Source organism: Pangasianodon hypophthalmus, chromosome 6 (assembly GCF_027358585.1).
Source record: "Pangasianodon hypophthalmus isolate fPanHyp1 chromosome 6, fPanHyp1.pri, whole genome shotgun sequence".
Lineage (NCBI taxonomy): Eukaryota > Metazoa > Chordata > Actinopteri > Siluriformes > Pangasiidae > Pangasianodon > Pangasianodon hypophthalmus.
Genome location: NC_069715.1, coordinates 7,203,166 through 7,318,302, shown reverse-complemented (window position 1 = coordinate 7,318,302; position 115,137 = coordinate 7,203,166). Strand labels below are relative to the sequence as shown.

General features: G+C 37.9%; 8 protein-coding genes and 1 long non-coding RNA gene across 21 annotated transcripts in view; 5 read left to right on the top strand and 4 right to left on the bottom strand.

Moving 5' to 3' along the window:
• Positions 1-15,877, bottom strand: part of LOC113534778 (protein jagged-1b) — a 51,382-nt gene extending 35,505 nt beyond the window's left edge. The window contains exons 1-2 of one of the 2 annotated variants that reach the window (XM_026927727.3): positions 15,221-15,877; positions 5,317-5,619 (exon numbers count right to left, since the gene is read on the bottom strand). In XM_026927727.3, coding sequence (XP_026783528.3) covers positions 5,317-5,619; positions 15,221-15,304 — 387 coding nt within the window. In that variant the 5' untranslated portion in view covers positions 15,305-15,877. The remainder of the gene's footprint in view (positions 1-5,316; positions 5,620-15,220) is intronic. The other variant, XM_026927726.3, reaches the window with a different exon arrangement.
• Positions 15,878-23,925: 8,048 nt separating this feature from the next.
• On the bottom strand, positions 23,926-28,334 carry snrpa (small nuclear ribonucleoprotein polypeptide A). Its single transcript, XM_034304974.2, has 7 exons — positions 28,207-28,334; positions 27,634-27,710; positions 27,155-27,327; positions 25,840-26,010; positions 25,428-25,604; positions 25,254-25,342; positions 23,926-24,599 (listed from the first exon to the last, which is right to left on the bottom strand). Exons 2-7 carry the CDS (start codon positions 27,704-27,706, stop codon positions 24,440-24,442), a joined length of 843 nt encoding a protein of 280 aa, XP_034160865.1. The 5' UTR covers positions 27,707-27,710; positions 28,207-28,334; the 3' UTR covers positions 23,926-24,439.
• Positions 28,335-28,488: 154 nt separating this feature from the next.
• On the top strand, positions 28,489-37,336 carry actmap (actin maturation protease). 7 transcript variants are annotated; one of them, XM_026927594.3, is made up of 7 exons: positions 28,489-28,870; positions 29,105-29,345; positions 29,459-29,494; positions 31,440-31,564; positions 33,130-33,259; positions 33,420-33,490; positions 34,740-37,336. In XM_026927594.3, exons 2-7 carry the CDS (start codon positions 29,176-29,178, stop codon positions 35,063-35,065), a joined length of 858 nt encoding a protein of 285 aa, XP_026783395.1. In that variant the 5' UTR covers positions 28,489-28,870; positions 29,105-29,175; the 3' UTR covers positions 35,066-37,336. The 7 variants fall into 7 exon arrangements, with proteins under 7 accessions (XP_026783395.1, XP_026783392.1, XP_026783388.1 ...); XM_026927591.3 differs by having other exon boundaries at positions 29,152-29,345; positions 29,459-29,527; positions 34,740-37,335; XM_026927587.3 differs by having other exon boundaries at positions 29,459-29,527; positions 34,740-37,335.
• A 274-nt stretch (positions 37,337-37,610) lies between these two features.
• On the bottom strand, positions 37,611-59,769 carry itpkcb (inositol-trisphosphate 3-kinase Cb). The gene is made up of 7 exons (XM_026927476.3): positions 58,492-59,769; positions 47,404-47,503; positions 45,335-45,548; positions 44,523-44,727; positions 43,287-43,388; positions 43,010-43,081; positions 37,611-40,812 (listed from the first exon to the last, which is right to left on the bottom strand). Exons 1-7 carry the CDS (start codon positions 59,689-59,691, stop codon positions 40,591-40,593), a joined length of 2,115 nt encoding a protein of 704 aa, XP_026783277.3. The 5' UTR covers positions 59,692-59,769; the 3' UTR covers positions 37,611-40,590.
• A 3,568-nt stretch (positions 59,770-63,337) lies between these two features.
• vwa7 (von Willebrand factor A domain containing 7) lies at positions 63,338-77,374 on the top strand. 5 transcript variants are annotated; one of them, XM_026927271.3, is made up of 19 exons: positions 63,338-63,458; positions 63,586-63,673; positions 64,860-64,907; positions 65,782-66,024; positions 66,832-67,065; positions 67,371-67,467; positions 67,625-67,756; positions 68,733-68,928; positions 69,315-69,490; positions 69,668-69,780; positions 71,014-71,130; positions 71,215-71,415; positions 71,601-71,727; positions 72,786-72,938; positions 73,494-73,586; positions 73,862-74,139; positions 75,020-75,156; positions 75,724-75,883; positions 76,343-77,374. In XM_026927271.3, exons 4-19 carry the CDS (start codon positions 65,824-65,826, stop codon positions 76,934-76,936), a joined length of 3,009 nt encoding a protein of 1,002 aa, XP_026783072.3. In that variant the 5' UTR covers positions 63,338-63,458; positions 63,586-63,673; positions 64,860-64,907; positions 65,782-65,823; the 3' UTR covers positions 76,937-77,374. The 5 variants fall into 5 exon arrangements, with proteins under 5 accessions (XP_026783072.3, XP_053091067.1, XP_026783073.3 ...); XM_053235092.1 differs by lacking the exon at positions 64,860-64,907; XM_026927272.3 differs by having other exon boundaries at positions 63,365-63,673; positions 76,392-76,642.
• Positions 69,484-74,568, bottom strand: LOC117597551 (uncharacterized). The gene is made up of 4 exons (XR_004578332.2): positions 74,357-74,568; positions 73,815-74,060; positions 71,572-71,721; positions 69,484-69,786 (listed from the first exon to the last, which is right to left on the bottom strand). It is a non-coding gene; the product is annotated as an uncharacterized LOC117597551 (long non-coding RNA).
• A 1,348-nt stretch (positions 77,375-78,722) lies between the features above and the next one.
• On the top strand, positions 78,723-89,930 carry LOC113534453 (sodium- and chloride-dependent GABA transporter 3). Of its 2 annotated transcripts, none has more exons than XR_003403498.3 (14): positions 78,723-79,146; positions 79,410-79,544; positions 81,814-81,954; positions 82,551-82,629; positions 82,807-82,939; positions 83,151-83,285; positions 83,615-83,718; positions 85,721-85,845; positions 86,145-86,257; positions 86,704-86,841; positions 87,409-87,511; positions 87,674-87,764; positions 88,130-88,230; positions 88,504-88,557. XR_003403498.3 is itself a non-coding variant. In XM_026927273.3 (14 exons), the coding sequence occupies exons 1-14, from the start codon at positions 79,011-79,013 to the stop codon at positions 89,681-89,683; spliced, it is 1,704 nt and encodes a 567-aa protein (XP_026783074.1). In that variant the 5' UTR covers positions 78,732-79,010; the 3' UTR covers positions 89,684-89,930. The 2 variants fall into 2 exon arrangements, 1 of the variants encoding a protein (XP_026783074.1); XM_026927273.3 differs by lacking the exon at positions 87,674-87,764 and adding an exon at positions 89,594-89,930 and having other exon boundaries at positions 78,732-79,146; positions 88,504-88,674.
• Positions 89,931-95,599: 5,669 nt separating this feature from the next.
• LOC113534467 (sodium- and chloride-dependent GABA transporter 2-like) lies at positions 95,600-105,154 on the top strand. Its single transcript, XM_026927302.3, has 14 exons — positions 95,600-95,779; positions 96,110-96,244; positions 96,820-96,960; positions 97,585-97,663; positions 98,222-98,354; positions 98,525-98,659; positions 99,729-99,832; positions 100,096-100,220; positions 100,335-100,447; positions 100,543-100,680; positions 100,792-100,894; positions 101,816-101,916; positions 102,502-102,672; positions 104,573-105,154. The coding sequence occupies exons 1-14, from the start codon at positions 95,632-95,634 to the stop codon at positions 104,660-104,662; spliced, it is 1,716 nt and encodes a 571-aa protein (XP_026783103.3). The 5' UTR covers positions 95,600-95,631; the 3' UTR covers positions 104,663-105,154.
• A 4,989-nt stretch (positions 105,155-110,143) lies between these two features.
• Positions 110,144-113,966, top strand: LOC113534612 (ATP-sensitive inward rectifier potassium channel 1-like). Its single transcript, XM_026927532.3, has 2 exons — positions 110,144-110,345; positions 112,580-113,966. The coding sequence occupies exon 2, from the start codon at positions 112,601-112,603 to the stop codon at positions 113,729-113,731; it is 1,131 nt and encodes a 376-aa protein (XP_026783333.2). The 5' UTR covers positions 110,144-110,345; positions 112,580-112,600; the 3' UTR covers positions 113,732-113,966.
• Positions 113,967-115,137: the final 1,171 nt, after the last annotated feature.

Below are 115,137 nucleotides of genomic sequence, written 5' to 3'. Positions count from 1 at the left end.
CACACACACACATGTATATACCTTTAATCTTTTTTTCTTTGTTGAAAACAGTAGATCAGTGTGCGTGTGAAAGATAAAACACACAGAACGAGAGAGAAAGAAAGAAAGAAAGAGAGAGAAAGTGGGCTCAGCTTTCCTCCTAATAACTGTGTTCACCTGTTCGTCCCCTCACCTGGGACAGTAGGAGACCCCCTTCCCCTCCTCTTTCCTCCCCCCAAACCACCACTCAGTGATGGGCTGATAATGAAGCTCTTTCATTCCACTGGCTACTCATAGAAATCTCTCTCTCCCTCTCTCTCCTTCTCTCTCTTCCACCCCCCTCCTTCTCTCCAGCTCTAGTCCTTTGCTCAGCCCTGCCCTGAAACTGAACCAGATTGGTTTTCTCTGGTTGATTTTTCTCACACTCACACTTGCCACCACCACCCTTTAAACACAACGATACTATCCAGAATAAAAGAAATGGTGTGTCAGAGTGTTACAGTGTGACTTTTGTATGAGGATTTTTTTTTTGTTGTTTAAGAGTGTGTCAGTTATAAAAGTGACTGTATTTATCTTTTCCTGGGAACAGCATCCTGTTCACACACTGCCTCATGGGGATGAAAGACATTATGTTGACAAAAACTCTGGGAAGTTAATTGAAACATGTAGCAGAGACTGTAATTACAGCCACGCATTAATTTGGGGTTTATCCCATGAGGAACAATTTGGTATGTAAGAGGGGTTAACAATATATCGTTTGTTACTTGTTATTGCAATATTGGCCTTTGCGATCCTGATATCTTAGAAGAATGTAGTATTAAAAAAAGCAACAAATCACAATTAGTTATTGGTTTCTGTGAGCATTCTCATAATAGTAATAATAATAATAATCCTGAGTTCAGGTTACTGTCTATGGCTACAATGAAGGGTCATTGAATGTACAATTTTCTACCTTAATATGGCACAGATCTGATTTTTTCCAGGCTATGTGACCACAAAATTCTGATCTCTTCAAATCAGACCTGAGTCACTTTTGCATGTGGTTCTAAATCAGAGGCATATCTGATATGTGGCCATGTGGCATGAATGAGAACGGTCAGATTGCAATCTCACCACACCCCCGTCCCACCAATGCTAGCCATCTGGGGTTTTTTCACCTTTTAGACCTGATCATATGCAGCTGACAACCTAGAGAGCAAATTTGACACAGGCTTTGGCTACTAGTGCATTCATTTATTGCTTCTACTATAAAGGATTGTCTCACGAAGAAGACGTATTTTTTATTGTCTGTGACAAAGGAGTCATTTCGTAGGACAGGTGCGCTGGGTGACAGATGGGTCATTATAGTTATGAATGTGAACTGTCAAGACATAGACACATCCAATCTGAGCAAAAAATTAGAACTGTGGCTACCGAGTGGCTCCAAGTCCGAATCTCATAGCCGGGAGTCAGGGTACTATCTGGGTTGGAGGAATGGCATACTCTCTCTCCCCCCTCCCTCACAGTGACCCTAGCCAATAATGGACATCTGTGAGTTCATGTATGTGGAAGAGGGCAGACAGCTCATTCCTCTGAGTGTGTTATGCTGCCCTGTAACGCAGCATGAGCAGAAGTTTGAAAAAGATGAGGAAGCACATGTTAGCCTTCATCTTCCTTGGTTGAAAGTTAGCTGGTTGGTGCAAATCAGAAGATGATTAAATGGGAGAGAAAAATAGGGAATAAATCAGAAATGTGCAGTGCAGCGTATATTGCGAATGCTGCCTATATAGATTTTCTCATGTTTTTCCCAAGTCCCCACGTGGGTTTCCTCTGGGTTCTCCGGTTTCCTCCCACCTCCCAAAAACATACTTGTAGGTAAACTGGCTACGCTAAATTTTCACCCCTAGGATTGAATGAGTGTGTTCATAGCATAGGCTCCACCATAACCCTCACCAGAATGAAGTGTATGAATGAATGAATAAATGAATATACGTTTGATCAAACGAATGCAGGCCAGTATTTAAACATGACACAACATAGCTGTGGTCACATTTTTTCTAGTCTCCTCATCTCAGAATTTTTTCCATCAATGTCAATCATGCTCAAAAAATGTCAACATTCTTCCTTCGCAAACATTCCTTAAACAAGAAACAGAAACAGTTTAAACATGTTTTGTTTTAGATACATTTCAAATGTAAGGATGTACAAAAAGACTTTCTGTTGTAGAATTTTGCACTTTAAGACCACCACAAAAATATCCCTAATACGAAATAATAAAAATGTATTTAAAACTCTTATTGAAGGATGAAGCTGGTGTAATGTGTTGAATTAAATACATGTAGGTGTGCTGATGTTTCTATTTTGTAATACCTTTAATTTTTTTTTAGATTTTGTGCCAAATGTTTTGCAGAAAAACTGTGAAAATGACAGGCCATAAAACCATGTATACTGACAAATTTAAAGTTTTCTCTTAAATACTGGGAAAAAAATAAACGTGAACTTAAGGACCAATAAAATGGCAGCATAAGGTATTTCTTTTGGCCACATTAACGCCCTTAAGTGCACATTTGTTCCCACTGATGCAGTAACACAAGTGTGTGCATGTCTGTGTGTGTCTGTGCTTAAACCATGTCCTTTTGAATGATGCGAGGCAAAGAACATTTGCGTGTGTGCACACAATACAAGCAACAACCGAGTAGTAGAGGTGGGAGTTTGTATGAGCGTCTCCGTGTGTGTGTGTGTGTGTGTGTGTGTGTGTGTAAACACGAATGGCTCCATTTTTTTTTTTTACAAAGACACATAACCCTGTTCAGACAGCTGGCCCGCATCAGATCACTTCCTTTTCCTTCACCGAAGCTCTAGTCAGCTTTGGACTTTATTAAAAACATTATCATGACTCAATATATCCTCAATTATAAGCATAATATGGGCTTTCTTGCTATTATTTGATTCTGTCTTTACAAACAGACATGCAACCTCGCTTGCAAAGGTCATAAAACTCCCGCAGACAACAATAATAAAACAATGCAGATGGAAATATAGACATGTTTAGAGTGCTAACACAGAAACAAACAGGACTGGGAAGAGCAGATCACAACGAGCCATTAGTCTCCCACAGGACGACGAGTCATTTTAAAGGATTCCACAGCCTGAGGCGGCCTGATCGTACACAGACGCAGACAGACAGACAGTGGGAACAGAGAGAGCGCAGACTCGGGAGAGGCAAAGGGTGCTGTGATTAGCCTAGAGTGTTTAGGAAGTCTCTGGGAAACTACAGAGAACTACGCTTTGTGGTTGTGCGTGTGTGTGTGTAGTTGGCATTGCACCCAGCCTGAAATAAAGCCCCATAAAGTCTTGACCACACCACTGAGGAAACTTCACATGAATAATTTAAAGCAAACACAAATAGGCCGACCCTCAATCCAACTTTGTTATTCTGTTTTATACATTATATAAGTTTTATGGATTGAGCTTGTGGCTTCCTATTCTCTCTCTTTTGGGTCTGTGTCTCTGTGTATTTAAATCTCTCTCTTTCTTTCTTCCTTTCCTATTCCTTTCGCTATTGTGCTACATAAAGGAAGAGATAAAGGGCAGATGGAAACCCACAGCACAGAAGTGGAGAAACAGTCAGCCACGCTGTAATTGAGCAGTAATAGCCCGTGAGAGTAATGTTAGAAGGGAATTAGTCTGATCCATTATGGGTGATAAGACAGAAAAAGGTCGATCTGTCTGGGAGAAGAGAGTGGGGGAAAGAAGGAACCAAAGAGGCCAGGTTTACAGGTTCAAGAAAAAAAGAAGACGAGAAAAAGGACCGGTATTAGACGGTTAGATGAGGCGAGGAGAGTTCTGAAGAAAAGAAGATATGAGATATGATTGTTCTTATTGTGAAGAAAGCCATTTAAGTTAATATGACCAAAAGTTGACCGTTTAAGAAACTAAATAAAAAGAATGAGTAGCAGGTAAAGCTGAGGCAGGGAGAACATAAATCATTGAGTATTAATCAGTGTTAACTGCTTAGGCTTCAGTTTCAAACCATGAGTTTTATTATCCAGTAAATACTTAAAAAAAAGTAAAATTGTTGGTTTTAGTCAACAGAACCCAAGTACAGTCTTATTTTAATTTTAATCTTGGTTTAGTCAAATATAGTTTTGACTAATAACTTTACAGTATCATTAGAATACTGTTTACTGTGTTATAAATATCATTCTTTATGTTATTCGAGAAATTTCTTAATGAATTAGTACCATTAGCTATGGATTGATTTTTCAACATAACATTTCGCAATCATTTCACTCAACAAATGCGTCAAGACTGTGTAGATTTCTACATTTCATTTCTACTTCAATGATAAGCATGTAATTACAGAGATTTTTGCCAAGCAGATGTCAGTATTTGATTGGACAAAGGCAGTTTTATGCCAATGCCTGCACCTAAGGGTTCATGTCATCTTTGTTATTTAGACTGTTGTCATTTTTCATCAAAGGAAAAACTATGGTGCTACTTGTCTTAGAAAAGAGCCAATTCATGTCAGTTCAGGACAATACGGGATTTTACTTCAATGAAAATAAAAACATACTTTAATTACCGCTGTATAGATGCGCTTTTCTGAAGTGAAACAAAATCCGCTCTTCTCCGCCAAACTTAACGCAAGGTAACTAACGTAGCTAGCTAATGCATTTCATTTATAATTAACTAATATAATATAAACTAATATAATTAACAAATATAATGAACCTAATACCCTAAGTGCATGAACACTAAATTGGGAAAATAAAATGTTCCTTTATGTACCGGATTGATTAATACTAAGCACGTATACAATATTAATTTCTGTATCAGTATCGTATCGGCATTCCTAAACACAGGTAATAATGGTGCACAGTCTGGACACTTCTTTGGTGAGTCTCTCTCTCTCTTATATAATTCCCTACCTCCGTCTAGACTAATCAATGAACGTGAGGTGAAAGAATGTAATAAGATTAAAAGACTTGCAATGAGCAAGGAGCCAAGCGCTGACCACGCCACTCATTCTGCCACAGCAGAGCAGCACATAATCAACACAGTGTTATCAGAGCCATCCTAATTTCACACCAACTGAAAACTGGGTCAGGTGAAAAGAAGACATATTAGCAACTACACAGTCGACCATAATGGTGACTTTAATACTTTAATAATTGAAGCCACTGACTTTGAGACAGTCCACCATTGACACAATGACAGAAATGTACAAAAGATGCAGCCTCAAGTCTCTAAGATAGTTTTCAGCCATTAAATAATCACTCAACCCCCCTCAAGTTATGTGACATGCATTGGCACTGTATAATTCATAACATGATTAAATAATAAAGTTGGACTGACCGGCCAGGCGTATTTGAATGGGATGACGACCCGACCTGCTTCGGACCCTTGATGCCGCATGCCGTGGGAGTTCCCGCCCAGGACCGGCGTGCTGCCCGTACCGAACGTACATGTGCCCGTGGGTGCCACGCGAGCCTGGTACTCCTTCAGACAGACCCTGAAGAAGGTGTCACACTGGTCATTTTGAGAACATCGCTGTGCCCCGCTGGGCTGGAGGTCACAGCACTGACTACTCTGTAGAACGCCAAGAGAGTTTTGCCACTGGCGGATCTGCAGCTCAAACATACCCACTGCATCGACAGCCTGGATGAGAGAGAAAAGAGAAAAGAAAGAGTGATAAAAGAGAGGAACTTAACAAGACAAAGACATACTTGCTGTCTGAACAGGAGAGGAAATCATTTTAGTTCAGAGGAAATCATTTTAGTTCAGATTTGCTGTCTGAACTGGAGAGGAAATCACTTCTAATATCACAAGACTGATAGGAGCCAAGCCCTCTAAACATGGCCCAGTTATGATCATTCACTTGTAAAAAGTCATTGTTATGTATAAAAAATAATAATATAAAAAATCCTACCCTAATACTAGAGGACATTTTCATGATACGTGATATATATTACACTACTGTAAGGAACCATGCTATAGTAGGCTATCCACTCAGCAATTACCACCGATTGGTAATTATGAACACCTGTACACCGACCCATTCATGCAATTATCCAACCAGTCATTCACGTGGCAGCAGTGCAGTGCATTAAATCTTGCATATACAGATCAAGAGCTTGAGTTAACATTCATGTCAAATATCAGAGTGGGAGAAAAAAATGTGATCTTGGAGATGTTGACTGCGGCATTATTGTTGGAGCCAGATGGGCTGGTTTAAGTATTTTAGAAACTGCTGATCTCCTGGGATTTTCATTCTCAACAGACTCTAGAGTTTACACAGAATGGTGCAAAAAACAAAAAACATCTAATGAGCAGCGGTCCTGTTGGTGGAAACGCCTTGTTGAAGAGAGAGGTCAGAGGAGAAATGTCTTCTGTGAGGTGACAGGAAGGCTATGCTAACTCAAATAACTACTCTTTACAACTGCGCTGAGCAGAAAAGCATCTCAGAATGCACAACACCCTGAACCTTGAGGTGGATGGGCTACAACAGCAGAAGACCACATCGGGTTCTACTCCTGTCAGCCAAGAGCAAGAATCTGATGCTACAGTAGGCACAGGATCACCAAAACTCGATAGTTAAACTTATACTGTTTTTGGTTAGATTTTTGACATTTTTACTCTTTGATTCATATGTACAGTGGTTTTAAATTTATTTACGGTGGCCAAAATTTCAAGGCATTGGTACATCCGTATTATAAAAGTAGTCTTACACCAGAACTTAAATAGACATCTTGGCTCTCTTTTTTCCCACAGGTGAATAAATGTATGGTCAACAATAGATAAGAAGACTTGATTTTAACCGTAACATATTGCCATAAATGTGCACTTATTTATATATTAGATTTATATTTTAGATGTTTTGTACAATATATGACCTCACACACTTACAGAAAATTACTGGAATGGATCACTTCACCAATCAAAATTAAACAGTTCAAATGTCCTTGTCGAATTAACCTATACTCTATCAAGACTGCTCAAGGTCCCTAACACACTTCCTTTGTTTTAAAGGCGATAAGGAGGTGGATTGAGACTCAGAGCAGATGAAAAAGAGAGTCCTCTTTCGCTGCAGAGTGCCAGAAAAATCGAATCGCTCTGTCCAAATGGACAGGCTCAATCCTCCTCCCATCTGTAAGCCCTGTCTCTATCTGTACAATCATCTTACCTTATCCATCTCAATCTTTTTCCCCCTCTGGTTATTCTACCCCCTCACACAACCGGTCTCTTTTGCCTCTCTTCTTTCTCCGTATCCTCCCTTGTGGCAGCTATTTCCTACCCTTCTATGCTGTGCTCTTTTTCTTTTATTCTTTCTTGGTATCAATACCACTCCTTTCTTTTCTTTCCACTCCTCCCCAGGGATCACAGACATTGGGAACATGGCTCCTGTCTTTCTTTCACTCTTGTTTTCTTTGCTCACCCTCTCTCCATCGCTCCTTTCTTCTCTTTCTCGCTCGAGCTGGGAACTAGCTGCTGCTCTATTCTTTGTGCAATAAGTTCTTTTTTCCTTTTCATCTCTCATTTTCCGAGATGGGGAGGTGAAGACACACACGCACACGCACACACACACACACACACACACGCACACACACACACACACACACACACACACTTTCAACTAATAAGCTCCACAGAGAGGCAGAGGGTCAGATCAGGTGCCACTTAGATGAGAGCGCCCTTAAGTCTCTCAATAGTAGAAAAACTGGCATGCACACAGTCCACGAAAACAGTACGATAATGATACACACAATATACAATTACAGTGAAATGCATAGTCTCCTATTAAGGCAGAAGACAGTAAGCTCTCATAGAGAGAAAGTAGACTTTAATGATAATACAGCTAAATAAAACAATTATCGACTGTGAAATTATTATGATTAATGTTAATTGCGTTATGGAAAATAAATTACAATGTCTCGTGTCTGAATGTTCTGGATGCTCACACTACAGCCTGTATTTTACCTAATGGTGATGGAGTACCAGTCTAATCAAGCTTCTAATGTTAGTTAATCATTCATAAGTATACCTTTTTCAATTCACCTGTTCATGACACCCTGTATTATGAAAAGATGTCTGGAACATTTTGACTGGCTTTTTGTGCAGTAATGGCAGACCTGGTGAGTTTAGAAATACCCACACATATTAAATAAAATTCATTAAAGCCTTGAAACATTTTACATTTCCACAATAATTTGCAAGGAAGATGAGCGTGTTTTTTCTGGCTTGAGCTAATCATGTGGTGGTTTAATAACTTGGCTAGCTAAAAACATGCTTGAAATGTGCACACATACATAGAAGTATTTACTTTCAATATTTAGGGTTTTTCCATTTGTAAGTGGGTTAAACACAACAGAAGCAACACTTTTAGGTAGGTGTGAATTGATCTGATGATTTGGACAAAAGGCAACGATTGAAATGAATCTATGCAACAAAACATAAACTGATTATTACCAAAAAAAGGGCAAACAAGTGGTGTTTAAAAATATAATTCATGTTTTTATACTGATATTTTTATACTTTACACTTACCCCAGATCCTGAACAAAGTCAGTCACATAATGATCAGAGGTTACTAAATCGAATCCTATCAAATTGTAACATATTCAATGGTATTGTCAAATATCAAATTGTTTCTTTATGAATCGAAATAGTAACATATAATAAGCCTGAGGATTACACCCTTACTTGTAGGCTGATTTCACACTCTTTTTTTTTTTAGAAATATGAGTGACGTCAAATGCCTTTTTTCCTCTCGACCAATCAGACTGCAAGTTAGGGGGCAAGCGAGAAAAAATAACATAGAGGACAAAGCACTGGTAAAAATATTATGTTTGTTACTCAGTAAATATACAGATTTTTATGGAAAAAAAAATAATTGCCAAATCTCTAATATTACAATGTAACTAAAATGTAAACAGCTTGGTTATTTTGGGACTTTCACTGGTACACAATGTCATTTCCCAATGTGACGTCCCACAAACGGCCACACAAGCAGCTCCTCTTCTCTTGATTTTCTGCCTCCAAAGCTAAGACAAACAACTCCTCATCAGCAGAGTTAAAAAAATCTTTATGTAATAGCTAAGACTGATAAAAGCATTGTTAAGGTTACAATATGCACATCACATGAGCACTAAAATCACTCCAGCTAGTGTAAAGTGTGACAAAATATAGGCGTGGAAAAAAGATGCTGTGGCTTTACATGAAAGAAAAAAAAAACAGCTGCTAATTTCATATCAACCCAGATTTAAATGAGTGCATTATTAAAATTTATCATAATAATCTTAATAAGTAAACACTAAGTAAAACATAGGACAATGACTGCAAGGTTTACTTGAAGCCTAGACAAGTAGTACCTATTTATTTGGACAGAGGATAATAGCTAATAGAAAATTACCTTAAATCCAGTACGGACGTTAGTTTAAAAATAAACACACAGGAGTCTAAAATGAATCACAATGAAGGAAATGCATGAAGGAGTATTCATATGTACTCCTATGCTCTTAAAAAAGAGCTTCTTTGGATAATTAACAAGCTTCCAACTACTAGGAAACCGTTGTGTTGCTTGGTTCTACACAGAATCTTTAAGGGCTCCCCCAGAGAGACGAAATTAAGAATGCTTTAGTGTATTATATATACACTTTTTTACTAAAAATACACTGTATGGCCAAAGGTTTGTGGACACCTGACCATCACACTGATATTATGGCCTTCTCCAAACTGTTGCTACAAAGTTGTAAGCACACAATTGTATAGAATGTCATTGTATGCTGCAGCATTACAATTTCCCTTCACTGGAACTAAGAGGCCCAAACCTGTTCCAGCATGACATTGCCCCTGTGCACAAAGCGAGCTCCATGAAGACATGGTTTGCCAAGGTTGGTGTTGAAGAAATCAAGTGGCTCGAGCCCTAACCTCAACTCCACTGAACACCTTTGGGATGAACTGGAACACAAACTGTGCGCCAGGCCTTCTTATTTGACATCACTTCCTGACTTCACTAATGCTCTTGTGGCTGAATAAGCACAAAACCCCACAACTAAAAAACATCTAGTTGAAAGCCTTCCTAGGGTTAGTCCAAATAATTCTGGCCAAACAGTGTATCAAACATCTGAGCAATGCCCAACTAAAGGAACGTGTGGTGTCCTTAGCAGTAACTGAGACACACAAGAACGGGTCCATAAGTGAAACTGTAGACGCGCGCACACAGACACACACACACACAGACACACACACACACTCTTAAGGAATTTGGGGTATTGTGGGACAGTAAGACTTGGTGGTGCCTCGTCTCTCTTTGTGACTCCCGTCCCAGTGGAGCTGCTGAATGCCTGCACTGTCTTCCCATTGTTCCAGTGTGGCATATTGTCCCATTCCTACTCCTAAAACCTGAACACATCAAACGCTGGGCAGAGATAGACCACTGGCCATCACTCTACATCCTCTTTCTTCCTTTCCTGCCATCCTCCGCCAGGGTCATTCCCTACATACCTGTGTTTCAGCACTTTCACTCCCTCTCTGTCTCATGGAACTGCATCACAGGGAACATTGCAGAAGGAACACTACTGTCCAGTCTGAGATAGTGGACAAAATGACCAATTGCTATGTACCTTATAACATTTTACATCAATTTCTAAATCCTGTCCTAAATGAATTAACTTTGTTTCACAGTTCACTGTTCAATAATAGTATTAGGCCAATTGCCCAGCTTTGAATAGAGAACGTTCCAGAAATACTCTGTACCTCTATTCAATGTGTTTAATTTGTCTAAAAGTTAAAAACGTATCTAAATGTACAGAACATTTACATTTATATTTGACAAGCTATCATCCAATTCTTAATGGAGTACTGATTTCCAAAGCTCAACAGAAGAGAAGTGCTGCTCTACAATCCGTTAAAACTAGCCTATTATACACAAAACAAGAGCCACTGAAACTCTAACGTCTGGCATCCATACCCTCAAAGAGAGAGTATAAATGCTCAAAGGTATGTTTTGCACCATTATTTACCTGGAAAATGGTGTGTAGCTTTCCTTTAAACGTAATTTTATATAATTAGACCTTAAGGCATGACACTACAGATGAGTAAGATAATTTAAAAAAAAAAAAAAAAACTCACTAGATATTAAAATCATTACTGTCAACTGATATGCTGATATCCTTAGAGGTAATTTTTTTATTGGAACTTTTCCAGAAAATTTTTATTGGAACATTTTTTAAGCCTCAAAAAGACTTTGAGGGAAAAGTTTGGGGAAAGTTTGTTGGAAATTGTTTTTTATTGTTTAATCAGGAAAATACCACATACTGTTATGTAATTACATATTTTATGCAATTTTCCAGTTAAAATCTAATGTTAATCAAACAATGATTACCTTCTACTCACAGACAGGCATGAACATGTAAGATGTCATGAGTGCAGGTCACTGTGAAACTGAGATTTTGGTTCTGAATATAGAAAAAAAATTATTTTGAGGAAACAAAAAATATAGTTTGTCTTAATGCGTTTCCACTCTAGTTAGTATGGATTATAAGGATCGTATAGGAAATATATATAAGGCATTGTGCTCCACAAGACCTCTAAAATGTTGTGGTATCTGGCACCAAGATCTTAGCAGCAGATCCTTTAAGTCCTGTAAGTTGCAAGGTGGGGCCTCCAGGGATCGGACTTGATTGTCCAGCACATCCCCCCAGATGCTCGATTGGATTGAGATCTGGGGAATTTGGAGGCCAAATCAACACCTTGAACTCTTTGTCATGTTCCTCAAACCATTCCCGAACAATTTTTGCAGTGTGGCAGGGCGCATTATCCTGCTGAAAGAGGCCACTGCCATTAGGGAATACCGTTGCCATGAAGGGGTGTACTTGGTCTGCTACAACGTTTAGGTAGGTGGTACGTGTTAAAATAACATACGAATGCCAGGACCCAAAGTTTCCCAGCAAAACATTGCACAGAATCATCACACTACCTCCGCCAACTTGCCTTCTTCCCATAGTGCATCCTGGTGCCATCTCTTCCCCAGGAAAATGACACACACACACACCTGGTCATCTACATGATGTAAAAGAAAACATGATTCATCAGACCAGACCATCTTCTTCTATTGCTCCATGGTTGAGTGCTGATGCTTATGTGCCCATCATAGGTGCTGTCAGCATTGGACAGAGGTCAGCATGGGCACTCTGACTGGTCTGAGGCTACGCAGCCCCATACACATCAAGCTGAGTTGCACTGAGTGTAATGCCACCTTTCTGTCATAGCCAGCATTAACTTTTTCAGCTCTTCTGTGGGATCAGAGCAGATGGGCTAGCCTTCACTCCTCATGCACATCAACAAGCCTTGGGCATCCATGTTCCTGTCGCCAGTTCACCAGTTGTCATTCCTTGGACCACTTTTATTGGGCCCCCCAACACTCCAAAAGACCTGTTGTTTTGGAGATGCTCTGACCCAACTGTCTAGCCATCACAATTTGGCCCTTGTCAAAGTCGCTCAGATCCTTACACTTGCCCATTTTTCCTGCTTCCAACACATCAACTTCGAGAACTGACTGTTCAGTTGCTGCCTAGTATATCCCACCCCATGACAGGTGCGATTATAACGAGATATATGTTATTCACTTCACCTGTCAGTGATTTTAATGTTATGGCTGATACAGTATACATCAGTAAAAAAAAAACAAAAACATGGATATATTGTGATGACTGGGAATAGCTTAAAGACTTTTTTCAGATAATGCAATTACTGCAGGTGGACAAAAACAGTTAAATAAACATTTTTCTGTTGTGTTTTGGTGTTCTTTACTGCTACAGTTTAAGAGAAGACATATTATAAGTGCAAGTTATCCAAAACCTGAAAAATGTTTGACATCACCAAAGTTCCTTTCAACTTGTAGTGTCTTGCCTTAAAGGAATATGACAGCACTTTCTTTAAGGTCCAATTATAGTCCAAAATAATCTTTATCAGCATATGGGCAAACAAATTTTTTTTACATCTTTCCCTGAACTGAGAACATAGCAGAAAACTTATTCAATCAAAACTCACAACAGAAGAGCAGTTGTTGGAGCAGTCAGTAGACATATATTCAAAATAGATATTTATGTAGAATGCATTTATAGAATCTCCTGTCAAAAGTCTGGATAATTCGTCATTTCAGAGATCGTACTACTTTGTAAGATGGACGAATTTGTAGTAATGCTTTACGAAAACTGCCATCATTTCAGCCTGATTGTGCTTGAATACCACAACACCGACTGAATCACGGTCTCACAGTTTGCAAATTCGTAACAATTAGTGCAACGCATTTTGTATGAAAAGTTACAAAGTTCTATTGTCTATTGCACAAGTAAAACAGAATTAAATTACGGTTAGAGCTGAGGAAGGGTTAGCATTCCTACCTTATCTAATTACTAAATTTGTGTGAAATCAACCAAAATCCATCCACATCTCCCTCACCTGTTTGTATTTGTACGCATTCTTCATGAAATCAAGTTTTTACTGTATTTCTCCAGTGTTGGAATTATAGAGTAAAGTTAGTTTCAAATGTTTATAGACAGAATTCAGCAACTGACTTATATTATGCATGAGTAAACAGGTTTTCTGTTCTTTTCTCAATTCAGAGAAATGTTAAAGATCTTTCTGTGGTTATCGTCTTTACGCTACAAATGCAGTGGATAAAGATTAGGCTGAAAAAGTGTTGGAGTATTTCTTTAAAGACGGCTGCACCTTTATCTGAACAAAAATGTATGTGGACTGTAAGGGTATTTTTTTGTCTGAACCAATGAGCAATTGTAGTAACTGGTCACTTCTTTCATCTATTTTATGGCTCTCTCAAATTACATAGCAGAGCCTGAGAGAGAACATGGCAGCATATTTTTAACATGAACCTTACATCATACATCCCTGCAGCTATCATAAATACTACAAAGATGCATCAGCAGTCATATTTCTCCTCCTCTTTCAGATAAAAATACTGACCAAAGATTACTATTTGTCTTTCACACCTTGATAAATTGCATTACACAGGTATTATCGACTCAGAGGCTTGTTCTTTGCAAACTGATACAGCAGCTCCATGCTCTTTACAGAGCCCCACAGAGCAACAAACTGCACAACAGTACAAGGGAAGACTGCAGTGTTCTCACGCCCTCAGGACCAGGCCAGGCATGAGCACACACAGCAGTAAGCTCCACAACATACACACATCCTCTCAGCTCAAAGGTTTGTCCCAGTCAGGATCTGACCTCCTCACTGGAGAACACAGGCTCAAACCTGAAGACCCGAACCCGGGCTGGAGGGCCTGCCGGCAACAACAAAGCCAGGTTTCTCAGAAAGTACATGCTCTTTGGGGGAGCGTGTACGGTCAGGTCATTCTCACAACACAGCAGATCCCTATGGAGACTCATGACAACATTTACTTCAGTCACCCAGACAATGCAGCAAGACTGCACATGATGTATTCCTCATATTTCCATTAATGCTTTAAATTGTGTATGCTGGGTATGGCACACTGGACAAGATGTCTGGGTGGAATAGGCAACGGATTCAGTGGAGGTCCCTACATTTTTACAGCCGAGTCTTGTATATCTGATGGAACAAAATTACATGGAGAGGATCTGTATAAATGGAAAGTCACTGCAATGCTTCCACTAATTCCACACCCACTGACAGAAGGCTGATAGAGTATTCTCTATTCAGCATTTCTTTTCCATAGCAAGTTATCTGTCAGGATTTTGGCTCACCAATTTTGTATTATTTTTAGGTGCTATAAATGGTGACACATGGTCAGGATCCCAATCTGAAGTCGGGCAACGGCAATGGAGTCACTGGAGGTCATCGAAACACCCTAGGTCACCCTGTATTTTACACTGAACCCTTATATCTGTCTGTCTTATATCTGCCATTGTTAGGTAGCTGACAGAAAATTCTCTTTTCACTGTCTCTAATTAAATCCCTTGCACAGGAACTGTTTATGGGTCACTGTCCTTATTTAGAGCAGAATAAAATCACAGCACAGAGCAGGCAACACCGCCCATACGAGCAACAAGTGCAACAAAGAACCCAGTGAACAACAGGTGGCTCTGAAAACAGCTCTCATGCACAATGTTTCCATGCACACTGAAAGAAAACGGTGGAAAATATGATACGGAAAGGTTGCACCGTCAGCACTCTATCCAGAGAGCAGCCCGAGTAGATAAAGTCCAGCCTGGGTTAAGAAGCAGCCGAAAATAGCGCGTAAAGCGGCTAGTGCTTACCAGAGCCTGGAAAGCGAGCGCGAGAAGGAAAAACGCGGTCCTCCGGTGTCCCCGGTCCATCAAACCGGCTCTGTCTCTGCTCATCTTCAGTCCTAGCGACCCAGTTACGCCGTGTCGACTCTAAAAGACGGGGCCATGACGCTGAACTTGGTTTAACATTAATAATAACAATAAAAAATAACAGAGCAGCAGCTGTGCGCACTGCAGGTAAGTGAGTGGTCCACCTGGATGCGTCTCGGTCCCCGGTTTCTACACACACGCACACACACACACACGCTCAGTCACTCACACTCCCACACACTCCCACACGTTCCCCCCCTCCTCTTCGACCTCCTCCCTCCTTCCCTCCTTCCACCTGCTGCCGTTAAGAAGCTTTGGATGCCGGCTGACTGACTTCAGCTCTCATCCTCTTTAGTCTCCCGCGGAATTGTTCAGTTCAGCGCCGAAGCGCAGCGGAGCGCGTTATGAAGGGCGGGAGCGCATGTGACAGAAAGAGAGAGTGCTGGGGAAACTGGCAAGGAGGAAGCCTGTGAGTCCCAAGGTTGCCAGATTTGGTTCGAGTTTCCAACTCAACAGTTCAGGAAAAACATAAATTAATAGGTGAAATGATTGTAAATGCTGTCCACGCGCTGTCGGGAAGTGGGAATGGAGATGTGCGCACTGCGCAGTGTCTCTGCACTGAAATTCATTATTCCACATTTGGGTGGGGTGGAGAGAAATGTTGGGACAAATGATGAACATGGAAAAGTACTTAACCTCGCCTCAGTGCTGCTGAATTCTCAAAGCGAATTGGTTAGAAAGCGTTGATTAATTTTGCATAATAGTAGCTCTGACAATACATTAACGCGCTCTTCTAATACATAAGCGTTTCTATGGTAACAGCTCAGTCACAGGGATCTAATCTAAGCCTAATAATAAAAACGTGTTATCATTTAACAAAGAAAAACATACCTTCACTGACATGGTGGAGTTTTCTATAAGGAAATGTTGATTTAACATTGTATGGAAGGAGTCTCCAGTGTCAGCGCTTTGTAACAGTTAGTTTTCCACCATGGGAAAGTTTTCAGGACAGAGGTTTGTGCTTTGCAATTTAAGGTTTCTCACTAACATGACAAGCTGTGTTTTCATGTCTTGTTAATTTTAAGAGAGAGAGAGAGAGAGAGAGAGAGAGAGAGAGAGAGAGAAAAGCGAGGATGGTGAGGGAACAGCTGTTTATAGCTGCTATAATGTAAGTGATAACAGGACCTAATTTGTTACCATAGCCCTAAAGGTAACTATAAACAGTTAAAAACTATGAAGTGTCATTCATTAATAATTAGAAAATTGTAATGGCATATCACACTGTTATAAGAGCAATACCACATTTCAGGACCTGCTGTAATAGGAAAATAATCCACTTCAGTGCAGTAATGGCATCACACCACCTACACAGCCTAGATCATTTTTCTATAAGAGCACGTATTCCTTACACAACAGCAGCTCTAACAGTAGTGCTGGCTGTAAGTGAAATCATATATTTATATTAATGCTTTCGTTCGGATGTGATATCATTTCTATAGTAAAAACCCATTACCAGGGACTTGTATGGCATCACTGTTTCATAAATGCTCCACAACATTAAATAATCAGCTTCTTTTGATAATGAACAGTGGTTATGATCAATAAAGTGTGGGAGAAATCTTGTCTTTGTAGGTTGTTGTTTTAACACAGAAAGCCACATTAAGCAGTTTCCTTATGAGTTTATGTAGAAAAAAGTTTTTTGATTACTGTTTTGTCCTGTTTTGGGCAGTGAATAGTGTTTATGACAAGGTAAGTGTGACAGATTTGGTGTCATATAGTTGTTATTTTGGTATATTAAAATGCACTTTTTTAATGTTAGAATGTCCTGAGGGTTTATTATTATTATTATTATTATTATTATTATTATTATTATTATTATTATTACATGTAAATTATATTTTAAACCTGTCCTAATAAATGAAAACTACCCAATCTGGCAACACTATTTGTCCCCAGTTTATTTCACATTTCTCTTGGTTACTTACAGGAATGGCTGTGCAATGTGTTTTTTTTTTTTTTTTTCCAGACCACTTTCCTTTCAACAATTACAGAGAAGAAATTCAACATATTCTGATAAATGAGGTGGTTTTCCCCCATTTAGTCACAGGATTAACAAACGTACCAACGTGACATAGGCTATATTAAAACCAGCCCCAATCAGAGCAAATTTGTTCACATTTTTTGTTCAAGTACATTTTATACTAAACCACACAATTTATCAATACCTTAGTCTCCAGTTTATTTTCAGTATGTACATGAATTACAATATCAAGGTTTGCTGACAAAGTATCAGGAACATAGTACTGCCATATGGTAAAGTGAACGGAGCTTTATTTGATGCTTACAAAAATAACTTCTTTAACACAGAATAAAGAGGGGAAATGAAACAGCTACTTGTTACTCAGATTAGCAGTGGAGTTGGTCAGTACTATAAAAGCATTAACACAGAATATCTCCAAAAAGTAGAGACAATTCATCATAACAGCAGCCTATTGCTCATCTCTAATAACTAATGTAACCCATGCTTAACACACCCAAGCACACACACACACACACTGACTTCAAGGACACTGATTTTTGTTTTACCTGTGATGTTGACTATACACCAGATTGTCCTTTCATCTACTAAATTAGCAGTCCAGTTCTCAATAGGATTCTTCCCAGATCTGTAATAATCTCCCTTTTAAACTTGCTTTAATCATACATGCAGCTATATTGATTAAATTCCCCAGATGAAGACCATAAAGACACACATGTACATTTAAGGAAGAAGCTGGTTGCTGCATCATGAGACACACGAGATCCCCAGCACGACCAGCAGATAGCAAGTTCATTCATGTATACACACAAGGTTTGGTTAGTCAATAAGCGTGACTACACTTACTCACTTACTCAGCACCAGACAAGCACTAACCAGCATACATCAGCTTGAAGCATCATGGACCTCATGCTGGTTTGAGCAGTGTTTTTTTTTTTTTTTTTTTTTTTCAGCAGGGTCACAAGACAAAGAAATAAACCGAAAGCTTGGCTCTTCAGGCTGTAATTGTGGGGAAGCCCGTCTAAAAGAGGATACGGATGGTTACGCATGCATTCTGCTAATGGATGGCTGAGTAATTCTGGAGAAGTGCACAATTTGTTGAGAAACAGCAGTCTTTTGCCAGCTGAAATGCTTCTGAAACTCATTCATGTACACAGTTATTTACACCAAGGGCCAATATACCTACTGGCTTGTTTTTGGGAGGTAGGAGGAAACTGGACAACTGGTAGGAAACTCTCAGGGAGAACATAAACATACAGTAACCCAAGCTCAGGTTTGTACTAGGGACCCTGGAGTTGTGAGGCGGCAAGTCTACCCGCATTACCACCTGCTTCTGAAAGTGTATTATGTCAAATGAATTGATATTTATACTAATAGTTTAATGTAAAACTCATGTAGGGGCTCCAACCTTTCTTCTTCCTTGAGGTTTTTAACCTCATATTCGTCACAGCAGCAACTGACAGGTTTAACACTGATGTTATTAATGCAAAGTGTATTGCTGTAATGTGAATATAGCCACTGGGATTTAATTCAGATGCTTCCATCAGACTTATTCTTTGAAGAAGGTCTCAATATTGTAACTGAACTGGAAAGATCTCCATCTAAAACATCCCCTTTCTCAAGATATTTTCTTGCATTTATTAACTTACTGAAATAGACCACACATCATATGTACTGTTTGAATGAAATTTCATGAAGTTGGAATATAATAATTGACACAATTCTGATTGATCAGAAGGTGTGGATTAATTTTCTATAAAAGCAGCTCTGACAGTAGTGCCAGCCGCAAGGCAAATCACAGGTTTATATTAATGCGCTATAGTAACAGCTTGTTCACAGTGACTTGGTGCCAGACGATCTACCTAATCTGGGGCTAACAATAAACGGATTAAAAAACGTGTTGCTATTTAACAAAGAAAAACATATAATCTTTGATATGGTGAAGTATTTCTCTATGGAGATGTTTAGTTAACATTTACTGAAGGACTCTCAGGTGTCAGTGCTTTGTAATCCCCATAGGAAAGCCAGAGGACTTTGTGATTTCGAGTTTCTCAGTAACATTACAAGCTGTGTTTTTTTTTCTTTTTTTGGTCATATTTAAGTCGAGAGAGAGAGAAAAAAAGGGGCTGGTGAGGGAAAAACTGTTTTTTAGTGTTATAATGTAGGGCAATAACCTGTTTTGTGAATGTTCCACAACATTAAATGCAACAATAAAAGGATAAACATTATGACATGCCTTATACTCATAAATTAAACATTGTAATCATTGGCAAATTGCTGTAGTATAGGAGGAATAAAACACTTTGGGACGTGCTGTTATTGAAAATAATCACCTTTGATGTGGTAACAGTAGTTCTGCTTCACGCTGGGCTTTTTTCCACACCAGACTGTTGATAATTTTCCTATAACAGAACATCCTGTCATGTTTTATTCCTTACCTCAAGCACTGCTACAATAAAATACAATAAAATAAACACGGACACGCAAAATACACACCCACGTTTTAATTCATTGTGGTCAATCAATGCAAAAACATTTCTCTACTAAGCACATCCTGTCTGTGGTTAATAACAGTCAGACACATAATGCCCACTGAACAATGCCACTACTTTCTGCTGTAAATAAAACAATCTTACTGAGATCAAATTGCCTCTCATCCTCCTCCCCTTCTTCCTCTCATTGGGATGAACTCGTAGCTGGTGTTTTCAGCCCTGGCAACCAGGCCATTTCCCAAAGCAGAAACAGAGGACTCTTCAGCACTTTGGCCCTCATTAGCATCTAGTGACCCTGACCTCGGGGCCATGGACTGAATATCAATCACTCCTTCTTCCCACTTACTGCACTGAGGAGGCGGCTCTCTGATTTAATAGCTGAGCCACCATCACTAGAAAAAGACAGAGATTTCATTTTCAGGCATCTAGGATACTACGAGGCCATTATTTGATATCTTATATAGTGCACTTTTATACAGAGAATAGCAGAACATTTGGGATTTGGCCATTTGTAGTTGTGCTTTATGACTGGCTCCATCTGCTGGGGATAGAAATATATAGCAGTATATAAAGCAATACAAACTACTATACAGTAGTGTATATTCATTACTGTATGTATTTTCTTGTTGCTAATTTTAACACAGTGTTCCTTAACACAGGTAAAGTTAAAGGCTTTGATGCAAGAAAAGAAACTTTTCTTATAAACACAAAAATGTGAGTCTGTATGTTTTTCTGATAAAAACTGACTTAGGATTAGACTGGAGTCATATTATCTTGACCAGGGTACCTTTTGCAAAGAAAAAAAAAATGTCTAAGGGTCTAAGGGTGATCAGTTCTTCAGGGCTTGTTGGCCCTGCCATGCAACCACTGCTCTTTGCTGTATGGAGCTTTTGAGAAATGAGCCAGACTGATTCCATGTATGAAAGGGCACAAAATGAGTTGTGAGCCAGCGAATCAAAGAGGGCAGTGTTGGTGGAGAAGGGTCACCAGGCTCACTGCCAACATCATGGAACAGACGTGTACGTATTGCGTGGTGGGCCAGACGTTAAGGTCGGCATTTTCTCAAGGCAAAACAGAGGAGTGTTCGGAGGCCGCAGAAGAAAGCTTGTTATGTGCATGCATTTAGGTTGACTGGGTCTACAATAATTATATAACTTAATGTAGGATAATTTTTTTTTGCCATCGCAGGCTCATTTAAAACCTTTTGAGACTTAAATGAACCCTAAACTCTAAATTACCTCTCATACATAGCTGCCTGAGGACATACTTAAGCCTTTTTTTAATTAGACCAAGGCCAGAGGAGTTCCTGCTGTGGGGAGGTTCGGCTTCAAGGCTGGCAGCATAAGAGTAGTTAGCACACGACCCTGCTCTGCTGCAGACGGTCTGGGACACCCTTTTTGCTGGCCAGCACTTCAAAAAATCAGACAAGGACACAAACAAGCAACAAGGACTGGCACTCGCTGTTATAACCTCAAAGACGTGGACAGGGCTGAGTTCTCTGTGAAGTGGCCATGTTGGAGTTTTCAGCACAGACTAATGCAATAAGCTGTGTCAATACTAAACAAATTTTAAAAATATGCTATACAAATTGCCCTGAAAATCCAGTAAGCGAAAAGGTTAGGGAGAGAATGATGTGGTTAGTCTAGACAGTGTATGGGTGGTGGGATATTGATCTTATCCTCATGTGGCCTTTTTGACAACACTGATCAACCCCAATCTGATCTGTTTCAAACCAATCTGTCAAAGCTCTAGCAACAAACAGGAAGATGCAGTACGTTTAAACATGGTGGGGGATTCAAACCAAAAGGATCTTATTTAAAAACAAAAAACATATGCTTTAAATCACTACGTAAAATCTGTTTTCATGTTAGGTTCGTACGTATGTTCTAAAAATGGCAACAAATAAAAGCCAGTAAAACAGAACATGCATTATAAATGCCATGTGTTCAGATGTTTTCATTTTGCATCAAACTTTTTCCTCTGTGACATTCTGAAGATTTATAGGAAACTGAGATGCTGTAGGAAGGATGGTGAGAGATAACTACATATGTCTCAACATTGAACCACCAAACTGACAGAGCAAAGGCTACACATATGCAGAAATACGTACACATCCTACCACTGTCTGCTTTTACATTACCCACCCAAACATGCCTGGAAGACAATATCAGCTCTGTGTTGAGGGTTCCCATTGTTTTTCAGAAATTATTTTCCCTGAATAGATCTATGAATTAATTATTTACAGTCAGATCCATAACTATAAGCATCCTGGGTAAAGCTGGGTATTTATCAAAACTGTACTTGTGATTAATTTCATTCATCTCACACTAAAGATATGAGAGAACTCTAACCTTTAATCAGAGTACATTTATTCTAAGGAAATTAAGCTCCCCTATTATAGGACAGATACCAATCAACTAACGTACATCTTCTAGAATTGCTGCTCATTTTGTGTCACAGATCTAAAGGGCAGCGTAACACAGAGGAAAGCGCTATCTGCCCTCTTCTGCATACATGAGCTGACAGATGCCCACAATTAGCTAGTGTTGCTGTGCTAATTTGCTCTCCTGGCTCCCGGCCATGGATGGCTGTGACATTGTTGAGATTCGAACCTCCCAACAACAGGGTTAACGCTCTTCTCTCTTTTAAAAAATATTTTTAACATAACCAATGCTGATTATTGCCATAATCTTGATGAGATTAAAGAACCTCAGACCGCTCCTCAATACAGAATCCTCAGTCCTCTCTTTTGGACTCTCCGCTTCGGCTCATCCCAGAGGTTCTCAATAGGGTTCAGGAAGGATAGGCAGGTCAAAAACTTGACTCATTGCATGATTTTTGTGTGGTTTTGGATGATTTTCCAGCTCGAAGATCCAATTGTAAGATCCAATTCAATTATCATTTAAATCTCCTGCTACTTCTTGGAGTCGATAATGCATTATATCCTAAAAAAGTTCTCAGGGCTTCTGGAGGTAAAACAGCCCCACATCACACAACTGTCACTAGACTTACCACTTGGGATTAGATTCTTTTCTGAATAGCCATCTTTTTTTTATTGCCAAACCCACCTTGGATGTTTGTAGCTAAAAAGCTCTTTTTTTTTTAATGACAATAGAACCTGGTTCCAGCCAGTGTTCCAGTACTATCTTGTGAACTCCAGGTACTTACCAATATACCATCTGGCATGCCTTCAAAATAGTTTGTTGACATGTAGGTGGTGTCTGATTGTAGATTTGGAGACTTGGTAACCCCAAAATGGTACAAATTTCCATTTCTTTAGAGTTTACAGTAACCTCCTTACTGTGCATGGAGGCAAAATACACTTGTGCACCCCCTCCAGGCAGGTTCATTACATCTCCGGATGTTTTAAACATCCTAATTATTGCTCTAATAATGGATATAGGCATTTTCAGGCATGTAGCAATTTTATAGCCACTGCCTGAGTTCTGAAGGTCAGCACTTGTTTCATTTCATTTGGGGATTCTGTAATCTTCACTACGTTGTTAAAGCAATGTGGAAATTTAGATCTGTGTTTACCTTGGATTTATACCCCAGTGAAACAGGAAGTCATGGATGGTCACAGATGACTACTTTCAGAGTTCATAAACACTTAAAAATGAACTTATAAGGTGAACTTCAAAGTAAAATATAAACAGGAACATGCTTCAGTTACCTTTTGTTCAAATATACAAATACAAATACTAAAGTAACTTCAATTAAAGGTTAGATTTTCAGTGTGGCTTTTTCATAACCTTTTACCCATCTGTACCAAGTGTGTTCTGATGCAAGACTGACTGTACATGACAGCTTTTTCCCCCACTGAATATTATGTGAGGATGACTCACATCTGCCAAATCCTCAACACTAAAGTCAACAATAAAGCCCCAAAAAATACAGCCCTTTGTTGAGGAGCTCAGTGTTTCCAGAAAATTTTTTTTTTTTAAATTTTCCAGAGAATGTGTTTTCCCCCCATGACTGATTAGTCCACATATTTCCACACTGGAAGCCATGTCTTTTGCAAAAACAAACATTAAGGGCCAAAAAGTTAGAGGGCACAGGGTCATCTCTGTAAGTTCTACACCCATGGTTAAAAAAAAAAAAAAACAGTTCAGTCCTTTCATTTTCACCATTTCATGTTTTATTTGGAATGCAAATTAAAAATCAGCATGTTTTAAGCATTTGTTTAAAAATATTATGATGATTTTTATTTAAACAGGAAAGCTCCAGGTACAATGTCTGGGTGACCAGACCCTGGGTGCAATGCTTTTCAACACTAAAGTCAAGGATTTAAAGAAAAAAGAAAAAAGAAAAAAAAAAAAAAAAAAAACCAACTACTTACAATCTCCAGGTTCATCCTCTTCAGGAGGGATTAAAAACAAAACAAAAAACACCTTACCATGTCATTGATATGAAAGCATGTTCAACTTTTATCAGGATATACACTCACAGGTAACTAACATAGGTCCATCATACATTACCAGATTTACCTCCTGACCACAGATCCAGGTACACAGTAGATGGTGTCTGGCCTTCCCCTCACAGATAGCTGTTTGAAGGGATGTACAGGGCAGAACACTCCTGTGTACATTTTCCTGTGGAATTGGACGCATCATGTAGGAGGTTGGTTGGTTATTTCTTGGCAAACGAGATCTTCATTGCGTTAGTCTGCGTGATCTTGAAGCCCTGTAACGCTTCCCTGGCTGCACCGGCCTGCACTTCATTGTCAAACTCCACAAAGGCGATGTCGTGTCGACCCGGAACAAGACGCACCTCTTTGAACCCCGGGAACCTGAGGACGAGAGACAGGAGGTGTGTAGGTAAACTGACCGAGATGCCTTACCTTATTCATAAGAACATGGTTTCTCCAGGATCATGTTTAGACGTGCCATATGAAGGGCAGAAAGAATCATCACAAAGCTTGAGTACCAACAAACTTGCCGAGAATAAACAGCTATAACACGATCGTTCCCAAACCAGTTTCTTTCCCCAACCTCTTCAAGCGAATTTAAAAAAACACCCGTGTCATGTTACCAAGAAACTGGAAAGCACAAAATTCTCTGTCCTGAAGACTTGCCCCTGGTGGAAAAACTTACTGGAAAAAAAAAAAAGCGCTGACACTGGAGACTCCTTCCATAAATGTTAAATAAATGTCACCTCACAGAAAACATCACCACATCAATTACATGCTTTTCTTTGTTAAGTAAAACATTTGTGCACGAGTTGTTAGTTTAGAAACAGTTACATTAGAAAGAGTGCATTAATGTAAACCTATGATCTGAATTACAGCAGACACTATTATCAGAGCTGCTGTTATAGAAAATTCATCAACACCTTCTGACTGAACAGATTTGAGAATAGCGCTGTGGTATAACCATCACTAATATCTATGAAGCCTCATAGCAACAATGAGGTGACAATACATCATGCAGAGGAAATGACTTACTGATTAAACAGCATGGAGAGCATGAGCTCGTTGGTCTCCTCTGGCAGGTTGGTGAGGAACAGGATGTGATTAGGCGGGTTCTCCGAGACCTATGCAATTAAAACAAACCTTAAATATAGTTCAAGTGTGACAAGTTGGCATTACAAAAAGTCCTAATTCATTAATAATTCATACCTGCTGAGGCATCTGTCCTGGCATTTGCCCAGGCATCATCTGACCTGGAGGCATGGCACCTGGTGGCATCTGTCCAGGGCCCATACCTGGGGGTGGCATCATACCAGGAGGCGGCATGTAAGGAGGCTGACCTGGCATTGGCATCATACGAGGAGCCTGACTCATAGGAGGCATTCCCTAAAAAAAAAAAAAGTATTAATTACGATTAATCAGATTGGAAAGAGAAATATGACTACTACTAGTTGAACCTAAAGTAAATACAATTTGTAATTTAGATTTGTTTACAGATTACAAACCCTGCACCAAGGCACTTTTCAGAATAGCAAACTTAAGAACAATCTATTGCAAGAAACCCAAGTGTCCATTGGATTATATGGATAAAACCAAAAGACTCAGTCGCTGTTAAACTCACAGGCATAGCAGCAGGAACTCCAGCCATGCCAGGAGCAGCAGCAGCACCCTTCTTCGATCCTCCCGAATCAGTAGTTTTAGGCTTCTTTTTCTCCTTCTTGCGATCCCGCTCCACATACGTGCCCTTCATCTTGGCGATGATGTCCGAGTCTTGCTTGGCATACTGAATGCGCTGTGTGGAGAAAACAACCGGTTACACAGCAGAGCCTGGAAATCTAATGCCACACCAAAGCTACTTGTGGCAAACTGTTTGCATACAGGAGGTTATGAGATACCAATGCTCGCTGGATAATGCTATCTAGCTAGGTACTTGCTAGTATAATTTATTTTAAAATTCAGGGTAAACGAGGGAGCTTGTGAAGTGCCACAGAACACTGTAAATGACTTGGGTTCCAGCATTAGATTGGGGGGGAAGAAGGGAGGAAAAAAAGAAGGGAAAAAAAAAACAACTTCTGCCAGGATCTCAAAATGTATGCAAGTGCACGTAACTTTCAGTCTGTTGAAAGTTGACTTAGCTACTCTGAAGAAATGGTTCTTTCTCCCCACTGATATAACTGAACAGACAACAATATTTACACTGCCTAATTACTTGTTGAAAGTTAAATCAGACAAGTGTTCAGAGCTAGGATTGAGTGTGACACTGATAAATAACAGAGCTTCCACTCTGAGGCTTTGTTGCTTCTTATAAACTTTCAAAGTTTCCTAGCTTCTGACTATATCCGACTATGATTAATGCAGGTAAACATACACAGCTAACAAATTTCCACTGATTGTTCCACAAAAATCCCTAGCGCATGTTGGTGTATGAGTCAGCCAATTTTTTTTTCCCCCCCAGATGTGTGCCAGGCAACAGTAAGTAAAACACAGGACACAAAAGTCTCCTGTGTCTGATTCTTAATAATAAGCAGCACCTCCATTATTATTATTTTTTTACAGTCCAAAGAGACCACAGTCTCACCTCCTTGTTTCTATTGGCTTACAAGACCAAGCCTCAGGAACTCAAAGGTCACACAGATAAAGTTTGTGTGAAGTGAATGTAACGGTTACAAGAATACAAATGTGTCTGAAGTCTTGTGTCCTTTTCCCTTCACCGAACAGACTTTTCCATCAGGCACATTGTACACGTAGGCACTTCTGTGGATTATTATGTATTGTGTGGGAGCTCTGCATTCTTAATTAGACCCATTATCAGTATATCAAAATAAAACACAGAGGACCGGTCTCACAATGCAGTGACACGAGATAACAATTCCCAAAAAGGTAGACCGTCATGACTACACATATAAAGAAAGAACATATTAAGAACAGGGGCATACCATGGGTTTATCATAAAAAGGAAAGCCCTGCATGGATCTCAGAGCGTTGGAGGCGCTGTTGACCTCTTTGAAGATTACAAAGGCTTGACCCCTCATTTTGAGCGTCCGGGAAACGAGGATATCCAGGATCTGGCCAAACTGTGAGAAAATAGCGTAAAGCGACTTCTTCAGTTCTGAGAAGAGGTGACAAAATAGACATAGATTAGTACAGGAACAACTTACGGTGATTTTACAGAGTGTGATTTCAGCAGTCTATTTTAATAAGATTAATAAAATTAATAAGATTAATAGTGGTCACACTGTACAAGATGATCCTGATAAAATATTGACCACATTCTATAATAAACTGTGCTAGAAGATCCCTTCTCTTAATGTCAGAAGATCCTCTAACGATAGACCTGTGATTAAAGAAAAACACTAAGTTCTGCTTACACCAAGAGTTTGAGCAAAAAGCAGTGAAGTGTATATATTAATCATACCATCTTTTTTGATTTTCTCATTCAGGTTGTTGATGTAGATGGTGTGGTTTAGGCGCAGCTCCTGGCCAGACATGGCTCTGGGAAAAGGAACAATAGATTACAGTTCTGCTGTAATTGATAATCTACATTACTAACCATATAGTGCTAACTAGCTTGCTAGCATGCTAAAGCCAGCTATACAGTCACAGTCACATAATATTAAACATTTAAAGTGATTGAAATTCCGGACAAAGGAAATGTCCATGCCAATGGCCAAATGTTCGATGGCTAGCTAGCTAGCTAAACAACCATGCATAACGCCATTATCTAAGGCTGAGTCCCAAATGGTTCTTTTTGAAACACCTAGTGCACTATGTAGGGTATAAAAGACAACATGTTACACACTATGTAGTGCAATTTTATAGCGACAAGGAAGCCATTTCGGATTCAGCCTTATGCTAGATAGCTAAGTAGGTAGCCCTAGCATGGCAAAGAAATTTAATTAAATCAGATTTATAAATACATAACTTTAATAAACATGTATGACGTAATATATACGCAAGTAGAATAAAATAAATAAATGGCAACACTTACAGCAGTTAGAAAATCAGCAGCAACGCTTGAAAACCGGGTTTCACCGCAAGCTAAAACAGGAACACGCTCCTACCGTTACCGGAAGTTCCGCCTTTTTCTCAGACTAGCCGTGCGATTGGACCTTTATCGCTACACGACTCGCCGATTGGTGGATTCTATCGCGTGCCCGGGTTCACTCGGTTATTTTCATTGGACACACCGCAGCACGCGATCGATTCCTTCTTTGATCTGATTGGCCACCATGTAGCTACATTGTACCATTTTATTATGCCCGGGTAGTACATTGTTTAGTTATCATTATTGTGAAGGGAAATATATAAATGTTCCATAACTTTATCATTCTTTAAAAATAAAATGTGGTTCTACAGAAAAAAAGACAACATTTTGCGAGTTATATGAACTCATGTGGTGCAATAACAATTTATTTCCTTATTAGGAATTCGTGTCTATGTTTTGCATGGTTCGTGTTCACGCTCGGGCTGAATCCTAAATAGTTTTCTTTTGGCTGTGAAGTGCACTATATAGGGTGTTGACGCCATTCTTTTATATTCTATGTAGTGCGTTTAAAGAGGATGTAGGGATTGAATTAAGATTCCGCCTCAGACCCGGTCATCACAGGGATCATTGCAGCTGTTTGGCATGGAATTGAACTGTACTAATGAGGGTTAGTACAGATTTTACTGTTAATGTGAGTGAGTGCTATAATTAATTGCCATAATTGGTGTTTATAATATCAGAAAAATGTTATTCCACAGTAATTTCTCTGTAATAGTTGAAGTGAAAATTGTATAAAGGGGTTCCATTGTAGTTTCTTGACAGTGTGTGGTCAAAACAATTGAAATAAGTTCTTAATGGTTGTGTCAGATGTACTATTTCATCTCCAGATATCTTCTAATAGGTACCTATGGATGCATAAGTTTCACCTACTTACTTCCCTGCATTCAGCCCTAGTGTGATAAGTAGGAGATCATGTCTGTAGCACCTTCTCCACCTCCACTACCTCCACCTCCTCCTGCCCCGGCTTGGGCTCCTTCACTGCCTAGCAAGAAGAAGCTGTATCAGGCCATAGCAGAGGGAAGGACTGCTGTCGAAGGAGACTTTCAGGAAGCCTGTTTGCTCCTCACACAAAGAGAGAGCAGGTAAATGACTGATCAGTTAAGGGGTAATCAAGAATGTATGGTTTCACTGTACACACACAGTGCTTTAATGTTCTGTTTTTGCACCTTCTTTATGATCAGTGTGCTTTATCCAGTTTCAGGAAGGACCTGCAGTGGGTGCTGTTTAACAAGTATGTGCCTTCATTGATTCAAGATGGCCCCAAGTGAGTCTTTCTATTCTCTTATGTCTCAAACCACACATGATGCACTATAGGCTGTACACTTATGCACTTAACTTATCTAGTAGGAACATCTAGGGAGTAACTACAGTGGTCTTCAGTTTAATGTAATGTGATGTAGAAGTATAAATAAACGTAGCGGTAATAGAAAGTACACAAAGTTGCACAGTACACAGATTTGCCACACAGGATGTCCTGTTTCTCTGGAAACGTTGTATAATATACTAACTACTTATCACCTGGGTTTTTGTAGGGCAATGATGTTTCAAATCGAGCTCTATTGTTTGAACTAAACATAAATTACAGTGCTGTACCTCATGGCACTGAATTGAAGTGTGTCAGAAAAGTGTTTCTCTCTCTCTCTCTCTCTCTCTCTCTCTCTCTGTCTCTGCTTCAGCCATTTGTTAATTTTCAAATCACAGCACTGTTTTTGCATATTCACCTTTGGCTAAATAGATCATAGACACTTAGTGCAAAAGAGTTTGATGTTCTATACGTCATTTTCCAGTGGTTGTAATACATCCTCTGGGTGTTAATAGTACTGTTTCTCAGAATAAACACACTACATGCACTAAAAGTGACTAGTGCACTCCAGACTTGGTTTTGATCACAGTTCAGTCAGACTGCAGTAGACATAACTAATCAGTTAATAATCTAGTTGAATTAGGTTTGTTGTTATTTCAGTGACAGAAAGCAGTCTTTAGGTTCTGTTTTAAGAACTTGGTGTAACCCTGGGGGGCATGGTGGCTTAGTGCTTAGCACTGTTGCCTTGGATCTCCAGGGTTGGGGGTTCGAATCCTGTCTCGCCCTGTGTGTGCGGAGCTTGCATGTTCTCCCTGTGCTTCGGGGGTTTCTCCGGGTACTCTGGTTACCTTCCTCAGTTCAAAGATGTGCATTGTAGGCTGATTGGCATTTCCAAATTGTCCGTGGTGTGTGAATGATCTCCTGAATGTGTGGGTGTGTTGGCACCCTGTCCGGGGTCCGGCCCTGAGTTCCCTGGGATAGGCTCCAGGGGATAAGGATAAGTGGTACGGAGAATAGATGGATGGTGTAACCTAGATTATTTGGCATCATTTGATTCCCATGTAATTAACAACTCAAAAACTGCTTATTGCCATCTGAGAAGCATAGCTAAAACAAGAAATGTGCTAACTCTACACAATGCTGAGAAAGTAGTGCATGATACCAGAATGTCTAACTTGGACTGTTGTACCTTCTTGCTCCTCAGCTGCCCTGTTGCATCTTTAAGCAAGTTTTTAAGTTTTAGCTTGTTCAGAATGCAGCATCCCTACATATCTCCTTATAAAGAAAAAAAGTGCATGAACCGAGTCTTCTACTATCTCCACTGGCAGCTTAGTATGTTTAATGTTCTGAATGGTTTAGCTGGAGAATATCTTGCTGATCTCCTGATGCAGTAAAGCATTTATTATTATTCACTCATCTGAAAAGTGCATGGGGTGCATGAAGGTAAAATTCAATTCTATATCATTGCAAAAATGTCACTGCGCTGATTTTAGAGGTGATGACAGGAGTTATCAACTAACCACACCCATTGCTAATGTATTCATTCTAACTTATTCACTTTTCACAATGACACACATTTGAAAATAAATAAAAATAAATAACAATAATTATATACATTTAAAATTTATATCCAGAATTTATATTTTTCTGTAAAGCTGCATTGTGCCAATGTCCATTGTTAAAAGCGCTATACAAATAGAACTGAATTGAATTAAATTGAATTCACACATGGCAGCACCACAGTCTTGTGGCTTATTTATGCACTTGGATTACAATCACAAAAAATAGGTTCCCCTGTATGTCTGTATGATCGAACCACAATTGTTTAACAAATTTTTTAAAACTATGTTCCTTTTTACTGGTTTGGTTTTAGATGTGGATTAGTGGCGTTATGGATGGCAGCCCATCTGGTGAAGCCTGCCATGACCATATCCATGGAAAACATCATGCAAATGGCAGTGAACAAAGGCTACACTGCTCAGGGAGAGATGTTTTCAGGTATGCACTTGGTTACATTACAGTGAAAAGGAACCACTCTGTCTGCACAGAACCCAACACAAAAGTGTTTTTCTGCGCTTGAATGCAAATGCTTGAATTGCATTCCCATGTTGCTTACGAGGTTTGTGCCAGGGGCACAAACGTTGTTCTCACTGCCGTCGGTTTATTCTCACGGGAGTAACTTTGTTGTCTGATGTGCTGCAGAAAAACATAACAGTCCAAAAAGAAAGGAATGGAAATGAAGTAATCATGCTTGAAGCACAAGCTCTGTACAAGTATTCACTTGCATGATCAATGGTCAAACATGTGAAAGCATTTCTGAAGTGTTTGTTTGTAAGATATGCATCTCCTGGAAAAGACACACTTCCATTTTAACCTTTAAACCCACACCAGCTTTTTAAACACTTTGTATAATCATGGAATGATAGATTCTTTTAGGAAGTCTTTTTAATTAGGGGTGCATCCCCTGAAGGTTGTTAGGATATTTCTTCTTTTCCTTCTTCTTCTTTTTCTTCTTCTTCTTGGAACGAATCATGCGGACCAAACACGAAGAGACATGAAACTTGGTCTGTAGGTAGTAGCCACTACTCAGGCAAGCAGGATTGGACTGATCGGCTTCATGGTGGCGCTATAGCGCAGGGTTTTATGTTTTGGTCCATATCTCATGAACTATGAGTCCTACAAACAACCTTTCACTGATTCCTTGAGTTCTCTCAAACAAAAAAAGCCTCCAGAACCATTTAGCTCCACCTGCTTAGATTTTTTTTTAAAATTTGCATAATATTGCATACCCTACTTTTGTGAACTAGTCCTAGAATTTCACAGTTGTGGTGTCAAACTGTTCAGCAGAGTGTGAAACACAAAAACACAATAATCACCAAGAACATTGACGTTGTTAACAGTTGTAAACGGGTGGCATGGTGGCTCAGTGGTTAACACTGTTAACACCACAATCAAACTTACACATACACACATACTCAGCAGAGTGTGAATTTCAATAATGATCAAAAACATGACATTTGTAAATGATATATTTGCGAGGAGTGCTTGGACCCTGCAGATTGCCGCTCGCAAGCTATATTTATTAATTGCTATGGTTTAGGTTTATATCGCCTATTGTACATGCTGTTTGAATTTGAGTCTGTTAGAAGAAACAGTAAAACCAAAAAGGTGTTATCCCACAGGCTGATCAAATTGGCTTTTATAATGACCGATATAAACCCTCACTTTATCTTCACATATGTTGTAATATCACAATTGCATTTTATTTAAATAAATTCAAGGTAGTGCGGCTTAAGTGTTTTTATTTAAAAAAACGTTTTGGATCTGCGTCTGCCACAAACTGCAATATGAAAGATTTTTAAACGCACTACACTTTTAAAAGCATCCACAGCATCCCTAGCATAATTTGTGTCCATGTTGTGTAGACAAAGGCGTGCACTTGAAGCTGTCATGTCAGTAATGATGTTAGAAACACAAAAACCCCTGAAAGGACAATATTCTAATAGGTTTTTTAAATAAACCTTAATTTTTTTCTTATGTGTAATTGATGTTTTGTCTTGCAGCTAGCGATATGGCCCTGCTTGCAGAGGAGGTGTGTGGCTTCAGAGTTCAGAGGCTATCTGGAGGCATGATTGGAGACAATGCTGCACTAATCCTGAAACATCTCACTGATGGACAGCCGGTCTTAATACCGTATCCTAACCTACATATGCCTTCAATAAGATAAATTAAATAAATTTTTCCCCACTTACCTGATCAGCTAAGACATGTTTAGTGACTGATGTTTCCTAGAACTGATGTTCTTTAGTTTTGTGTGTTGCTACATGAGTTTAGCTTAACTACTTTGCCACAGATATGATGAGGACTTTAACCATGAGCCGTGTCTACGCAGTGGCCACAAAGCTCACTGGGCAGTGGCTTCAGGTGAGAGACTGACTCACATTCAATATAAAATATAACAGAAAAAATCTAAATCTAAAATATATAATACAGAAACACCGTCTGTTCTGAGAAGGAAGTTTCTTTTCTGCAGTAACACATTCACAAATGTTCATCTAGAGATGGTCAAGAATGTGAGTGTATGACAAGATGTATATCTATCACCTTCTTTCCAGTCAAATGGTGATAGATTAATAGATAACTCACTTGGTTTGCGTGTGTAAATACGCCTACAAAAATATGCAAGCTGAATTATTAAAAGACTCTTCGCAATATTGTCCTTTTTGCGTGTTTGTTTGAACTGAATATGCAGTTTGGGGTGTTAGAGATGCAAAAGACAAGACAGTGTCAATGGAAATTGATTCATTTTTGCTCCCGGTTTGACCAGTTTCTGTTGCTTGAAGACAAAATTACATCATTTGAATAATGAGTAAGTCTGTCTAAATTATAACTTAGTGTCTCAGAACAATCAGAAACCTTCTCAGAATGATGACATGCTGTTCTCATGAGCCAACAGCATTTAAACAAAAACGTTTTTACTCACATTTACCTCATGCAGCTCATGAAGGTCTCATTGCCTATAATCACCATTATGCTTGAGTTTCAGTTTCAGTAAAGGTCTCTTTGATATGCAAACTTGCAGCAGCAGTTGAGAGCAAATAGCCCTCAGTTATTCACACAAACTAGTTCTCGTTATTTGAAATGTTAATAAGTCAGAGCCTTAGTCATTTCGTGTATTGTGACTATCAGGATTATATCTAGATAGTAAGAAGCCTGACACATATGATGCTGACTTAAATCTGATGGTTCAAATTATTAATATTTTCCCATGGTAATGTTTCTACATATATGGCTTTTTGTGTTATTTTTCACATTTGCTCATATTGTTCATAAAATTGTTCAAATATAGTGCATGTGATTTAATTTTACATTTTTACAGTTTTTAGATTTGCATGAGATATATCAGAGTAGAATGACCAGACTGATTTAAGCTGACAATAAAGCTACGGTAACTCAAATAACCACTCTTTACAACCGCGGTGAGCAGAAACGCATTTCAGAATGCAAAACATGTTGAACTTTGAGGCAGTGATGTTTTTTGTATGTGAGTTTTAATGTGGCAATCGTCGTTTGCATAGAACAACTGAAAAGGAAGAACAACGCTGATGTGTTTTGCAAACTTATCAGTGCACAAATGCATGAAATAACTAGGTGTAAAATGTCGCATTTTCAGGTGTGTTGCTTGGCCTGGCACACGGGAGTGTAACCAGCGAACAGCTCCCCACTGACGCCACTCTGCCCTGGCTGCATCTTTCCCGAGTTAGCGCGCCAGCAACCTGGCTCATGAATCCAGCTGAGGCCTACATCTTAGCCAAACAGGGCAAGAGTCTGCGTTACCAGCTATGGAAGCTTGAAACGGTGGCACAGAGTAATGCCCAGCTTAGAGAAATGGATCCGCAGAGGGCCGGTGATGGATCTTACTACGCGCTGCCCCCTGGTGGGGTGGAAGAGGGACTCGCTGGCCAGGTGGTGCTACTATACACCTCAAAGACAAACTGATATCAAGAAGAACACATGCGATGGGAGTGCAGCATGTGTGTGTTTAGTGTGCAGTCAGGATGTATACCTTGAATGGGTGATTTTTAAACCAGCCTGTATTTGGCCTTTCATCCACTAGGTGGCCTTATTTCTTTGACATTTCTTGTTATGTTGCTGCTTTCAGCACCCTCAGGAGTCCTCTGGGAAATTCATGAGGAAGTTCCATTTTTTTTTTGTAACTACAGATTCCTGTTACAAAAAATGTTATGGTGCTAAATGAAGCAGGGCTGTGTTATTTTGCTGCTCTGACTGAAATAGGATGGGTCTTCTGGCTAATTTTAAGATTTGAAAATTGGTGAGAGTTCACCGGATATTTGGCTGGTAGGAAAGAGGAAAGTGTCTGTAATGCATCATATCGAGTATCATTTTCCCATAGAGAAATAAGGAACGTAAATATTAAAAGCATAGAAAAAACGTTACTGAATGTTAGACCAATATTTCAGCCTGTAGCTCTACTGTAAAAATAAAAAAAAATCAAAAATTGTGAACATTCTAACTGCCACTAAGTTTAGGAGTGAAAATCTAATTGGATATTACTGTATGTGGCAATGCATGCTTATATTCATCTTTCAGAGCAGATATTTGCACGTTATACAGTGGCTTGCATAAGTATTCACCCCTCTCAAACGTTTCCACAGTTTGTAGTGTTAAAACCTGGAAGTGAAATGAACTTTATTAGGATTATATATCATGAGTCAACACAAAATAGCCCATAATACTGAAGTGGGTGGAAAAACGAATACATTTTGCAAAACTACTTACAAATGAAAATCGCAAAAGTTGTTTTTGCGTAAGTATTCACCCCCCATTGGTGTTAAACTACTGAATTAGTTCTAATTTCCATCAAAAGTCACATCATTAATTGAATGGAAAGTGTCACATGATCTCAATATAAATACACCTGTTCCTAGAAGGCCCCAGAATTTTTTTTTAGAGAACAAACCTACACAAACATCATGCAGACCAAGGAGTTATCAAAACATGCCCAGGTCAAAGTTCTGGAAAAGTATGAATGAATCTGGGTTTGGTTATTTAAAAATCCTTTTTCTGGACATCCCGTGGAGCAACATTAAATCCATTATTAATAAAAGTTAAGAATATAGCACAGCCCCGACTCGACCCGAGGCCGTCCACCAGAAGTAAATGACGAGGTAAAGAACGATTAGTCCTAGAAGTAATCAACCAGTATTCAAAAACCCATGCACTAAAAAAACAACCCAATTTTCATTGCGTTGAACTTTCTTGGTTTGATCTCACAAGAGAGTATTGGATCCTATAAATTATCAAACACCATGGCCTTAAATATCTATTTTCTGATAATCGAAAGATTTTAATGATCTCTACTAATGTTATAGAACAACTGTTAATTGATACAGGAAGTTGATAATGTATGTTACAGATGTTACAATATGTGTACGCCGGATACTTCCCATAACTGTGCGCAAGGGAAAACACTACATGATTCAGCTTCAACTCTTAAGTTTATTACTATTTCTGAGTGTATATGATTGCAGCTCCTGAGAAACAGTAGGTGGAGCACAGCGTGTCCTGGAAAGACTTACTTATGCCTCTGATTCATTGCTCAGGATGCAGAACCAAACCTGAGATCACTAATACAGAAACACCTGTAAGAAATTCTGTACTTGTGGAACCTAATTTATATCACCATAGGTTCATCTTTCTAATGCCTTGGTACATCTTTTTTTATTTTTTGTAACTTTGCCAGCTATAAAGGATCTTATAAAATGATATTCAAGACTCAGTTGTCACTATATAATGATAAACCTGGACTGTAAAATAATTTCCAAATAATTTGTATATCTGTAGTTTTATACAAAACACTCAGTCTACACAAAAATTGCAATTTATATTTATATTTATATCAAGAACAAATTATGAATAAGAAAAGGACAATGTTACTGTGGATATATACATTTTAAAGGCAGTTCTGTGCATGTCAATAACAGAGTGGTCATAAATGTCTAGCCAATTAATAATAAAATCTCTGACTTTGACAGCGAAGGTTTTCTTCGTGTCTAATATCTTGTGCTTACAGTAAAATTTTAAAGCAATTTCATTTGTAAACTGTTTCCTGGATGTTGTGGGGGTATGACTTCACATCCTTCTAAATTAATTTCACACACTGCTTTGGTTGAATTTTGAGTCAAATGAAATGACCGTCTTCCTGTGGTCACTGTTGATTAAGCAAGTGTTATTTCTATTCAAGGAAATGATGAATGCAGGAACATTGCCTTGCTTGCAATGGAACAGATGTTATCATTGTTAGTAATTTTTAGTGAACTGTGTGCTGCATTATCTATATTTTAAAAGAAATAGATGTTAGTTATTTAAAATCATGTGGCCTTTAATGAAAAATCTACTTTAATGGTAGGTTAAAAAAAAAAAAAAAAAAACGGCTCTTAGAACTGCTTACACAACTAACCCTATAACTGAATGATAAGAAGAATGCTCAGTGAACTAATATTCTAATGCAATGATGAGTAAGTTCTTGTAACAGTCATAATTCCAGTTTATTGTATTGGTATTAAAGGTAAAGGAAATGCAGACGCAAACATTTGAAAAAAGACTGGAGTCTATTAACATTTCATCATTTCTACGGGAAAGTGATGGTTTGCACTTGCACTGAATTTCAAGGAATGTATGAATGATTGCACTTGAATGTGTAACACTATCATGGAATGCTGAGTGACAAACATAGGCAAATCATACAGAACACTTCTGGAGTAACTGTGGCTTTTCGTTTGTACACGATCGTACATTCAGATAAAGCAGCACCTATACCATTTTGCTGCTTACCCAAAGTCAGGTCAATCGATCAACAAAGTTGGTCTGGCCATTTTTTCCTTCTTGTATGTAGTTTGCAGATGCTAAGCCTGTTTACAAAGTAGTTTTTAGTAACAACTGTGAAAAGTCATAAAAGGTTTGTGCGAACTGCTGTCTTCTTGCCCTCAAAACAGCAAACCAGACCCATTAACTCACTCGATAGTGTGATCAACCTGCAGTGCTGCTGATCTTTAGAAAGAAAAAAAAAAGATCTGAAACTCTTAAAAATATCCCAACATACGTGAATTTTCAAACACTTACAATCTACTTCCTAATTAAATCTCTGATGTAACCCCAAAGACCAGAGATGTGAAATTCTTCGAGCCACAAGGTGAATAAAATGCCTTGGAGTAAAATTTAAGAGGAGAATCAATTCTGAAACAACAACAAAAACAACAAGGAACTATTTTAGCCAAAAGAGTGCAAACGTACTCAGTTTGTGTTATTGTCATTTCTACTGCTTTATGAAAGATACTTAACATAATTTATGACAAGAGCTATACTAAGCTTCAAAGTACATTAAGAGAGGAAAACACTGACAAATACAGCCGACTGAATAATTGTTAATAAACTGCAAAATCCCTTAAGCAATTTAACAACGAAAGCACCATATTCTGAGTGAGTGCCTGCTAGAGTATCTCAGATAAGCTGTCGATCTGAGTCTTTCAGTGTAAGACCTTTAAAACATGCCTTAAAGGTGCAGTTTGTTAATTATAAAGCGTGTCTAGACATGTACCAAATCCTGTAATTACAGGAAAAATAGAGACAAATTCTGTGATAAATATTGTTATGCAATAAATCTCGCTAGTTTTTGCATTTTAGTTATCTGATTACAGTTTTCTGGCCCAGAAATAGGCCTAACCCCAACTGAAAAGGAGCTGCTCAGCTCTGATGGTTTTTTTCCCTTAAAAGGCAATTCAACAAAGAGGGTGTGATTGTTTACAGAAAGGAGGATTTATCAGTGTTTCACTGTTATTTCAATTTGCATCATACGTAGTAAACAGCTTTAAAAATTACAAACCGCTCCCTTAAAGTGAACTTTATCAAAATATCCCAAACGACCATGTACTGATCTGGCAGAAAATCATGCCCAGAAATCAACATGTTCCAGCTTCAAAGAAAATCAAGTTTTCTTTCCACGGAAAGAAACATTTCCAGTTGACACGTTTAAACACAACACTGAGATGAGTTGAAATTTGGCACGATACAGTATGAGCACAGGTGTTTATGTAAAAGCACACAGGTTGAGCAACATGCTCTTTCTCAATATTATTCTTGGATCGTAATGTGTAGACCCTTGTAACACAATGTGCTTGACACAATGCATTTCACCGATTTGAGAGGTTTGGAATATTCTCCCAAAAATTATTTGCTGGCTCACATTTGATTTCAGAATGTACCTTTTAGTTGGGGACAAAAAAAAAAAAAAAAAAAAAATAAGGTCAAAATATTCAACCAAACATTCCAGTTAACATCATATGATGGTTTAAAAAAAAAAAAAAAAGACAAAGGCTAAACTACTGGACAGTGGGAGAACTACAGCAGATACAGAAAACATACAATACTACAATCAGTGTTTACATAGAATATAGCATGCAGTGCCTCAGGAAGTGACTAATCTGTGTTCTTGGCTCCACTTATTTAATGTGTGTTCTGATATTGTTTAACAGGACACACAAGACCTTGTTCTCTGGCTCCAAAATTATTTATTTGGTATAGATCCAGTTTTTGGAATACTTTACGGGGGGGAAAATATCTATCAAAATGCACCAGCAGCTTTCCAAACTTTCTTCCGTTTCAGTCCCATGAGATTTGAGCCCAGAAAACCAGCTGCCTGACTGAATTCTACGGCTTTCAGAGCACCGCTGTAATACAAAACTCAGAAGTACTTCGAACCCATGATTTACACGTGCACTTAAGGGAAAATTTCATGGGAATGTTTTATGGAATGCCTAATATGGTTTTCAGTAATCACACCTGAAATACACTCATTAAAACCTTCAAACCAAAAGCATCCTGCAGGACATGTCACGTTAGAGAGTTAAATCTTTCCAACAATGCTGTATGTCATTAGCTCCTGTGTTAAAAAACATTAAGGATTCAGTATTTAGCAACTTTTAAAATTTAAACCTGATTAAAGGGTGAATACAAAAGGTGCCATCAATTAAATCACGGCTGAAGAGGCAGTAAAAACATGAAGCACAGGGAAAAAAAAGGTGCTTTTAAGAATAAAATTAAATTAGTCTATTTACACTACTATAAAAATATTAATAGAGGATGCACAGATGGATATGTTTCCAGTGTTCTAGTGTTATCTGTATTTTCAGTACGTTAAAAAAAAGTCTCAAAATCTCAAGTTCTTTGTCCCATAAATGTACAAACCCGCTTAAAAAAAAAAAAAAAAAAAAAAGACAAGTCTGTTCTTTTGGTCCAAGAGTGTATGGACTTTGCATACATGGTGTCTGCATCCTGCTGCGTGACTGCTCATCAGTCTGCTAAGGCACTCCGACATTTCTTCTCCTTCTTTTCATGTGCTTTCTGTTCGTTTCTTCTTTCTTTCTCTAAGCACGAAGCCATTAGCAACAGCTATCTGGTCCTAATGTGTCCTCTGTCCCTGCTCCACTGTGCAGCGAGCACTTCCGTCACGGCTCGGGATACGATTTGTCCTGAATCATGGAGCTCAGGATCTCGATTAGGTTGTCCAGGCCCCACAGGTATCCGTCCTCGCGGTTGCCCTCATTCCATGGAGTGCGATGGTCCAGGCTCTGGTGTGGAGGAAGAGGCACCGTCTTTCCGAAGTCGATCATCCACACTCGCGCCAGGCCGGAAGTGTCGTGGACAAAGAGCAAAGAACTGCCTACCACCTGCAGAAATAAACAACCATCTCTGATTAGCTGACAATATCAGCCATTTACAGTCAATACATTGTTTTGTTCACTATTAATATCCTAACATACCCTTTGTTACCTCTGAAATCGAATAAGATCTGTCATTGGTATACATTTGTCCTAAGTTAAGGCAAACTTTTCAGGTGTATATAAAATGTGTAGTGGTATAGGGATATACATCAGGAAAAAAAAAAAGAAAACAAATGATTGCCAAAATCGGATTTTCCTGCCTAACATACTCTGACACCTCAACTTTAAGAAAATAAATAAATTTCACCAAAATGATGTGAAAATGTTTTTATTTACTCCTTAATCTTGTCTATGCTATCTTCCTCACATCACTTTTTTTTTTTTTTTTTTTTTTTTTTTTTAAGTTGTTGGATAGATACATGCCTTGTCGAAACAGACATAAGCCTAATCAATTCAGTTTCTAATCAGATACCGGCTGTGAAAATATCAGTAATGCGATGGCAAAATGCAATCTTTAATCATGCTTTTCTCCCTTTTTACTTTTATGGGAAACCAGATTTTAAAATGCTATAACTTTACCTCTGATTGATGCACATGCATCAAACATTTTAGTTCAGGGAAGTGGTTTTCAGAGCTATATACAGTCTAAAAATGAGGACAATGACTGACTGGAACCTACGCTCACTACCAAACTGTTTATTCTATATTATAATATTATTATTATATTATTTCCATTATCCGCTATCACATCAACTTTTTAACTTTTCCACTTTCGAGGAGCATACAAACCTTTTTGCGATATTTAGATCATTCTTTATCTTTATTTTTATTTTAATTTCCATTCAGGTTTTATGTAAAAATTGTAAATTTGCATAAGAAACAGGTGGATGGAAAAATTACCAATGATAAAAGTAAAAGAGAAGTTATTTGATATATAAATTGTGTGTTTAGGTGTGTAGGTGTGTGTGAGTGGGCATGTTTTTATACCTTGGGGGACCAAATGTCCCAACAAGGATAAGTATATCTGACATTTTACACATTTGGCTGGTCCTCATGAGGAAAACTGCTTATGCTATTACAAAAACTGCAAACTACAAAACAGCAAACAACAACAACAACAACAACAACAACAAACCCACTAAAAGAGCCAAAAGGTTTCCATTTGGTTACTGAGGTTAAGGTTTGGGTTAGACGTAGATGTAGCATCACATTAATTAGCTACATTTGTATATGTATTTGAGTTCTGGTGTTCTAGCCACACACACTGCTAACAGGTAACAGGTGCATAAGATCAAAACACACAGCCAGGTAATCTCCATAGACAAACAACAACGGCTCCTAGATACAGATCCTCTATGGACCAGCAACAACAGCTCCTAGATGCTTCCAATAAGCAGTAGACCATGCAAACTTACAGAAGAGGGCCGCCGAGTGCTGCACTATGTGGTGTGTAAAAATGGCCTATCCTGTGTTGCATCACTCACTACAGCGTTCTAACATGCCTCTGGAAGCAACATCAGCACAAGAACTGTGTGCCAGGAGCTTCATGAAATGGGTTATAATGGCTGAGCAGCTGCATATGAGCCTAAGATCACTATACATAATGACAAGCGTGGGCTGGAGTGGTGTAAACCACGCCATTACTGGACTCTGGCGCAGGGGAAACATGTTCTCTGGAGTGATGAATCACTCTCCACTATCTGGCAGTCTGATGGATGAATCTGGGTTTGGTGGATGCCGGGAGAACACCACCTACCGCAATGCCAACAGTAAAGTTTGGTAGAGGAGGAATAATGGTCTGGGGCTGTTTTTCAGGGCTTGAGCTAGGACCCTTAGTTCCAGTAAAGGGTAATGTTAATGCTACAGCATACAAAGACATTTTCGACAATTGTATTCGACAGTTTGGGGAAGACCCTTTCCTGTTTCCCTGTGAAAAAAGTGAGGTCCATGAAGATATGGCTTGATAAGTCTGGTGTGGAGGAACTCCAATGGCCTGTGCAGAACCCTATAATAATAATAATAATTAATGCCCATGGTTTTGGAATGGGATGTCCAACAAGCTTGTGTAGGTGTGACGGTCAGGTGTCCAAATACTTTTGGCCATATAGTGTATGTCAAAGGAAGCTCCTTATCAGTATAGTAAGACCAGTGTGTGTGTGTGTGTGTGTGTGTGTGTGTGTGTGTGTGTGTGACTACAACTCACCTCGTGTGTTCGGAAGAACTCAGATGTCTCCAGCGCCCCTCGCAGTTCCTCTAGCCTCAGGAAATAACTCCTCTGCCATTGCAGAACAGAAAACATCAGATAAATAAAACTTCGAACTTCTCAGATTTAAACTCAGAGCTTTGGTATGGACATTCGACTTAATACATTTGACAAAATCATCAACTTGCATGGGGTTAATCTCATAGATTGTAAGCTCAACTATCCGAGGGGATATGATATTCAGCCTTTTTCTACCATCTGACTGAAGCAGACATACCAGGATCTGTGTGTTTCCATCCACAAAGTCCTCCAAGGCTTTCATAACCTGCTCTCTGTGCTTAGTCCTTTTAAAGTTGGTATTGCATGTGCCATCTGCTTTCTGCACAAAAGAGAGAGAGCGAGAGAGATTGAAACTAGGTTAGACAGTTTTACATGCATTGTTGTCTGTGCTGGAAAATGAGATCATTAGATCACACTGACCACAAACGCAGAGCGACAGCCAACAGCACATAATGGTCATTTGCAAATGTACCATCAGCTACTTTCCCTTTAGAGACTACTGCACAGATGCATTCATAAGTATCTAGAGCAAGGGAATAATTTGCCTACTACACTTGCACTATTTATGTCACATTTCTAGTTCCTTCTTTGACTCCAAAAAGAGATCTTAAACAAATCAACAAGATATTTTTAGTTTAATAGTTTACAGTAGTGAATTCAGTAATTAAGTGTCAAATTTTCAATACTGATTGGTCAGAAGGTGTGGATTAATTTTCTGCAAAAGCACTTCTGACAGTAGCTCTGACTGCAAGACAAATCACAGGTTTATATTAATGCACTACTTTTAATACATGATTATTTCTATAGTAACGGCTCATTCACATGTGCTTGTAAGGTGGATTCTCAACATGAACACATTAAAAATGTGTCATATGCTGATATGGTGAAGTTTTCTGTTAAGAGGTGTTTATTTAGGACTTTGGAAGTAGTCTCCAGTGTCAGCGCTTTGTAACAGTCAGAGGTAAAGTTGCAACTTCCACCAAGACAGAGGGCTTTTATGTTTTCTCACTAAAATCACAAGATGCATTTTTTGTCTTATTAAATTCAAGAGAAAAAAAAAAAAGAGGCTTGTGATGGAAAGACTGTTAACAGCTGATGTCATTAAGTGAGAAAAGGAACTAACTTTTGTGAATGTTCCACAACATGAAACATGTCTGTACATGGAAAAAAACAGATCCCAAACAAATGAAGTTAAATTTTAAAGCAATTAAAGCCTCAGTCACCACTGCCAAAGCCATAAAAATGTTTCTCAAGGTATGATATAATGAAAGACTTTCACTTCTACTTAATAGACATGGCAGCTGAAAATGGTCCAGTGAAAACAGTGAAAAACTGATCAACACTTTCCCAACACATACACAAACAAAAGCACCTGAACAGACATGCATAGCCTAAACTCTAGCCGTGAAAGGTGAAAGGTCAACTCAAACTGTGTGTGTGTGTTAAAACCCACCTTGATGCCCTCGATACGGAAGCCGAGTGTAGCTGTGGAGCTGAGAGTTTCTCTCCACTGCATGTAGCGCGGTTTCAGAACAGCTTGCTGAGCCTTTTCTTCTGCGCTCGGGGCGTCCGGGTCCACCGCCACCATCTTCTCATACATGTCCTTCCTTAACTTGGGCCTCTCACGAGCTTTCACCAGTTCCTCTTCCAAATACGTTCTAGGTATGAGACAGAGAGAGGAAAATAACACATTACGTATTGATGACACTGACGTATTAGAAGGCTTTTTGACTGAATAATAATAGTTGATGTGGTGAAGTTTTCTGTGAGATGTTTATTTAGTATTTTGGAAGGAGTCTCAAGAGTCAGTGCTTTGTAAGAATCAGAGGTAATGCTGTAAAACTAAGCCTTCTGGCATGAGAACGTGTTCAGGACAGAAGTCCTTACCACTTTTTGGTAGTTGCATTTTTTTTCTTTTATGAACTTAAAGAGAGAGGGAAAAAAAAAGAAGGCTGGTGAACGAAAGACTATTTATATCTGCTTTAATGTAAGTGATAACAGGAACTAACTTGTCTCACAGACGTTCCACGACATTAAATGTAATGCTGGAAAACAGTCAACTTCAGAGTGGTAGCAGTAACTTCATTGTATGTTAATGCTGCATCACACCATCCCAGTCATTGATTATTTTTCTATAACAGCAGCCCTTCGTGTTTTATTCCTCACTTAATGAATTCTCTTATTGCGCTTTTTATGTGGTTCTGTAATAAAATAAAAGAAATTCCAAATGGACTGGCAGCGTACTTTGATTGTCTTTCTTCTCACCTGCTGCCCATCTTGCAGTCCATGATGGATGGAGAGTTGAAGTCAGCCAGCAGGTCGTCCATCAGGTTGTAGTCCTGATTGTCTTGCCGCACGATGCCGTAGTAGCCTGGCACGTACGGCCTGAGTGAGTCAGACATCAGCTTCTGCAGGCACTGCTGCTCACATGCACAGTACTTCTTCAACAGCCTACCATATTCCCCTGCCTGAAAATTACCTACACAACACACACACACACACACACAAACACACAATAATGACACTGAGGGAGACGTAGACTGTACTGCAGCAAGCATCTAACACAGTGGAGTTTCCCTGGATAAGACATGTGCATGGGGTCGATTTTTTAAATCCCACATCCGCTTGCACCTTCGCAAAGAGTGTAGCAAAAACCACATCCCATACTTTTACCAATGTCACATCTGAAGATAGTTACGTATAAGGTTTTCGGCAGTTTATTTTCCACAGATGTAGCTGTCTTGCCTAATGCATCTGAGGAAGTTCATCCTCTTGCGCACACACTAATCATCAACGCAATCATATTAGTTAAAAAAGACACATTACACAATCGCAGAGATGGGCAGTCAGTGTACTAAAGCTCGTAGGAGGTGTATTTTTTTTTTTTTATAAATAAAAACCAAATTTAAGAAGTGACAGAATGATAAGAATGTGGTAAGTAACTGGTATATAATAGGCAAGTGTGGTAATTACACGTATTTTCCTGTACATACCAAACTATTACCAGTAGTTCTTTCTATAGTAGTAACTAAGTTACAAGTACACAAAGAAACCCTTTTGAAATATAACAAAATAGGAAAACGTATTTTGTAAAAGAAAACATATTTTGTGCACAGTAATTAAACATTGACTATTCAAACCTAACCAGACAATAACTACAGGTACATTTCCTCCTAACTCCTTTGCAACACAGTGGAAATGGGATTGTAAAATAAAACACATTTTGTACATGGTAAGTAAACAGTAACTATTTTCTTGAAATTTCTCATAATAATATCACCAAGTTCTATGTACCAGTTACTATGCACTTGAATAGCCAATAAAGTGCTATTTGGTATGTGCCGGAAAATACTTGTAATTACCACATTCTTACCTATTACATACTAGTTACTTCCCACAAATTTCATTATTAAGTACTAAGTACTCATCACATTCTTACTCATTACATACTAGTTACTTCCTGCACCGTAATATTTTTCTCTCTTATTCTCAAACTGTTTCAACTACAGAACCCCCTGTTCAATGATCTAAATTACTAGATGATATCTGGTTTGATTTAAATTACATTTCCTACATATTTGTCTTGAAATAGCAGTGTTTTTTTTTGAGTTTCAGCTTTTCAGCTGAGTTTCATTTTTCTTTTTAGCAGGACTGAACATATTACAACACTGGCAGCACTAATTATAATATAGAACACAATTTAAAGTCAATTAACTTTTTTATTTTATAAATGGACTAGCATCTATCTATCTATCTATCTATCTATCTATCTATCTATCTATCTATCTATCTATCTTCATTCATATTAAATATTTTTTAGCTAGAATTCCCTGCTTTACTTAATTCATTATTACTATTTTATCTTAATTACTTAATTACTTATTATGGCTTTTATGGTGACTTCATTATTCATTTTAGAAGTATTTATTCTTACAATTTCTATTGCTTTTTTATGAAATGGGCTGTATAGATACAATTTGTTAAGAAGTTGTTTATTATTATTATCTTAAAAGTCATGATTTTCCTTTTCTGTTACTCCTTGTAGTACCTTCACATATACCTCTAACTAATCAGCTAATTAAAAATGAACCAATCCTTAACCTTAATCCTAAAACCAATAGAGAAAAAAAAAGTTATTTAATTTAACCAGAGAGAAGATCATTTTAGTGCAAGGGATTTTATACTACATTAACTGAAGTTCTTATGTATGTGGTTTGCTGATATGAAGTGGCACTGCTTATGGCTTATCTGGAAGGTGAAGTGTAGAAGATAAGGGAGATGGTTGAGGAAAACCGAGAGAGAGTCAGAGAGAGGACATGGTGGTGAGGTCTTACCTGCGTGGCCAGCTAACTGCACCCACGGGTAGTGCTTCTTATAGGACACCACAAAGGGTGTGATATGCACCATGCTTTTTAACTTCCTCCATGATCTTGGCTGAAAAAAAACAAACAGAAATACATAAATGTATGAGGATTTTTCTGTCCTGCAGGAAGCAGCTGCTACAGTGATGGAACATGGCACAGGTCTGTATTTATCTGAGTGAAAGGATGCTGATGTACACAAGCGCTCTCACAGTAAACACTCTCGCAGCTGGAGCTCTTACTGTTATACACATCACTACTGTGTGTCTGATCAAACATTGACCAGCCAGTGTGGGTTTCTGTACACAGCACAGCCCCCGTAAGTTGTTTTCCCAGGGCTGGGAACAAAAGGGTCTGTACTCGCACTCAGGGAGGAGGGGAGACTTTATCTGCGACATGACGACAAAAGAGAAAAAGGTGCGACACATTTCAGGACACCGAGGTATCGATTACAGGCAAATGATTACTTCAGGCCAGGATTGCGTGTGAGGAAAGAACAACCGCTGTTTGCGTTTGTGTGTGTTTACAAAAGCTGAATGAAGGAAATGAATGCGGTCTGATGTTCAGGTTTTAAGTAGCACAGCTCATTTTAAAACCTCTGAACAAAATCATCAAATTCAAATGTGCCTTAGTGGCCCAACCAGTTCACTTGAATTGCAACACAAAGGCCACAAGGATTGAGTGCAAATACAAGCGTAAAGAGATTACAGGCCTTCCTCAATTTTATGAAGAAATTCACTGTCCTTCGCACAGTTTGCGTCACAAACACACAAACGACTGAGCAATCATACCAACGTTTAACCCATGAAGTTCACATATGAAGGGCTGAAGCGTTTCTTAAATTTTTTTTTTTTTTTTTAAACACACACTCTATTACTTTATTTTAGGCTTCTACACACATACACACAGACAGACATAGATACACACATACATATATGCAGATACACACATGCAGGCCACATGGATGCACACTCACATACACACAAACACCCATATACTTACACACACGCAGACACAATTTATCTACAAATAAAACAAATAATTCCAAGATGGAAATATGAAATGTGCACACAAACTGCATCCTGCAACATGCCAACAATCCAAAACATAAGTTAAAATCAGCTAAAAATATATAAAACACATAAATATATAAGTTAGGAAGATTATGGTTGAATAATATAACAGAGAGCATTCAAAATCTGTAATAAAGGCACAAGGGAATATTATTATTAATAGAGAATATTTAGATCACTTCCAGAAAAGGAAAATCAAACTTCTTCACTTTTAATATCCTAACATGCACTATGTGCCATTTTTTTTTGTTACAGAAAATGAAGAAACATCTGTGAAAGCAAACCCACAACGTCTTGTTGCTATAAATTCAGTGTATGTGATGTATTGCATTGAACTGGACAGATTTAACAAAACACTGCAACTCTTATGTACACACAATCCTCCAAGTATATTAATATATACAAATTATTATACTATTAAGAACAATAGATCAAACCCACAGCAACACACTGCTCCTACGCACACTGCACACTTGCAGAGCCTCTCCCACCTATTGTATGTGGGCATAATAAAACCTCACACACACACACCCCCCTACACAAAAACACGCAAATCTTACATAAAAACAATGATGTGCTCATGGACACACCTACACACTTCTGAAATCTTCCACATGCTGGTCTGATTTTTCCTTTTCACACACACCACTTGCTCCTATACAACTTCTCTTGCATAACACACACACACACACACACACACACACACTTTATATATATTTTATATATACACACTATTTTATAACAAACTATTTTAGTAACAGTGATTAAGAGATGTTTGAATTGCAGGGCTTGTATATTCTTTTTCTCCCTTATTTAACCTCTTGTGTTTGACCCATGTCATGCTAATCTAATCACTACTCATTCTGATTGTTCCTCCTGTTTTACAAGACAAAAAAAATACACTTATGGCAATCAATTAATTGCTAAATAAATAATAAAACACCTGGAAGTGTGCTGCTATCGGAAAATAAATCAGTGACGGGGAGGGGAGACCCGACGCAAAGCAGATTTACTGCAACACCCCCGAAGTTGATGATATTCCAACAATAGCACGTCCCGAATCCTCTTATACCACAGCAGTTTGAACAATTCCAACTTTTCATTTATTAAAGAACGACATGTCATACTTTTTGTCCATTTATAGTTATGTTTATAGTTATGTTGTGGAACTTCTGTGAAAAAATGAAGTTCCTCTTATCACTTACGTTATAGCAGCTAAAACAGTCGCTAACCACAACAAGAGATAGTCCCTTGTTCTATCTCAAGTCAATAAGATAAAACACACACACACACACACACACACACACACACACCCCTTGCCATGTTGCAAACAAACCACAAAGCGCAATTTCCTCTCTCCTGAAGACTCTGCCATGGTGGAAAACGTAAAGTTACTTCTTTATCTCGGACTGTGATGAAGCACGGACAGTGGAGACTCATTCACACCAAAAATGTACATTTTGGAGTAATAAATTCGATATAATAAATAATAAATTTGAACAAATATCTCCTTACATAAAACATCACTCAAAATATCAACAATTATATGTTTGTTAAATAACAGAGTCTTAGATTATGGACCATCTGCCATTCAAGTCCCTGTGAATAAGCTGTTACTATAGAAACAATAATGCACTCGGACAAATGGATTAATATGAACGTGTAATTTGTCTCGTAGCCGGTACTACTGTCAGAGCTGCTGTTACAGAAAATTAACCAACACCTTCTGAACAATCAGGATCAAGAATTCAACAGCGCTGTGGTATAATTTCCTTTAAACTATGCTCCTTCCTGACACATACCACCCACCAACAGCTACTTATAGACAAACACACGCATGCATACATGCATACATATCTTTTTCTGTCTTAATCACCAGCTTTTATCATAACTGAATGACGAGTCTTCTCACGTTGACGGCCGTCTTACTAGATGTTCCACTCCACAGGTCAAAGTTGCTATGAATAACAGCCATTCCAAAAAAAAAACAGGAAGATTTGTGCCTGAGGGCTGGAATCCTGAATGAACTCAAGTGGCCACACAGCTAACATGCGTACACAAACTTATAGCACTAAACCTGGCAGGCTTTTCACAGAAAATCCGCCTGGCTCACTCAATTCCAGGTCCGGCTGCATTTAATGCAGTACTGCACTTTACTGCAATACACACATCTTTTAAACCCTTATTTAAAAGGGCTGATTTTCAATCCCTTATAAAGTGCTGATGATGAAGCTTGCTCAATCCAGAGGAGTGGAATGAAAAGATCAAATATCAAAAATATTAAAAATCCGATATCTTATCACGATTCCTGATATGACCTGTGAAAATCTGAGTTCAACTGTACTTTTATTTAACAAATTATTTAACACTGAAAAGGAGAAAAAACAAGGAATTCTGTAAAAATGAACATTTTACAATTTCAAAGATTCAGCACAAATGTATCATTAAATAAGCTGTTTTCAGACATTTGTTGTTTTAAAAAAAAAAAAAAAAAAAAAAAAAAATCTGATATCTGCCAATGATTACAATTATTTTATTTATTAATGAACAGCATATCACTTTTTATTGGTTTATAGTTTCATCTAATGTTGCAGAACAAAAAAAGTTCAGCATGTTAGAGAATGTGCTGTTAAAGAAAATGATCAACATTCTTAATTAGTTAACCTTGTTAGTTAACCTATCCTTGTGAGGACCTACAACTGACCTAATTGTTAATAAAGTTAATTAATGCTAAACCTAAACCTAACCTGAAAGCGCCCATGAAATAGCCTCTAAGTCATGATTTGATTCTGTATATTGATTTATTTCCTTCTGAACCAGGAAGTCTGAAGAAGAACTGCTTGACTGACTTACAAAACAGCAATCAGTGATTGAGATCCGTCACTCTACCGAGTCTAAACCCACCTAACAGGATCTCAGCTACGAGACTCTGACTTACTGTTAATGATGACAAGGCCATGGCGGAGTTTAAACAAGGAATCAGGTTCTTTCTGTCTGAGGAAGTGGCATATTTCAGCAGTGAAGAGCCTCACATTGGTAAACCTCCTCTGAGAAGTGGCTGTCACACAACCACGACCTGGTACAAATCCCATCCTCTTTAAACACAAACAGACCAACGATTCCATGCTTACTGCTAACAAGCTACTACTGTAACGCAAGACTGCTTTTGAGGGAAGGACACGTCTGATTCTAATGATTCTCTCTCACACACTCTCTCGCACACACACAGTGTCTCACTCTCTCTCTCTCTCTCTCTCTCTCACACACACACACACACACACACACACACACACACACACACACACACACTCTCTCGCACACTCTCTCGCACACTCTCTCGCACACTCTCTCGCACACTCTCTCGCACACTCTCTCGCACACTCTCTCGCACACTCACAGTGTCTCTCTCTCTCTCTCTCTCTCTCTCTCTCTCACACACACACAGTGTCTCACTCTCACACACACACACAGTGTCTCACTCTCACACACACACAGTGTCTCACTCTCACACACACACAGTGTCTCACTCTCTCTCTCTCTCTCACACACACACACAGTGTCTCACTCTCTCTCACACACACAGTGTCTCACTCTCTCTCACACACACAGTGTCTCACTCTCTCTCACACACACAGTGTCTCACTCTCTCTCACACACACACACAGTGTCTCACTCTCTCTCACACACAGTGTCTCACTCTCTCTCACACACACACAGTGTCTCACTCTCTCTCACACACACACAGTGTCTCACTCTCTCTCACACACACACAGTGTCTCACTCTCTCTCACACACACAGTGTCTCACTCTCTCTCACCCACACACACAGTGTCTCACTCTCTCTCACACTCACACACACACTCACACACACACACTCACACACACACACACACACACACACACACACACAGTCACACACACAGTCACACACAGTGTCTCACTCTCTCTCACACTCACACACACACACTCACACACACACACACACACACACACAGTCACACACACAGTGTCTCTCACACACACCATCACTGTTAAAAGAGTGATCTCTAGTTTGCTGAACAGATGGAATAATATTTTAGCTGCTGAAATTTCTTTAGGCGTGCAGTCAGATTCGTCCCCACCCACTGCCAAATCCTTGCATGCTTACTTGCTCTACCTTTTTTCCACTCCTCCCACTCTCTACCCCCATCCTCCCCACACCCGAACGTACTTTTTGTCTTTTAAATTCCTAAAACATGTACAGTTCAGAGGAGGCAAACCTTCCATATACTGCATTCATCTTCTGAGAGAGAGTGAGTGAGCGAGAGCGGAAGAGATCATCCTATTCCACCACTTGCTTTTGTAAGATTTCCTCTACTGTAACTGTTGGAGGAATGAGATAGAGGTTTAACCCTAGTTGAATTACAGTGCCTAAAAGCTTGATAATATCTGAAACCACATCACACGCTCACGTTCTCCTGCATCAAAGTGTGTGTGTGTGTGTGTGTGAGCATGCGCCAGAAAGGGGGGAAAAAAGTGAGCAGAAAGCAGAAATACATACAACATGAGCAGAACTTTCCCCTCCTTCTGCATAGTTTTTTCTATCAAAACAACTGAAGGAGTGGAAAATGCGAGGAGACAGAAATTAATAATATGGGGTAGGGCATGGGGAATTTTGGAGACACACTCTTAACAATTAAAGAGAAAATAAAAGAGAAAGAGAGAAGGGAAAAAAAAAAGAAGTCGCACCATATATGGCTTCAGAGAAGGCAAGCGACAAAAGGAACCTCCCACAATTCAATTTTCCATGACACACTCTTTGACTAAAGGGCTGCGATGCCATCAGCGTGTGTAAGCAAGTCTGCAGCTGTCAGTAGCTGATATACGAAAGACTGGTCAGGTCGGTCTACATCTCACACTGTCAACACAGAGCAGTCTCCAAACCACTAAACAGGCCAGAGGGTAATTATCTCATAATGATGTACTGAAGACACACAATGCTTGACAGGACAGCTTCCTAGCCCGTGTGTGTGTGTGTGTGTGTAAGAGAGTACGTATGTGTGTTTTTCAAAAGATGCCTTCCTGTACTCGCACCACATGCTACGTCCTTGTGCTGCAGCTACACCACACCACAAACAAAGAGAAAAAACACAAACTGGTGTCTTGGCAAAATTCTGCAAATGTATGTAGTACTAAAACTACTCCAGAGTTCACAGACAGCATCTCATCAGGGTTATACAGCCACAAAAAAAAACAAAAAAAACAAACAAAAAAAAAAAACTATATATATATCTAATAACACATTACTGTTTTTACTGCTTAGCAACAGGGTCAATACTCACATTAGATCTGAGCGATATTGCAAAATACAAGTTTTATTCAAGGACTAAAACACAGTGGGATGTTACTGTTTCAGGAAGTTGATTATTTTCCTATAACAGCACTCCCTGTTGTGTTTTATTCCTTTTGTACCACAGCAATTCTAATTGCTGATTACAACTTAAAACGATTATAATTTTTTAATTTATAAAAGAATGACACATTGTACTGTTTTATCCAATTATACTTATATTTAAATGTTGGGTAACATTCACAAAACAAACTAGTTCCTGTTATCCTTTTTATAGCTGTTATAATGCAATTTGTTTCCTCACCTGCCTCTCTTTTTTCTCTCTTCAAGTTAATAAGACAAAAAAAGATGAAGCTTGTCATATTACCAAGAAACATGCTATATCTGCAAACTTAAAGGAACAGCTTTATCTCTGACTGCTACAAAACACTGACACTGGAGACTCCTTCCAAAAATGCTAAATAAACTTCACTTTAAAAAACGAAAAAAACAAAAAACAAACAAAAAAAAAAAAAACTCTGTTTAGGTTGAGCATCCACCATAAAATCCCCTCTGTAAATAGTTACTATAGAAGCACTAACGTATTACACTCATTAATATAAAGCTGTGATTTGCTACCATTAGAGCTACTGTTATATAAACTTAATCAACATCTTCCGACCAATCAGAATCAAGAATTTAACAGGGCTAGTATAGTATAGTTTACGTTAATCTGACCATTTAATTGCAAAAGAGCAATTCAAGCTTTGCAATAGAATAAAATTACTTTCAGATAAAAAAAATGTGGCAGCGTCTCAAAAAAAAAAAAAAAAAAAAAAAAAAAGAAATTGGTGCCTGGAGCCTCTGCACTATATTAAATTTTTTAGCCTAGTTAAGTGGCACGAATCGAATTTTGATTATAAATGTAACAAAGATCTGATTCCCAGCACTAAAATCTGTTCTGGTGAAATCACTTTTAAGCCACACTCGAGTGTGGTTCGAGATCTATTACATTCCTGATGCATATAGCCATGGGATTGTAATGAAAGGTTCCAGGAAGTAGCAAAAGCCATGTATCTGGTGACGAGCTGTCAGACAACCTCCGCGGCAAATCCACGGAGTAACGAAGACTGGTGGTTCTAGTTTGTGCATTTTATTGCTACATCTATGATGGATCGTCTTGAATGCATGACATGATTTGTTATTGTTCCTGGCATGCAGATCAGGCACGTCACCGAGTTACTGATGACGGGAACGGTATGTGATTACGGCTGCTTTGCATACTGAAGAAAAATATGAGATCGTGCAGGAACAGGAATGTGAACAGCCAGGCCAGACAGAGGTCAGACCTGGTGTGTTGCAGCAGTGTACATACATTTAAAAGTTAATCAAATGTGAACATGATCTTACCTTTTAAATGATATTTTTCCCAGATCGACATTATGCTCAAACATGTTGCACGTTTTTCACAGGTGTCTGTGCAGGGGTCATTTATTTGTATTTAATTTCTAAATGAAAAACGGGAAAACAAAGAATCTGCTTTTTGTTTCATTTCTGTTTTTCTTGGCAAGCACTAAAACGGAGTTAATTCAAAAGAAAAGAAATGAATTCAATTTTTCATAAATCTTTTTTAAAGAAAATAAAATGCTAACTTGTTTTTAGTGCCAAAATCTGAAATAATGAAAAATAAAGCAAAGGAGAAAAATGAGAGCTTTTTGGAATATATGTGGTTTTAAAGTGGAACATCTCGTTTGCCTATACATATGTTTTTTTCCTTTTCATTTCAAAACAGACAAACAAGAAAAACAAACGAATAAACACAGACAAACACAGACCCAGAGCCTATTCTGGTCCAGCTGTGTATCTTCTGCTTTACTAAACTGCAGCTGCTAGAGACGGAGCTACAACACACCGCTACATCTCTCCATTACAATGTTTGTTCTGCACTCCCTCCTCTGCGAACACAGCCCAACAATGGCTATGCACTTGTCTCTAAATGTGTTGCATAATATTCATCTTTACGCAGAAGAGCAGTTTCATTTGCATTTTCTTCTGCTGAGTTTTAGGAAATTTGATTACAGAAAAAAAATCCAGCCACTGACTCACACAGAAACAGTTAATAACCTCAGACAGACACACACTCAGCCCATAAACCATTTCAGATCCTGATCCAGGCCTTCCTGTATCTTAAGGAAATACGACATGAAGCGATTTCTGAATTATTGGCTAATTAAATAAATTAGTGCAATAAAGAAATCGTGTCAGCACAATTCTGGACACGTCACTTTGAATTACAGTGCTGTGGTCATGTCATTTTATGACATTGTAAATCTTCAACACCACCATTTATGACCTTACAGAATGCACTGCAATACACCACCCTCGATCAACAACCACCTGTCAATCAAATCAGATCACCAACATCAGGTCAAAGTCATTCCAACCTAGAGGAACAGTATGAAATATTCCTTTCACAGTTAAATCTGTAACTTGTATGTGCCATGAAATAAAGTTCATGTGAAGTGGCGACAGATACAGAAAACACAGCAGTGTGTTCATAGTGAAGAGATAGCCAGGAAACAGCTACGATTACACTCCTCGCACTGTAAACACTTCACACCCACGCCCGGCCCTGCATGCTATCTCTGTTTGGGAGAGACTAATCCCTGACCTTTGACCCCAAAACGGCTGAACTGCATAGTCATAAAGACAGCTTGTAATTCCCAAAGAGTTCCTTCTTTATCATGCCTTCTGAACTCCTGCCTGTAAATGTCGTATTTCTCAAGAGTCAGCTGACATTTTCCCATTTGTCACTCGGCCCAGAACTTCTAAATGTTCCAAGAGTCAACGGTTTGGCGTTTAGGCCATGAGTCACTCATAATTAAGGCTGAATGTAGAATTCTATTTCCATTTCAAGATCATCCAGTGACAAAACTGTGCACTGCAGTTCTCTGTGTATTAGGGATGTAACTGAATACGAAAAAGATTTTTCACAATCTTACTGAGCTCCACAACAAAACCTTACTTCTACGATATATGCTTTCATTTACAGAGTCACTGCTCCATTACAGTTCATGTGGAGTTCATGTGGAGCACTTGCTGTGCACAGAGAAGCCCATCTCTGCTGGGGTCACCAAAAAAAAAATTAGCTTAATCTAATCTTAATCCAGTTCACTCCATCGCATTAGACAGATCACTTTCCAGAAAGGTCCACAGGATGTCTGGTTGAGACCAATAATGAACTCGAGTGATGTAGCTGAGGTCGAGGAACTGCAGAAAAGCAGAACCCATTTCCGGTTCAAATCCGAGTACGGATACTGATATTTGGAGCATTAAACAGATACAGACTGTGACACCTCTACTATATATAACCGTTTAAGTTCTCTAAAAGGCGTTACCTTGAACAGTGCAATGCTTGGCTGGAAACATTTACCACAGAAAGGTATTTCTAGGAAAATGACAAACTTCTCTTTCGAAGCAGCTGTATATGACCTGACAGCTTAGACAGTCATAACAAAGCCTCACAGTTTCTGTATGCACACAAGTGGGAAGCGCAAGGCCAATGAATCCCAGATCGTCTCTCCCATTTGCCCACGAAACAGCTAACTGAAGTCTGCTGTGTGTCATTATGCTAATGATTGTTATGCTGTGAATCAGCCTGTGTGTGTTGTCAGGAATCCTGCATTGGCTAATCAACTCCTCAGTCTGTGACAGACTCTGAGAGATTAGTGTTTGTGTGTGTGTGTGTGTGTGTGTGTGTGTGTGTGCTGATGAGCGTGACTGTAGGCCTGCAAGTGGGAGTGCCATGTGATGATGGAGGGATGACACACGCTATATAAACAATGTATTCTGATATAACTTCCGTATGTTGTGACATCTTAAAAAGTTTGTTAAATCCTTGATGTGACATGGGTAAATATCAACATGCGTTATTTTGGCTTCACCTTCAGTAACGACTTGATCCTGGTTAAGGTTGCGAAGGATTCAGAGCCTATCTTGGGAATACTGAGGTGGTAATACACCCTGGATGGGAGCTCAGTTTATCTAGGGCACCATGCACACACGCGTGCAGGGGGAATTTAGCATCCTCAATCCACCTACCAGCATGTTTCTAGGAGGTGGGGGGAAACCGGAGAACCCAGATGAAACCCAAGCAGACAGTGGAGCTCAGGATTGAACTCCTGGAGCTGTGAGGCAGCAGTGCTACCAGTGCACCACAGCACTGCCCGAATACACACACTGATCATGTAAAATGCTGTCATTTATTCCTTCTTTCCTTCCAATCAAGTGTATTATGGAAACAGAAAAAAAAAACACTCTTGAGGAACATCTGAGATTAGTGAAGATACTCAAAGTTGATATCATAGTTACAATTATCAGTGAATCAAGGACCGTGTTCAGAAGGTAAGGGTACCACCCCAGCAACAAGGGAAGTACAGTTTAGAACCCCACTTTTTATTTATTTATGTATTATTATTATTATTATTATTATTATTAATCTGAGAGTGTATTGCAGCTTTGATGTAAATACAGCAACTGCGGTAATCTCTAGCCATTCGGTTTGCACCAAATCTATAGAATTAGGTGGTGAAATTAGGTTACTGTGCGCTTATTTTCCCCCTCGATTCATCTGATGGTCAGCAGCATGGCAGTAATTACAGACGGAAAAGGCACACTCACCCGGGACAGCTCTTCCGGACTGCCGAACGGGACGCACGTGCTCGGGGACAGGCCGCCGGGCTCGACGTCACTCCCGGTTATGTCATCCTCTGACTCCTCGAAGGAGGACGCGGACGAGAGTCCAGCCGAGGACGAGCTGGAGAGTTTGCGGAGGGAAACGCGGGGGACGGGGGAGCCTCCGCAGCCGCTGTCCGAGTACGGAGACTCATGGCCGGGCTGCACGTCCAGAGATAAAGCGCCGAAGTTCAGAGGGAACTCGGCGACCTCCACGTCCTCGGCTTGGCTGGGGCTCGGATCGTGGGTCACAATAAGTCTCGGGATGGTCCCGGGGAAACTGTGGTACTCCATTAAACCCGGGCCATGGACGCATTCCTCTTCAGGAGAGATGGGGGTGTTGTCTTGGTCCTTGGTTCTGTGCGTAAAGTCAGGGCGCGTCTGGTCCGGTGAACAGGGTTCGACAGATGGCGGAGTTTTGGTCATGTATGAAGGAACGAGCAGTCTGTTCGCTACGTACGAGTTCGTGCAGGAGTGAATCTGGGGCTCTGGAGCCGTTTGGTTTTCCTCCTTAAAGGAGCCAGAACGTATCGGTGTGAACAGCCTCAGGGCTGCTGCGCCATCGAAAGCAATCGCGCTCAGATTGAGGTCTCTTTCTCGGGGTTCCTCCATGCTCCGCGCTGAGCTGCTCCACTCATGGCTCTTCTTCTCCTTCTCCTCCTCCGCAGCTGCTCGGTCTCCGCATTGTGAATCGGGAAGATCAGCCCACTCGAGCACACCGACGCCGCTGAAGCCCGCATCGATGGCTGCACTTGTTTCCTCTCCCGAACCTCCTTCAAACTTACCGACGGAATGCACGCGAGCCCGTGCGTCACCGCGAGCAGTCGTGCGGGCGGCGGTTCGATCCGTTCCTGAGTCTCTTCCACCGTCGCGCGACTTCCTCTCCCCGTCTATCTCTCCGCGCGCCTCCAACACATCCCCTTCTACTCCAAACGCGTGACGCCGGTACGATTCGAGGCTCGGTAGCTGCTTATTTTTCATCGGATTGTTGTCCGGACGGTAGCTCCTGCTTTCCAAACAGGCAATTCCGCAAACTCGGAATGTTCTCCCCGTCGCTCGAGCAGCGTTTCCGTCCGCTTTGACTGAAGGCGCTGTCGAGTATGACAACGCGCACAGAGATTGACCCATCCTGCGTGCCGTACACATCGATCAGCCAGTGTCTTTAACTTTGTCCGGATACAAAATGGCTTCCTTGTAGCCACATAGTGCACTAAGTAGGGTGTATGTGCCAACCACTGTTACGTAACCAGAATAGTGCTCATATATAGGAAGTGGGAGACATTTGTGTCTCAGCCATTGTTGCCACGCCCACTTTCCTTCTTCCAGCTCTTTTTTTTGTCCTTTTCTTTCTTTTTTCTTTGGGATTTCTTACACAATTTATCACGCAAATAGTCGGGCACTTGTTTTTCATGTAATTTCCTGTATGACGAAATCTTTAGGTCTGGTAATGTTTATTTACTTGTTCATTTTTATTTGTTAGGGGTTACCATTAATAATGATTTGTACATTCTGTAACTTTATTTGTTTATTTGTCCTTCTTAAATTCCCAAATAATTTTATTCTACACTCCTGGGGAAAAAAAAAAAAAAAGAAGAAATCCCCAAATGGCAAATCATTAAAAAGCTTTTAATGATCTTAACAACAAATCACTGGTCAGGAAATTAACAAGAATTAAATAAATAGATAAAGGAAGTTAGTATGAGATAGCTCTACCCTTTGATTTCTTTAAATGTTTAAGGCTTGTGGGTCTAGATGAGAACATGAGGTGTGGCAGAGAACCAAATAATGACTAATCCAGGAATAAGGACTAAAAAATCCAGGAAGATATTTTTTTAGAACATCTTGTACACTCAGACATGTGTTAGTTTAAATTTTACATCAAACATTTTAATCATTATCATGATTTTACCTTTGTGTACAAGAAGACTATATAAGTGAATTTCCCTGTTTCTAGTTTTTCCCCAAACAGCTCACTGCGAATATAAACAGTTCACTGCAGGAAAATAAACCAGTAAATGGAGACACAGGAGCTCTCAGGAGTGCATTTGTTTCATTCTTGCTCATTTCCTGACTAATGATTTGCTGTTAAGACCATTAAAAGCTTCATATTTTGCCATTTTGGGCTTTTTTTGTTTGTTTTACACAGGAGTGTATATTGTTGGATAAGGCTATAACCCAAGTGTGTACATGTGTATTGAGTGTACATGTTAAATATCGACCCATTCTTCACAGCTGGACTTTAACCAATAAACATGAGAGCCTTGATCAGAGTGTAGCTAATAAACTTGATCAATCTCCCTGATAGTTTGTGAATACTATCCACAAATCCTGGGGTGATATCAGTATCCAGTCACTGAGCTTCTCATTCAGTCTGGAGTTTTGTCTCCCCCTTGTGTAGTAAATTGTATGTTGTACGATGCATAGCAACAACAACAACAACAACAACAACAACAACACACACATCACACACTCACACTAGTGACACACAAAGATCACTTTAATATAACTCCTGTATCTGTGTCTGATACAATTAGTTAATTTGTTTATTAGTTAATTTGATATCTGTGTATCAAATTAAGTAATTATGTGTTACTTTTTACACAACGAGTGTATTAAAACAAATATGCTGTGTACTTTTGTCCAAAATGCACCACAACAAGCTGAATCTCTTTAAATATTGTCTCCACACACAACAAATCTGAAAAGTTAGTATTTCTTGAAAAACTGAACAATTCTCAAAGAGCAAATGTTTGGGGTGGCATTACACCATGCCCGTCCTTGACAGCATTAAAGACATTGTGTTTTATTCCGCTCATACCCCAGCAATTTGCCCATGATTACAATTCTGAACACTTTTATTTAATGGATGTCACCAGGGTGCAGAGTTTCCAGGTTTTATTCTGCACCTCTATCTGCACTACAGTGTGCACTGACGAAAGTTAAGGAATGTGAGAAAAGAACAGTTTGTGCTGAGGAATGTGTCTAAACCACAGTGGTGACGGAAGCCAAGCTCAATTTCTCCCTGAGCTGAATGTTTTCTAACAGACATGTTTAATCATGCAGAACATCCAGAGCAACAGAAACGAAGCACACGGCTAGATCATCTAATGTGGGAATGAGAACTGAGACTTTCTCATTTATCAAGGAGTTGAATAACAAACAGTAATTTCATTTTTTCTGCATTACTTTCACACACACAAACACACACACATGCACGCACACACACAACGCACACACAATGCAATATAGTACAATACAATACAAAACAGTTCAATAATCTATAAAGCTGTTTGCTGAAGAAAAAAAAACTGGCACAGTGTCTAAGTGGATGATAGATAAACAAAATCTGATGTGATCTCATCACGCTTGTAATGCATTACAAGATATTCAGATATAGAGATTCCTATAGTGCTGTGATACATACAGGTGACATAACTCTGCTTCTTATTAAATCTAGAAACACAATTCCTGTTAATAAATTGACCATGATCCTATGCTTTCTCATTCACTCACTCTCACATTGAGTGACAGCTTTATGCTGATCAGGGTGGATCCAGAGCCTGTCCCAGGAACACTGGCATGAGGCGGAAATACAACCTTGATGGGATGCTAGTCCATTATATGGCACCATACACACACATTCACACCTTGGGGCAAATTATCTTCGCCAATCCACCTACTGCCATGTTTTTGGGAGGAAACCCACACAGACATGGAGCACACACATAGAACCGCCACACAGGCACTAACCTGAGCTAAGGATCAAACCAGGAAGCCTGGAGCTGTGAGGCAGCTACCCTACCCTCTGTGCCACCCTTCTGTGTTTTCTTTTTCAGAAAATTAGAACTTTGTAAAGTTTGCTAGTTTTATATAGGAGTAAACTTAACTAATAATCTACCTAAGTAATAAATGAACTCAGTAATAATAATAATAATAATAATAATAATAATAATAATCCCTCAATTTGTGATATATTAAAGGTTTTATTAAGACTACTAAATGTGATTAATAATACAGAATTATTTAGTTCATCTGCAGGAAACTGAAATAAATTAAGGCAAGTTGACATTTAGGGGGAAAACTGGAAAGTTTACAGAATTGCATTTTACTAATATTTTATGAGACACTGTCTGACAGTGGACTGCATACATTTGTTAATAACACTTCTCATACCTCCTGGTGTTTATCCTCCTAATAGTTATCCCATATTTGTCCTCAAATATAATTCTGTTGATAAAAAATAACACAAAGAATCTTCTGGTAGAATAAATATATATTTCTAACAATTCAAGCACGGCAACCTATTCTAGTGGCTGCTTTATTCTGCCATCCTATTGTCCCGTTCACTCCAGTCCTGCACTAAAACTCTAAGGTTCATTCTTTCTCCTCTACTCACATAGTTACTCCTAAACACACACACACTCTCTCTCTCTCTCTCTCTCTCTCTCTCTTTTAATCAGACATCCTTTTTTAATCAAGTCCAAAAATCAAAAATAGCACCACCACTCACAAAGCGAACCCAAACAGAACTGCATATTCATCCAGGGATTAAAACAGTTAAAACATATCGAAACGAAACTACGCCAAACTATGTCTAATGTTAAAAACTGGGTTGGAGTGCAAGCCTTATATTTTCCTCCTATAACATCTCAGTGAAGAGGTCATCATTGTGTCTTTTTTATAGAAGCAAAAGAAGAGATTGAAAGGCCGGGGGTGGGCCTGGGGTTCAGACATACCAACCCTTAATGTATTCAGTCCTTTTGTAAGAAACAAATGCACCATGCCATAATGGGGTGTGAAAGGGGAAGGAAAGAGAAGAACGAGGGAGGCGGGAGGCACATGAGGCAACGCAGACTCCCATCTTCTAACCGGACACCCTGCATCCATCTCAGCACCTTTGCTTTTACAACAGGGTGATTCTTCTCACATTTAATTCATTCAAAACAGTTTAACCGAGGTCTAGTTAAGCAAGTTCTGTCTGTTTGTGGGTGTGAAAAACCAAGAACACTTCATATGTGAGCTTATGCGTTTCCTGATTAGTGAGACAACAACACAGTGCTCACAACTGACTGGAGCTAGCAGCATGATGAGATCAACGTAATGTAAAGAACATGAGACAGAATGACAGGTAAGATGTGTTAATGAATTATGGCTATAAGCATGAGTAAAATAATGGTGTAAAATAAAATCAGAGCTTTAAAAATACAATATTATAATGTTTATTTTATTACTGTAAGATATACGTAAGGGCCTACTTTGTAAATTATGTAGTTATACTTATTATAAAATAATCGTTTTTCTGAAAAAAGTTAGAATCCATAACCAAATGACAGTGGATTTTTTAAAATAATTTTTACCACTATATATAAATTTGCAGGTGATATGAAACCCAGTAACTGTACACTTACAACACCATAGTGGGCCATGTTCATTGTGTTAGCAAATATATATATATATATAATTGCTGAAAATATTTCTCTTAATTTCTTACTAATATCTGTAGTCCATAGGCAACACTATACCATCATTTCTTCTTCTTTTTGTTGCAAGCACAATTATTTAGATAAATGTTTTATTATAAATGTATAATATTTGCCATGCACCAATATTTGAAATGCAGTGTCTGTGTACACACACACACACACACACACATATGCTGTACATAGCCAGACAGCAGGTGTACCTTCTGCATGTACAACAATGGAATTGCAAAATAAATGCTTTAACAAATCTCCAGTTATTGCATGCATAGGTTTATTTAGGTTTATTAACTCCTTAACATACATACAGTGCTCTGCTCTCAGCATATCGGTGGCATGAGAGACAACAATAGTAAAACTATTTAAAACATTTAAAAGTTTAAAACAGACTAATAGAAGGGCCAGATCACTTATTTTTATTCTTTTCTGTGTCTCACACTCTCCACATCCTGTAATGAAGAACTGAAATGGAGCATGTCTGTCTGAACCACAGCTTAGCACAGAAACCACTATTTCACTCAGATAGACCTTCTTTATGCAAATAGCTTCTGCAAAGGTATTTCACTGACTCTATTCAGAAATCATTTATGACTAAAATATACCCCAGTCACTGACAAATTAATAAACATTTCCACGAGTTCCTCCTGTACTTTACACAGCACCTAAATTAATTTGAATAGCTGAACGAATAGTTCTCAGTGGTGTTTACAATATACAGAGCTTGGAAGTAACAATTACTTTGCTTCTGTAATTAAGTCTTCTGTTTTTCTTTAAGTATTAGTACTTTACTTGAAGTTTTCTTTCACCAAATATTTTTTTTACTACATTTCAAAGGAAAAACCTCGACTTTCTGGCAACTTCAGAGTTGTGAACTACATCCAGGTAATTTGCATGTCAATCGAGAGCCCAAAAGATCTCCTTAAGGGGGTGTGTAACTTTCCTCTGAAGTCTTCAACTCTGAATACAGCCCTATATTTTCAAACACAGCAGCACTACATTTATCTAGAATCACATATTTGTAAAGTCATAAAATGACATTTTAGTATGAGATCGCTTCAAGGAGTCGATCCTAACAAATCCAAACTTTAACAGATGTCAGTTTAACAGTGAGGATGAGATGTAATACCTCTCACTGTAATCTACTGCATTGTGACAACTAGTTATTAGTATTCAGCTAGATTACATCATTCCTTGGTTCCTTACCAACAGTAACTAAAATCAGTGTATGATTTGTGGTAGATGTTTTTTTTTTCTTCCTTCCTTCTTCTTTTGCACATAGTACTTTTACTTTAATTTAGATTTTGAGTTTATACTTTAACTTGGGTAAAGAATTTGAAGCTGCATTAAAACTTTAAATGTGACCAGGTATTACTTACTCACTTACTTAATTAATTAACCGATTATTTGATTAATTAATTAATCAATACTAGTAATAATAGCAGTAGTTAATTAATTGATTAATTGATTAATATGAGTCATTTCACTTTTACTTGATTAAAGAATTTGGGTAGTAAATTATTCCAGACCTGTCATACTACAGCTCAAATGGAATTTAAAGTTCTTATTAAAGAATTCATAAAGAAATCATAACACATATATAACTCACTAAATAAAGCACTTGTGACACTTGTGAATGCTCATCAATAAAGAGACAGTATTTGATTGCTAGGGGCCAAATTGAGACTTCAAACTAAACTGTTTGATTTTATATATGATTCTGTCTTGTATGTGATTGGTATCTCTATTTTTCTTACAGAGCAGATGATTTTGGAGATAAAAAGCCATTACTGAGCTTGATATGATGGGTAGCATCAGTCTGTTCATTCTGCTGATTCACTATGCATCCATGTGCTGGGCTTTCCTGCCCAACTTCTGGTCTCGAGCGCTGACATTGTCCTGGGACTCTTATACACACCAGTATATGACCGAGCAGGCTCTGCTCAATGTCACCATGGAGACTATTAACATGATGCCTGAACACTTTGGAGGTCAGGAGCAGGTACGAGCTGCAGGATGATGGTACTAAACTCTCTGGTTTTGCTTAGTAATCGATATCCTATTGAGCTACATCATTCTTTTTAATTATAAAAAGACTCAATATATACAGTATATTATCTTCAGCTCCATTGAAATAGACACACCAAAGCTCTTCCCATTCACGGGGATTCTCCTGAGAGCCAGTGTGTGTGCAGGTGGAAGTGTAAAAGCTGGAAGGAATCGAACAGAGACTAAAATCACCATTTGAGCAGAGAGAGTGTTTAATGTGATGCTCACTCGACCATTTAACAATCGTCTTGATACTGTGATGCTTTGATGAGTCTCAGCCCCAAACATAGACTCTGTAATTTAACAAACACATTTCATGGTCTAAAAACATTTTAGTATTGTTCTCTGTTCAGCAAAAGTTTAATTGGGTTATTTTGGCGCAAATAATTGTGATTGTTCAGTTATTTACTTTTGAAATTGTAAAATTACTAATTAATTTAGTTTTTAAAAAAGGATTTATTTTCAATACAAATAAATTCTTTTCTCTTCCTGGTAGCCCATGGTGGGATACATACTCATTTGTATGTACTTTATGTATTATTTTATATGATAAGGAAAGTATACACTCATTTCCATAATTATTGGCACCTTTCATGTTAAACTACTTGACAGTAACAAAACGATTTTTGCTTTGCTTTTTGAGCAAAATAGATAAAGCCAAAACATTACTAGATAAGCAATGATAAGCTCTAATTTGATATTACAATACAAAAAAAAAAAAATTATATAGTCTCGTGTTGCTCACTTGTTTTAAACTCAGGTTGACCTGGGTCGGGCATTTTGGAAATCCATGGGTGAGGTGGTGAGCGCCAATGCTGCAATGGACTTCCTGAGTTCTACACGATCTGACCCCGTGTATCACTTTGACTCAGAGAGAGTAGAAGGAAGCATAGAGATGATGCGAGACTTCTGGAAGCAGGCGGTTCTGTTGACTAAGAAGAAGGATTATCAGGGAGCGAGATATATCCTGGGACAGCTCCTCCATGGCTTACAGGTTCAGGGATTTAATGGAGCACTTCATTACACATGGCAAAAATCCACTGAAAGTATTGTTGATCAAGTTAACAAATTATTGTTTATTCTTCAAACTGTGTACTTGAAATGAGATCCATAGCCGAATTTGAATGTGACACATAAAGTAAAGTTTAGAAATATAAAAAAAGTGAAAAAAATACCCTCTAATATTTTTATTATTAAATGTGTGACAAACACAGTCCTTTAACCATACTTACATTTCTTAATCCAAATATAAAATGCAATGAACCAAATAGTATTTTATGTGTGGTTATGTATGTGTAGGACTTTTATAGCCACAGCAACTGGGTGGAAATGGGACTGAGTACTGAGTACCTTCATCTGTTGGACCCTAAAGAGCCGGCAGTACCTGTAGCTTCAGGTGAGCTGCACAACAGGCACAATGACCTAAACTATAGGACAAATGCAAAAAACTTGGTTGATACATAGGAATATGTAGAGTATAACAATTAAACTCAGCTGTTAGCTGTACATATAGCAGTCTGACATCACCTGAATACTGTAACGTTTGGTTTCAGAGTACACTCCTACCTGTGCTGCATGCCATCGATTCAGTTGTTACAATAATTTATTGGAAGATCTTGTCAGGGGTCCACCAAAGCCTCTTCTGACCACTGGATATTTCAGCACTTACCCAGCCAAACCGATAGGTAAGTTTACTCCTAAAGGGCCAGACTCAAAGCCACAGACCTACAGCATGTATATTGTTAGTATCAAGCAAAATTTCCCATCCCAACTGATAGTTCAATGACACATTACCACATTTACCCTCTTACTTATCAACTTTTAAATATTAATGATGATTCTGCTTGTTTGAATGTATAAATTACAGATGGAACAAGTGAAACTGCACCCTTAGTTTAGTCTGACCAAAATTAAACCATTTATAATAGTTTTATTAGAGTGTTGATGATAACCCAGTCTTAAAATAGCACTGTTTCACCATATCAGCTGAATATTTAAACTCATTTCAATGGTGAAAATGAAATCAAGATCAAATTCCAATATTGGTTTTCTTTCTTAGACGGATATTTCTCATAATGACTTTTTTTTGTTTCGTTTAGTTGTGGTCAGTAATGCCAACCTCTTTTGTGTGCTTGCTAGTCAGAGTGTATGATAAAGTTATGAACATGCTAGGAGTGGAAGCAGAGATAGCTATGTAACGTGTTTACAATGGTAGTGGATTACATAGCTAAAGGGTTTTCAGTGCAGTCAACATTCCCTGTGTGGAAAAACGGAGGTTGCTGTAGTGTGTTATAGTGTTGTGAAATTTTTGGGAACTTGCAGCTTGACACAAAAGGAATGAGAACCACTGGAATAAAGTGGTTAAGATGCATTTTAATTGATATTTAGAAAAAAAAATGGTGAGGTAATTGTCCAATCATACACCTTGAATAACCCTGAAACCTTAAAACCCCTAGGTTTTATAAACAGCCTTTTTAATGGCTAGCATCATCATTATAGATTAGCTTTGTCCCTTACTACACCCAAACCAACGCTGAAAAGGTCAGCAATCATCAATTGGCAGTAAACCCAAGCATGTTATACTGTTTTTCTGTGTCTGACTAAGGAAGACTGTATGATGTTTAGGTGTACACACATTAAGATTGTATTGGTGTCTCTTAGGGAAGTGCAGCCATGGTGGTATTCTGGACAGCAGTCGTCACCAGGCAGCTGAGGGTGGCATTAATAAGGACAGCACGTCCCCTGTCTTCTCCCCACACCACTTCCTCCACAAAGAAGCTGCCCAGCTTGCTTCCAAGGCAACTGTCAGAGTGCTCCGTGACCTCAGAGATGAGGTGGGGCCCAAGAGCTTCCTCAGGTCAGAGGTCAACCTAAATTAGTCTTCAAGAGTCTTTACAATGATATAACCCAGGAAAGTGGTTCCATTTTATTTGAGGCTGTAAATCAGAGAACCAAATTAGTGCAAAAAGTGTAGCATTTTTTTTTGGTGGTTTTTCTCTCTTCAAGTTAATAATACAAAAAAGTTGCTTGTAGCTTGTCATGTTAGGAAGACACTGCAAAATGGTGAAGACATTCCCATAGCATAGCATCAGACATAGCATGCACGCTTTAATTAAAGGAACAATTTATAAACAGCACCATTAATTAAAGTGCTAACGACACTTGTAAAAGTTCTTTCAGGTCCTTTTCATGTGTTATGATAAATAATCAGGGAACTGTAGGACTATCTGTATTTTTTTCCAGGTTCCTCAGTGTCAAACAGCCTCCAGCCCTGGTGTTTGTCATGGACACTACAGGTAGCATGTTTGAGGAGATCACAGCTGCTCGTCTCCGTGCCCTGTCCATCATTCAGGCACGAGAGAGGAATCATGCTCCTGGGCTTCCTGGCACTTTCCTACTCATCCCCTTCCATGACCCAGGTAAGAACAGAGACACATTTTAGAAAAGTACTTGTTCATAGGTAACAGAAACTAACAGAAATATCTGATAAAGTCATGGAATGGGAGTTTAAGACATACAGCAACCAAAAATAAAAAATTGGTTATGTTGTGAAGCGTAGTATGTGTGTCTATAATGCTAAAAGTGGTCATTTTCAGCTGTAGGCCCGGTGTTAGAGACAGATGACCCCAATGAATTCCAGCAGTTCATGGAGAATTTAATGGCTCTTGGTGGAGGAGATGAACCAGAGATGTGTCTCTCTGCTGTTCAGGTAACTCTATAGAGACAGAGGACCAGAATTTATTAAGCATCATAAGAGAAATTTGATGAATGGTAATGTCTCTGCATAGCATTGTTTCTTTGCAGATCCATAATGGAGCCATAATGTGATTTTTTTACTGTATTTTGGTGGTTATAGAGTAAAAGGCAGTAATAAAAACTAGCATGGTTTCTGTTCATTTTCACAAACACATTTTAGAGTTGCATTGGCCAACCCTACTTGGATCGGCCCATGGTTGCAATCAGTTGTGTCTGAAGATACAACATTCCTAAAAATAGGTCTAAAAACTTTGATAACCCTTAGGTCCTGCTGTGAGCTGTAAGTATTTCTAGTCATCTTTTCTCATGTTTTAGCAGAATATCTTGATGCGTAAGAGTTCAACAGTCAAAGCAGTAGGAGTGAAAAAACAATGAGTCAGTAAGAAACTATGAAGAGTGTTACTTTATATGGACAGCAATGCCTCCTGGAAATTGACATTTTCAGGCCTTCTCACCTTTTCCTCCTAACAAGCTGGGATACGTTAGGAAGAACTGATATATATATATCACACAGTACATTATATAATTACAGTATAAAATAAATCAGCATGTTTTCAAGATTATTTCTGTTTGTATTGGTGTGCAAAATACTCCCTTCACTGAGCATGATATTACCGAATGCTAGCTCATTTCCAAAGCAAGCTAATTTCTGAATCCTACAACTAAACAGTCTAATCATCATAATGATGAAATAGTAAAATGTAATATAAACTCATCATTCTGAAATGCCTTCTTCTTCCCCATATTTTTTGTCAGACTTGGCTCAAACAGTTACGGTTGAGTAGCAGCTCATAGAACTTGTATGTTAAGGTGTACTTCTGATCTTGTAGACTAATGAATATTACAAACACTGGGGTCTGCTTTTACAGATTCACATATTCATGACTAGAGGGCATTGCCTGTGAAAATGGGCTGTGAATCGGAAAAACAGAGTGGTACTCTAAAAAATTTCTTAAAATACGTAGACGTGATTTCTAGCAGATGTGTAAACAGAAATTACTAAATAATATAGCACCTTTTAACATTTTCAACTAAGCACTATTTGCCTGAATGTACGCATATGCAAGGTTTCTGCATGTAATTGATCACTTTCATTAAAATGATTTTCACCCCATACAATCCTATTGAGAACAGTATTAACGATAAAAGTTTTAGTTCACTCATTGTGTGTGTGTGTTTATTTCAGCTGGCTCTTATCCATAGTCCACCTCTGTCTGAGATTTTTGTTTTCACTGATGCATCCCCTAAGGACAGCCACCTGTACAGCACCGTCAAAGCTCTCATTTTAGAAAAACAAAGCAAGGTAACACACACAGAGTACCACAGTCACAAACACGAATACAGACGAACACCTACATCATGAAAACATCTATCTTTCCTTCACCAGGTGACCTTCCTGTTGACTGAAGACCCAAGTCATAGCGAAAAAGTGACAAGCAAGAGGATGAGGAGAGCGACCTTATCTCCTGACAGATTCTCTCTGTACTCCTCTCTGTCCTCCTTATCTGGAGGGATGACCATCTTCACCACTAACAGAGATATTCATAAAGCTTCAGCCATTGTGGAAGACAGCACCACTTCCAGCAAGGTAAAAAAAAAAAATGCTCCAGCAATATGAGATCCAATAAATTACTTCAATCATTACATACACAGAATTATTTCTGTTTTTGTTCTCATCAGTATGATAATGTGAGTTGATTATAATTAATGCAGACTTAAGAAGTCAGAAAAGCAGCATGTTTACATGTTTTTTTTTCCTGGTCTTCTCCTCAGGTGACTCTGTTTCATGCAGAAAGTGAGGCAGATTCATCACACATCTTCACAGTCGACCACACTGTCAGATCTGTTAGGCTCCTTATTGCTGGAAAACTCACAACTTGTGTCCTCATCAACCCTACAGGTATACACCACACACACACACACAGACTCCTGTCATGCACAGGGAAACCAACAGTGTTTAACAATGCAATTGACACAACCATATGCATGCATTGGCAATTTTACACTTTCTAAAACGGAGTGCAAAACACAGCACATGGAGGAGATGCCACATCTGCATTAACTGTGTAAATATAAAGGCATCAGAGACACCAGAAGCACATTATACCATAAACCCATTAAGATATTATTTAGGCAAATCAGTGTACTGTAAAAAATATCACATATGACCACATAAATAACAATGTAAAGCAAAAAAAAAAGATGTCAAACTTTGGGTTTTCCTTTTAAATAGTAACGTATCAGGAGGTACCCAATACAATAATCCATGCAAAAAAATCCCAAAGAACCAAATACAAAAATAAAACGTATCTCTAAAGCAGATTAAACATTATCACATTTCAGCACATGACTTGAGTGGAATCATTTGCCACTAATATCGACACATGCACTAAGTTTAAATAAATAAATAAATCCCACGGGTGGAGTACTGATATTAAAACTCCCAGCAAATAATTTTAGACCATTTATGTTTTTAGACTGTGCATTCTGTCACTAATTTAAAATATTAGGAAAGTTATGAATGAAAAAAATATTAGCTACATATAACCTACATGAAGAAGAAGAAGACATAAGTTATTTGACTGTGCATGAGAAGCCTTATGATACCTAACTTGGTAAAATAATTTTAATAACCTATAATGCAAGATTTAACAAATGGAAAAGTTTTAACATGAAAATGGATAAAGAAGGCATGTAGAAATGAAATATTTTGGGCAAAGTTATTATCCATTTATTCTCTCTATATTAGTTTTGTTATATATAGCTTGTATACAAACTTTGAACCTTAAAAATATCATTTTTTGAATAATTGGGTATTTTAATTCATTTGTAATGCAATATCAACCCATGGGAAAACATTCATTTTGGGAAAAAAAAAATCAGTTTAATCCTAACCTTATATTGGACTCCCTATAAAATTGCCTATGCATGCTTGCCAAAAAAATGTCTCTCTGTCAGGTGCCCGTCAGTCTCTTCTTAGTGAAGCAGGTCCTCTGGGCGAGCTGGATCGGTCTGACGGTCTGTATCGAGTCAGGCTTCTGCCACCTGTAGAACCTGGCCAGTGGCAGCTCAGCGTCACATCCCATGGACCAATCACATTTAATGTCTTAGGTAAGCTCTGACATCTCTACAATCAAGGATCACATTTCAATACCTTATACCACTTCCACTCCATAACATTAAGCTACACACATGTGGCCCTAGACTTTTATTTTCTTTTATAATAAGCATCTTTGAATATGAAACAGTAAATTAATATTAGATAAAACTTTACAGATAAACAAAACAGAAAAAAACAACAATTAAAATAAGCATTCATAAATCCATATATATTAATTAAAAGGCAGACCAAATTGACTAAGGTGAATTCTGAACATTCCATTATTTTGGGTCATGGAATGCAAATCCTTTTTCTCCTGCCTTTTTCTCTTTTTTGGTACTTTCCATTAAAAAATGAAGGGATTATAAAATGTCACTATTTCACTTAAATAGTAGGGTGGTAAATAGATAGTGGATGCATAAATGTGAGTCGGCGTGTGATTTGTAGATGTCATTCACACCACAGTAAACAAAAGTATCCTAGTTATAACCCTACACTTTAAACATACCATTACCAAAAATGAGAAATTGCTATAAATAACGCAGGATTTATGTTTTGTCTCTTAGGAGAAAGCACATTGGACTTTTTCTATTACTTTGCAGTAGTGGCAAATGAGACTCACCCAGGGCTGCAGAGAGTAGAAGGCAGTCCTATTGCAGGTAAGCATGGAGTTTAGGAAAATGACCCAAATCTAATGAGACATTTACCTAAATATCGCTTTAGAATATCTCATGACACCATATGATCTTTTAATCAGATATATTTTTCTAAATATGAACACATTGATTACAGCAACAGTATTTTTCTCACATGTACGTTTAAGTCTTTTTTAAAGAGTAGCTTTGGAGAATTGCTTTACAGGAATGAATTAAATGAAATATGCTCACATTAGTTTCATTGCTTTGAATTTTGTCACCTCCTTCCTCCTCAATAGGTGTACCAGTATTTTTAGTGGTGGCTGTAACAGGCCTGTCCACCAATGATGAAGCCACTTTCAGTCATGTGACCTTGCTAGGGTCCAATGGTGAAATCTTTCAGAAGGTATTACTGAATTCTTCGACGTCGAATTGGTCAGGAGAGGAGCTGGTCAGCTTCATTGACTCAGTTCCCAGGAAGCCCTTCAGTGTGCGTCTCTGTGGAAAAGACAGAAGGGGGAATGAGCTTGAAAGAGTTTCCGCTGAGCTGGTTCAGCCCACACATGTACATATTATGGTAAGCCTCCATATGGTACACAATTGCAGTCTAAAATCCTTATTTAAAATATACAATCAAGTTCATAATTTTGAAAATGTCTTTGTGGCTAATTATCTTAATGAGATATGAATATAATATGAAATATTGAGATAAATATGGAGATAAAGGAAAATATGAGATAAATATAACCTATAAGCAAAGTACATTTATTCTAAGAACATTATAAAAACCTCACCAATATGACATTGTCCCGCTAGTTCGTGATACTGGATACCGTAATCCTAATAAGGTTCCCAAGGTGGAAAAACAGTCATATGACAGAATCTCATCTTGTCTCATCTTACCGTAGAACCCGGTTGCAGTAAAAGTTACAGTAATGTTTAGCAAATTCTAGGTGCTTATGTTTGTGGTTAGATGTTGTTGGTTAATTATTGCCACAACAGTCGATATGGGCATTTTCAGGCGTGTGGATATTTTTTGTAGTCGTTGTCTGATTTATGAAGGTCAACACACTTTTGTTTTACTTTGTGTGTTCTCAAATCTTCCCTAGGTTGATGAATGACTAAAGGAAATTTGACCTCATATTTATATTTCATGGATGACTGCTTAAGAGATGTTAAACATTCAAGGTGACCTTAACAGTAAAATATAAATGAAAGCATAAGAATCTCTTGGATGTGAATAATTGTGACCTTTTTTTTTTAAAAAACAAAAGTTAGTTCAACTGGAGTTTAGTTTTCTCTCATATTTTCAGTCTGAGCTTAAGCTAATTAACCATAAAGACATTTTTCAATACCTTCTTTACCAAGGGTGCCAATAATTTTGGAAATGAGTGTAAATAAATATAACAACAAAATCTCTCTCTCTCTCTCTCTCTCTCTCTCTCTCTCTCTCTCAGGTGCTCTCAGCTCCTCATCTTCTTCCAGGTCATCACTCCACAGTTTTGTTTGAAGTGTTTAACCATGGTCCTGCCCGTCATTTCATAGTGACTGCTGAAGATGACCGTGGCTTCCTTTCGCACGGCAAACACCACAGGTGAGACGTAATGGTGGTAATGATGAACAGAAAATAGCTGATATGGGTTTACATTAATGCGCTCAGTCTCATAAATGATCATTTCTATAGTAACAACTAATTCACCGGCACTTTTATGTTGAGTGCTCCACATAATCCAAGTCTAATAATACAGAGGTTAACAGTGTGTTACTATTTAACAAAGGACAACAACTAATGGCTGATATAGTGAAGGATTTTTCCATAAAAGCTCTGTAACTTCTTAACTAGTGACTTAGCAGCTAATGCAGAAGATTTATGCTAGTTACACCACACACAGGTGTAAACACTCACTCATTGCCTGTTTGTTCTCTGTGGCTCATCTTCCCTTGCATATCCAGCACTTGACCACACCATTGCTGCCACAACATGTATGCCATTTTGAGCTCAAAAGAGGACAGGATCAATCTGGAACTATGGAAGCATTTCTATCCAGATTTAAATGTGCACAAATTTTTTCTTTAGCTTTGACGCCTGATTTCATAAAGCTCAAAGCTCTCTTTTTTATTTCAGCCATGTGTTTCCCAACACTGCTCTGTTCTCCTGCAGGTTGGTTATAGGAGAGCGAGGATCTGCGAGGGAGGAGGTCAAGCTGTGGACTCCACACTCCACCCAGGCAGGTCAGACACTTACAGTGACCCTCACAGTCCAGGCACATGACTCACCAGATACCAACTACGCTGTTGTATATCTTCTGGTTTTACCAGAGGTGAGAAAAACAAATATATTAAAAATACATACAGTACAATATAGTATTCTGTAGTTTTTTAAACAGTATAATATAAAAAAATTTGTTAAATGCAATATACAATCATTAGATAAGAATATCTATCTATCTATCTATCTATCTATATATATATCTATCTATATATATATATATATATATATATATATACATATATATATATAAAATACATACAGTACAATATAGTATTCTGTAGTTTTTTAAACAGTATAATATAAAAAAAAATGTTAAATGCAATATACAATCATTAGATAAGAATATCTATCTATCTATCTATCTATCTATCTATCTATATATATATATATATATATATATATATATATATATATATATATATATATATATCTATCTATCTATATATATATATATAAATATATATATATATGTATATATATATATATATATGAGAATCTTTTGTCCTAGGAGCCTGACTTTTCTCCTCCATCATGTTCTGTGATGCATGTGGAGTCAGACTGCCCTCCACTTCCTCAGTGTTTTCTGGGTAACTGGAGTATCTACATGACAGTGAAGGACAGAGGTCACTCTGGCCTGGCAAGCATACAACTTGCTGTAGGACAGGGCACCCTCATGCTGCTCCATGACGAGGCCACTGGGAAAAATGAATACTCTCTGACACAGCTCCCTGAGGAAACATATGTAAGCCCCCTGAAACAGCTCCATGAGGAAGCAGTAAGGCATCAGCTGCACAGACACTCAGCACGGCTCAAGCATAGAGCTCACAGACTAGCAAAAGTCACATTAGTGCATGGCGACCCCCCACTGAACATTAGTAAGTGGGCTAGGAGAAAGCACATAATGCTGCTCTATACTTCAGACTGCTGTGTCCCTCAGGCAGGGCTGCTTGTGTGGGATGGAGCAGGGAATATGAGGAACTGCAGCCTGACAGCCAGCCAACAGAGGGCACTGAGAGAGAAAAACAGTGCAAATGGGATTACACATACACTTCTAACACTTGTTGTATGGACCTTGTTAGAATTGGGCACCATTTGTGCATAGCAAATCTTAAACGTCATCCCAAAAGTGCTATAAAATGAGTTATATAAACTAAACTGAAAAATGAATAAACACTGAAACTGTTGGATTTTGAAGAAATAATTTTTAATATTGTGTGGCATGCTGACCTAAGGCGTAGTGTTGCTGCTTTACAGCTCTAGGGTCACTGGTTCTTGGGCTTGGGTTTCTGGTTTCCTCCAACCTCTCAAAAACATGCCAGTAGGTCAAGGGTGTATCCTGGGATAAGCTCCGGATCTGGATATTTTGAATATTTTACAGGCACTTATGGCTTGAATATGTCTGGGTAGATGTGTTAATGGACTCCTCAACAATGATTTGTATGAATAGCCATAAACAAAATAAATATGTACAATATATATATAAAAATATGTATAAATGTGTATTATTGTCTTTACATTTCTTACATAAGATACATTCCAACCTGTTGTTGATTATTTTCTAATAACAGCACACCCCAAGTGTTTTATTCCACTTATACCACAGCAATTTGCCAACAATTACAGGTTTTGTTCATTGATAAATGATATGTGGAATGTCCACGAGACGAGGTAGTTCCTGTCATCACTTACGTTACAGAAGCTATAAACAGTCCTTCCATCACCAGCCGCACTTTTCTCTCTCTCTCTTGATGTTGATAAGTCAAAAAATTTAATAAATACGACAGAAATTGCAGCTTCAGAGCCTGTCAGAGCCATACTGTTAGACAACTAATCAATTTCCAAACAATCATTAAACAAATTAAACAAAAATTAAACCAAACAAATTAAAATAGATGCAATGTACTAATAAGGGAAAAATAAAATGTCAATTACAATTTTTGCCTCTAAATGAATACAAATTTTCTTATTAAATGACTAGGATGTTAAAAAAACAGTTTTTTTTAAACAGAAGAACATAAGTTTGCCAAAGTGTTATGAATTTTTCATATAATAATAATAGACAATTTCATATATAATTTTATTTGTCCATTTCTAATGAAACTCCATATTATTCCATATGTCTTTGGAATAGGATGTTCAACAAGCACACAGTCATAGTCAGGTGTCCGCATACTTTTGGCCATATAGCATATCTTATTTAGATATGTACATAAAATGACAGGTTTAAAATGACATATACAGATACTGTGGCTGAATGTTAGGGTGCATAACAGATGCTAAAACACTGGCTGAGCTACTCAAACTGGTAGACCATCTTTGCCAAGCTGGTAATTTATTTTCTAGCTTACTTATTAGTTGACTAAACTTATCAATAAATCTTTGAGATATTCTAAATGACACCCTGCTGTGTTATTTTCTTAAAAATAACTTGTCTATGATGTAGCAATGGTATCACTAATTTCAGAGACTATTTCCTTTTTCTACCAGCACTTACCACCTGGGGAAGACAAGAGAAAACAAAACAAGAACGGTCCAACCACTACTTGCATGGCACTTTTAAAAGAGCAATGTCTTTCAGAGCTTGAAATGAGTGTTTGTTCTGCATGTGTTTCACTGCATGTACATAATAGACACCCAATGATCAACTGTAGTTAGGGGTCCAAGCACACCCAAGTCCACCCAAAGACCTTCTAGTAGCCTATGCAGCCACACATGAATTAGCCACTGTATGATGTTATGTAGGAAATATAAAGTAGGTAATTCAAATCTTTGCTGAGTAATTTTTTTTTGCTGGCTCTCCTGTAGTGTCTTTTGGTATATCTATATATAAAAGCCACCATCAGTATTCTACAAAAAAGTATGTATTTGTGTCTTAATTATAAACAGACAACAGGTGTCACAGCTCACTACTCTTTCCCTCACGTTGTGTGTGTGTGTTTTCAGTTCAGTTTTGACCACACCCCTTCTCAGTTTAAACCTGTGTCTCATAATTAGCTTCAAGGTGACTTGTGTGTATACATATATACAACTGTATGCGTCCTTCTTTTTTAAGTCTGGGAAAAAGTATAGACTACAGCTCAGGTGTCAGACTCAGCAGTGGGGCTAGGAAGCAAAGATACGGCAAAGAAGGTGTTACACTTCAGGCAGCATAGCAGGAGATAGCACTTCATGAAGAGATGCTGAAAAACAGAAAACTAGAGGCGAGGGGGCTTTGGGAGAGTAAAAGAGAATTCCTTCTGGCTGTGGCAGGAGACATAGTAGGTCTGGGCAACGTTTGGAGATTCCCCTATCTCTGCTACAGGAATGGAGGAGGTAAGAGCACTGAAAGAGATATTATATTGTTTATTGTCTCTCTGTATATCATATGTTGTATGAATGATTTATGATGATTTATGGTCATTGTGCTTTCTCTGTCTTAAAAATTTCACAAAATATTCAAATACAGAAACAGGATTTTAGTATGTACAAATATTTTGTCTTTAACAAGTGGTTGCTGTGTTGCTTTATTTGGAGAAGCCAAGTAAAAATCTTTGTATTTTTTAACTAATTTGGCAGTTGGCATTGTTTGTTATTAGGGGTGTTCTTGGTGCCCTACTTGGTGCTTGCTGTAACCTGTGGTTTGCCCCTATTCCTTCTGGAAACTGCTATGGGACAATACACACAAGAGGGGGGCATCACATGCTGGCAACAAATCTGCCCACTGGCTGAGGGTAAGTGACATAAGGGTGCATTGTGTTCATTAGGTACCTCATGGATCTGTATTCAAGGTCAGCTTCTGACAAATTTTTATCATGTTGCAATCAACTTGTTTGTGTCTTGAACGTCATCTTTGTTGTGCCTCACTGAGATATGCAGAATGATGATAATGTGGGTCACTCAATGTCCTTACAGCATCTGGCTAATCTTTCTCAAAACATCTTGTTCATTAAATTCAACAACACAGACCTAAAGTGAAGATAATAACAGCTCGTGCTTCACTTCTATCTTGGAATGATGTGTAATTTTTATTTTAAGACTCTGTTTGCCTCATTTTTGCCATCAGTTCCTGTGAAAGAAAAAATTTCCACAGGCCTTATTTAAATTCTGTTGGCATTAGAGTTGCTGAATATTTTATACAAAGCTTGGCAAATTTAATAAGGTTTCTGATAATTTTGAGTTACTATGGCATAATCATGATAAACTGATAAAGTTTCACTATTAAAACTTAGTAAGTGGTATAATTTTGGCTGACTTCCACAAATATAATACTTGCATTTGGGTTGTATTAATTTGTGAATGTGAGTGCTATTCCCAAGTTGCATATTAATTAAAGCATACATGCAAAAACAGACTACATGTAAATTTAATGGATCAGGGCCTGAACATAAAAAAATAATTAGAGAGATTTGTTTAGTTATAATCAAAATAGCATAAAACTGTTTGGGGTCAGCTTGTGACAAACAGGTACGTCTTTAGTCTCTAAATGTGTCCAGATCAATGAGCGCTCTCAGATCATCAGAGAATTTACGCTATTTTGATTATAACAAAATAGGCCATAAAAACAATTAATTCACTAGGTACAGGAGCAAGACCATGATGGCATTTAAAAATCAGTAAACCTATCCTGAAATCAATTCTAAAAGACATTGGTAACCAATTTAGCTGTTTAAAAACAGATGTATTGTGATCTCATATTTCTGTACATGTCAAGATTCGTGTAGTAGCATTTTTCTAAACTAGTGATGAAGCTTTTTGGTAAACCATATAAGAGAGGCTTACAGTAATCCAGATGAGTTGACAAGAAGGCATATACAAGTTTCTCAATATCAGCAGTTGAGAGACTGTCGCAGACCTTGGATATGTTTTTAAACATGATAGAATGCTGTTTTGCAGACATTACTTATGTGGGTCCTAAAACTGACGTTGCTATCAGAAATATCTCCCAGGCTTTTGACACAATTTTTAGCCTTCACAGACAGGAACATCAGCTAAACCAGCACGTCCTTTCTCTGAACTTCATTCCCAATAACAAGGAGTTCGGTTTTATCATTGTTTAGCTGCAGAAAAATATAACACATCCAGGACCTGATGTTCTACACAATAAAGTTCCTCTTCCTCTTCTATTCTCTAACAACAAATCTCACAAGGGCTTTGGGAATTAGCTGATGAGTTGAATCAGCTGTGTTAAAAAAAATTGGTTATGTGAACCATGCAAAGGAGGAAAGTGATAAACCCTACTTTCATCATATTCATCATTCAGCAACCCTCAGACTGAACAATGTACAACGTAATCTATCTTCAAGGGATTAATTTGTTCTGAATGTAACAGAATGACTTTAATTACCTGTGCATTAGCCAATCCATTTTAAGGGCATTTATCAATAATGCACTGGCTTGACTGCTATAAATAATATTCTGAAGGAAATACACTATATGGCCAAAAGTATGTGGACACATGAGTATTGAACATCCCATTCCAAACAATGGGCATTAATATGGAGTCAGTCCCTACTTTGCTGCTATAACAACCTCCACTCTTCTGAGAAGGATTTCTACTAGATTTTGGACCAAGGCTGTGAGGATTTGTGCCCATTCAGCCACAAGAGCACACAAGAGGTTGGGCAATGATATCTGGTAAGAAGGCCTGGTGTGAAGTTGGTGTTCCAGTTCATCCCTAAGGTGTTCAGGAGGTTGAGGTCAGGGCTCTGGTGAACTATATCTTTATGGAGCTCGCTTTGCACACAGGGACATTATCATACTGGAACACGTTTGGGCCTCTTAGTTCCAGTGAAGGGAAATCGTAAACGCTTCAGCTTACAAACACATTCTAGACAATTGTATGTTTCCAACTTTGTGGCTACAGTTTAGGGAAGGCCCACATATGGGTGTAAATGTCAGGTGTTAACATACTTTGGGCCATATAGTGTACTTTCCCTGTGCAGTATTAGGAACCTCATTCCCTTGGGGTCTTTAACTTACTGGATCTATGTTCTGTTTCAGGTGTTGGCTATGCAGGCCAGGTGATTCAGCTGTATGGCTGCATGTGCTACATCATAATCCTGGCCTGGGCACTGCTCTATTTGGTCTTATCCTTCAAATCTCAGCTTCCCTGGGCCAGCTGTGACAACATCTGGAACACAAGTATGAAATGGGACCAAGATTGAATGATCTTCTAACCTTGCTATATAAGCACTGTTACATTTATTTGTGTTTTTCTATTTTCTTAAACAGCTTTTTTCTGCTTTCAACACTTCATGCTACTTTGAGGACTAGTTAGGGAAAGCCTCTCTAGAGAAAATACTGTATATTTTAGAAAAAAAAAAATCGTCTTGGATGGCACAGTCTGATGTTCGACCCTGAACTTGGGTTACTGTCAGTGTGCATGTTCACTGTCTTCAGTGTATAGCAAAAACAAAAGCATTAGCTTTGCCATTCCAATACTTTAATAAGGATATTTATATAATAAGGATATTTTTATATTTTTTAAGCCCTTCACATCCTCCCCCACTCTTACCTCTCTGACCTTTTCCAGGTTATAACCCTTCCCACACCCTGTTATCCTCCTCTGCTAGCTTATAGAGTACAGCTTGCTACAATTTAGAATATGTTTTTCTTAATATCTTTTAAAGGCAAATTTCCAAATATATGACTGTAAAAACATGAACACTGATAAAGTATACAGATATTAATGAGATAATCAGAGCCAAACTGTGTATATTCCTTTCTCTCTTCCTTAGACAGCTGTATTGCTGTTGTAAATAATGCCAACTGGACAAGACAGGTCAACTCAACATCAGCAGCCACTGAGTTTTGGGAGTAAGTGTCATACACATGCAAAGATAGTAAAGCTTTTCATCAGCGTCATCATTTCAGTATTTACACAAATCCACAGTGTTAACCTAGATGGAATATATATAGTACATCCATACTGATTTACACATTAATTACAGAGAATATTATGCTATTTCTTATTTCCATCATATTACTGTACAGGCGTAGAGTGCTCACTATTTCTAAAGGTATTGAAGAAGTAGGTAACATCAACTGGGAGATTCTCCTGTGTCTAATCGCTATGTGGATCATATGCTATTTCTCTATATGGAAAGGAGTAAAGTCCACTGGGAAGGTGAGTATATTTGGCTTTTCAAATAAATTTGTTACCATTAAAACCATATAAGTTTCTGAATTTATTTGTTCTGCTTTGTTCTAGTTCAGTTTCTAGTGTAATAGTTTTTAGTCACTAATAATGATCAAATCCTAAACACTTAAAAAAGTTGCGACATTGGAATTTATTTTACATGATGTTATTTAATGTCTTTTCTGTCCACTGTTCTGAGGTGGTGTATTTCACAGCCACGCTCCCTTATGTGATGCTGCTGGTGTTGCTGATTCGTGGACTGACTCTCCCTGGAGCCATGCAGGGTGTTATTTTTTACCTCTATCCCGACTTCCACAGACTGTTGGAGCCTCAGGTGCTGCAAGCGCACAACAAACAAATAGACACAGAGCTAACACTTTCATGGACTATTGCTATGGAATTATTTTTACAGACCTTGATGATTAAAAGATATTTGGAATTGAATTTATTTTAGTTCTCTTTTAAAAAAATCTCTTCTGTCTTAAAAGACATATTCTGGAGGCTTACTTTTAGAAGTTAAGGTCTATAGCAAAATTTGACAAAAGCAATTTTATGGTGGATAATTGTTAAAGATAAAGTTACTTTCAAGTCCATTTAACAAAGTAAGTACAGTTTATTACTCAGTGCCTTGATTAATTTCTCTGTGTTTGTGTGGGTGTGCAGGTATGGATGGAGGCAGCCAGTCAAATTAGCTACTCTTATAGTATAGGTGTGGGAATATTGACTGTGCTAGGCAGCTACAACCAATACAACAACAACTGCTACAGGTGACCTGTCCTGAACATTTTGTAACATACAATGGATATAAAAAGTCTACACAACCCTGCTAAAATGGTAGGTTTCTATGAAGTAAAGAATGACGCTAAGATGAATCATGTCAGATCGTTTCTTTTCTATAATGTGTAATTGTAAAGAATACAAATAAAGTGAAAAACAACCAGACACTTTTATAGACTAAAACAGAAAAAAAAACCTTACAATAACCTAGCTGCATAAGTGTGCATACCTGTAAACTAATACTTTGTTGAAGCACCTTTTGATTTTATTTCACCACTCAGTCTTTATGGGTAAGAGTCTGTCAGCATGGCACATCTTGACTTGGCAATATTTTCTCACTCTTTCCCACTCTTCTTCTCACTCACATTTTTAGAATTATGGAATTATTATACCTTTTGGAATTGGTCAGACCATAACACATTTTGCCACATAGTTTGGGGTGATATAGTTGAGCTTGGATGTTTTTTGTGAGAAAGGGCATCCGTCTAGCCACCCTACCCAGACGTGAAGAATATCAGAGATTGTTGTCACATGCAGAGAGTAATCAGTACTTGTCAGATATTCCTGCAGCTCCTTTATTGTTGCTGTTGGTCTCTTGGCAGCCTCCCTGGTAAGTTTTTGTCTTGTCCTTTCGTAAATTTTGGAGGGACGCCTTGTTCTTGGTGATGTCAGTGTGGTGCTCCATTTTCTCCACTTGTTGATGATGGCCTTCATGGTGTTCCATGGTATATATGGACATTTTTTATACCCCTCTCCTGGCCGATATCTTTCGACAAGTGAAATACCAGCAGTCAGATGAAACCAAGAAGATGTGAAGAAAATCCTGCAGAAACAGCTGGGTTTTATTTGGGGTTAATCAGAATAATTTCATTGACAGCTGTATGATGATTACTTTTGAACATGAGATTGAATGTGATTGGTTCATTCTGAACCACATCTCCAATTATAAAAGGGTGTACACACTTATGCAACCAGGTTATTGTAAGTTTTTTTATTTTTCCTATTTTTCCCCAAAATGTTTCTGATTGTTTTTCACTTAATTTTTATATGTTGTAATTTCACATTGTGGGTGGAAAAGGTTCTGACATGATTTATCTTAGTTTCATTTTTTTCATCACAAAAACCTGCCATTTTAACAGCGGTGTGTAGACTTTTAATATCCACTGTAACATTTCTCTCCCATTCAGCTATAAAACAACAACAACAATAATAATGACAATAATACTAATACTAATAATAATAATGTTTTACACTAAACTAGAATAATTTTCACATCACTAAAAATAAGGCACCATAAATTAACATTAATAAATTTAATACATATTACTGAATGATGATAATTACATCAGTGGGTATAAATACTGAAATCTGATGAAATGAAAAATGAGGAATTTTGCCAGTTAGCCACCACAAACTGATTAAATATGTCAGTAGTTAATATTGGTTGTTAGCAGGTTTATTTGGTTATTATTATTATTATTATAAAAACAGTGATTTGTGTGTTAATGCTAAAGCCCATGGTTTGTTAAGGTTAAGTAATGCAGTATATGTTAGTTTCCTGTACCTTAATGTAAAGCATAATGAAATTATTTAATACAAATCTACAGTTCCTTTGAGAGTGAGACACTCATTCAACTCTAAGCCATCTAGCGTTCACTCATGCACAACAGAATAACATGATCAGTCCTGCTCTCACAGCAAAGCAGATGTTTGTCTAGCCGATCATACCTTTGTCAAATCAAGGCAAATTTTTTCCACTTTGCCAGCAACAGTCCTACAGTCACACAAACAAAGTGTTATTTAGTCATCAGGAACTTCTCAACATAATCACTGGGCATAAAACTGCTGAAAGTGAAAGAAATCAATAAAATAATGTTAACCATGATATGATTGAAATAGGGTTTATTAATTAAATAAGAAAAAATATTAACAAGGATATCATAGATATTATGCCTCATCTGAGTGTAATATAATTATGTATCTGTGTTTTAGGGATTGCTTTTGGCTGTGTCTGCTGAACAGTGGCACCAGTTTTGTAGCAGGCTTTGCAGTATTCTCAGTTCTGGGCTTCATGGCTCATGTGCAAGGTGTTCCTATAGAGGATGTGGCAGAGTCAGGTATTACTTATTACTAATGTATGATTAGTAATTTATGTGTACATATATGTATATAAATTATTATAGTACTGTACAAAAGTTTTAGTATGTATAATATATATATTATACATACTAATATATAATATATTATTATATATATTATTTATTAGTAATTTATGTGTACATATATGTATATAAATTATTATAGTACTGTACAAAAGTTTTAGTATGTATAATATATATATTTTTATATATATATATATAAAAATATATATATATTTTTTTTTTTTCTTAGTCCAATTTTCACCATTTTCCCCCAGGTCCTGGCCTAGCTTTTGTAGCTTATCCTCAGGCCGTTGCTTTGATGCCTCTGCCTCAGCTGTGGGCTGTATTCTTCTTCATTATGATTATTCTTCTTGGTCTGGACACACAGGTGCATGTACACACACCCATACACACTGTATTTAGGGCTTCAAAATAATAAAAATGATAATTAAGCAATATTGCTTGAGCAAGAGTGCGGTTATACTGAATATCGGCATGGCTGTGATTCAGCCATAGGCACGAGCCTGCAGGGCGAGTGCTGTAGGTGTCATGGCTGTGCCGTGCATTGTAGACGCCAATGACATCTACAGTGGTGCTTTGACTTGTCTTATTATCTTGCCATGAATGAAGACATGGTCAGTGATTGTTGCCCGTATCTTCTCAGTGATACATTGTGATAATTGGTCACCTCTCTCTTACCCTGTGACTTTTGCTTGATTGTTTTCCATTTCATCATCATACCAAATGAGCTCACCTAAATTGTGTTTTATCTTTAGAAACAGGCTTGAACAGTTAAGCTGTTAAGTATATTGCTGTACTTGTATTGCATTCCAGTTTCTTGCGATGGAGGTGATCATTACATCAGTGACGGATGTGTTTCCGAAAGTGCTACGTAGAACTGGATGCCGAGAAATCTTCCTGCTTCTTTTCTGTATTATCTGCTTCTTCAGCCAATTAATCATGGTCACAGAGGTAGGGACAATAATACAATAATCATCAATATGAGGATAGAAACAGAAAGAAACTTGCCAGTCACTGCAGTCAACACTGTGTATGGTAAAGGATGCTACGTTGCCAATAGCCATTGTGGGATCTTAACATAATATGAGACAATGAGAGTAAATAAGACATATAGAGAAATAATGTCTCTAAAATACTATGAAATATGCTTTATTTGACTCTCATTTAAGTCAGGATATGTGTTTTCTGGACTTCTTTTGGCTGTGTCTACTGAACAGTGTTAGTAGTGTGGATTTTTCAACATTGAGATTCAGCAGCCAAACAAAACAAGAATTTCAACATATTATTTGAGAGTATTTAGCTAATGGCTATAGAAAAATACATAAAATAAAAATACAACAGCAAGGTTCACTGGATTTCTTTCCCAGCCTCTCCTACACATCCGTCAGTCTCCGAATGTCAGACTACTCCACTTTCTCTACTAGAGTGTTTTTTCTTCTTGAGTTTTGAAACTAGGAAGGTGTCATTATTTTGTCTCATACTCAGATCTGCATTTTCATTTATAATTCTATCTTGCAGGGTGGCATGTACGTGTTTCAGCTGTTTGACTACTATGCCTGTAATGGAGCCTGCATCTTCTTCCTTTCTGTGTTTCAGTCCCTGGCAGTGGGCTGGGCCTTTGGTGGGTCACAAACACCTCACATATTAGCTGCGCTCTCAAATTAATTTGTAATTGGTAAAATAATCACAGTCTGCTTATACATAGTCCACACATTTTAGGGGACTATAATTGTTTGGATAGTTAGCTACTTACGTCTATCATACATCCATGTGCTTTTTATAGTGGTTAAACAGGAAATGAGAATAATCATCAAAGAAGAGGTTCAAAACTCGGGGGAGGGTGTCCACTGGCAGTCTGGAGTGGGAGTGTCCAGGTTGGATATTACAGTTGTACTGAACATTACAATTTTATTCAAGATCATGTCAATTTGTCCAAATATTATGGTGCCCTGAGTTAAGAACACTATGTATAAAAGCGGCTGTGATTCCTTTATGTTTCAACCAGTGTAGATAAAAATGCCTTTAAGTAAAATGTTGGAGTCAAATCCAAAATAATCGAACTTATTGTGTATAGTGTAACTTTCACTCATTGCATTGTAAATACAGCATCAGTCCTCACAGTGAGAAGTGGAGACAAATGTAGTCTAAGGCTTTAAACCCTTAAATCTCCATTAAAAACCCCAGTGAAATTTGAATACATGCCTACATTCACCCCATTTATATGCTGTGACTTTTTCAGGGGCTGAACGAATGTGTGATGCCATTGAAGACATGACAGGGTCATACCCTAACGCCATCTTTAGGCTGTGCTGGAAATATATTACCCCATTTGTTTTGCTGGTAAGCTTCTGTTTGGCTGTTACACTCTTGTCTAACTAAAAGAAGCTTATCTCCTACTACTTTATCTACTAATCAGTAGATAAAGCCCTTTCAGGTAATCTGCAACATGCAACTGATAAGTGAGTTAATTTTTAGGGAAGAAGCCACACAGTGGTACATAACTGGATATTACTGGTCTTAGACAGTACTTTCTCTACAGATCAGTTACAGATCCCATTACAGATCTCAACATTGCAGCTATCTATCTAATTATCTCTCTTCCTGTATTCCAAGGTATCTTTCATATATTCTATGGTGGAATACCAGCCTCTGACGTTTAACCGCTGGTATGTGTACCCAGCCTGGGCATACGGGCTGGGCTGGCTGATGGCCCTCTCCTCCATCCTGCTGGTTCCTGCATGGGCACTGGGCCGCTTGTGGAAAGCAAAAGGGAACCTCAGAGAGGTGAGAATAGACACATATGTTAACTTCTTGGGCTTCTCTTCCTTATATGTTGCTCAATGCTTGGATGTTACACTTTGTTGATGCCCTTAAAGTTCAAACAACTTAAACTTTGACCCTGTTTGATATTGACTATGTATTTTGATAAGGAAAAAAAAAAACAGTTTTTATAGGCCTGAAGAAAATTCTCACTATTGCAATGTAATGTTACCCAGAATAAAATATTGCATAGCCCAATGGCAGCATTGAAACATAGCATCTAGATAGCAATAATACACTGATGAGGGTGGTATTATGCCTTTTGCCTTAAAGTTGTAGTTTGCATCATCTTAAAGTTATATACTATCATATAGTGTTGCTGCCTCACAGTTTTGCGGTGTCCATGTGGGTTTTCTCTAGGTTCCTCAGTTTCCTTCCACCTCCTATAAACATCCCAGTAGGTAAATTGGCTACTCTAAAGTACCCCTAGATGTCAATAAGTGTGTGAATGAGTGTGTGCATGGTACCTGACAGTGGACTAGCAACCCATCCAGGCTGTATTCCTGACTTTCGCCCAGTGGGATAAGCTCCAGATCCACCACAAGACCAACCAGGATAAATGAGGTTACTGAAGATGATTCAGTGAAAGAATGCATTGGAATAAACTCTGGTGCATGGTTTTGAACAGGATTTAATCAGTGGTTACAAAAAAAGAAGAAATTATGATCAGTGAAAATTTAGGTTCAGTTTATTCTGAAGGGTATTTGTTAACTTCGGGGATATGTGTTGAATGTTGTTTGGATGAGTAATGCATGGTGCTTTGATGAATAGGTGTGCGGGTCTTTAAAAAAAGGCAAATTTTATCACTCTGTAATTGCTTTTGGAATAATATAGCAAGTTACTATAGAAATAGAAAAAAACAACAACTTGCTTCTTTCCACAGCGCTGGTGTCAACTGTGCCGTCCTGAGAGAAACTTACCTTTGGACCAGAAGCAGAGAGCTAAAGGACAGTTACTGACATCAGCTGTTTGACAAAGCCAGCAACACTGAGGAATGTAAACTATACAATACTGAACAAATAGTGCATTTGTCTTTTCATATACAATTAGAGAAATGACATTCCCTAATTCTATATATAGAAGACAAATAATACTCTGAATTACCAGGGGTCTACCTAATGGTACATATTTACTCTGTGTAAATTATGAAAACGTTTACTGCTGCATGAAACAATATTTGAATTTCTTGATGATAAGAAAAAAAAAAAAGAAAAACTACTGTGACCTGTGGCTTAATGTATCAAAACAAAAAGACATGAGTTAACTCATTTGTGCCAAAATCTTTCTCTGAGATTTAATTTATTTGAATGTCTGCCAACTTTACTAGCTGGTAAGAAAACAGATAATCGCAATAGATGCAATAGTCAGGACAAAACCATGTGCTAATGAAACATTGACCTTGCTGTGACCTTGACCCTGTTGGGATTAATTCCAAAATCTAATCAGTTCTGCTGATTACAGTATCTAATCAGTATCTGCTGATTACAGTGATAATTCCATATAAACCCTACAAACATTCAACAGTCATGCTTTAGAAGAAATCTTCTGTATGAAAACAAACGCGCGATCACGAGCCCCTCCCCCAAACAAGCCCAGAATCGGTCCTGGGTGCGCACTTGAGCATTCGGGCAAAGAGTCAAAATGTGCTAAGAGCATACTTTGAAAAGTAAGTTATTCAGAACATTTTCATAACACTGAAAAACAAAAAATTAAGAAAATAATTAAAAAAAAGAAAAAAAAAAAAAAAGAAAAGAAAATTATTAACAAATAATTTGTAACAAATAACACTACTTGAATGCAGTGACCAGCAAAAAGAAACTCATGTACAGGACTTAAAACATGTAACATTACAAAGTTTGTAATCATGTATTATTCATATCCTAAAAAGTGACTAAACATCAAATCACATTCCTTTCAGTAAAAATATATACGTTACATTAAAACCATGTGAATTAACAATTAAGTAATTGATTAGTTCCAAATTAGGATTAGTTCCAAAACCTTCAGCTAGAGAAGTTTGAAAAAGTGCAGAATTCCCAAAGTTAACAAATTGCTTTTGATGGCTGAGAACCAGAATTACAGATTCCCCGTAACTGACTGTGCAAACTGCCATCTAGAGGATAAACTGTCATACAGCATTTATACAACATTTCTACTTCATAGTTTCAGAAAACACTATACTCTATGGCCAAAAGTTTGTGGACACCTGACTATCACACTCGTATGTGGATCTTCTCCAAACTGCTGCCACAAAGTTGTAAGCACACAATTGTATAGAATGTCTTTGTATGCTGTAGCTTTACAGTTTCCCTTCACTAGAACTAAGAGTCCCAAAGCTCTTCCAGCATGACTATGTCCCTGTGCACGAAGCGAGCTTCATGAAGACATGGGTTGCCAAGTTTGGAGTCGAAGAAATCGAGTGTCCTGCACAGAGCCCTGACCTCAACCCCACTGAACACCTTTGGGATGAAAACTGACTGCGCCCCAGACTGCACCTCCTCGCTCGACAGCAGTGCCTGACCTCACTAAAGCTCCTGTGACTGAATGGGCAAATCCCCAGAGCCGCTCTCCAAAATATAATGCAAACTCTTCCCAGAAAAGTGTACGCTGTTTATAACAGCAAAGAAGGACCAACTCCCTATTAATGCCCATGATTTTGTAATGGGATTTTCAACAAGCACACATATTGGGTCTGATAGTCAGGTGTCCACATACTTTTGGCGATATAGTGTATTTTCTCAACCATTGGAGCAGGAAGTAACAAGGTTGCAAGGTATTTTTCTGTGACTTGTAAATTTTATGTTGATATTTCAGAAGTGTCACAGCTGTGAAGACTTGGATTCAAGTGGGAGCATTTTTATTTTATTTTTTATAATTTGGATTAAGATCCTCAATCATATTGGAAAAGAATATACATCAAAGATAGTGATATAGAGCTAATATACAGATCCAAAGGCATAAGTGGGAAAATGGGCAAATTTCAATAATACACACAGAATTTAATAACAGTCTCACTGTGGGAAGCATGGTGTGAAGATGAGGGATGGTGAGGTCAAAGGTAGAAATAACAACAAATTTGTTTTCTCTTTTCTTGTGCACTTTTATGGATGCACTCATGGACATAGCATTTCTATGACAGCAATTAACTTAGCAGATGTGGTATTTCATAAATTTTTGTTACTGCTATCAATTACGTTATATATGATTCCCACAAAACCCACAAAATTAAGCTGAGCGATATGGGACAGGACTTTTATGCTTTCCCTTGGAGTCAAGAGAATGTCTGTCTTTTGTGTTAAGACGAGGTTTTATAAGAATTTTTTTCCTTGGAGCCTTTCAATGGACTTTCATGCTGCAGGCCAGCAAAGCCTTAAAATGTACAAGTATGACTGCAAACTGCTAGGATTACATTTTAACAAAATCTGTGAAAAAGAGAGGAGTTATACTTATAAAATCTCAATAATATACTCAGTTGACATACCTAATACCTGCTATCTAAGTTTTATTTAGATATTGCTTTGTATTAGCCCTACTGTGCCACAGCCCTATGGTAACAAAGGAGACTCAGCAGGATGATGAGGATCTATCTGCAAGAGGTTTAGTAATGACAGTATACACAATGCAAAGACCATAAACAAAGAACCATTTTGGCTCAAACACAGGAAAGGCCCTGATGCAAGCAATCCAAAATGTAACTCCAAATACAAGGTAAAAGTCACCAGCAAAAGGTAGACACACAGAGATACACAGGCAGACAATGGCAATAGGGCTAGCCAAAACCAGAAGTCAGTCAGAAGATACACACAGCTCCAACCTCTCACAAATAAACAGGCAAAAGGGTAAGGCATAACAGTGTGCCAAGTCCAAGTCCCTTCTACATGTAGTGTAAAGGCTATTGAAACAACCAGTGAAGAAGTGATTAAAAAGTCAGTGCAGGGTGCCCTCTGGTGGTGTGGCAGTGAATTGTCCGTGTCTGGTGTGATGCATAAGTACCATGTGTTCTTTAAAAAAATAAATGCAACAAAGTCACGTTTGCCTCACACCTCACACCTCCGCCCTGTGTATGTGGAGTTTGCATGTTCTCCACCTGCTTCAGCGGTTACCTCCCCAGTCCAAACACATGTTGTAGGCTGACTGGCATCTCTAAATTGTTTGTAGTGTGTGAATGGGTGTGTGAGTGTGTGAGTGTGTGTGCGATTGTGCCCTGCGATGGGTTCGTACCCCGTCCAGGGGGCCCCCGCCTTGTGCCCTGAGTCCCCTAGGATAGGCTCCAGGCTCCCTGAGACCCTGTGTAGGATAAATGGTGCAGAAAATGGATGGATGGATAATAATAATAATAATAATAATGATAATAATAATAATAATTAAACTACTACTAATAATAATTTTATTATTAGTTACAAAGGATAGATGAAAATTACACTTGATGCAGAAGTTACATTATGCATTAATCAAACAGAAGGTACCATATTGTCTTCTAATGAAAGTCATGAGGTCAATTTAAACTCTGTGTCATCATGTTGTAGAGCTGCTACTGTGTTTAGCACTTTTTGTTTACATTTTTTTGCTTACATTTTTTTGTACAACAGTGCTGTAGTGATGAGCTTTGCTTTTGACAACCACTATTTTATTAAGCTATAGATTAATTTTTGATGTATAGATTAATTTTTGAAGTATATTTGAATTTTGTAAGACTGTATAGCAACAAATGAATCTGGATATAATATCCATGTCAGATTCAACCATGTGCACAGTTCTATTCAGAAACAACAGCATGTTCATTTAGTCCTTAATATAAGTGGGAAAATCATAGTCTCTGGACAGAACATTACATTTTTTTTCTTTAAATTTAAGTAAATCTTCAGTTTATTTGAATGAGGAGTTTGTTACATAAAGGGGATTAACTATAATGCTTTAGGCCTTTTGGTCCTGCAATTTTTTAAATTTGTAACTTCTCAGATATTGGCTATGCTGGTCAGATAGAGAATATAAAATAAAATTTCCGCATAGTAATATTAATAAAAATAATAAAAAGTCACCACCTCTGCCTCTTTTTTGCAACCACGGTGTTAATGTGGTGCTAAACCAGGAGAGGACACCTGAAAAAAAAAGAAGATGTACCATCCTTTGGAAGTGACCCTTGCCAGCCAACTCCTGTAGTGGGAGCAGTAACGACATTTTTTAATTTTGAAAGCATAGGCCAGAGATTGACTGCTTTTACAGCAGTCCTGGCTGTGCTGCACTGGTCTGTAGTCTGTAGAAAGTTGTCTTACAGTGGGTCAACCTGGGTCATGTGGCTGCTCTCTGAGGATCATGGCACTGACACAATCATTAATGGTGAACCCAGGACTTACCACTTGGTAATACCGAAGGACAACTTTGTAGAATATCTATTGCAGGAGTCTCTTGTCTCTTTGTTTCTCTTTCTCCCTACTCCCTTGCTCCTCAGAACCTTACTCTTGTTCCCACTTCAGTCTCTCTGGATTAGTCCTGTGGTACTTGTCCCCAGGGAGGATGGTTCTGTGTGAACTATAGAAAAGTCAATATGATGTGTAAATCTGACACTTATACAATGCATCATATTGAAGAACTACTCAATCTGTGGGGCACTACCATTTTTTTGGACTCTGAATTCAGCTATAGGATACTAGACGATTCTCTTCAGTGACCCCAAGTATCTCATGATTAAAATACCCTTTTTACAAACTTCATGGGTTACATGAAATTGTCACCCGTCCTTTGGTTTTTAGGGGTCCTTGCCATGTTTTAGTAACTCACAGACAGTACTTCACACTCTCACACTCTGATATCATGCAACCTGCATCGTACGCTTGCTCTATGTCGATTTTTTTCACTGGCCTTTTTTCTCCATTCAACTTACTGCTGGCATTTTCTTTGTATTGCATAATAAACTTGTTTAACAGATTTCTTCCCTAAGCAGTCATCATTTTTTTTAGAAAATAGAAAGTTAAATGAATGGCCAAAGGGAGATGAGTATAGTATTTTCATATTATACATGAATAAAGGGTTTACATAGTACAGTCAGCCCTCTAAACTTTGCAAAAAAACCCCAAAAATTCCCATTTAATTATTGATGGCAAACTCGTGTATAATCAAATCTGCAAACGTTAAACCCACGAATGTGGAGGGCTGACTGTACATGCTTAGAAAAATAAAAAATAAAAATCGGAGACTAGTTTGCATAGTGTGTGATTAAAGATATCTAAAAGCCCCTGAAATTGGTTTATACAGTACATGCTTAAAGATAAATAAAATGGTTTGCATATTTCATGCTTAATGATGCATAAAAGCCTCTAAGAATGTTAAGTCATGGTTTAGTGAAAATCTTACTTCTTCCATAATAATGCCCAACAAATTCAACTTAAGGTCACATAACTGAGACACATCTGTTTTCACCACCCCATGTACATAACTCCTGTATAGCTGTCTGAGTAGCGTGTAAATCTGTAGTTTACGCCTGAGGTCTGAGCACTGAAGGTCTGACTATCAATATTAAATTCTCACTATGTGCATGAAACTCAACTCTAAATACAGGCCAAGGTGTAATGTGCTGGGCTAAGAGCCATCAGAGCAGCTTCAAGGGGCATAGAGCTTACAAGTCTGTGGAAATGTATTGGAGGAATGGACACCTTTCTTCCAAAAGATTTTGAATGTGCTTTGCTTAATTGCATCATGCATTACATACATACACACATGCAAAAATAAAATATATTAGATTCAAGAGAATTAGAGGAAGGGCCTAAAAAAACAGTGAGAGAATGAGAGAGAAAGAGAGAGAGAGGGGTGTCTTGTAAATGATTGGTTCAGAACCTAGAACCCTAGTCATAAGAAGAAGGGAGGAGAAGTATAAGTGGAGCTGATACAGAAGTAGCAGAAGCAGAATAGTAACAGAAGTTACAAATGCATGAAGAGATGATGGAAAAAAGAAAAGTAAAGGAGAGAGGCCATTGGGCTAGTAAAACTGAATTCCTACTGGCTGTAGCAGGAGATATAGTGGGCCTGGGCAACATTTGGAGATTCCCCTACCTCTGCTACAGGAATGGAGGGGGTAAGAGTACTGAAACATAACCACATTGTCTTTACTGAGGTATGTTTAAATGTTACAAATGAAGAATAAAGAAATAGGATTCTAGTATATTCAAAGAAAATGCCATTTTAGTTGATGCATTTTCATATTTCAAAAGTCCTGATATAGATTCATGTGAACAATATTATTATTTATTTCTGATACATTTGGTATGATGCCCTGTGACAGACTGGTGACACATCTGTGGGGAAAACTGTCCCATTTTGCACCAAGTGTTGCTGGGATCCTCCTAGTTACTGAAGATTAATGAATGAAGTTTGGTATGAGTTTGATATGTTCGTGTGTTGTCAGGGGTGTTCTTGGTGCCCTACCTGGTGCTTGCTGTGACCTGTGGTTTGCCCCTATTCCTTCTGGAGACAGCTATGGGACAGTACACACAAGAGGGGGGCATCACGTGTTGGCAGCGTATTTGTCCACTGGCTAAAGGTGACACTATATGAGATACTGCATTGTTTTAAACTTTGACAGAAACTTTAGGTTATATTCACACTTTTAGCACAACTTCCTGAAATTTATAGACACCTGTGTAACAATGATGTCAGAAAGTGACAACAACAAACAATAAATAATGACTGTGTTTCCCAGTAGTTTAAGCAAGGGAAAAGCTAGTATTTCTCACATATACTGAATACATACAATAAACAGTGCTTTACACACAGGTTCTAAAAGGTTGCAGTTTAGTGCTTTCCCTGCTTCTGCACAATAATCTCATCAAGTTATAATTTTTTTTGTAAGGGACACTGGAAATAAATAGGGATATTTGTCGAGTACAATTTCATATTGCAAGAATTGAAAGTATTGCACAAAAGCAGATCAAGCATTTTCAATGTGTAGGTTTTTTTTTTACTGTAGATACAGTACATTGATTTTTACCTGCATAAATCCAAGACATTTTTAAGGGAATGGAAAAACATTATATTGGAATGACTATATTGGAAAGTTTTTACCTGTGTATTGTTAAAAACTTCATTCTAAAGTATTGGCTTTTTGTCCTGTGTCAGGTGTTGGATATGCCTGTCAGTTGATCGAACTCTATAGCTGCATGTGCTACATCATAATACTTGCCTGGGCACTGCTTTATTTGGTCTTATCCTTCAAGTTCCAGCTTCCCTGGGCCAGCTGTGACAACATCTGGAACACAGGTATAAAACCGAATCAATAGTGCCCTGAGCAGTTGCATATGAAAATATGTAGACAGGCCAGATTGGCTTCTATTCTGTCTAATTACATAATGAGGAGATTTGCAAACTTCTTTGGTTAATTCTAGAAATGGTTTGGTTAGGTCTGATGTTCTAGTTGGGAAACACTTTAGTGGGTCTTAATTCAGTGCTGGGTGTTTTGCAGTGTACTTCACTAAGAATCAATTTTTCATGTACTAATAATAATACCTATAGCCAGTATAGCTTGGGACAAACTACAAAAAAATCCTTCATATTTCATGAATGCAATTTTCCAAATATACATTATATTAACTATATCTATCTACAGTGGATATAAAAAGTCTACACACCCCTGTTAAAATGGCAGGTTTTTGTGACGTAAAAAAATGAAACCAAGATAAATCATGTCAGAACTTTTTTCCACCCTCAATGTGAAATTACAACATATAAAAATTAAATGAAAAACATTTTAGGGAAAAATATGAAAAATAAAAAACTTAAAAATAACCTCATTGCACTCTATCTATCTATCTATCTATCTATCTATCTATGTGTGTGTGTATGTGTGTGCACCCAATTGTGCAAATTGCATTGTTTATTTCTTAGATGACTGTATACCTATTGGAAATAAACTTAACTGGACAAGCCAGACCAACTCAACACCAGCAGCCACTGAATTTTGGGAGTAAGTGGCATATATACATAAATGGAATAAAAGTCGTCATTGTCATAACATAGTTAAACCCAATATCCATAAGACTTACGGCCAGATGTACATGCCAGGTTGCTGTTGAACATGTGTACTAGTAATTGGGTGAGCATTGCCATTTCAAGTACCTTAGAGAGAAATGGATGCTTGGAGTAGGGCTGTCATCATATTTAGCAAGACCAATGTTCAAGACAGAGACAATCCAAATACAAATGGAAGTCCAAATTCAAACTGGAGAAAAATCCAAGTCACTACAGAACAGACTCGAGTCCAAGACCAGACTAGACTAGATCCTCGTTTGGTAGAATCCTAGAATGGAAATTGATCCTAGATGTAAGCTGAAGATTTGGAGAAAAAAGAAAGGAGTGGTCTTTGCACCAGGTGTTGGAACCAACAGTGGAAGCCGCATTATGCTTAGGCTTATAGATAGATAACACTATAAAATAAATTCATTCTTACTTAGTTTCCCAGTAATTGAATGTTACAACATGTTCTAGAATATATATTTTTTCATTCATCACATTCACTCCACAGGAGAAGAGTGCTTTCTATCTCTAAAGGCATTGAAGATCTGGGAAACGTTAACTGGGAGATTCTCTTGTGTCTAATCGCGATGTGGATCCTCTGCTATTTCTGTATCTGGAAAGGAGTCAAGTCTACAGGGAAGGTGTTTTCTTTTTTCTTTTTTTGTACTTAGCTATAAATGACTTCATTCTAACATTAGCAACAAATCAATCCTTAAAATGACTAATTTTTTGTATACATTTATGGTCATAAAGCAGTATGAAGCAGTATGGCCTAAATTTACATCATATATTCTATATCCTCTGTTCTCAGGTGGTGTATTTTACAGCCACATTCCCTTATGTGATGCTGCTGGTGTTGCTGATTCGTGGACTGACTCTCCCTGGAGCCATGCAGGGTGTTAAGTTCTACCTCTATCCTGACTTTAAACGGCTGTTGGAGCCTCAGGTGTTGCAACTGCACCACATGCAAATAACACTGATGGGAAACTGTATGGGTTACCGTTATGGGAAAATGTTCAATGTTTTGAACAATGTTTTTATTTATCAGATGGCCTCACATTTTTCTCAAGAATATTCTGGTATAAAGTGGAGTTCATCGTTGTCTCAATGAATGCAAGTTTCCCAGGTCCTATACAGTAGCTGCAAAACAAGCCCAAATCATCACCCTCCACCAACATTCTTGACAGTTGGTATAGGGCATTTTTGGCAATATGCAGTGTTTGGATTTTACACCAAACATGGCACTCTGCATGATGACCAAACATCTCAACCTTGGTCTCACAGTCCAAAGGATATTGTTCTAGAACGTTGTGGTTTGTTCAGATGCAATTTTACAAACCTAAGTCATGCTGCCCTATTCTTTTTGGAGAGAAGGGGCTTTTTCCTAGCCACCCTTCCATGAAAGCCATACTTGTTCAGTTTTTTTTTTCTGATTGTGCTTTCATGAAAATAAACATTTAATGTGCTTACAGACACCTGTAGGTCCCATGATGTAGCTCTTGCATTTTTTGTTACATCTCTGAACATTAAACAATCTGATCTTGGACTGAATTTGCAGGGATGCGGACTCCTGGAAAGATTGGCAACTGTCTTGAAGGCTCTCCATTTGTAAACAATCCTTCTCACTGTAGAATGTTGAATTTCAAATTGTTTGGAGATGGCCTTATAACCCTTGCCAGATTTATGAGCAGCAAAATGGCTTCTCTGAGGTCATGACTGGTTGTATATTGCCAGGATGTTCAATTATCTTTGATGCCTGTCTGTTATTAATAAGGATTTTATTAATACGTATATGAATTTTGCAGCTCTGGCTGATTGTCTATTTTATGCTTGATTTTTTTTTTAACTCTTACATTTGATTAATCTTGTTATTATAAATTGCATATTTTGAAGCAAAAGGTTTATGAATCCTTGGCATATAAAACAAAAATCAGGTAACAATAGTTAGTATAGTTAGTGTAGTTTGTTACTCACTGCCATTGTTCATTTCTCTGTTGTGTTTGTATGATGTGCAGGTATGGATGGAGGCAGCCAGTCAAATTATCTACTCATACAGTATAGGTGTTGGCGTATTGACTGTGCTAGGCAGCTACAACCAATACAACAACAACTGCTACAGGTGATCTGAACATAATTCTGATCATAATTCTAGACATTTTGTCAAATATGCCTGAAAGTTTCTGTCTGAGGCACTGATCTTGCTATAAAAGTACTGCATTTATACAAAAGTATAGCTGGAGGTGAGAACCAAATTCAACTCTGAGCAATCTCACATGCACCCATGAGCAACAGCAAATGTATGGACATGAAAAAATCCTTAATTTACTTCATAATGAGTCTTATAATTCTGTAGAATTATGTATATGTATGTATGTGTTTTAGGGATTGCTTTTGGCTGTGTCTGCTAAACAGTGGCACCAGTTTTGTAGCAGGCTTTGCAGTGTTCTCAGTTCTGGGCTTCATGGCTCACGTGCAAGGTGTTCCTATAGAGGATGTGGCAGAGTCAGGTATCACCTATTATATGTACAGGTTTAGGATGTTTGGCAATATTATGAAATGTGATTTGATAATATTACACTAAATATTAAAAAAAAGGAAAAAAGATCAGGTGTCTTCTTCAGGTCCTGGCCTAGCTTTCGTAGCTTATCCTCAGGCAGTTGCTATGATGCCTCTTCCTCAGCTGTGGGCTGTGTGCTTCTTTGTTATGATTATTCTGCTGGGTCTTGACACACAGGTACACACAGGTACACACACACACACACATACACACATAGACACACACACAGACACACACCTAATATTGTTTCATCATACTGTGCCTTGGTCCAGTTTCTTACAATGGAGGTGATCATTACATCAGTGACAGACATGTTTCCCCGAGTGCTGCGTAGAACTGGACGCCGAGAGATTTTCCTGCTTCTCTTCTGTGTTTTCTGTTTCTTCTGCCAATTCATCATGGTCACAGAGGTGAGGACAATGAGAAAGATTGACCCACATGAAGATCGAGATAGAAAGGCAGAGAGTAAATGAAGATTTAAAGTTAATTATCCAGTATTTAACCTTTCTTATCTCCTGCAGGGGGGGATGTATGTATTTCAGCTGCTTGACTACTATGCCTGTAATGGAGCATGCATCGTTTTCATCTGTGTTTTTCAGTGCCTGGCAGTGAGCTGGGTCTTCGGTGGGTTAAAAAACACTTTGATTATACAATATAATCTCTAATTTCTTTAATATGGGCCATTTTCTTGTTGGTTTGACATAACAGCACAGTGACTTGAAACTAAAAAATGGCTATGATGTTCAGAATATTCGCTATTTTGAGTCAATTTGTGTTATTTTTAGGTTGTTTGAGTTATTTAGCCGACCAAGTACCAATAGTTTTTGAAGCAATAAATTCCATATTTCATTCATATTTGTAAATGTGCAAAAATAAAAAAAAAATAAAAAAAAAAACCATCAAAAAAACCCACCCAAAAAACCTGAATTTGTATGAAAATTTTACAAAGATTAGGCTTAAGGTTGAATATGTGGTTAGAGCGCTCCAATAAATTTTGCATAAGATAATTTTCCTACAATAAAATGAAAGTCGTTAGAATCATGGGATATGAGACAAACGTCTTCCCAAGAGTAATGGGAAAAATCTTTAGGGCAAACGATGAAGGAAAAATACTATATCTAGTGAACATGGATTTCATTTGCTGAAGGCAAGATCAGAGCAAAAAGCTTTAACCCTCCCCAAAAATTTGGAAAATTAAAAAGCCTGAATTTCAGACTGAGAGTCATAAAAAAAAAAGATATACAGTGTTTGGTTATGAATGTAAGTGTATGAATGGATGTCACTTTGTCCAATTATTAGGGTCCCCATAAGGGAATCTTAGGGAGTTAGAGGAAATCCAGGAATTCCATTTTTTTTTTTTTTTTTACAGATTCCCTATGTTTAGTCTAACAACCTGATTTAACCGAATTGTTTTATGTATAGTGTCCTGTAGTACAGTGACAAAACAAAAACGTACCATTTATTCTTACTCTGCACATGCAGTATCATTTCACACATTAATATCTCCTCACATCCACCCCATTTCTATGGTGTCAATTCTTCAAGGCACTGGACGAATGTCTGAGGTCATTGAAGACATGACAGGGTCATACCCTAACATCATCTTTAGGATGTGCTGGAAATACATCACCCCATGTCTCTTACTGGTAAGCTTTTGTCTGTGTGTTTGCTTCACTCTTGTCTAAAGTATAAAGAATATATTGAGATTTATAGTCACAAAAAGCTGTAGATGTTATAAAGATGTTTGCCATCTTTACAATTTTATCTCAGTTCAGAAATATGGAATCTTCTTACCTGTCAGACAAAAATGACTTTAATTTAATTAATAATCTGTTCGACAAAAAATACCTCTCACAACTCAGATACTACAGTAAATATGCTATATCTTCACGCTCACAAACACCATTTTGTGCACTCAATTCAAAGCTCCTAGCATCGTCTATTACAATATGAAGTGTCCGAGTTAAAAAAAATGCTGTTTCACCAGAAGTGTAGACTATTCACACAAATATTTATTTCATAATGTTGTATTTAATATTGTCCTGAAATATCATTTGATGTTTTTTGTATGTACTGTGTGTGTTTAAAGACATGTATTTATCTACAACAAATATATTCAAATCGGGATGCTGAGCTTAAAGCCGTTTGTTGACAAAATGGACATTGCGCAAGAAAATTTGACTTATGTTCAATTGTTTTCCACTAACAATAACTTCCCTCTGTATCCCAAGGTATGTTTCATATATTCCTTCGTTGATTATCAGCCCTTGAAATACAACCGCTGGTATGTGTACCCAGACTGGGCATATGCACTGGGGTGGTTGATGGCTCTCTCTTCCATGCTGCTGGTTCCTGGATGGGCTTTGGGCCGCCTTTGCACATTGAAAGGAAGCCTCAGACAGGTGAGGACAGACAATACATTACACAATGCATTGCATAAATATACACCCTCTTTGAACTTTTCCCTCATTTTTAGTGTTACCAAAAAACTGAAATGGACTTAAATAACTTGAACCTGGACCTGAAATGGATATAACTGGGATTATATGTCATGAATCCACACAGAATATCCCATAATATAATAAGTCGGTGGAAAACATCAATATACATACTTTACAAAATTATTTACAAATAATTACAAAAAAAAAAAAAAAAAAACAACTCTGGTGCAACCTGTTGCTATCAAGTAATTAGATGAATATAGTCCGCTTTTGTGCAATTAAAGTGTCACATGATCACTATATAAGTACCTCTCTCTGTTGCTTTTCTGACTAATGCCCTCCTTATGTGGTCACAAACTTATGGTGGATGGCCTCCTCTTGCAGTTTTGTGGTTGTACCACTACAATAATGGAGACTCAGATGCAGTGTTCAAGTTCAATTTCTAGAAGGTTTAATAAAAACACAAAATCCACATTCCAAAGTCCATAAACCAGTCCAAAGTAATCCAAGGAGCAGTAATCGAGGCCAAAAGGAGATCCAAGTGACAAAGTTGAGAGAATCAAACATGGGTCATGCATACTATTAGCAATATAATGAAAACGGCTCAGAACTTACACAAAACACTATGTGTTGCCAAGTCTTTACAATTAGTAAATGTCCATGAGCAGTTTATATAGGGAACAACCACAAAGTGAACCAGAAGTGTGTGTGCGACCTCTGCTGGCATGGAAGGGTTCTGAATCCCTCTTACAACCATATTCTTTCCATTTTTAAATAATAGATTTAATGTAGCTCTGGGTATGTTCAAATTGTGGCAGGTGAGCTCATGCTGAATCTCCTCCTCGAGTTCTTTTCAGTAATGGATGCATAGCACAGGCGCAGCAGTGACAGTGCGTAAAGTCAGAGCATATGCACTGCCCATGGAGGAGCCTTGTGTGAGTCGTATCACTCTTTCACCACTCTCTCTTCCTTCTGGTGGTTGATCAAAGAATACTTTAAAGAGAAGCATTAACTGTTCATATGAGGTTATGCAAGGCCTTGGCACACCCAGATGTTCACTCCAGCACTTTACAATTGAGAAGAGAGATGACTGTAGCGGTCTTGAGTTTTTCTGAAAGTGGAGCCCCTGTTTGATGGGCAAAATACAGAGAGAATTGTGACCTATAGCAATGGCACAATGAGGGCTTGCCGCTGCAGTGGTTTGGAGATGTTAATTATGCTGAGGTGGAAGTTGTAGATTCTCTAGAAGACACTGGAGATGAGGGCAGGGACACAGAGCTGGGTACTGGTTGAACAACTGGTTGAGTTGTTGTAGGTTTTAAGTTTTTGCACTTCCTCCAGTTTGGAGTTGAGTCCCACCAGTTCTCACCAATCCTCTCCAGGCATCCTTCCCTGAGTTAAAACTGCTTTGTGGAGATTAGCAGAGTGTCTTCACTTTGAATCCAAGACAGTCACTACATCCATATTTCTGGTGAGGTTTTCTGTCACAAATTCTGTGGCATTCATGGTGGATTACTACAAAATGTGGAAAAGGGGGTGAATAATAATGAAAGGCACCGTCAGAGGTTTGGGTTTCAAACTTTAATTAAAACCATAGAGCATGTTCTGGTTGAGAAAGTGTGCACAAGTACACATCTTCAGGTGTAATGTCATAGCTAATTTATAGAAAATATTTAAAAATTAAAAAATTAAAATAATGTAAAAAAATGTAAAAAATGTATAATACAAAAAATGTTTTTTTATGTTTTTATTTTATTATTTACATTATTATTTTATTGTTTATTAAATTTTATTATATCCTATTTTATATTTTGGATAATATAAACATAAAAATAATAAATGAACTTGGATCTCTTCACAGCGCTGGCTTCACCTGTGTCATCCTGACAGCAACTTACCATTGACCCAGAAGCAGAGAGCTAAAATGGAGTTATTGACATCAGCAGTTTGACAAAGCCAACAATACTGAGAAATGTGAACTTTGCAATACTAAACAAGCAGTGCCTTTGAGATGTGGTGAACTGCACAATGAGGGAATCTAGTATACGAAATTTACTTTCAATTAAAGATTCAAACAAATTTTTTTATTTCAGCATTCTGCTTTTTTTGTTTAAGAATTTGCCATTTCAGCATTTGTATTGGATTGCAGTTGTTTAACACATTGAACAGTTGAGACACAATAAACATAAGAGTGTCTCAGAAGCACATGGTCTCAGATTGTAATTGAGTGATGCTGGGTGTGAGAAATATACTAAATAATAAAAGGTAACACCTTCTTGGCCAGGACTGTTTCAAGTAAGACTTTTTAGTAACACTTCGAACCATGACACACATCAAACCTTGTAATACACTTATCATGCCTTCTGTCTTAAGTTGTCATAACAGTTGATGTCCACTAATATAAGTGTTATGTTACCATTATCAGTAACTGTCATGACAGCTGTTAGTCGTCACTGATATTGGACTAGGGCTGATCCATGAGATGCACGGGTGGCACTCAGATGCCTACTAGGGGCCTGAGGGTCTGACTCTCCCTGCCTAAGGCCTGTGCAAGACAGGCAGGACCCTTGTGGGTGCTGGAACATGGAACTGGGTTGTAGTCAAGGATGGATTAAAGACTCAGAAAACCCCTGGACCGATGTTCCCCTGTGTTCCCCTGTGACCCAGCCCTTCCATGCAAAAGTTCTTATGGCAAGCAGTAATGTGAATGCTGGCAGTGTTGGCATTAGCAGCAGTCTTGATAGTATCCATGGCACCGATCAGTGTGTCAGCATTGTTTCAGTTTCAGTTAGCAGCAGTGCTCGGTTCTACATTACCATCTAAAACAGCATCTCAACTAACTATTTAAAATGGATTGATGTCACTGATACCTCGGCCAGTGCTGCTATCTGTCTCAGTTCTTTCTCTTTTTTTGTAGCATATCCGCTACTCACTTTTTGTTCATATTTGCCAGGCATCACACAAAAGCTAATGATTTAGCTGCCCAGATGCATGTCTGCAAAAATGAAAACCAATAAGAGACTTTTTTTAATGAACTAAGTGTACAACACTCATGTTACTGGGCATTGTCATTATTAGGCATTGTTATGCTAGAACAGGATTGAAGCACTTAGTTCCAGTGAAGGGAAAATGTAATGCTAAAGCATAAAGACATCTTGTGCAATTGTGTGCTTCCAATTTTGTGCCAACAGTTTGGGGAAGAACCACATATGAGTGTGATGGTCAGGTGTCCACAAACTTTTGGCCATATATTGTATATTAATACAATATACTGTACATATTATTTGCACTCACATCCTACATTTTATGTCACACCTCGGATGACCACTAGAGGGCACCTGGTAACTGGAGACAAGTCATCCCTCTTCTTGGAAGGGACTGTCAAATAGTGCCACCTCTGTCTTATTTAGTCAGTCATGAATATGTTCAGTTTATAAGCCTTATTTTTGTGTGAAGAGTATGCCTACTGAAACTGTTCTTGGCATTATACTATTTTTGTGTTGGTTTTTAGATTACATTTTGGTACTCTCCCACGGATTCTCTGCTCAGCCTGCTTGATCTTCCATTAGAGGCTATTTTTTTATGTCCTATGGGGAATAGATTTTCAATTTGGCAATAAAATTAGGTCTAATGTGCACATTTGAGCTTCGTACAATTTTTTAAACTTGCTTTTCATCCTTGCCTCTGCTTTTTAAGTTGGCTTGCCCTATTTACATTGGCGCAATGTAAATTTACCTTGAACTTTTGAAGCCTAACACTAATATTCTCACCATTTAAAAAAAATAAAAATAACATCATGAATGGAACCCACTGCAACTGAATTGTATAAAGATGATGATCAACTGGCTCTCCACATTCATACATAATATTGACGATTTCATTCTTTTTCTTAATCTCTACTCAATAATTCTGGACTGGTCTTTTATAGTCACAGCTTATGTTTGAGACATATAATAATAGTATTGGAAAGTTATCATTATGAAATGGTTCTGAAACCTTGGCTTAGCTCCATTTGAAGCCATTGTAAAATCCTTGATATATGCAGACCATTGACCTCATCACAATAATTGAATTATGTATTAATGTGCTGCGCTTTAAACTAATAAAACTGTTACAATAAAGCCATTGTTCTGTACATAGAATGCTCTAATACAACTAATTGTTGTCTGCTGTGTTGCCTAGCAACCAAAGCTTAATATTAACAGACTACTTTGCATAATGGAAGAATTGTTTATTGCAAATATTACTAATAATGAATTAAATTATTTATTGATCACTGCATTTTATCCTATTGTGCCATTTTTTTTAAAGTAATAAGCCACGTGTTGGTGTGCATAAGAGTGATGATATCATGGCTAAGGGTGTTCTTAGGCACTACACTTTAAGTCATGCTGTGGGAACGCTTAGCCATGCTAAAATCATTGTAAGGCATGCCCTCTCATTGCTTGTTGCTTTGCTGAGGTTGCACTGGTATAACACTATAACACTGGTATAACACATGCACAGAAAACCAAAGATGTGAGAGAAACAACACAGCCTTTGTTATAGGACAGACTTTCTTAAATTATGTTTTATAGAGGGTACAATCCCAACAGGCGTGATTAATGTCATTATCAACTCCCTGGAATTAATGGACTTGCCCATTTTGTCTGATATGTATTTGAGCTGTGAAAATGACCAAAATACATACCACTCACTATACGTATAGCTTCTACTGGGAAATAAATGAATAAAGTGCCCTTTTCACCAGTGAGTATGTCAGGTGGTCAGTTGCCAGTGTTTGACAACAGGAAAAAAGGCCACTGGAGTGGGTCTTTGTATATGCTGTATGAATAATTGTAGAATATCTTTACCAAAATATTTTTTTATATTTAATCAAAAATCATATTTCTTTATTTCTTTAATTTCCCAGAGGTTTCTCTGTGGTTGTGGCTTTGAGATATTGTTTGGAAAGTTGAGAGTTCAAGTCCTGTCACTGCCAAGCTGCCACTTTTGGGCAAGGCCCTTAAACTTCAAATGCTCAATTTAGTTGTATGGTGTATTGTATAAAATTAGTTGCCAAATAAATACATGTAAATGTAATTTAATTGAGACATTTCAGTATGGTTTCCTGAAGCAATGCACTAGGCTCAGCAGTATCATTATCCAAGGTCATGAGAATATCTTTCTTGTTGCACATGAGCATTAATGCATTCAGGTGCTCCCAGGTGAACATGCTTTCAAATCAGTGCAGGCCAGTGTGGTCGGATTTCAGTCAAATTCACATGAATTAAATTGTCAGAACAGGTACAAACTCCCACCCTTAACCCTAACTTTAACCACCATAACTTTTTATATAATCAGTTTTTACAGGTGTGAGACCATGGTGGTCCCTGCATGTTAGTCATATTGTCTGTCAAATAGAACAAAGGAGAAGAAAGCCTTTATTTGTAACATATACATTACGGTACAGTGAAATCCATTTCTTTGCATATCCCAGTTTGTTAGGTGTCAGAGCTGGGGTCAGAGCTCAGGGTCAGCCACTGAGCCACCACTCCCCCTAATAAACATGATAAATGCGAATTAACAAATTATTCCCGATTGCATTCTAATAGAGCTAACTAATGTTTTAAGTGTCAAGTATGTCAGAATGTGTACCAAGTGTTGAATGCCTGTAGACAAACCCTGGCTGAGTGATGGCAGCTCCAAAGTAAAATGTCTACCTCTTTGCCCTGGGAATTTTTTACAGCTCTGTGGTCTACAGTGTTCATTTACTGTAACCACCAAGTAGACTGAATCCTGAAACTGAAACTGAATTCTGCCTTACCAGCACAGATAAAGCATTTGCATCAAGCTCCAGGATTCTCTGAATAAATATACGATCATAAATAAACAGAGATGAGAATACAGAACAAGCTCTCATTAAACCTTTGTATGGGGCAGTTACATACTAGTGTAGTACTGTATGAAGGCTGAGGTCTGATTAGTGCATCTCTTTTACATGTTCTTCATTTCTGTCAAATGGCACACAATATGTGTTTCACTGACAAATCTATTGATCAGTGGTGGATATAGAACCACATACTCAAGCTATGTTTTTTTTTTTATCATTATAGCTTTATTACATTTGAAAGCTGTAGTCTTGTGCTTATTTTGTTTCGTCATTGGTGTTGTTCATTTTATTTCACTATTTTATCAATCTGTTAAAAACTTATTCTATTCTTATTGTTTCATCATTAGAATTCTTAAATGCAAATATCACTGTATAAAGAAAGCCCAAATTCACCTACTAATAACCTTTCTAGTTAATTAAGCATAAATTAAAAACATGTATGATTTTTAAAAAAACATTATTGTAATTATTGAATCTTGAAGTCAAAACATTCCAATAACAAGTACTTTATTATAAAAGTGAAAGATAAATACTCAAGTGTCAAGTCTCACAGCAATTTTCTTAACTTACAGATAAGCTTTACCAACTCTCGGCCTTAAATCCTCTCTTCTCAAATAAAAAAGTATTCTTTAAATGCAAACTAATTAGGTCATTTAGGTCCTTTGACAATCCGGATCATGACGACGTCAATGAAAACTCACAATTCTTGTCATCTATATTTTTCTATGGTGTTTCACTTAGCATATATTTATGTATGTTGTGTTCTTTCTTGTTTTGTAACAACAAAACATAGGGGCATTGATTATGATAACTAAACAGTAAGACTTCTTTCCAGGAAACCGGAATCAGAAACAATGGCATATAAACAATGTGTTTGGCATCTGAGAAGAAAGGGCAGGCCGAGTCTTTCAGAACAGCCTTTCATAGCCTTTCAGAAAAGCAAATTTGTTCCAGTGCACTTCTAGTCCTTACTCAATACTTTCATCTGTCTCAATTTTTAGGATAAAAGCCTATGGAAAAGCTATCCAGTTGCCATTCAGATAATGGTCCGTTGAGTCGGGTATTTCTTTCACCTATTATGGCCCCCTAGTAGAAAAAGGACCACTTTCAATAGAATCAAATAACAGTATTGAGGTGCAAGAAAATTAAGTTAAATAAAAAGAATGCTTTCTCATGCCCAGTGGACAACCAATCCCATTCTCTTGTTCTCTTCTCAAACAGTAAATGGCATCAGTGCCTGACATGCAAGATAATTGTCCAAATCTGCCTAAATAATCTGCCTCTTTTGCTCTTTTAAGTTTTAAGACTACATATTTATTTCTAGGCATTATGTTTCTGAGTGATAAAATAACCTTCCTATGACTTGCTCTGTTTCTTCCTGCTGTTTAGGTCATGCAGACGGTAGTGACCATGAGGATGTCCGAAGCATTTCCAAGACGGGCTTTCCAAAATCAAAACATTCTGAGAACAAGAACATTTTTGCTAAGTACAATGTGCGTCATGTTTGTGTGCTGTCTGCCCAGCCCCAAACTGTCCCAACACAAGTAACCTGAACTGTTCATCACTATTTAGAGGTAAACATCAAGCCTTGCTACTATAAAGAGACCATTCAGAAGCTAAGACAAGGAGTCAGGGATACATTTAGTCGAATAGAAAAAGTGTGAGAAAGTAGGGCAGACTGGAAGAGAGAGATCATACTGACACACACTTCTACCTACTTCTGCCAAACTCCTGAATATCTGCGTAGAAAGCTCGGCAGCAGGTATGTCTAGACAGAACACTGACCTATTTGTAACATATTACTCCTAAAGAACTGTCAAATCTTTTTGATACCATTGTTGCTACTTTTGCTATTTTATTTTTTTCTGCTAGATTTGTTTCATACATTTGATCTCTTCTTTTATTCATTTGATTTTACTTTTATATTTATTTAAATCAATATGAATCACAGATATTTTACAAAGGGGAATAAAAGAGCTTTCTATTAATATTGCATAGAAAGCATTATGTTAGCAGACAGAGATTTTAAAGGAATGAATGTAAGTAGGTGCAATGAATGTTGAATTTGAGCACAGGCAAGTGTGTAGGAGAAAAGATTGGAGTCACATAAACACACATTAAAACTTGACATGTGTGACAATGTCACAATACATAAGTCAAACTGTGATCTATCTATATTAAAAAATATATATATTATTTGAGCTATGACAGGTGATTTAGATTTTCATATGACCTTATGGTAACACTTTATACACTCACTATCCACTATGTTAGGAACACCTTTACACCTATACATTCATGCAGTTATTTAATCAGCCAATCATGTGGCAGCAGCGCAATGCAAAAATCATGTAGATACAGGTCAAGAGCTTTAGGTAATATACACAGTAAACATCAGACTGAAGAAAAAGTGAGATCTCTGTGACTTTAACCATGGCATGGATTTTGGTACCAGAAGCGCTGGTTTGCGTATTTCATAAACTGCTGATCTCCTGGGAATTTCACACACAACAGTCTCTAGAGTTTACACAGAATGGTGTGAAAAACAGCAACAACAAAAAACAAAGAGTGAGCGACAGTTCTATGGGTGGAAACGCCTTGTTGTCTCGCCAGATTGGCCAGATTGGCTCTTCTTGTTCTTGGCTGACAGGAGTGAAACCTGATGTGGTCTTCCACAGACCCTCTGCACACAGGATGGTTTTTGTTTTTCGCATCATTCTGTGTAAACTGTAGAAACTGTTGTGTGTGAAAATCCCAGGAGATCAACAGTTTCTGAAATACTCAAACCGGCCCATCTGGCATCAACAACAATGCCACAGATAAAGCCTCAGAGATTACATTTTTTTCCCCCATTCTGATGTTCGATGTGAACATTATCTGAAGCTCTTGCCCTGTTTCTGCATGATTTTATGCACATGCTGCCACATGATTGGCACATTAGATTAGTAAATGAATGTACAGGTGTACAGGTGTTCCTTATAAAGTAGACGGTGAGTGTAAGGTCCACTAATGCTTTCATAATTACGGATTATTACATCCTCTAATCCTTAGCTCACCAGGAAGTGTATATATTAACCAAATGTGTCATATTTTAATAGACATTAATAATGATAATAGTTAAGAATTTACATCTTGTTAACTCATTCTGTTAATTAATATCATGACTTGCAGTATTATTAAGATCTTTTACATTATGTCTGTTTAGAAATAATTATAGTCTATGAGTTTGAGATACTAAGTTTCTAAGCTAAACCCTAACATAGGGTATTTTATAAATAAAAATGAAATATCCATATAGTAAAATATTTCAACCTTGATATGAATCAAGTTTATAACAGTATAACTCTAAGTTGTCACAGACCTTACTGCATAATGCATGCATGGATGAACCTCCCCCTTTTGTTTATCATATCATACCAAAAAATAGATATGATTTAGAATATGTGATCTCAAAGCAACTTGTTAGTGGTGCTGGCTTTGAACTGCAAATTGTCCGATTGTTTAAATAGCCTGAACTTATAACCTACACTGTGTATGAAAAGAATCTTCATAATGTAACTTTATCAACAATGATCTTTATCAACAGTGCAAGGCACAATATTAATTAACAGAATGAATTAACAAGATGTTAATAATTAACTATTGCCATTTTTATTGCCTATTCATCAATGAGTCAGTTAGCTATTAATATATACAATATCACGTTCATTATTTCCTGATGCATTAAGGATTAGTGCATTGTCAGTTTATCAGTATGAAAGCATTAGTTACGTATGAATATATGCTTATTTGTGAACCTTATAGTAAAGTATTAGTGAGTTTCTTAGCAAGTAAAATGTCTGTTCAAATAATATGGTCTTGTTTATATAATAATCTCATGGCTTTAATGTAGTAAATGACTGTTTGTACACTTTTTGTTTTTGGCTTTGTACTTCATGAACAAATCATTGATAACGAAGTTAATTCTTATAGTCTTCTGTTGTTTTCTCTTTGCAGACTCAGCTTTACATCTTAAAAATGCCCTGGTCATTAAGTCAGTTCCTAAGATGTTACCTAACACAGCGCCGAAATAATCAAATCCGGTTGATAAGCAAAGAAGGCCACTGTAACATTGAATATGGCAAAATGAAATACAGCACCTGCTTCGCCTACATGCATGACATCTGGTCCACATGTGTGCAGATTCGCTGGTACTCCTTAGCATTCTTCTATGTGGCCTCCTTCATTTTCAGTTGGTTTATCTTCACACTTATCTGGTACTGGGTTGGCTATAGTAATGGAGACTTGTGGTGGCAAAACCAACCAGCTAATCACAGTGCATGTGTACTTAATCTCTATGACTTAACCACTGCATACCTCTTTTCAGTGGAAACACAGCTGACTATTGGCTTTGGCTATAGAGTAATTACCCCAACTTGTCCAGGTGCAATTACTGTCTTCATGGTTCAGGTTCTTTCTGGTATCGTCATTGCATGCTTCTGGTGCGGTGTGCTTATAGCCAAAATTTCCTTGCCCAAGAAAGTAGCCAAAGCAGTCACTTTTAGTGAGATGGCTGTCATCTGCTTTAAACAGGACACACTCAGTTTACAGATACGTGTGGCCAACATTCGCAAAAGCTTGCTGCTCGGCAGTCAAATCTACGGCAAGCTGATTAGGACAAGAGTCACACCTGAAGGAAAGACTTTCATTATGGAGCAGGTCAATATTGACTTCATGGTGGATGCTGGGAAGGACAACTTGTTCTTTGTCTGCCCCTTAACCTTATATCATGTGATTGACAAGACAAGTCCATTCTTCCAAATGGCTGTGGACACTCTGCCCCAGCAGGACTTTGAGTTGGTGGTGTTTTTGGATGGCACAGCTGAGTCAACCAGCTCTCCCTGCCAAGTCAGGACTTCATACCTCCCTCAGGAAATCATATGGGGCTACAAGTTCCTCCCCATTGTCTCACGCAGTAAAGAAGGCAAATATCTCATAGACTTCTCCAACTTTGACAAGGTGGAACCTGTACCAACTGCTCATTGTGCATACTGCTATCATAATTTGAATGGCCACCACAGCATCTCCAGAGATGGCATCGATAACACAGGTTTTGAGGTGATAGAAATTGGCAGTCAAGTCAATCAGTCAAGTTCTGTGAATACATGAATGGCACATGTTTATGTTTGACCTTAATGTGGGAGACACTTTGTAGTAAGGGGCTATAAAGGTGATATGAGCAAAAGACACAGTTTTTAACTATGAAGTGAAATATGTAGCCAAAAATACAAAATATAAAGTGTCTCTTATATTCTAATGAAATATGATGTGTCTCATTTATGTTGAAACACAAATCTTCAAAAGCCCCATCAGTAGCTCTAAATTATTTGGTGCTTTTTTTTTTTTTTTTTTTATGATGCATACTTCTTGGATCACTGTTTACATTGTAATATATTTCACATTCTGTTGCATAATAAGTAAATTTAAAGTAAATAAGCAATATATATATATATATATATATATATATATATATATATATATATATATATATATATATGTATATATATATATATATATAGTTTTTCTTTCTTTTTTCAGGCAGTATATCAGAAGAATTAATGCATTTGACACTGTCCTGTTTTCTTGGCGTACAATATGAGATTGCACTGAAATGAAAGTCCCTTTGTGTTACATCATTATAGGGAAAACAAAAGAGGTTTCAACACAAAACCTGGCTGCTCTCCCTGGGAGTTATGACTTGGATGAATATATAGATCTTTTAGCCAGATGACCACAGATGTGCCCAAATAAACACTCAAATTATTTCAGAAACACAAATAGTGATCTTTATCTCTGGATTTAAATATAATTAAAACCCTGTGGTCTGAATTGAAGAAGGCATCCGCGTGCACAAATACAACAGAGTTTGAAATGTTGTGCATGGAGGAGTGTTGTAGTTCTTCCACCTTGTTAGACATTAAATTAAGTGGTAGTGATTTTATTTTTATATTGAATGGATGGAATAAAATATCTAATGTATCTAATAGTACTATCAATAGCTTACAATAGCCTGCTAGAATATTGTTAAAAGCAATAAAATAATTTGAATGCCCCAAAAATATATATGTACAGTGGTCAGGGCTGTGGAGGATGCGGTGCTGGAATACATCCTGGGTGGGACACCAGTCTCCTGCAGTGCACTCACCTTTTCTAAATGTTGTGGCAGCTTTATTGTACAATAATGAGTAATCCAGTGTTGAAAATATATAAATGTTTAGCACTGTGTTCAAAACACCTCGTAATACTGTATATCTCTGTTTTTATTCACAATAAAGTTTTTGTTTTTCACAGCTCTGAACATTCTTGAGTTATTTGTTATATACAAATATATGAATTGTGCCATCAAAATATAAATTTTCACAGCTAATATTTGAAGTACACTCAATGCTATATTTCAATGTTAATTGATTTTGAGCATTATAAACACACAATAGTATTTCAGGACATTCAGAATTATAATTAAATAATTAATTAATTAATTAATTTCAAACGCAGTCAGATTCTCCCCAAGCAAA

Coding starts and splice junctions, on each gene's coding strand:
- LOC113534453 (XM_026927273.3), top strand. CDS start 79,011: ATGCTGAAAAACAGAAAACTAGAGGCGAGGGGGCTTTGGGAGAGTAAA. Junction 86,842..87,408: donor AATTAATCATGGTCACAGAG/GTAGGGACAATA, acceptor TCTATCTTGCAG/GGTGGCATGTACGTGTTTCA. Junction 87,512..88,129: donor GGCAGTGGGCTGGGCCTTTG/GTGGGTCACAAA, acceptor TGACTTTTTCAG/GGGCTGAACGAATGTGTGAT.
- actmap (XM_026927591.3), top strand. CDS start 29,176: ATGTCTGTAGCACCTTCTCCACCTCCACTACCTCCACCTCCTCCTGCC. Junction 29,346..29,458: donor CTCACACAAAGAGAGAGCAG/GTAAATGACTGA, acceptor TGCTTTATCCAG/TTTCAGGAAGGACCTGCAGT. Junction 29,528..31,439: donor TTGATTCAAGATGGCCCCAA/GTGAGTCTTTCT, acceptor GTTTGGTTTTAG/ATGTGGATTAGTGGCGTTAT.
- LOC113534612 (XM_026927532.3), top strand. CDS start 112,601: ATGCCCTGGTCATTAAGTCAGTTCCTAAGATGTTACCTAACACAGCGC.
- vwa7 (XM_053235092.1), top strand. CDS start 65,824: ATGATGGGTAGCATCAGTCTGTTCATTCTGCTGATTCACTATGCATCC. Junction 69,491..69,667: donor CATCCCCTTCCATGACCCAG/GTAAGAACAGAG, acceptor GGTCATTTTCAG/CTGTAGGCCCGGTGTTAGAG. Junction 72,939..73,493: donor AATCACATTTAATGTCTTAG/GTAAGCTCTGAC, acceptor TTTGTCTCTTAG/GAGAAAGCACATTGGACTTT.
- itpkcb (XM_026927476.3), bottom strand. CDS start 59,691: ATGTGTACGGCACGCAGGATGGGTCAATCTCTGTGCGCGTTGTCATAC. Junction 45,549..47,403: donor GCAGTTAGCTGGCCACGCAG/GTAAGACCTCAC, acceptor TGTGTTGTGTAG/GTAATTTTCAGGCAGGGGAA. Junction 43,082..43,286: donor ATGGAAACACACAGATCCTG/GTATGTCTGCTT, acceptor CTGCAATGGCAG/AGGAGTTATTTCCTGAGGCT.
- snrpa (XM_034304974.2), bottom strand. CDS start 27,706: ATGTCTGGCCAGGAGCTGCGCCTAAACCACACCATCTACATCAACAAC. Junction 25,605..25,839: donor GAGTTCCTGCTGCTATGCCT/GTGAGTTTAACA, acceptor TTTTTTTTTTAG/GGAATGCCTCCTATGAGTCA. Junction 24,600..25,253: donor CTCTCCATGCTGTTTAATCA/GTAAGTCATTTC, acceptor TCTCGTCCTCAG/GTTCCCGGGGTTCAAAGAGG.
- LOC113534467 (XM_026927302.3), top strand. CDS start 95,632: ATGCATGAAGAGATGATGGAAAAAAGAAAAGTAAAGGAGAGAGGCCAT. Junction 97,664..98,221: donor GCAGCCACTGAATTTTGGGA/GTAAGTGGCATA, acceptor TTCACTCCACAG/GAGAAGAGTGCTTTCTATCT. Junction 100,448..100,542: donor TGCTGGGTCTTGACACACAG/GTACACACAGGT, acceptor GCCTTGGTCCAG/TTTCTTACAATGGAGGTGAT.